At 45.7% G+C, this 107,926-nt stretch overlaps 2 protein-coding genes across 3 annotated transcripts; one reads left to right on the forward strand and one right to left on the reverse strand.

The window, feature by feature from the left end:
- Positions 1-20,457: 20,457 nt before the first annotated feature.
- Positions 20,458-28,199, forward strand: TTR (transthyretin). Its single transcript, XM_038766710.1, has 4 exons — positions 20,458-20,536; positions 21,421-21,557; positions 25,680-25,815; positions 27,958-28,199. Exons 1-4 carry the CDS (start codon positions 20,468-20,470, stop codon positions 28,063-28,065), a joined length of 450 nt encoding a protein of 149 aa, XP_038622638.1. The 5' UTR covers positions 20,458-20,467; the 3' UTR covers positions 28,066-28,199.
- Positions 28,200-36,668: 8,469 nt separating this feature from the next.
- B4GALT6 (beta-1,4-galactosyltransferase 6) lies at positions 36,669-85,658 on the reverse strand. Of its 2 annotated transcripts, XM_038766470.1 has the most exons (9): positions 85,449-85,658; positions 62,573-62,689; positions 55,308-55,421; positions 52,859-52,983; positions 49,449-49,565; positions 47,111-47,298; positions 45,794-45,916; positions 42,562-42,663; positions 36,669-40,375 (listed from the first exon to the last, which is right to left on the reverse strand). In XM_038766470.1, exons 1-9 carry the CDS (start codon positions 85,582-85,584, stop codon positions 40,228-40,230), a joined length of 1,170 nt encoding a protein of 389 aa, XP_038622398.1. In that variant the 5' UTR covers positions 85,585-85,658; the 3' UTR covers positions 36,669-40,227. The 2 variants fall into 2 exon arrangements, with proteins under 2 accessions (XP_038622398.1, XP_038622399.1); XM_038766471.1 differs by lacking the exons at positions 52,859-52,983; positions 62,573-62,689; positions 85,449-85,658 and having other exon boundaries at positions 55,308-55,384.
- Positions 85,659-107,926: the final 22,268 nt, after the last annotated feature.

A 107,926-nucleotide genomic window follows, 5' to 3' on the forward strand; every position in this document is an offset into this window, starting at 1 on the left:
GAATTTGAATCTGTCCCCTTTATGCACTTGATATATTGAATTTATCGAGCAATGACTGTGTGCAGAGCACTGTACTGAGCCCCTGAAAGAGTGCAATATAACAATAGACACCTTCCCTTCCCACAATAAGCTCCCAGTCTAGAGGAGACACAGACATTAATAAAAATAAATCACAGATATGTACATAAGTGCAGTGGGGCTGGAACGGGTCTAACGTGTGCTGAGAAGGCATCTTATTGACCATTGTAATCATGAATATTTCCAGTGCAAATGAGAGACAAGAAAATGCATTGTTCGGGCTGGTTGGTTTTGTTAACAGCGTGAGATGGAGTATTCACATTGGTCGCTCATGTCTCCCTCCAGCTAAATCGTAATTTGGTACTCACATCCGTTCATCAGGTTGTGGAAAAGGCATCAGCAGGTCTCTCTGGCTTTGGCTGGATGCATCTTTCCAGGCAAATCTCTGGAAAAGAGTTGGCGCAGAATGCAAATAGCTCTTCACGATGCAAACGAGCACGCCCACCCCACCCGCTGAGGATCCAGGACAGCGATCTACACAAAAATCATCGTCATCATCATCATCAATCATATTTATTGAGCGCTTACTGTGTGCAGAGCTCTGTCCCGTTGCCTCGGCTCAGGCAGGTGCCATTCGGCCTCTCTTCCCCCAAGCTTATCCATCAACGGCGCTAATACGACTGACACCCTTTGCCCTCTCCTCCCTCCCTCAATAGCAGACACCTAGCTCCTAAATTTTCTCTGCCTCTCCTTCCTTGCCCCCTTCTCGTTCATTCATTCATTCAATCATATTTATTGAGTGCTTACTGTGTGCAGAGAGCTTACTGTGTACTAAGCGCTTGGGAAGTACAAGTCGGCAACATCTAGAGACGGTCCGTACCTGACAACGGGCTCACAGTCCGGAAGCGGGAGACAGACAACAAAGCAAAACATGTGGACAGGTGTCAAGTCATCAGAATAAATAGAAATAAAGGTAGATGCACATCATTAACAAAATAAATACAACAGTAAATATGTACAAGTAAAATAGAGTAATGATGCCATGAACTCTGTGACCCCACTCGTGTCCTCATATGACCCCCCCATGAACTCTCCATGACCTCATTTGTGTCCTCAGATGACCCCATTTTTACTTTTGAAACAGAGAAAATTTCCAGAAAACTGTATAATGTCCCATTTGACCTCAAATGACCCAATGAACTCTCCGTGACCCCACTCATGTCCTCAGATGACCCCATGAACCCTCCGTGACCCCATTTGCGTCCTCGGATGACCCCCCACTTTCACTTATGAAATCGGGAAAATTTTCAAAAAGCAGCTCAATGTCCCATTTCACCTCAAATGACCCCATGAACTCTCTGTGACCCCACTCGTGTCCTCAGATGACCCCATGAACTCGCCGTGACCTCATTTGTGTCCTCGGATGACCCCATTTTTTACTTTTGAAACAGAAAAATTTCAGAAACCCATTTAATGTCCCATTTGACCTCAAAGGACCCAACGAACTCTCTGTGACCCCACTCGTGTCCTCAGATGACCCCATGAACCCTCCATGACCCCATTTGCGTTCTCGGATGACCCCACTTTCACTTATGAAATCGGGAAAATTTTCAAAAAGCAGCTCAATGTCCCATTTCACCTCAAATGACCCCATGAACTCTCCATGACCTCACTTGTGTCCTCAGATGACCCCATTTTTACTTTTGAAAAGGAGAAAAATTTCAGAAACCCATTTAACATCCCATTTGACCTCAGATGACCCGATGAACTCTCCGTGAGCCCACTCGTGTCCTCAGATGACCCCATGAACTCTCCGTGACCCCATTTATGTCCTCAGAGGACCCCCCATTTTCAAATTGAGAAAATTTTCCAAAAGCAGTTTGTCTCATTTCACCTCAAATGACCCGATGACATCTCCATGACCCCACTCGTGTCCTCAGATGACCCCATGGACCCTCCGTGACCCCATTTGTGTCCTCGGATGACCCCACTTTCACTTATGAAATCAGGAACATTTATCAAATAGCAGCTCAATGTCCCATGTTTCCTCAAATGACCCCATGAACTTTTTGTGACCCCACTCGTGTCCTCGTACGACCCCATGAACTCTCCATGACCCCGTTTGTGTCCTCGGATGACCCCGCTTTCACTTACGAATTCGGGAACATTTTCAGAAAGCAGCAGCGCTCCTCCTCCTCCTCGGCCAGGGCCGGATGCCCACTCGGATACCTGCTGGGTGGGACGGGGGTCGGGCTGCGGGGACACTTCCCCTCTTGGCTCCGACCCCCCAGCCCAAATGCCCATTCCCCACATGCCGTAGAGCTCCATGCCTCAGTTTCCCCACCTGGGCAGCCCAGGGTCACAACCCCCCGCCCCCTTAGGCCCGCCCTGCCAATGCCCCGGATTACAACCCTTCCCAGCAATTGTATCTCCGATTGTCTTCTCCACGAACCAAGTGCTACCCGCAGAACTGTGGATTTGGCCTAGTGTGGGCTCAACTTCAGGGAAAATAGACTCCCGTGACCCAACCACTCCCTTTATGGCTAGTTCTGAATAACTGAACTTCAGACACGCTCACGTGGGCACTCTTGCCTCATTTTTATCCATGAGATGCTTAGTACTGGATGTAAGAACTGATTCTGATGGTTCCCCGCCATCGAAAAAATATACATCCTGGGGTCCTACCTGCTTCCCCGCTCGAGGTTCTGGTGGTGGCAAGACGTTTTCCTTGAAAATCTTCCCTCTGCAGGATTTTTCTGTCTTTCGTTATTGTGGGTGCCGGCTTTGCGTTTTGCATGCAGGGACAAGGATTTCTGTGGAGGTGGGGACTGCGTTTTTAGAGTTTTTCCACCCTGAAAAACCCTCAAGCCATCATGGCCTAGTGGAAAGAGCATAAACCTGGGAGTTGGAGAGCATGGATTCTAATCCCAACTCTGCTACTTGCCTACAGGGTCACTTGGGGCAAGTCGCTTCAACTTCTTTGGGCCTCAGTTTGCCTGTTTGCAAAATGGGGGTTCAATACCTGTTCTCTCCCCACACCTCTTGGCCCATTGTCGTACCCCAATGCTTAGTACAGTGCTTGGCACACAATTATTACTACACCATGGAGCCTTTGGTAGCAAAGACTTGCTTTGCCCAGGAGACCAACCTGGGAACCCAAAGTACTGGATTCAAAAAGCCTAAACTCTAAAAGGTTGCCCCGACGCAGTCCCCATCTCCACAGAAATCCTTGTCCCTTGTCCCTCTCTTCCTCCCTTCAAGGCCCTGCTGAGAGCTCACCTCCTCCAGGAGGCCTTCCCAGACTGAGCCCCTTCCTTCCTCTCCCCCTCGTCCCCCCTCCATCCCCCCATCTTACCTCCTTCCCTTCCCCACAGCGCCTGTATATATGTATATATGTTTGTGCATATTTATTACTCTATTTTACTTGTACATATCTATTCTATTTATTTTATTTTGTTAGTATGTTTGGTTTTGTTTTTTTTTTTCTCTGTCTCCCCCTTTTAGACTGTGAGCCCAATGTTGGGTAGGGACTGTCTCTATATGTTGCCAATTTGTACTTCCCAAGTGCTTAGTACAGTGCTCTGCACATAGTAAGCGCTCAATAAATATGATTGATTGATTGATTGATTGTCCCTGCATGCAAAATGCAAAGCTGGCACCTACGATAACGAAAGACAGAAAAATCCTGCAGAGGGAAGATTTTCCAGGAAAACGTCTCGCCGCCACCAGAACCTCGAGCGGGGAAGCAGGTAGGACCCCAGGATGTATATTTTTTTGATGGCAGGGAACCATCAGAATCAGTTCTTACATCCAGTACTAAGCATCTCATGGATAAAAATGAGGCAAGAGTGCCCACGTGAGCGTGTCTGAAGTTCAGTTATTCAGAACTAGCACTAAAGGGAGTGGTTGGGTCACGGGAGCCTATTTCCCCTTAAATTGAGCCCACACTAAGGCCAAATCCACAGTTCTATGGGTAACACTTGGTAGGGCCTTACCTACGGCGGTGGACTTGGTTCGCAGGCCGTCTTTTCTTGCTGCATCTAGGAAGCATTTGGATTGTCCTGGTCCTGAATGCACTTAAGTGTTGGAAACTTAAAGCACTGTGCCCAACTTGTCCGCTTCAGGGCTCACCCTACAACTGGAAACTCTCTTCTCATCCATCTGAGGGGAGGAAGCCATGCTAGCGGGGGACGAGGGGGGTTTCCCACTGAACGGTCTTTGGCTGTGAGGCCACATCTTCAAAGGTGGCCCCAAGAATGCGTGCCCATCCCTCTGGGAAGGGACCTATGCACCTGGTGACCCTTCTGTTGCAGAAGTCAAGCTCAAAACATTTTTGAATCAAATTGACAATTTCGCAAGCAGAGCTGGGGAGAGACAATTTATGCCCAGAGCTTGAAAAATATATACATTTTCATGGTATTTCTCCCAACCTCAGTATCAGGTGCACGGATTTCTGACTCTCAAGTGAAACTATTCAAATTTTACAGAACTTGTTCCACTCCTTAATTACAAATGCCAGGAGCTCAAAAAAGGGCAGCTATGTTGAAACTGCCTGTTCTGAATGTGTCCCCGCCCCTGCACCTTGAAAATGAGAACGAAATATAAGCATTGAAGCCCAGGCTACTTGGGAGACCCAGATCCCGAGTCAGTTTAGGTCAGTCCTTCCCTATCTGAGGCATGGACTGGGGATCAAAGTAGTACATTCGGCACCAATTCACTTGTGCTGCTCCCTGATTGAATGAGGGTAGAAACAAGGTAATCAGGTTAGACACTGGGGCTCACAAGTTTAATCCCCATTTTATAGATGAAGGGGATTGAGGCACAGGGAAGTTAAGTGACTTGCCCAAGGTCCAGGCTCTAGCCACTAGGCCACACTAAGCAGCAGAAATGCTGCAGCATCAATGGATTTGTTTTGGGTTTTTTCAATGGTATTTGTTAAGCACTTACTATGTGCCGGGCACTGTACTAAGTGCTGGGGTAGGAACAAGTTAATCAGGTTAGAAACTGAGGCTCACAAGTTTAATCCCCATTTTATAGATGAAGGGGACTGAAATGCTGCAGCAGCAATGGATTTGTTTTGGGTTTTTTTCAATGGTATTTGTTAAGCACTTACTCTGTGCCGGGCACTGTACTAAGCGCTGGGGTAGAAACAAGTTAATCAGGTTAGAAACTGAGGCTCACAAGTTTAATCCCCATTTTATAGATGAAGGGGACTGAGGCACAGGGAAGTTAAGTGACTTACCCAAGGTCCGGGCTCTAGCCACTAGGCCACACTGTTTCTATAAGCAGCAGAAATGCTGCAGCAGCAGTAGATTTGTTTTGGGTTTTTTTCAGTGGTATTTGTTAAGCACTTACTCTGTGCCGGGCACTGTACTAAGCGCTGGGTTAGATACAAACTAATCAGGTTGGACACAGTCCATGTCCCACATAGGGCTCACAGAATTAATCCCCGTTTAACAGACGAGGTGACTGAGGCACAGTGAAGTGACTTGCCTAAGGTCACACAGCAGGCAACTGCTGGAGTGGGATTAGAACTCAAATCCTTCTGATTCCCAGGCCCATGCTCTAGCCACCAGGCCATACTGCTTCTCTGTCTCTACTCCCTCCCAACCTGCTCTAAACCTGTCAGGGGAGCCTCAGCCCTGCTCCCAGACTAGAAGCCTGCTGTTGGGTAGGGACCGTCTCTATATGTTGCCAGCTTGTACTTCCCAAGCGCTTAGTACAGTGCTCTGCACACAGTAAGTGCTCAATAAACCCATCGACCCCCGGCCCACGTCATCCCCCGGGCCTGGAATGCCCTCCCTCTGCCCATCCGCCAAGCTAGCTCTCTTCCTCCCTTCAAGGCCCTACTGAGAGCTCACCTCCTCCAGGAGGCCTTCCCACACTGAGCCCCTTCCTTCCTCTCCCCCTCGTCCCCCTCTCCATCCCCCCCATCTTACCTCCTTCCCTTCCCCACAGCACCTGTATATATGTATATATGTTTGTACATATTTATTACTCTATTTATTTTACTTGTACATATCTATTCTATTTATTTTATTTTGTCAGTATGTTTGGTTTTGTTCTCTGTCTCCCCCCTTTTAGACCGTGAGCCCACTGTTGGGTAGGGACTGTCTCTATATGTTGCCAATTTGTACTTCCCAAGCGCTTAGTGCTCTGCACATAGTAAGCGCTCAATAAATACGATTGATGATGATGATGATGAAGATAGTAAGCGCTCAATAAATACGATTGATTGATGATGATGAATAAATACGATTGAATGAATGATTGAAAAGCCGTCCTAATCAAAGTCAGGAAGCGTTGAGGTCAGCGCCACCCTCTCTTCCTTGGGGAGAAATCAATGGTATTTATTTATTCACTTACTGTGCACCAATTTTGCACAGTTTGTGCACTTTTACTGTGCACAGAGCACTGTACTAAGCGCTTGGGAGAGGACAATCCTACAGAGTTGGTAGACAAGCTCCCTGCTCACAAGGAACTTAGAGTCTCGAGGGCGAGAAGGTGCTCCCCTTCTGCTCTCTCATCACCGTGGCCACCAGAGCCGCCACCAGCGGCTACAGGGGCTGGCCGGGACAAGTCTATTACTCTATTACTCTATTTATTACTCTATTTATTTATTTTACTTGTACATATCTATTCTATTTATTTTATTTTGTTAGTATGTTTGGTTTTGTTCTCTGTCTCCCCCTTTTAGACTGTGAGCCCACTGTTGGGTGGGGACTGTATATGTTGCCAATTTGTACTTCCCAAGCGCTTAGTACACTGCTCTGCACATAGTAAGCGCTCAATAGATACGATTGATGATGATGATGATGAAGTCAACTGAGCTGGGGAGTCAGAGGGTCTGAGAGCCTGGAGCCAACAGAACAACTAAGAGGAAAGAACTCAGTTCCCTCATCTGGAAAATGGGGATGAAGACCTTGTAACCTCCCCAGCGCTTAGAACAGGGCTTGGCACATAGTAAATGCTTAATAAATGTCATCCAAAAAAAAGAAAGTCACCACTTCTCTGGGCCTCAGTTCTGGAAAATGGGGATGAAGACTGGGAGCCCCACGAGGGGCAAACTGATTACCTTGTAACTTCCCCAGCGCTTAGAACAGTGCTTTGCACATAGTAAGCGCTTTATAAGTATCATCAAAACAAAAAAAACAGCAGCAGAACCAGTCCCTGGGAAAGAGTCGGCTGGGGCAGAGACAGGCTTGGGCAGGGACAGGGCTGTGACCAGGTGGAGGGGCAGGGCAAGAACAGATGCAGCTAGAAACAGATTCCTGCTAGTATCAGTGCTTAATACAGTGCTCCGCACACAGCAAACACTCAATACCATTGATTGATTGATAAACGCAACGTGTTTACACGATCAAATAGTAACGTAAATACAGACCGGTGAGATTTTGAATTGGATAACTTAGTGTGTATATATGAACACGCTTGATTTCAAAATGTTATCTGCCCCAGCCCATCCAGCAGTCGCCTTGTGCCAAACTCCTGAAACACCATCACCCAGAGCTCAATCGATCTGCCGTTACCTCATGCTCAATTGAAATGGGCTTTCAATGCTCCGCTCAAGTCAGTCAAAATTCCTTCAAAGGTTAGGACAGAAAAGGAAGGGCTTAGGCCCGAGTAGACTTTGTAGCGTTACCTGGAAGGAAGAGAGGGTTGTGAATAACCCTGGCATCCAAATTCGATGGGGCTAGCCAAGAGAGAAAGAAGGATATATAACTGTGGACGTTGTCTTTCATACGGAGTTGGAATATACAGAATCAATCAATCAATCAGTTGTATTTATTGAGCGCTTACTATGTGCAGAGCACTGTACTAAGTGCTTGGGAAGCACAAATTGGGAACATATAGAGACAGTCCCTACCCAACAGCGGGCTCACAGTCTAAAAGGGGGAGACAGAGAACAAAACCAAACATACTAACAAAATAAAATAAATAGAATAGATATGAATAAATAGAATAGATACAGAAGTTGGAGAGCTACTCCGTGTGTGTGCAGATGTGCTTGGAAGAATTTTCTACCTATGCAATCGGCCGCCCTGTCTCCACCGTAGCCCCTCCCTGGGGCCTGGGGCCCTGTTTGCAGACCCTGAGCTCTGGGGTTCTGGCCCTTTGTCCACGTATGCCACCCCCTCAGGGATTGCCCCACTCCAGAGGGATCTGTATGCAGCTGTAAGCATGCATAGGGATACTCATGGGAGGGGTGATCAGCACACTGGGGGGGTTGCTCAACAAATGTCAACAGTCACGAGAAAGGAAAGCACCTCTAGACTAGGAAAAAATAAGGCCTGGCCCCTCTCGCCTTGAAATACCAGCTCCACTCCTAGAGACCACTCTTAAGGACCCTGTGAGCCCACTGTTGGGTAGGGACTGTCTCTATATGCTGCCGACTTGTACTTCCCAAGCGCTTAGTACAGTGCTCTGCACACAGTAAGCGCTCAATAAATACGATTGATTGATTGATTGAGGCCTCCTCCAGGAGGTCTCCTCCTCCAGGAGGCCTTCCCAGACTGAGCCCCTTCCTTCCTCTCCCCCTCGTCCCCCTCTCCATCCCCCCCATCTTACCTCCTTCCCTTCCCCACTGCACCTGTATATATGCATATATGTTTGTACATATGTGTTACTCTATCTATTTATTTTACTTGTACATATCTATTCTATTTATTTTATTTTGTTAGTATGTTTGGCTTTGTTCTCTGTCTCCCCCTTTTAGACTGGGAGCCCACTGTTGGGTAGGGACTGTCTCTATATGTTGCCAACTTGGACTTCCCAAGCGCTTAGTACAGTACTCTGCCCACAGTAAGCGCTCAATAAATACGATTGATGATGATGATTGACCCATCTTGAAGAATGCCTCTTTAGAGCCTGCAACTTTGCTCCAATGCAGCTCCCGTGCATTCCCACCTTGCTAAGACATAGTTTGATACTGGGTCCCTCCTTACCCCGGCCTAGAGACTGGGCAAGCGGGACAAAACTTTCTACCTGTCCCCTTCTCCAATACGAGTGTGGGGTGGGGGGAGAGGGAACCCGCAGCAAAGTGGGATGCCCAACCCAAACTGGAGCAGCAGTCCATAAAACCTGGGCCTCCCTTTCCAAATCTGGGGTCAAAGTGGGTTATGCAACTTGCCCTGGAGGCTGGGCAGGGGTTCCAGGGAGTCCCTACCCCAAAGTCCCACAACGGTGGGTCATTTGGCTGTATCCCCTACGCTCTGAAACTGGGCAGAAACTCCGTAAGACTCCTGCTACAGAGGAGCCAGAATCACCCTAGGTTTGGCCCAACGTTGAAACCAGCTCTGATCTATCAATGGGTTAATGAGACGAGCACCCTAAGTTCTCAGCCAACTTGTACCTGGCCCTGTACCCTTTGGGCACTTACTAATAATAATGATAGTTATGGTATTATTAAGCGCTTAGTCTGTGCCAGGCATCCGTATTAAGCTCTGGGGTGGATACAAGCAGGTCAGATTGGACACAATCCCTGTTCCGGATAGAGCTCGCCCTCTTGATCATCATCAATCGTATTTATTGAGCGCTTACTGTGTGCAGAGCACTGTACTAAGTGCTTGGGAAGTACAAGCTGGCAACATACAGAGACAGTCCCTACCCAACAGTGGGCTCACAGTCTAAAAGGGGGAGACAGAGAACAAAACGAAACATACTAGCAAAATAAAGTAAATAGAATAGATATGTACAAGTAAAATAGAGTAACAAATATGTACAAACATATATACATATACAAACATATATACATATGTCTTGATCCCCAAGAGGTAACAGGCACAGAGAAATGAAGTGACTTGCCTAAGGTCATACAGCAGACAAGTGACGTAGCCAGAATTAGAACTCATGACACCCAGGTCTGTGTCCTATCCACTCCGCTGTGCTGCTTGGTATTCACCCCAGCGCCACGGCACTTCCGAACAGCTCCACAATTTCTTTTTCATATTAATGTCTGTCACCCCTGGAGTTGGCACGCTGCCAGAGCCGGCCCTTGGACAAAAAGACATTTGGACACAGCGTACCTGGAGAAGTGTTCCCAAATAGCCCGGTCCTCTGGAGAGCAGGCTTCCATTTTCCTCCACAGTGGCTTGGGCTATGGAGAAAAGTAAAAAGAAGGAAAAGTTAAAGGACTGAAACAAAAGAGCAGAGCCATGGATTGAATCGATTTAACTGGTGGAGGCTCTTTATAACTCAGCTCCGTCCCTGGGGAGCAAATTTAAGTTTCACCCTTACAGAAGGAGAAAGGAATCACACTGAGAGGGGGGTTGTTGGAGGGGGGCAGGTATTGACTCAAAACAGCAGCAGTCTCAGGGCCCAGAGAACAAAACTTAATCCTAGAGAACCCCAAATGAGATTTCCCTGTAGCCCCTTTGCTGTCTGTCCCCTTAAGGCTGTGGGGAACCAGGTAGTCCGGCTCTCTACCCAGCTCCCCCCCGCAAATATAATTAAACCACCTGCCACAGCCACTCCAGCTCCCGGGGGCCTCGCTCCCGTTGCTTCCTCCAAGATGAGCTTTGCGGCTCACGGACCTGGAAAGTCCAAACCCATGAGAAATGATCCCCCAAGGGGAAAAAGTTCTGTCCCCTTGGCTGGCGAACGGATGGCCCAGAGGGCCAGGGCGCCTTCGCCTGTTGCCCCACCCTCTACACACACCAAATTCAAACAGTCCCCTGGGATTGGTGCCTGACCTCTGGGAAATGGGTGGTTTACCAGCATTTTCGTCTCTCAGGCATTTGGATTTGTTTCCGACATTTGAGTTTTCACAGCCCTCTGTGCTACTGACTTTGACACTCCACTGGGGCGTTAAATCAGGAGCTCAGTCAGTTGTTTCCCTCTGCCCCTTAACACGGGTCAGATGTACTGGGGACCCTGGTGCGGCATTTGCCCCTCTTCTCAACGGTTGGCTTCCTGATCTCCCCCCCGGCCCGCCCCCCACCCTGGCATTCCTACATGCCACCCCAAACTGGCTGTCAGCCCGGAAATATCTTCCTTTCCTACCAGGGAGATCAGAGAGACCCACACGGGGCTGACCAGAGCCAAAGAGCCTTAACTCTGGCTGGGCAATTGCCCATCAGGGAACTCCATGGTTTTTTTTTTTTTTTTTAAATGGCATTTATTAAGCGCTTACTATGTGCAAGGCACCGTTCTAAGCGCTGGGGAGGTTACAAGGTGATCAGGTTGTTCCACAGGGGGCTCACAGTCTTAATCCCCATTTTACAGACGAGGTAACTGAGGCCCAGAGAAGTTAAGTGACTTGCCCAAAGTCACACAGCTGACAAGTGGTGGAGCCAGGATTAGAACCCATGCTTCTCTTCTCCTGGCCCAGTCTGTCCCAAAGCTGTTGTCTTGAATTCTGACTGCCTGGGCTGGGCTCAGAACCGCCCCAACAGTGTCGTGGGGAGACTTCTGGCCTTTGGGGGACGTTTGCCATTTCCTGTCACCATGCCTGCACCCACAGGCCTGAGCGGCCAACCCCCAGTTTAGTGAGGACTAATAAGATGACATTAGGAACGGCCCTGGGTGGCACCACTTGGTTGCATGGGATTACGGGCTTCCTGCCTGGTGGATTAGGCTTCAATGCTCCACCGCGAGAAGCTCACTGGACTGGCCCACTGAAGAAATTCCTCAGCCAGCATGGCCAAAGGTCAACTCCGCGAGGAACCACAGGCAGAGGCTGACTAGCCGGCTGTAGGGGAACAGAAGATGGGTGTGATACACATCCTCAACAGCCACTGAGGGGAAAGAGGAAGACCGAGCAGGCCAAAAGAGCGAACCTGGCTCTGGAGAAGCGAAGTTGGATCTAACAGCTGGGAATGAGGGAAAGCATCCTGGATCTCACTGCAAGAAACTCTTCCTGGGCTTGAAATCCCTCCCAGGGGAGCCTCCAGACCTGCTCCCTGGATACTAACTGCTCCCGCAAGTCATCTGCCCTTGATTCCGGAAGCAACATCTCACGGATAGCCAGAATTACATCTTGTGGCTGGTCGAATTCAACGGATAATCACTCTCCAAATCACGTTTTAGCCATGAGTTCTGACCTATTCCCCCTTTCACAGCCTTACACCAGAGCTGTTAACAATTACAAAGTTGTTGATTTGAGTTCCCCTTCACAGGACTGGAAGCAGCGGGGTGAATGGCCCAGAGAATGTTATCGCCTTTCCCCACCCTCTGCTCCAGAAAGGGGGAGAGGGGAGAAGGTGGAGGGGGAGGGAAGGATATAGGAAGGAGAAAGGGGAAGGGAGGAAGAGGAGGGAAAGATGGTAGGGGGAAGAAAGCAGGGCAAAGGGGAGAAGAGAGAAGATGGGAAGAAGGAAAGGTAGGGAGAGGGGAATCGAGGGGAAGATGAAAGGAAGAAGGGGAAGAAGGGAGTCTGCTATGGGGGACTGTCAGCAAGCCCAGCTCACCCCTCTGTCATCCCTCCCCAAGAAGGGTCTATCAAGTTCAGGACTCCCCGCCTTGGGGTAGGGGTGGAAAGCCCAGAGGCAGGCAGGTCTTCCTGGGACCCCAGTTTTCAGCAGATTTGAAGTCTCGATCCAGCCTGGGCACTGATCAAGCAGCATGGCTCAGTGGAAAGAGCCCGGGCTTTGGAGTCAGAGGTCATGGGTTCAAATCCCGGTTCCGCCAATTGCCAGCTGGGTGACTTTAGGCAAGTCACTTCACTTCTCTGGGCCTCAGTTACCTCATCTGGAAAATGGGGATTAAGACTGTGAGATCACCTTGTAACCTCCCCAGCGCTTAGAACAGTGCTTTGCTCATAGTAAGCACTTAATAAATGCCATTATTATTATTATTTCGAGTCCTCCTGCAAGCTGGGCTGGCCTATAGACCATCTCCAAGCCAGTGCCAACTCCCGGGCCCAGCCCACTCAGAACCCTCACTTTTGGGGCTAGGCCAGACCAGGTGGGACCCCCCGGGCTGAAGACAACTCCCTCTTAGTGGATTGGCTTTCCTCTAATCTCATCAATCAATCACTTACTATGCACAGAGCACCGTACTAAGTGCTTGGGAGAGTACAATACAACAGAGTTGGTAGAAACGTTCCCTGCCTACAACAAGCTTACAGTCTAGAGGGGGAGACAGACATGAATCAAGTACTTTGCACAGAGAAAGCACTCAATAAATACGATTGAATTAATATAAATAAATTACAGATAAGAACCTAAGTGCTACGAGGATGAGGGAGGGGTGAATAAGAGGTGCAGTTCCAAGTGCAAGGGTGATGCACAAGGGAGTGGGGGAAGGAGGAAATGAGGGTTTAGTCCCGGAGGACCTCCCTCCAACATCTCTTCCAAGAGGTGCTAAGGTGCTCTAAAATGGTCCAAATGGAGAATGAGCCGGGAACTGGATAATCCACTCCAAAGCTGCTTGTAAATGTTGCGAGCCACCCACCTCTCTAGATTGGTGGAAATCTTCAGACAAGGATCCGGAAACAGACCGGAGCAGCCTCAGAGCCTGGAGGGGATTGAGAGAAAAGTTTGGAGGAGCCCCAATTTTGGCTGCTAGGAGCCTTCGGCAGCTAGGGCTCTCTGTTCTGGGAGTGAGTGCGTAGTGGCAGGAGCCCCGGTCCTCACTACAGTCTGAAAATAACATCCTATTTGAATGACCTATGCAAAGAAACGTGGGAAGGGCTGCCAAGCTCATCCGTAGGAAAGCAGGTGTCGGGGCCAAAGGGTGTAGTTTTCCTGATAGGATCCGACTTCTGACAAATGAGCATTTGACAAAAGGGGAGACACACAAAATAACTATTACGAGGCATGTCCCGTCCTAACGGGAGGTGGCAGAAACATTTCCTCCACTTTGCTCTGTTCTTTTGTGTGGGCTTCTTCAGACGACAAAACTTGCCCCGGTGAGTAGACCAAGCCAAGGACTACAGCCTCCCTGCCAAGCCGCAGAGGGTGATGGGGGCAGTGCCCCAGGGAGTTGGCGGGATGGCTGAACAATCATCCGTAAGGGCAGAAGCAATGGCACATTGGATCGGATCAATAGTCCAGCCAACCACGGATTCCATCTCCAACGTGGCATCAGTGGCACCCTCCCGGCCTTCTCCGCATGGGCCATCCAACATCTCTAATCTGTCATGGACTTACTGTAGTAGTAAAGCTACTTAGTAAGTACCCACTGGGGACCATGCCCCGCACTAAGCACTCGGGGAAGTACAAGAGAAGTGTGAGACCACCCTCTCCTTGCCCATAAGAAGTTTACACCCTCAGGGAGGAGCTTTTGGTCTCTAACTTTCCCTCTACGAATCCATCATGGATCTCTCACCAAAAGAAATGTGCAGCTCCCTACATACTAATGTTCTGCCTCTACCCGGCAGCCTGGTAGTGTCCACCTCCGTAGTAAGGGGTGATATGAAATGGGTTTGCAACTGACCCACGGGGCTAAAGGATAGCTCAGCAACTTGCTACGTGAAATGGCAGACGCCCGGGCAAAGGGCACACCTGGACTGAGAAGATCAACGGCTGGGATCGTTCCTTTACTGAATCCGCAGTCAATATGGGCGGGAGTTGTGAGCAACCAGCCTGTCCCAGGATCGGCACTCGCAATGAGGGGAATCATGAGTCACTAATCTCAATGTGGCTTAGTTAGTGGGGCAATTAGTCCCGTTCTACCGTCTAGAAACAGAACTGGAGCCTAGCTCCTCTCCAAGGGAAAGAGCTCCGATCCCTGAACAAAACTGGGAAAGGGGAGGCAGCCCCCTCATGCCACATCTGCTGGGCTCCGTTCCCCCGACTCTTTTTTTTGTGGTTTTTTAAATGGTATTTGTTAAGTGCTTTACTATGTCCTAGGCACTGTACTAAGATTGGGGTAGATAAGTTAATCAGGTTGGACACAGTCCCTGTCCTACATGGGGTTCACGGTCTTAATCCCCATTTTACAGATGAGGTAAACGAGGAACTGAGAAGTCAAGTGATTTGCCCAAGGTCACACAGCAGACAAGTGGCAGAGCCGGGATTAGAACCCAGGTCCTTGCTACTCTCAGGCCTGTGCTCTATCCACTAGGCAATACTGCTTCTCATTCGTTAAATGCTTACTATGTGCCAGGCATAGTACTAAGTGCTGGGGTAGATAGAAGCTAATCAGGGTGGACACAGTCCATGTCCCACATGAGGCTCACAATATTAATCCACATTATACAGATGAGGAAACTAAGGCGCAGAGAGGTGAAGGGACTTGCCCAGGCTCACAAAGCAGACAAACGGCAGGGCCGGGATTAGAACCCAGGACCTTCTGAATTCCAGGCCCATGCTCTATCCACTAGGCCATGCTGTTTCTCATGATTCTCTGTACTTGAGAAGCAGCGTGGCTCAGTGGAAAGAGACCGGGCTCTGGAGTCAGAGGTCACGGGTTCAAATCCCGGCTCCGCCACTTGTCAGCGGTGTGACTTTGGACAGGTCACTTAACTTCTCTGTGCCTCGGTTACCTTATCTGGAAAACGGGGATTAAATGCGAGCCCCCAGTGGGACAACCTGATCACCTTGTACCCTCCCCGACGGTTAGAACAGTGCTTTGCACATAGTAAGCGCTTAATAAATGCCATCAAAAAAAAAAAAAACTTGCTTCACGCTCGGCGTCCTTGGGATAAACTGCCTTCTAAACTGACAGATAACTCCTTCATAAAGGCCGGAGACCGTAAATTAGTTCCTAGAGTTCCCTGGAACTGGCTGGGTAGAATTCTAAATATCATCATCATCATCATCAATCGTATTTATTGAGCGCTTACTATGTGCAGAGCACTGTACTAAGCGCTTGGGAAGTACAAATTGGCAACATATAGAGACAGTCCCTACCCAACAGTGGGCTCACAGTCTAAAAGCATCAGAGCCCAGGTCCCTGGGACCGGTTAGGTACAAGGATGAGCGTCAAGGCCCTTGCTGAAAAGATCTGCCATTTCCAGCCTGGATTTCGGTTCCCACCAACCACTGTGGAAAACTCTCCGCTAAACTGGCAGTTGTGTCGCCCGCCCCACCAGGACCGGCTCACGGGAGATTCCCGGTATTAAGTGGGAGGGTCGAGGCCAGCTGCAGCTAGGTGTGATTCAATTAAAGTTAGAGGAAAATTAATTTCCTTTTCTACGGCCTCACTTGTCTAGATGGGAGGATTAGCCCGCTGGCCTGAAAGAAGAACAGAAGTTTTTTTGTTGTGTTCCACACGGCCCCTGCCCCGGAGGAATCGGCACTGTTTGCCTGGTGACCTTGGAGTTTAAACTGTTCAAAGTGAAGGCTTACTCAAACGAATGGGTACCACCGGGAATTCCTAAGGGGCTAAATCCTTGCAAGCAATAAGTCAGTATTTAACTCCTTTTACAGCCTGGACTCCACCTGGGTCGGCGCTGGTACGCTGAGCGTTAAACCCCTTATAAATCGGCAAATTCTTGTCCCTGACCGGCCCCCACCGGCGGATGGGGGCGGGGGTGGGGGACCACCCATGAAGATGGAGGTTTGAATGCGTTGTTGCCAATTTATGGAACTCTACTTCTGCCCGCCCCCCATTCGGGTCCTGCCCCCCATTCTGCTGTTGCCACCAGCACCATTGCCCCCGCAGGGAGGGTGACCCCTGTCTTGAGCAGAGGAGCAGCGTGGCTCAGTGGAGAAGAGCACAGGCTTTGGAGTCAGAGGTCATGGGTTCGAATCCCGGCTCCGCCGCATGTCTGCTGTGTGACCTTGGGCAAGTCACTTAACTTCTCTGAGCCTCAGTTGCCTTATCATCATCATCATCAATCGTATTTATTGAGCGCTTACTATGTGCAGAGCACTGTACTAAGCGCTTGGGAAGTACAAATTGGCAACATAGAGAGACAGTCCCTACCCAACAGTGGGCTCACAGTCTAAAAGGGGGAGACAGAGAACAAAACCAAACATACTAACAAAATAAAATAAATAGGATAGATATGTACAAGGGAAATATCTGTAAAATGGGGATTAAGACCGTGAGCCCCATGTGGGACAACTTGATCACCTTGTACCTACCCCCAGCGCTTAGAACAGTGCTCTGCACATAGTAAGCGCTTAACAAATGCCATCATTATGATTATTATTGAGCAACCACCCCCTTCCTCTGCCAACATCAGACCACCTACTCGGCTTCCCCACTGCCCCAGGCAGAGAGTAGGCAACAAGAGAAGTGGAAACACCAGGAAAAAGTGGAGCCCCCCTCCTCCCCAGGACCCCCACAGTCATAGACATGCTCCTGCTGCCGTGACCTGTGGGCAGGCGGCAGCAGTAGAACTCCAGGGAGAGATGAAGGAGAGCAGGAGGGAATAAGATCTCTCCTTCTAGGAGACTCCCTCCCTTTTCTGTCACCATCCTTTTTTTTAAATGGTTTTTGTTAAGCATTTGCAATGTGCCAGGCACGTTACTAAGACCTGGAGAAGACCTAAGCTAATCAGGCTGGACGCAGTCTATGTCCCACATGGGTCACAGTCTTAACCCCCACTTTACAGATGAGGGAACTGAGGCACAGAGAAGTTAAGTGACTTGCCCAAGATCATCCGGCAGGAAAGCGATGGAGCCAGTATTAGAACCCCGGTCCTTCTGACTCTCAGGCCTGTGCTCTATCCACTGGGCCGTGCTGCTTCTCTCCATCCACCCCTGCCCCAGCCCCCCAACGTCACCAGGACCATTACTAGTAATAACGATAATAATAGCAGTATTAGAGAAGCAGCGTGGCTCAGTGGAAAGTGGACGGGCTTTGGAGTCAGAGGTCATGGGTTCAAATCTCCGCCCCGCCACTTGTCAGCTGTGCGACTTTGGGCAACTCACTTAACTTCTCTGTGCCTCAGGTACCTCATCTGGAAAATGGGGGTTAAGATTGTGAGCCCCCCATGGGACAACCTGATTACCTTGTAGCCTCCCAGCACCTACTTGGGGTTGAGCCCAGGGCACAGGAGAGAGGCCGGAAAACCTGCAGGGATGTTGGGAGAGCGGGCCACGGTCAGAGGGAGGTTCTGAAAACCTCCTGAACCAGTCAGAGCACCCTCCACTGAAGTAGATCCTTGGCCTGTAACCAGTAACCCTGCAGCTTAGGGGTTTGGGTCAGTGAAAGCCGGTTTCTATGGCAGCCTGCAGCTTCTGGCACAAAGAAATACAGTCCCTTTAGCCAGAGGCATCGGGGTGCCGTTGGTCTGGCAAAGCCAGCCCTTTCCCTGACTTCCAGCCAAATTAAAGGGTGCGGAAGTAGGGGACCTCTCAGCCAACACTCCTCTTTCTATATTTGGAAGGACCATGGCTGATGGCTCAACCAATAAAACACACTGAAGCTGAAATTTTAGCTTCGCTCCCTAGGCCAAGCACACCTCACTACTCCACACCTTTCTCAGAGCCTCCCAGGAGCAATAACATTACTAGTAATAACGATAATAATATAATTACTAGTATAACGATACTAGTTACTAGTTACCAGTATACCGATAACTAGTACTAGTTACTAGTATAACGTTACTAGTATAACGATAATAATAGCAGTATTAGAGAAGCAGCGTGGCTCAGTGGAAAGTGGGCTTTGGAGTCAGAGGTCATGGGTTCAAATCCCGGCTCCGCCACTTGTCAGCTGTGTGACTTTGGGCAAGTCACTTAACTTCTCTGTGCCTCAGTTACCTCATCTGGAAAATGGGGGTTAAGAGTGTGAGCCCCCCATGGGACAACCTGATTACCTTGTAGCCTCCCAGCGCCTAGAACAGTGCTTTGCACATAGTAAGCGCTTAATAAATGCCATTATTATTATTTGCTAAATACACAATAATCATCTCAGATATAGTCCCTTTTCCACAGATGGCTCACAGTCTAAGTGGGGCGGGGAGGGGGCAAGTATTGAATCCCCATTTTATAGCTGAAGAAACTGAGGCCCAGAGAAGTAAAATGATCCTCTTAAGGACACGCAGCAGGCAAGTGGCAGAGCCCGGATTGGAATGCAGGCCCCCTCACTCTGAGACCGGTGCTCTTACCACTAGGCCACATTGTCTCTCAGAAACTGAGGTTTCTGAAGTCTCTGCCCAGGGCCCGGGACCCCCTCCCATTAACCCTGTCATCCCAGCAGCAGCCTCCGGCTCCGGCTTTGCTTCCGTAGCCTCTGTCCACCATTGGGGCTTTCTGAACTGTTCAAGTACGACCCAATCTCAGAACCCCTGGTTCTGACCGAAACACCTCTGCCCGCTCCGATGAATCGTATTTTCCCCAAACAGTACCACGCTCTGCACGCGGTAAGCACTCAGAAAACACCGTTGCTTGCTAGAATAATCAACTGGCTTATTGAGGAGCAGCCAGGATGGAGCAGGTCAGAGGAGACACGAGGGTCTGGACTAATCCCTGCAGCGCAGTGAAGTGGCTAGTTCCAACCCTCACACCTGTTAAGCCTTCCCAGTGACCCCTCTGCAGCCCACAGTGACATAGTCATCCCTAGGAACTGCAGCCTGGCAACCAAAAATGCTGACAGGGCGAAGGGAGGTCACGCAGATTTATTGCGGTGGGCTCAAACAAACCTTCCTACATTTACAATCCACTAGATTATAAGATCCTTGGGGGTAGGGATTGTGTACGATAATAATAAAGAAAACAATTATTATTAGTGGTATTTGTTAAGTGCTTACCATGCCAAGCGCTGTGCTAAGCACCGGGGGAGATATGATCCAATCCGACCACCGTTTCTGTCCCACGAGGAGGTTCACAGTCTAAGGAGGAGGGAGGACTGAATTTAATCGCCATTTGACAAGAAATTGAGACACCCATTTGAGAAAACTCAGGCACTGACGAGACAAATGACTTGCCCAAGCTCACACAATGGGCAAATGGTAGAGCTCAGACTAGAACCCAAATCCTCTGATTCCCGGGCCGTGCTTTATTCAACAGATAACAGTGTTTAATCTACCACCTCTATTTTACTCTCCCCTTGCCTAGCACAATGCTCCACCCAGGGTCAGCACTTAATAAATACTATTGATCGAGTGAATGGAATTGCCAAGCATCTCTGCCGCCTCATAAACAGCCACTCCCAGGTGACATGATATCCTAGCGGGTCACATTTTAGCACGGTGGGCCAAGCACTTTTGCTCCAGGGGAAACACTTCTTCGGCAACCGCTAAATTAGAGGGAGGGAAAAATTAGAAACACACCAGGGAGCTGACCATAAGTGATTCGACCATACTCGGGATGACCGGGAATACGACGAAGCCGGGAAAATGAGAGCTTTTACTCCCGGTGATTCGCTGAGGCAAATGAACCGCTAATAATATTTCATAGAGGGGATGTTCTGCTGGTCTCAATTCTGCAGACAAGGTTCACGTTTGCGTGGGTTACTTATTCGCTTTCTGTTGTCTAAGTAAATAATCGGCATCAGCAGATTTTTGAGTCATATGGCATCGATAAGCAGCTTACTTTGGAGGAACTGGGTATAAAAGCCCGGCCTCCTCAGCTGAGAGTTGCTACCCAGAGACGCGTAACTTAGCGGAAGGATGGCTTTTCCCTCGGTAGTTCTCGCATGCTTAGCTGCGCTGGTTTTTGCCTCGGAGGCAACACCTGTGGTGAGTTTTTGCGACTGAAAGAGGGATCTCGGAAGTGGCGGTCGAGGGTTTGCCAGATCCAGCCGGAATGCTGGAAGGGGCCGAGCCGGGCTTTGGTTTCAATGGGTCGGACAGAGGCCTTTGGAGCCTTCGGATGGCCCTGCGGCCACTCGCGGGCCCCTAAAGAACGGCCCCTCAGTCCCAGGTCTGAGAGAGGGAGGCTCGAGACGGCGGGAGGGAGTCCCAACCCCTTCGTTTGAGCTCAGCCCCTCCCTGGCGTGGTGGAAACAAATTCCATCAATCCCCTGGTGGAAACGCCAGTCTCCCCACACTACTTGGTCCAGGGTTGTTTTCCAGGGACCTTTCCCTTTCCCTAAGTTAGAGCATAGGGGTCACGTTCAGCTGCGGGTCTGGGGTTAAAAGTCGCGGAAAAGGGCCAGGAGCCCTTGATTAGCATCCATTAGTCCTAGCCAATCTGCACCTGCCATCGACTGGCTTCTGCGGCCCCACACTTGGAGCCTCTCGCGGTCCCACTGAGCCCTAGGAGTCTCACTTTTACCCCCAAAACTACTCTAGGGATGAAAAGTTGTCTGCCGATCTGATAAAAACCAACAGAAGGGGCATTTGGGGAGGCAGCAATTTCCCAGCTTGCCACTCTATAACTCATCCCAACCTTGCCCATTCAGGGATTCTACCTAAGAGGATAGAGTTCTTTTCCACCAGCCTACTTGACTTGCTTGTGTTTCGATCACCTTCTCTCTCAGTACTGGCCGGGTGCTGGGAGACGGCAGGTACCTGAGGTCAATCATTGGTATAGTCCACGAAGCGGGTAGTAGGGTGCTGGGCCTGGGACGGGGTAACTGAGCCTCCTGATGTTTCCAGCAACCTGTTCTTGTTCCCCTAAGGTTCACAGCTCTGTGGATTCCAAGTGCCCGCTGATGGTAAAGGTCCTCGACGCAGTCAGGGGGAGCCCGTCCTCCAACGTGGCCGTCAAAGTCTTTAAACAGGCAGCGGATGAGAGCTGGGAGCTGTTTGCCTCAGGGTAAGTCGCCCACGATCCAGGTGGGAGTTGGCCGACTTTCTGGGGATGTGCTTTCACCTCCCCACCCAAGTCTCCCTCTAAAATAGCCCGGGGATGACCTGGCCGAGACAGTCAAACCCTATAATTCAGCCCCTAGAGAGGGGCAGCCCACCCTAGCAAGTGGAAAACTCACTATCTTTTAACCAGATTCAGCAGCTGGGCAGCAAAGACAAGAGCAAAGATGTAGTTTCACTTTGTAATTGCAACTTTGTTTTTTTCCACCCAAACTATAAGCATCTTGAGTGCAGGGATTGTGTTTACCAACTGCATTGTTCTCTCCTAAGTGTGGCCTAGTGGAAAGAGAACGGGCCTAGGAGACAGAGAATCTGGGTTCTAATTCCAGCTCTGCCACTTGCCCGCTGTGTCACCTTGGGCAAGTCACCTAACTTCTCAGTGACTCACTTTCCTCATCTGTAAAATGGGGATTCAATACCTGTCCTCCCTCCTACCTAGACTGTGAGCCCCACATCGGACAGGGACTTTGCCCGACCTGATTAACCTGTATATACCCCAGCGCTTAGCCCAGTGTTCAATACATACTTAGTAAATGCTTAACAGATAACAATTAATACAGTGCTCGGCACAAAGCAAACATTCAATAAATACCATTGGTGGACTGGCTATTCTTCAGGCTGTTTCCCCTAGTAAATCTGGAGTTCGAGATGACTGAGCCTGCTGAGTGAGCGTAGGACTGGGTGAGAGATTAGCAGCTCAGGGAGTCACCCAGCCAGGTCAGGACAGATACAGCCTTAAAGTCTACCTGAAATCTTCCTTTGAGGAAAGGAAGGGACTGTGATCCCATTGTTGGGTAGGGCTTGTCTCTATTTGTTGCCGAATTGTACTTTCCAAGCACTTAATACAGTGCTCTGCACACAGTAAGCACTCAAAAAATATGATTGATAGAATGAAAGAATGTGAAAAATGAAGGGCTAAGGAACGGAAAGAAGGTGCAGGACAAGTGGGAAGATGCGGACAGATTACCCCATGTTCTCTGACTCTGTTCTGTTAAAGCAATTGGACTAGTACTGTGCCTCCACTTGCTGGAAACAGTTCACGGAGGATGCTTCAACCCAAATTGAACAAAGATTCTACCAACAACAATAATAACAGCTCTACTTACTGAGCACTTAGTACTCAGAGTCTAAGGGAGAGGGAGATTAGGTATTGAATCTCCATTTTACAGATGAGAAAATGGAAGCACAAGAAGTTAAGTGACTTGTCCAAGGTCACACAGGAGGCAAGTGACAGATCTGGGATTAGAACCCAGGCCCTTGCTCACTCCATTAGGCCACACTGCTCCGCTGGTGGGGGGGGGGGGGGGGGAGAGAGAGAGAGAGAGAGAGAGAGAGAGAGAGGGAGAGTCAGAGTCTAAATCCCTTTTGGACCTTGGGCACCGCTTGAGGCTCAGGCCAGGTAGGATCAAAATGAGAACTTGCTGTCAAAGGGAGAATAATAAGAATAATGGTATTTGTTAAGCCCTACCATGTGCCAAGCACTGTTCTAAGCACTGGAAAAGTGTGAACCATAGGGAGAACTATGGGGTACCAACAGGGATATTTGCTGACACTTTCTCCCAACCCCAGATGACATTCAAAACTCCAGGAAACTCCTCAAAACTGCTTTCCCGGCAATCCTTTACTAATTCTCCTGAGGTCCTGACTGGTAAAATCCCAACGGAATATCTGAAACTGGCCCAGCACAGGCTCTAGCCAATTCGGCGTCAGTACGTGAGCCCAGGCAGGCTGTGGGAAGGGACAAGTCCAGTAATCACAACCTCAACAAACAGTCTCCAGGGCCACTATATTCACCCAAAAACCAAACCATTCCGAAAAATTCAGCTTTAGCATCCCATGCTGATTGGTGACAAAAGTTACTCGTAATAAATAGCCTTAGCAATATCTGGCTAAGGAGGTAGCTTTCATCGGCGTGAACAAGATTCTAAATAGTACAGACACAGCCACTGTCTTCCTGAAACACCGCTGTGTACAACACAACATCTGATCCGTCTCTCGGGTACCAGGAGGGTTAGAAGTTACCCTAGAGATTCCCGGGGAGTTGCTCAGACAAAAAAACCAAAACACTTAAATCATGTCTTTTGGGTTCCTTTAAAATCACCCCCCCAACCACCAAAGTTTAGCAGTCAATCAATAAATAACTAGTATTTATTGAGCACTTACGTGCCGAGCACCTGCATTTCTTAGCAGGCTGTTCCACCCACAAGATACCATGGTATAAAAGTGAAACAATCCTTTTTACCATCCAGTAAATGGTTATTTATCCATTTGGGGCATCATGCCCTTAAATAGGAGCTAACTAGTCCAGTCTTCAAATTGGAAACACCTGTTTGTGTAAATAATAATGATGGCATTTGTTAAGCGCTTACTATGTGCAAAGCACTGTTCTAAGCGCTGGGGGGGATACAATGGGATCAAGTTGTCCCACGTAGGGCTCACAGTCTTAATCCCCATTTTTACAGATGAGGGACCTGAGGCTCAGAGAAGTGAAGTGACTTGCCCAAGGTCACACAGCAGACTTGTGGCGGAGCTGGGATTCGAACCCACGACCTCTGACTCCAAAGCCCGGGCTCTTTCCACTGAGCCACGCTGCTTCTCAGTGTATAGGTTGCACCCAAATGACACAGAGACCAAAATCAAGGGAAGACCCCTCAATAATGAGAAGCAGTGTGGCTCAGTGGAAAAGAGCCCGGGCTTTGGAGTCAGAGGTCATGGGTTCGTATCCCGCCTCCGCCACATGTCTGCTGTGTGATCTTAGGCAAGTCACTTAACTTCTCTAGGCCTCAGTTCCCTCATCTGTAAAATGGGGATGAAGATTGTGAGCCCCGCGTGGGACAACTTGATCACCTTGTATCCACCCCAGCTCTTAGAACAGTGCTCTGCACATAGTAAGCGCTTAACAAATGCCATCATTATTATTATTAATAATAATAATTATTATTATTATTATGGTATTTGTTAAGCGCTATGTGCAAAGCACTGTTCTAAGCGCTGGCACTCAAGGGATAGGCTTTGAAGCAGTTGGGATCTTAAGCAGCAGAATCCTGATATCTGAATCCTTGGGGATTCTAGGTGCAAGAAATAACTTTGCAAAACAATCAGATTTCCTGCCAGGCAGTCCGGGAGTGGGACCTACCCCTCTTTCCCCCAGCAGTTATTTCTCCCATACTCAGGGGCAGAGAGAGGCCTGGCATATTCAGGGCCCGTGAACACTTAGGCTTTGCTATCATCACTGGGGGTCAATGGACATAGTGGTGAATTTAGGCCATAAGCTCCTTGTGGGCAGGGAACATGCCTCCCAACTCTGTTGGACTGTATTCTCCCTAGTGTTTACTACAGTGTACTGTGCACAGTAAACACTGACAAAATACTGCTGATTGATTGATTTGCTGGGATATTCACGTTCAGCTGCTGGGATATTTTGTTAGTATGTTTGGTTTTGTTCTCCGTCTCCCCCTTTCAGACTGTGAGCCCGCTGTTGGGTAGGGACTGTCTCTATATGTTGCCAACTTGGACTTCCCAAGCGCTTACTACGGTGCTCTGCACACAGTAAGCGCTCAATAAATACGATCGATTGATTGATTGATATCATAATTGTGGTACCCCTTAAGGGCTTACTGCACTGTTACTTGGTACTATATGTCAAGCACTGGGGGGTAAATACAAGATAATCAGGTCCCACAGTGGTCTCAGAGTCCAAGTAGGAGGAAGGAAAGAGATTTAAGCCCCCATTCTAAGGATGAGAAAACTGTGGCAATTAGAAGTGACTTGCCCACGGTCCCACACAGGTAAGTGGCAGAACCGGGATTAGAACCCAGGTCCTCTCACTCCCAGACCTGTGCTCTTCCATTAGGCCACTCTACTTCTCAGCGAGGGATTTGGGAGTGGTCTTTCTAGTCTAGAGGGTGGAAACTCCGGACGTCAGAGCATCCCCAGAGTCTTGGGTGCGGCTGGGCCTCTCCCGCTACCGCCGTGAGCGAGGCCCTCGGTTTCCCCTTCTGGACGCTTCGGCTCAGCCTCCTTTACCCAACCGGAAACCCCACTCTATTGGCTCTGGTTAATCTTCCAGGAAAACCAGTGAATTCGGAGAGATCCACGAGCTGACCACGGACGAGAAGTTTGTCGAGGGCGTGTACAGAGTGGAATTTGACACCAAATCCTACTGGAAGGCCCTGGGCCTCTCTCCTTTCCATGAGAAGGCAGACGTGAGTAGGCCAGACTTGGCTTTGGATGGATGGCTTTTGGATTTCCCGAACGCCCGGAGCGTCGGACCGCACACACGTACACTAACAGCTGTCCCAGGGGGACAGCCCCCGCACCACGGAGCCTGGGCTCCTGAGCAATGGATGAGGGAACAAAACCGGAAAACAACCGCTATTCAGGCCAAGTCAGATGCAGTTAGCCAGAGGATCTTAGTCAATCCTGCAGCAGTAATTATAGTAATAATAATAACAATGATGGGATGTGTTAAGCGCTTACTGTGTGCCAAGACTGTACTAAGCACTGGGGTAGATATAGGGTAAATCGGGTTGTCCCATGTGGGGCTCACAGTCTTAATCCCCATTTGAAAGATGAGGTAACAGGCACAGAGAAGTTAGGTGGCTTGCCCAAGGTATCACTAGGTGCTTATTGTGTGTCGAGCACTGTACTAAGCGCTGGGAGAGAATACACAGGTGGGAACTAGAGAAGCAGCATGGCCTAGTGGCAAGAGCACAGGCTTGGGAGTCAGAGGATGTGGGTTCTAATCCCCGCTCCACTTGTCTGCTGTTTGACCTTGGGCAAATCACTTAACTTCCCTGTGCTTCAGTCTCCTCATCTGTAAAATGGGGATTAAGACTGAACCCCATCTGGGACAGGGACTCTGTCCAACCTGATTACCTCATTTCAACCCCAGCGCTTAGAACACTGCTTGGCACACAGTAAGCGCTTAACAAAATACCGTAATTATTATTATTATTACAGTGCTCTGCAAACAGAAAGCACTCAGTGAATACCATTGATAGGGGAAGAACACTTTAATCCCCATTTTGCAGTGAGAAAACAGGGACAGAAAAGTCAAGTGACTTGACCAAAGCCACACAGCAGTCAAGTGAGAAACCTGGGATTAGAACCAATCAATCAATCGTATTTATGGAGCGCTTACTGTGTGCAGAGCACTGTACTAAGTGCTTGGGAAGTACAAGTTGGCAACAACCTGCGGTAGGTCCTGCTCCTCTAACTCTCTGGCCCATGTGCTTTCCACTAGCCACACTGCTTTCCTAATGTGAGGACTTTTCAGGTCTGAAATTCCAGACTCCACTTTAGCGAGACCTCCCCTAAATTCTCAAAGGCCTTCGCGTCCATCCTCCATCATTTTCCTGGTTTAGGATCAGCTACATCTGCAGACTTCTTTAAGTCTCCATATTAGACAGTGACTCATGTTATTAGAATGCTGGCTGGCCCATACTCCAGACTTAATTCTTCCAGATAAGCAGGATGGGAGCAAATGAAAAATGCAATGAAAAGGCTTATTTTTCTTCAATAATGATAATAATGATACCACTTTGAATTAGTTACTAGAGCACTTTCATCCTTCCAAAGAACTTTTGCATGCTCATCTCAGTTTAATCTCACCACAAACCGGTGAGGGAGTCGGGTCTTATTTCCATTTATCAGATGAATAATAATAATAATAATAATAATAATGGCATTTGTTAAGCGCTTACTATGTGCAAGGCACCGTTCTAAGCGCTGGGGGGTACAAGGTGATAGTAATAATAATAATAATAATAATGGCATTTGTTAAGCACGAAGAAACTAAAGCACAGGAAGGTGGAGTAATAATGATAATAATAGATAATAATGGGGTTTGTTAAACACTTACTATATGCCAAGTGCTGTACCAAATACTGCGGTAGATACAAGATAATCAGGTCCCGTATTGGGCTTACGGTCTAAGAGGGAGAACAGGTATTGAATCCTTCTGCAGATGAGGGAACTGAGGCACAGGAAAGTTAAATGACTTGCCCAAGGGCACCCAGGGGGTAAGTGGCACAGCTGGGATTAGAACCCAGGTCATCCTCTGACTCTCCGGCCTGTGCTCTTTCCACTAGGCCACACTGCTTCTCTGTGAAGTGCTTTTCCTGCGGGAACACAGCAGGCCAGTGGGCTCAAGCGGGGGCTACAGCCCACATCCTCAGACTTCCAGACAACAGGGCTCTTCATACCGGGCCATGTTGTCGCTCGAAGGGGCCAACGAATGAGGAGCCTTAATGTAAACTTAGAATCAATTCTGCAAACTACATAATCTGCCGGGTTAGCATACAGTGTTGGGTTGGAAACTTACCTCAGGATGCTTTCTCTCCTAGGTGTGGTTCTCCACCAAAGACTCTGGACACCGCCATGTCACTATCGCCACCCTCATCAGCCCCTTCTCTTTTTCCACCACGGCGGTAGTCAGTGACCCGAAAGAGTAGATGGACGTCACCCGTTTCCTCGGACTCCACGCAGTTCATGCCGTTCCGTTTTCACTAAAGTAGCATCTCCGCTTTATAAACTGCATTGGGAACTCTGGCCACGTCAATAAATATTCCCACACATGCACTTCTCATCCCCGCTGCTAATGTGATTAATGTGCCGGAGCGGGGATGCTCAGAAGATCCTGGACCAGGGAAGGAAAAAGCATAACTTTCCCTGGTGGGTCTGGGATGAAATGGAAATCACCAGAATTGATTTTAGCCAAAAACCCGGAGTTTCTAGGGGCAGCAGGAAAATGGTCAGTCCCTGTTGTACCAACTTCAACACTTCACTTTTGCCCCGGGATGGGTGTTTGGAATACTTACACTTTGCACCACTCTTCAGGAAAGGTTTCTGACACATTCTCTTTTCCAGAGGTCCCGATCCTCTCTTATTTCTCCGGAGCCATGTGAATGCCTGGAGAAGATAGCAGAGTAACCCACTAGGTACACTCTAGACTGTAAGCTCCACGTGGGCAGGGAACGTGTCCACCAACTCTATTGGACCGTACTCTCCCAAGCGCTTAGTACAGTGCTCTGCCCATAATAAAACTCAAATACCATTGATTGATTGATTGATTGGAATACCCACAGTTGCATCACCTACATCTCCACAAGATCATATCTACTGGGGTGCCCACTGACCTCATGCCCAATCTGAGGAAACAAGTTGGGGGTAGGGGAGGGTGGCAGCTTTATTCCCTCACTGTGAGGTAGTACAGAATCCGAGGAACCTCCAGCATCCCAAATCGGAAATCTTGCCTTCTGCCCCCAGAGATTGGGCCCCCGTTTCCAGCTCCCAGTTGGTCTCCATAGCTTGGATTCCTCACCAATCTGGCAGAGGTTTGGGGTGTCTCCACAATCTCCCAAAGTAACAGAATTCCCCCACCTTGCCCTTGGTATCCTGCTGGGACCCTGAGAATTCAGATCTAGATCCATAGCAGGGCCACCTCCCCAGCTCCGCCCCCCAGCAATCCCATCCCACGACTAAGAAAAGACAGGTGACCAATAGAGGAAATGGTCCCTTGTGAGGAGACTATTTCCTGCCTCCCCCAAGCCAGGGGCCCACCAATCAATCAGTGGTATTTATTGAGCACTTACTGTGTGCAGAGCACTTGGGAGAGTAGAGTATAACAGAGCTGGTAGAGACATTCCCTGCCCACCACTAGCTTACAGTCATCACTGACTATATACCGTGCAGAGGACCCCGGTGAGAGACCTGAGGAGAGTGTAGACAGCATTTTAGATCACAAACCCAGAGGGCCCCAGGATGGGATAAACTGTCCACCTGTTCCAGTGCAAAAGAATGGAATCAAGCACATTAAATCTATCCAAAGTTCCAAACCATGCAGGTATTACCACAAGAAGCTTCAATCTATCAACTGGATTTATTGACTGCTTACTGTTTGCAGAGCACTGTACTGAACACTTGGGAGAGAGTAAAATATAACAATATAATAGACACGCTCCCTGCTTCAGAGGCGCAATCTGAACTAAAAGCCTGTCTTTGGAGAAGGCATTCAGGAACCAAGACAGAAATGGGCATTAAACTGGGGGAGCTGTTCAATAAGATGGGGACTGTGGATCTGGTAACTAGTTTTGTTTTTGCCCCATGGTTAGAACGTGAGTGTTTTCAGGCACAAGAATTTTAATCTGCACAGTCTTCGTTGTGAGCTTCATTCCCAAACAACAGAACTCTGGGAAATCATCTATTCTATTTAATTTTGTTAGTATTTGGTTTTGTTCTCTGTCTCCCCCTTCTAGACTGTGAGCCCACTGTTGGGTAGGGACTGTCTCTATATGTTGCCAACTTGTACTTCCCAAGCGCTTAGTACAGTGCTCTGCACACAGTAAGGGCTCAATAAATACGATTGATGATGATGATGATGATGATATATCCAGATGATGGGAACTCCAAATAGGACGTCTCCTTTTTCCCTGATTTATTAGACATTCTCTTCTGTTCACAGAAACCAGCCTCTCTCAATGTCCCCCTTGATACTTCTCACTGACTTTCACGATCTAAGTCTGTCTAGCCTGTTCCAATTGGGCCAGGAATGAGCAAGGAAGAGACAGATATGGCTGCAGTTTTAGAGGAGCAAAGTTCACCCCTTCTCCTAAAATGGTTGCCTACAGCATGACAGGCACTGCGAAGACGCTCGACAGAGTCTGTGATGTATTAAGAGCTTGGGAGAGTAAAATATAACAGAGTTGGTAGACACTCTGCAATATATACGGGAGAAGTACGCTCCATTACTGCTGCCGAGTCTCGTGGCTCACATTGGGTACCCATGTTCAAGGGACCTGGGAAAACAATAATAATTATTATTATGGTACTTGTTAAGTGCTTACTATGTGCAAAGCACTGTTCTAATTAAACAGATTAAACTTCTTGTGCCTGAAAACACTCACGTTCTAACCATGGGGCAAAAATGAAACAAGTTGATATGGTTGGACCTGGTCCCTGCCCCATGTGGGGCTCACACTCTTAATCCCCATTTTACAGATGAGGTAACTGGGGCACAGAGAAGTGAAGTGACTTATCCAAGGTCACCCAGAATGTGGCAGAGGTGGGATTAGAACCCTGGTCCTTCTGGCTCCCAGCCCTGTGCAATGACTCTGGAGCAAGGGTGGGGTTCAGGGGTCCCCCCTCTCCCCAAGAAATACATACATCCACACATACCACATTCTGGGAATTTCCTTCTCTAGTCCTTACGATGCCATGAGCCACAGACTTGGGAATCAGAAGACCTAGGTTCCAATCCCGGCTCTGCCAGATGCCGGCTGTGTGATCCTGGGCAAGTCACAGCTTCCTTATGCCTCAGTTTCCTCATCTGTAAAATGGGAATTCGCTGACTGTTCTCCATCCTCCTTAGACTGTGAGTCCATGTGGGACAGGGACTGTGTCCGACCTGCTTAACTTGTATCTGCCCCAATATTTAGAATAGTGCTTGGCATATAGCAAGTGCTTAATCGATTCAATAATAAAAGTTACCACACACACATGATATGATTATCTTTTCTTTACCCCAGCACTTGGTACAGTGCTTGTTACATGGTAAGTGCTTAATAAATACCATCATCATCATAATATTCACTTGCAGTTTACAGGTCGACTGGTGCTATCAGTGACCACTCTCCCCCCTGGCCAGCTCCTGGGGCTCCCTCCTGACCTCTGCTATTGAGAGGGAGAGAAGGAGAGGTGGGGGAAAGGGATAACTGGGGCTACGTGTCGTTGCCCAAATGCTAAAAACATGTGTGTGTGTGCACATGTGTGCATTTATGTGTATGTTTGTGTGCACATAGGATTTCAGTAGAATCTCAATTAAGCTCAGCTCTACCTTTACACTTTGGTTTCCATATTTCCATGGCTGAACACGTCTGGATATGAAGACACAGAGAGCTAAACTCTGGAAGCACAGTCCCTTCCAGTGACAGGAATTCCGTGAGTGATCAGAAACCACTGAGATCCGGCTTCTTGGACAAAAAGTAATACCGCAAAAAAAATCTGCAAACAGCCAGATACACGAAAGGCCCCGGCGAAGCCACAAATCGAAGCCACCTCCTAAATGAACAAAGCTTGGGGAAAGTCACTTCGTGGGGGGGTCTGCATTCCCCATCGGCAAAATGGAAATAAGATGACCGGCTTCCAGAAAATGGTGCTGGCGGATGAAGGCCCTTCTGATGCAACCCTGGAGAGCCTTCCAAACTGTTACTGAAAGAATGCCACTTACTCCAATTACGAAAGATGCTAATGCATTTTTAAAATCTCCTCTCGCCTTTCAAAACCGCGACAAATTGTGATTTTTTTATTGCATTGGAAGTATGTGGAAGTTCCGTTATTCTACACAAAATTGCACTCAGCAAGCCAAATGTCATACTTGAACAACAACCATTGCGGCTTTGTGTCAGTCATAAATTGTCATTTAATAAATTCTAAAATCTCATATTGGAAGAACATTTTTTTTTGCCAAGGTGATATTGCACATATAAATATGAAGTAGCTGTGAACTAGTGGAAAGAACTTGGGCCTGGGGGTCAGAGGACCTGGGTTCTAATCCTGACTGCTCCACTGACCTGCTGTGTGACCTCGGGCAAGTCATCTTTCTATGGCTCAGTTTCCTCAAGAGCAAAATGGGGATTCAATACCTATGCTCCCTCCTACTTAGAACATGAGCCCCATGTGGTCTGCATCTATCTTGTATCTATCCCAGCACTTAATCATCATCAATCATCATCAATCATATTTATTGAGCGCTTACTATGTGCAGAGCACTGTACCAAGCGCTTGGGAAGTACAAATTGGCAACACATAGAGACAGTCCCTACCCAACAGTGGGCTCACAGTCCAAAACGGGGGAGACAGAGAACAAAACCAAACATACTAACAAAATAAAATAAATAGAATAGATACGTACAATATGTACAATAGATATGTACTTAATACAATGCTTGGCACATAAGCACTTAAACAAATGCCAGAGCAATTCTATATATTACAGAAGCAGCGTGGCTTAGTGGCAAGAGCCCATGCTTGGGAGTTAGAGGACGTGGGTTCTAATCCCGGCTCCGCCACTTGTCTACTGTGTGACGTTGGCCAAGTCACTCAACTTCTCTGTGCCTCGGTTACCTCATCTGTAAACTGGGGATTAAAACTGTGAGCCCCACGTGGGACAACCTGATTACTTTATAACTACCCCAGCATTTAGAAAAATCCTGGGCACATAGTAAATGCTTAATAAAGGAGAAGCAGTGTGGCTCAGTGGAAAGAGCACGGATTTTGGAGTCAGAGCTCATGGGTTCAAATCCCGTCTCTGCCAATTGTCAGCTGTGTGACCTTGGGCAAGTCACTTAACTTCTCTGTGCCTCAGTTACCTCATCTGGAAAATGGGGATTAAGACTGTGAGCCCCCCGTGGGACAACCTGATCACCTTGTAACCTCTCCAGCGCTTAGAACAGTGCTTTGCACATAGTAAGCATTTAATAAATGCCATTACTATAATTATTATTATTACATAGTCCTCCAAGAGTCTCAGGGCTGTGCTCATTCCACTAGGTCACACTACTAAAAAAAAAAAAAATCCCTCCCTCTGGCCCACCCCATTTTGTACCTGCTTTCTCCCTTCCACTCCATCTCCAGGCCACATTTCCCCCAGTGGGGATCACTGACAACCCTTAAGAACACCGGACATGAAGACACATGTGATGTCACACATTAGGTCGGGCAAACGGTTTAACGTGATGACATCACACACTTCATGCTGAGGAAGTTCACTGATTATGGAGTCCAAGAGTACGCTGTCCCCGCCTCCCACCCCCGACTTACCGGCTCCACAACCTTTACATTTCCTTCCCAGGCCCATCGAATTCCAGCACTAGGGATGTAAAAGTTCTGAATCAGTACCAGGTGGGACCTGGCCAGAGAAAAACCAACCACCCGATAAAAAAGTGAAACCGACAGCCACCCCGTTTGTCCCACCTAATCCCCATTTCTTCCTATCGCCTTGATTTCCTCCATCACTCTTCGTCTAGTATCTCTTCAAGGGGGTGAATTCCAGAATGGGACAGGAAGCTCTGAAGGAGCCAGCAGGAAACAACAGGAATAGAGCACGAGAGAAATACACTTGTACAAAGTCAAGTCCTATACAAGCAAATCATTTGTCGTTTGATAAAACAGCCTTATTAGAAGGGAAGACACTCAAAACCCCTTCACCTAGGCTTGGGGGCTCCTTCTCAGGAAGTATCTCGGTCCACATTCCCTATAGATGACAAGAGCAGTAACCCTCTGGTTCCTATTTGTTCACTGTTTCTCAGAATGAAGCATTTGGAAAGAAGGCACCCAGTAAAAACCATATTTTTCTGGGAGGCCGGTGTTAAAAGAGCTCTACAATGGAGCCTGGAAATAGGGTAAGACAGCGACACTGTTACAAGTTAATGGCTTTTAGCCCCAGTGGATTTCATATTATTTTCCATAAAGCCCTTCACGGAGGTAATTGTCCTCCACAGGAATTTTTGAGTTTTTTCATTACTATCATTCTTGCAAAGAGATCAACGGACCCTCAAATGTTGCACAAAATGTGTCCTCAGTGAATGAACCCCTTACCTCTTCCTCCTCTATGAATGCGCCCATCTCCATGAAGAAATTCACCATCTCCCAGCACAAGCCAATCTCTGTTGTGTTGCACTCTGACTCTCCTCCTTACCAGGCGTGTGCCGCTCTCACCGCTGACAATTTTGTGGTATGAAAACTAATCTTTTACATCCGGCTCAAAAATCGGGGAGAGGCGATTTGGTGGGAGGAGGGGGAAGAGAGGGGAGGCAGTTACGTGAGTAAATATATTTACAGAGAACAGAGAAATCCAGAGCCAGAAGGCACCTACCTATATTCCTCCTCCAGAGGATTTTTCAAGTCCACTCAATCTCAGGGCACTGCTTTCTATTTCCTTGGTGCAGGGACGACTTCATCCAGCCCTAGGAGGTTGCCAAAGCATCAATGGAGGAGTTGCCCCTGCCTCCCGGCTCCCCCAGATCCTTCCCTTGGGAATCCCTTTGTGCCTGGTGAGGCCCACCTTTGCCCTATTCAGGCGCTCCCTGACTCCCAAGACCACGGTACGGCCACCGTCACCACCAGCCCCTTTGCCCACGGGCACTAAAACCTAAAGCTTCTAGCCTCGGAAGCAAGCCATTTTTGACTTTATCCAAGCAGAATAATAATAATTGTGGCATTTGGTAAGCACCGAGCACTGCTCTAAGCGCTGGGGGAGATACAAGGTAATCAAGTTGTCCCACATGGGGCTCAGTCTTAATCCCCATCTGACAGATGAGGCCACTGAGGCACAGAGAAGTTAAGCGACTTGCCCAAAGTCACACAGCTGACAAGTGGTGGACTCCCAACCAAGCCCATGCTTTTTCCACTGAGCCACGCTGCTTCTCAGAAGCGATGCTTCCACTCTCCCATATCTCAGAGTGTCGTCTTGGGTTAAGTCTGGCGGTTCTTTGGCTTAAGCAGCCCCAAAGGGTCCAACCTGTGCTAAGGATCATCTGAAGGGCCCCAGAGAATAGAGGCAAATTTAGGCCTTCCTCCCCTCAGTTATGGAGGGTTTTAGAGGGGGCTCAGATATGGCCCATTAACCCCCAGTAGGTCACACAAGTGCCTTGCCCTCTTGGATACCTCTGCACCTCCATTTCTGAATATCATCTTTATCATCTGCTGTCCTTTCAGGGGTGACTTGGCGCTCAGCTACACCTCCCCAGTCTTGGGGGACTCTGGATAACCCAGGGCCAGATCCTGGCTGGAAACGGAAAAGAAAGAGTAATGGACAGATCTGAATTCACCTAAGCAACGTCACTATGAGACTTCAGGAAATTTTAAACTTGAGCCTTATTTTATATGGAACCCGGCTACTCCAATAATCTGACTTGGCAGGTTGGTTTTTTTTTTGCTTTCCATAGCGAGTGACGTAAACTAAAGCATTTCAACCCCTAGTCGACTCCTTTCTCAGTGGGGTTATTTTCTGGTAAGCTCTTCAGTTCCAACAATTATAATGCCCATGCACAGGTTCCCGTCATGCTAGAGGTACAGTGCTCTGCACACAGTAAGCCTCAATAAATACGATTGAATGAATGAAGCAGCGTGCCCTAGTGAAAAAAGCACAAGATTGGGAGTCATAATAATAATAAAACTAAAAATAGAGGGCCATTCATTCAATTGTAGTTATTGAGTGCTTACGGTGTGCAAAGCACTGTACTAAGCGCTTGACCAGAGTCCTAATCCCAGCTCCACATCATGCCTGATGTGTGATCTACTCCCTCCTACTCAGACTGTTGATGGGGACTGTGCCCAACCTGATTATCTTATTTCAACCCCAATGTTTAGCACAGTGGCTGGCACACAGTAAGTGCTTAAATACCAACCTTCATATTATATAATTATAATCAAAGTGAAAATATCCCTGACTTAAATTTTCCGAGCAGGAAATATTATTTAAAAGTGATATGTGACTATGATTGATTATAAACCCTCATCCAGAAATGTTATAACCTGTACTGAAAGTGAAAACCATTGCTTAAGTTCGGGTCTCAAATAGAAAATGTCACGCTCCACCAATAAAAATACATTGGCTCTTAGTATCTGCACACTACTGTGAAACATCTATAACCTTGTGTGTGAAAACCAAGAATGGGTATGAATTGTATTTTACACACCAGCTTAATTTATTGAAGCTGTCCCGGAAGCCAAACAGCCAGCAGTATACATGGTGAATATTAAAATTTGTGCTTTCAATAAAATAAGGTTATGTCTGATTGAATTAAGGAAAGGTATTTCAAAATATCACTATTTCCTTTTCAAAGGCGACGGCTAAGTGTCTAAATTTATCTCATTTCAACTGATGCAACGGCATAGAATTGTAGCCTTGTATAGTTTAGGCTCCCATTTTCATACTACTCAGGCTGGGTGACCTGCTTAATTTCATAACACAGAAGTTCAGCTGGAGTTCAGAAAAAAATATAGGTACTAGACAATTTCAAACCAAACATCTAGGGGAAAATAATTAAATCACACAAAATCTTTAGAACATTATATTTCATAAAAGACAATGATAAAAAAGTACAAACATTTCCATGAAGAGCAAAACCAAAATCATAATATGATAGTACACAAAGAAGTTCCCAGCATTTATTTCAGTGCATTTTTATAGAAGCCTCTCATGTTTTTATAGAGTAATTTTAAGTACACTTCCTCTTTGTGATACGCAACACTGAATCCTTTTAAAGTTTTCACAATTGGCATGCTTGTTAATTTGGCTGCAGTGAGACTAGTATACTATTACTTTAGCTGAGAGGTACAAAAGGAAAACACGCAGACCGGCAAGGTCAAACTGAAATGACAAACACTTTGCATTCACTTGTCAAGATATCCTCCGATAAAAGGAAGATTTCACATTGACTAGCTTCCATTGTAGGTTAAAATGGAAATGACTGTTCGGTGGGGAAGGAAAAGGAGGTGAGTTTTAAATAATTGCCATGTTTGCTGGTTTCCTGGTCAAATGAAACGTTGCCATTACTGTTGCTTAGAACCTTGAAGAAGGAGAATGTTAATGTGCTTCTGGATTCATTTGGCCTTACGCTTTATTTTACCATTTCTCCATACTGCACAAAGATTCTTGGGTTTTTTTCCCTGTATGTGCCGGTCCATGAGTAGATTTAACATCCTCAGCAGGTTTCTGCACAGGTCGGCACACTCTGGCATGCACCCATCATCTCTTTTCCTTTGCTCAAAGGCACTAGGTTACCTCTCGCTACAGTGTATTATGGCACCCAAGACATTTTAGAATAAAGCACACTTACATGATGGTCCTTAAGGGCTCTTGACAAATTGGGTGACTAAGGAATAGAAAAGGAAAGAAATGGTTGGAAAATATCTTTGCACATTCTAAAAATCGATCTAATTTTGGCCCAAGCAGACATATCTCGATGTTGTATCGTACTTTCCCAAGTGCTTAGTACAGTGATCTGCTTTCAATAAGCTCTCAAATACCATCGATTAATTCCCACCTCCCATGAATACTGCACCTCCAGTGGGATATTTTCATTCTGAGGCAAAATTGGGGATGTTTCAAACATCATTATAGTTTGGCCTAATTCCCTCGCTTCTGCCAAACCCACTATGAAACACACTCTGTATACTGTATGTAGGTAATGCCCACAATTTCCACAGGTTGACACTTCACAGTCAAAACAGGCGGAATGCAGGGTGAATCCTACCAAATCCTTCATACAGCAGTCCACCCATCACAAAGGATAAATGCCAAAAATGTAGCCAGCTTAAAACTCACAACTAAAGTTTTTTTTTAAGAGACTGAGAAATGTAAAGCTATTTATTACATCCTAATAAAACTATATTCCTCTCATGAAATACATGGACTTAATTTTATTTTTAAAAATCAAGTGCTTAAGAACCTAACAATTCAATTTACTTTGCCATAAACGCTGTCTAATGTAGTGTTGGTATCCGACAAATGGTTAGTATTTCCATTCTATTTTCCCATAAAACTGAGAGCATATATTTGCTCTGAAAAAAAAAATGGAAATTCAAATTACACAAAACTTCAACAAGCTTTTTTTAAAAAATCAAAGCTTATGTTTTTTTTTAAATTCTCCTCAGGAGGACGTGAAAGAAATATTCGTACGTGGTTTCCAAGCAATGAGAAAAAGAAATTTAAAAAAATCTGTCTCGTCGTCTTGCTTTTTGCCATACTTATCAATTTTCACCCCATTGCCGGCATCCCAGTGATTTTCGGGTGTAGTTTGTGGTCATTTGTGCTGCTCAGAAAGTTACCTGCGGTTACCCCTGTGAGATCAAACACCTTGCTGGAACAGTTCACAAGGCAAATGTTAATATCACTTCCATAAAACAAGAGCTTATCAAATTGAAAACAATACTTGTCATAATGAATGCTCACTGGAGTCCCAGATAATCATCCCCGTCCATGCATTACAATATCTTGATTTCCCTCATTTTCATGAGTTCTCATGGTGGACCATTCTCATTATGCGAATTAAATTACGACTATATCAGTGATAATGCTATCATTCTGGGCTACACTCCAAAATCAAGCCATGATTCTGAAACTGTTTTACCACTCATAACAATACTCTGGGGACTAAAGAAAATCTTTGGTTCAAAAACATTGAACGATTATTATGCTGACATCTCATCAAAATAAGGGAGCAAGATATTAGCCTATTCTGTTTCAACAAAGAAGAAATGGCTCAGTTCACTGAAAATTAAAATAAACATGCAAAGATTACACATAGAACACTCTTAGACAGCAACCCTGACCAATAAGATCATGTATGATTTCCTAAAAAATGGAGAAAACTCAGAATGAGTAAAATGACAGGAAAGAGGCGTGCTTTTCCTAGCATTTAACCTGATAGAAATAGGAAGGTTTGCTACTTATTTATAACTCAAAGTAACATACAGTATTGCAAGCACTATGGATTTTTCTACAGTGAATTCTTAAAAAACTAGAGCAGATTTTTGTTTTTCCCCTTGAAATGAAGATACATTTTTGGCTCTTCTGATTTTGGAGGAATAAAAGTGCTGTTCACTAGGAATTAAAAAAAAAAACAAAACAAAACAATACCACTACAACAGAGTATACAGACACACACAAACTTGAGAACATTGTTTTAGGCACAAAATCCCTGACACACACTAGTGGCACATGTGAAGACACTTAAAATAAGAGGTCTTTTAGATCATGATCCATAACAATTCTTTTAGTTTTTTTTTTCAGAATACACATGCAATATGCATAAAAGATATGGTATTATGCGACTCGGCAAAACTAGAGGAGAAAGCAAGCAAGGGATCATAGGAGACCTGGCACGAAGAAGATGGTGGAAATTCTTTCCTCGTACCAGGAAAATCCTATGAAATCTGTGATTTCTTCTTCTATTCAGGGAGGTGTGGAGGCCTATAGCTCAAAACATAACAGTTTACAGTCATAGCTGGCCACAATTAGTAACAGTTCCTTCATTTCACAACAAAGGTTCCCCTTTGTTTAGTGACGTAAATTTACATTTGTTCTTCCATGCAAAATAAAAATCAAACAAGGGAAGGTACCGTCAACTACATGCAGAGTGCAACACATTACCCTATTTAAAATCAATTTGGACACATTAATTTACATCACGTATGTACAAAACATCTTAAAAAGGAAACAGAGCATTCACTTAAATTACATGACAGTTTTTAGTAGAAAAATTTCCCGGAAGAAGAGCGCTCTCTCCACTTCCAGTCGTAAGCAATGGTGCCTGGCATTCCGCAGTGCTAGCCGTGTATATAGCCAAGTGACTTCCTAACGTTGAGAATGTGGTGAGAGAAGACTTGACTGTGGTTCCATGCTGTAAACATCTGAGTATCGACTGCTGGCGCCCGTCTTCTTTTTAAACTACAATGCGTTGGCAAAAAAACCCAGTCGCTTCCCTTCTATTCTCCTCACAGATCCTCGCAACGGTCAGAAAGTCCTGATGTCCATTTTCTAGTGCATTCCAAGTTTCCCCCCAAACTCCCCCCAAGTAGTATAGTTTGTCTTGTGCCAAGTTCCACGTCCTTCAATAGTCTTGAACAGGGGCAAGTTCTGGCATGAGATTTACAGTTATATTTTTAAACAACCTAGTTACCAGTATTTTAGGAGTATAGATTAAATTGTTCAAACCATCTATGTATTGACGCTCTCTTGAATATCGCAGCAACTTATACCTATGGGATGGGAGACGGAGAAAAGGATGATGAATAACTGCGTAGCATTTGGGCCAAGTTACAAAGGCAATATCGGACATCTCCTTAATTACACCCCTTCCCTTCTTGGGATATATGAGCAATCAATAACCTAAAGGCTACTTTTGCCAATAGCTTGCAAACTTCACAAAGACGTGTGACTGTGGGTAGGTCACATCTCTATTCCTCAGTTCCCTCATCCGTAAAATGGCAATTAAGACTGTGAGTCCCATTTGGGCCATGGACGGTGATCAATCTCATTACCTTGGATCTACCCCAGCGCTTAGTACAGTGCCAGGCACAGAGTAAGTGCTTAACAGATACGATAACAAAGCAGTATAACTGATGGTATTTTTGTTAACACCGGGCATTTGTTAAGTGTTTACTTACTATGTGCCACCCACATGGGACTTACATTATAAGAAATTGTTTTTAAAATAAGTTCCTTGCAACTTGGCATGGGTCTACCCACATCAATTACTAGTATAAAAGAGGACTGACTGATTTTAGCAAAGCAATCATTTGCTTCATGACGCCCTAAAAATCCACTTTCACTCTTTAAAATGTGATTTGGGGGCCCAATTTATTCAGGTTATTTGCTTGCACGGTCAAAGCCGGAGGTATCATTGACAGTTAAATGGTGTTTTGTTCAAATCTGTCACAAATTAATTCAGAATCTTTAAAGTTAAAAATGGAAAAGTGGATCTCCACACTGATTCCCAGATGTTTCTCAGCACCCAAGAGTGAACTAATTGTCTCTCTAAAAATATCTTGGACAATGGTGCTATGCACATCTAGGCATCGCATCATCTTTCAGTTTTGGGGGTACTCCAATCAGGGCTAGGTTTCAGCAATTCAAGAGCATTCAATCTCCATTCCTTTCTACGGAATAATGGTGTTTGTTAAGCACTCACTATGTGCTATTCTATTCTATTCTAATTCTATTCTATTCTAAGCTCTGGGGTAGACAAAAGATAATTAGGTCCCACATGGGGCTCACAGTCTAAGTAGGAGGGAGAACAGGGACTGAGTCCCCATTCTGCAGGTGAGGGAACTGAGGCACAGAGAAGGGAAGTGACTGGCTCAAGCTCACACAGCAGACAATCGACAGAGTCAGGATTAGAACTGGGTCCTCTGCCTGCAGCATGCAGCATGGCGTGGAGATGTAGATTGTAAACTCCTCGAGGGCAGGGATCAGGCAGCATGGTGTGCTGGAGACAGCACAGGCCTGGGAGACAGAAGGTCTTGGGTTCTAATCCCAGCTCCTCCAGTTGTCTGCTGTGTGGGCTTGGGCAAGTCACTTCACTTCTCTGGGCCTCAGTTACCTCATCTGTAGAATGGGGATTAAGACTGTGAGTCCACTGTGGGATAAGGACTGTGCCCAACCCAATTTGCTTGTATCCACTCCAGTGCATGGCACATAGTAAGCATTTAGCAAATACCATTATTACAACGTCACTTCCCCACCTACAAGCAGAAGGTTAAGGACTGAACCCCCTCTGACACACCTCCAGGGCAAGGGAAGACGGCTCCCCCGAGGAAATTTTCCAGCCCTACTACTCCCGCTGCTTCACCTCACTCCTTGCAAAGATTTTTAGATGAAGCCAGTAGCATTTGGCACTGCTCTGACTTTCCCCAGCAGCAGAAATGATCGAAACACTCTCCCTGGGCCTACCACGACGATCCCCTTCTCGTTTCATTTAAAAACATTTCCCTGTGGCTGGGCCATGTTGCTTTAAATCGTGCTTGCTGATGTTCCCGGGAAGTCAAATGACAAGATGGATTTGTTTAAACCAGTCTGGACCCCAAAACCAAATCAATCATTCAGTGGTATTTTTTGAGCGCTTACTGTGTGCACAGCACTGTTATAGGCACCTGGGAAAGTACAGTATAATAGAGTTGAAAAAACACATTTTCTGCCCACAACACACCAATAAAAATGTCAAGCAAATGATTAATTTACTACTTGCATGTTATCTCAACCTTTAAGGCTAAGATGGCTCCTGATCAATTGTTTACTTCCAAGAAGGCTTTTTTCTTTTCCTTTTCTAAATCATACTCTTAAGTACTATTGCCAGGTAAGGTTCCTCCTCCTTCCCTCAAATAAAAGACTTCTTTTACACTTGAAACATCTGCCATTACATTTGAGAGACGCCTTTGAAACTCACCTGCCTAAAAATTGGACCTCCCCTCTGTGATGGTGAGGAATGGACTTGTATTTTCCTAGATCTCCCTCTGGTCTTGTTACATTATATCCAGCATAGTGAACTCTACAGAATAATAAATAAGAAGAAATTGGTTTTTGGAGTGTGCTTATACATGTGTGTAATATACAGTATATACACATATATGATGAGAGAGAGAGAGACAGGCAGAGATAGTAATACAGAGTTTGCACAAATAACAAATTAACTTCTAAATTCGAAGGCACGGGACTGCAAAGAGAAGTCACCGGGAACCCATCGATGTCTTCCCAACGAGACCCCTGGAAACCCTACTCCTGACTGGCCCTGGGCATGCTGGCTTACGGAGTTTGGGGGGCAAGGATGTGGAGGGGGTCTGGGGAAGGGGTTAGGCTGAAGCTGACCTCCATGGAGGCATCCTGAGGCCCCCAAGGGTCCCTTTAAATCACCCCATTAGTCAGACTCTAAACCTCCTCTCATTTTCTAGATTGGGAGCCCCTAGATTGTAAACTCCTCGAGGGCAGGGATCAGGTCTACTGTTTCTACTGTACTCTCCCACGTGCTTAATTAGAAGGGTGCTCTGCACAAATTAAGTACTTAATAAATATCATCACTACTATTAAAGGCAAAACTCACCTTAGTAAATGTGCTAATCTTCCTGTCTAGAACTGCTCATTGCTTTATTTTTTTTTCTTCGTTAAAGGCCAAGCATATAAGTTAACATTTGATTGTTTCTACATTACCTACTCGATCCCAGTTGCCAGAATATTTTTCAACAACGTGGGATCACCTGCCAACCGTTAGGCTTCTGCATGCACAACTCGCTTTGCTGGAGTTTGCATTTCCCGTCACCATCAACAATGATTCGGTAACTTCTCGGAGCCTCAGTTACCTCATCTGTAAAATGGGGATGATGACTGTAAGCCCCCCGTGGGACAACCTGATCACCTTGTATCCCCCCCAGCACTTAGAACAGTGCTTTGCACATAGTAAGCGCTTAACAAATGCCATTATTATTATTATTATTATGAGGTGCTAAACATTATGCTATGCTCTGGGAAAACTTTAGAGGATAAGATCCTTGGCCCCGAGTAGTCTGCACCACAGAATGGGGACGATCTGAAAAAGTCCTTTTCTCCAAACCAACTCCTCAAGTCCATAAAAACACAGTACCAAAGAGTAAGGAATCTGAAAACAGTATACACCGTGTAATAGCAATACACTAATCAACTTGTATTGACCCCAGCACTTCCATGACACACAGAGATCACTTTATATCTTGAATATGATTTTTATTATTATGATTAATAATAATAACATGCCTTAAGTGCCTACTTTGTGTACAGCACTGCATTAAACACTGGGAAAAAAATACACAAGTGAAAATCAGACCCTCAAGGGGCTCACAATCTGAGAATAAGGGGAGAACAGATGGGAGACGGCACATAATGAAGGCTGAAGCAACACAAGAACAGCATAAAAGCCCAGGACAATGGTATAAACCATAAGGAGGACAGGGTATTGTGGCTCAGAAGTGCAGAGTTTTGGGTCCCCCGTGGTTCAGGGTCACAGACCCGGCCACAGACTTCCCAAACTTCTGAAAGTTGACAAGGCCTCGTTCTGCTGTTGCTTCCTCAACCTCCGGCTGGAGTTAAGAGCCGTTCTAGGCCAAACTTTCTGCACAGGCCTGAAGGTATTTCCTTAGGCTACAGCGGGGAAAATGTTACTATTCCATTTCCTCCTCCCCGTCCCCTAGCTGGCAAAGGAAAGAGGTCTAAGGCCTCAAGTCTGCTGCCCTGCAGGGCTCCTCTAATGTCAGGGGAATCCAGACCACATGGCCGGCTTCCTGCTATGCTTGGAAGGGCTCCTGGATGGGAAAGAGAGGAGGTGGCCACGGCCTGCCATCCGTCCGTGGCTTTCTGAGGGTCCCTGTGGCAACGTGGGCAGAAGAAGCATGGCCTAGTGGATAGAGCATGGGCTTGGGAGACAGAAGACCTGAGTTCTAATCCCAGCCCTGCCACTTGTCTGCTGTGTGACCTTGGGTAAATCACTTCTCTACACCTCAGTTACTGCATCTGTAAAATGGATAAGACTGAGCCCCATGTGGGACCCCCTAATTACCCTGTATCTGCCCCAGTGGTTAATACAGAGGCTGGCACTTGGTAATATGAGCCAGGTTTGGGGGCTGCTAGTGAAGCAGCCACTGATGCCCCTCAAAGACTCCGGACCCACAGATTCACGTGACAGCACGGGGGTTACCCCGAGCACGCAGACCATTGTGTGGACATCTGCCTGAGGCCACCCGAACCTAGAGTGTATCTTCAGGGTAGGGGAACCACCGACCGCCCCACCTACTCAAAGGAACATTGTGTTTCGCTCCCAGGTCCCTGTGGACACAGGGGCTGTTTCTGAACTGCAGGACTCGCAGCAGGAGCCAAGGAGGAGGGAGGCGGGGCTCTGAGAAATATCAGCTATAAAGGTGCCCAGCGCCACACTTCATTCATTCATTCAATCGTATTTATTGAGCACTTACTGTGTGCAGACTACTGTACTAAGTGCTTGGAAAGTACAATTCAGCAATTAGGAGAGACAATCCCTGCCCACACTGGGCTTACAGTCTAGAAAGGGGGAAGAAGAGACATCAAAACAAGTAAACAGGCATCATTATAAACAGAATTATATATATATATATATCTATATATGTATGTGTGTGTGTATATATATATATATATATATGTATGTATGTGTGTGTGTGTGTATATATATATATACACACACACACATACATATATATACACACATATATATATATATATATATATATACACACACATACACACAAACACCTCAGCCTGGGGGTGGACCAGCTGAAAACTGGATGGGTGGCCGCCCTAGCCGCTGGCGGTTCCCCAGTGACGTACTAAATTTTGGAAAGCCCGAGTTTCCCATTATCGAGTACCTTGTCATTCCAGGAACAGGAAAACAATACGCATGATGTCTAAACTTATTGAATTTTGCATCTGAATGGACTTTTCTTCTTCCTTTTGTCACATTTAAGTTCCACTTGTACATGCTCAGAGCAGCTTTCAGCTTCCGCACCATTTGGGACTAGCCCATATGAATCCTTGCGGTACTTTCAACAAGGTTATGACCTCATTACTTTAGAGGGAAAACTATTTAAATATCGACAGCGCTGAAAAATTATCCTTCAACATACCTATTCCAGAGATCGTCGTCTTCGCCTCCCCAGCCCCAGAAGGCATTAGGAAATCCATTAATCTTTCTGAACTGTTCCACCGTCAGTCCACTCACACCACCAAAAAACTCATTGTAGGGCAGACTGAAAAAGGAGACAAATGTTATTCTTGTCATTGCATTCTACCCCACAATTAAAGTAGGAGTTTTCATGATCGCTCAATAAGAAAGCCTGAAAAACAGAGCAGCCGGATTTTTATAAAAAGGTTCCTTGACTTTAATAATAAGAGTCTACTACTATAGTTGAGAGAGTGGAATTCCCAACAACAAATGATTTCTGCTATGAGAATCTCCAAGAATTAGAGAAGAAATGGGACTGCACAGACAGATCACCAGATCCTGCACCCTGCCACCGGGTCAACTAGATGCAGCCAGGGTCTGCCCAGGGCCAGATATCCTGAATCACGTGCACTGCCTGCCAAGGGCCCTGAAAGGGGAATGTAGGAAAAAGCACAGTCCAATTCCAATTCAGAGAAATTCAGTTACGAGGAAACGACGCCCCTTCCCTTGCCCCTTGACTTGTGAATTTCATTATACGGAGATTTTGCACGGAGACAATGTGAGGAAAATCTAAATCAAGTCCTGCGGCAATGAAAAAGATTTATAGTCTTACTGCTCCAATAAATTAGTCTTCCTTTTCGAGAGGACTAGTGAATTATAATGATGGCATTTGTTAAGCACTTACTATGTGAGAAACAATCAATCGTATTTATTGAGCGCTTACTGTGTGCAGAGCACTGTACTAAGCGCTTGGGAAGTACAAGCTGGCAACATATAGAGACAGTCCCTACCCAACAGTGGGCTCACAGTCTAAAAGGGGGAGAAACACTGTTCTAAGCGCTGGTTGAGACACCATATCCTGACTGATAAGCACTTGGTATTCACCCACCCCACCCTCAGACCCACAGCACTTGCATATATATCCATAATTTATATTAATGCCTATCTTCCCCTCTAAATTATAAACTCCTTGTGGGCAGGGATCATGTCTACCAACACTCGTCCAAGTGCTTGGTTCAGTGCTCTGCACACTGTAAGTTCTCAATAAATACCATTGATTGACTGCTTGATTGGACAGAGCACCAATCATATTTCTAATTTCTAATTTCTAATTCCACCTCCTGTCACTGTGTCAATCATAAAAAGCTGTTTAACCATTCTCTACTTGAAGGAACAAAATCTGTCCTCGGCTTACGTGAGAGGGAAAATATTTTCAAACACAAGTACAGATACAATACTCTTTTTTACAGTTATATTTACAAGGAAATTGCTTACTCACATATACATGTATTTGTCCAGCTTTGCTGCAAAATGGCGGGGCATTTCTCCACAACCATAATAATTCCGGTCATTCTCTGGTAAGTGATCCACGTCGTGAAAAATTACACAGTCCCAGGCCAGATCTTTCATGGCTTCTTTAAAGCCAACATTAAAGAGCATGGCACGGTTAAAAGGTTGTGTACCAGTCTTAGAAGGAAGAAATCACAAAGAGAACAAATTGTGAAGAGATTTTTATAAAACCAATACCCAACGTTACACTACGCAGAACACATTTATTCAAACATTTAAAATTTGGCAATGAGTAAAATGATTTATACAGACTTTGCCAATAAGTTTTCTGACACGAGGATACCGTATCATCGGCTTCAATTCCAAGATGACGTAAAATGAGAAAAAGGTTATTGGAAAAGACACCAATGGGTGTCTTATCAATCAATTGTATTTATTGTATTATTTATAGAGCACTTACTATGTGCAGAGCACTATATTAAGCGCTTAGGAGAGCACAATACAACAGAATTAGCAGACACATTCCCTGCCCATAACAAGCTTACAGTCTAGGGCGGGTGAGAGACATTAATATGAATAAATGTGACACCAAAGTCATAAAAGTCTGATGTAAAATCAAGACCAGATCTCAGTAAACTTGTTTTTTTCCCCCACTTGCCTTGCCATACTAATGCATCCTACCTTTTTATGTCAATAGGTTGTCAAGATTAAACATCTCTTAATTACTCAAATTACATCTATACCTTGATATGTTCACCTATCATCATCATCATCAATCGTATTTATTGAGCGCTTACTATGTGCAGAGCACTGTACTAAGTGCTTGGGAAGTACAAATTGGCAACTATAAGTCATGACTCTGGAAAGATGTTCAAGGGAATGAAAAAGTTTCCATATGACAATATGCTCAAAAGTTGAATATTCTTCAAGATGGAGAAATGGAGCCAGAGAGGGCCCGTGATTAAGTCCATAAAATTATGAAGGGTGCAGACACGGAAAGCATGTTGCTCACCAACAAGACAAGAGCTCACCTGCCATGGAGCTGGCAAACAACAACCTCAGGCCTGAAGGAAATACCCACCAGTTTTCCCTTCAAAAAAATGCATATCTCCAAACCCCAAAAACATGAAATGGAAGGCCAAGGAATCTATACCCGAAGATTTTTCACTCACTATTTGCCCACTTTCCCCATCAATTTCATCAGGGACTCAGCACCTACTTTCATGGCTGGCGTGCACCTTTCCATGAAGGTAAATTTATTCTATAGGAGCACAGCAGAAAAACAAACAAAAAAAACCAGAGGCGACAGACTGCTCTAAAATAAAAAAAAACAACCCTTTTTGTGGCTCTCTGATGTTAGATTTGGAAATTATTTACTGAAATAGTCTAGCTGAGCTTATTTATTACGAGGGGGGCTGAGAGAAGTAATCCTGAGATAAGAACTCAACTCATTAGTTTTTGAAGAATAGGCTTAACACTCTGAATAGCACTTAGGAGTGAACAGGCTCACAGTCTGGACCACTGCGGCAGGTGTTTGAGTGCTACAAGAAGTACAAATTCTGAAATAAATGGTTGCTTCATTCGGCACTAATTGAAGTTTCTGAGAGCTTTTTGAGGGTTTTCCTGAAGGATGACATAATATATCAAAAAAGATCACAGGTTGGGGCGCAAAGGGAGAGTGGTGAAAATGAATGGAAAAAAAATCTTACTTTCAGATCTAACACCTGCTTATAAGTTGAATTACATTAAGAATCAGACTCACTTGGTAACACAGAATAGATAACACGGAATTGGTAACAGAAGCAGCATGGCCTAACGGACAGAGCACAGGCTTGGGAGTTAGAAGGTTATGGGTTCTAGCCCCGGCTCCACCACTTGTCTGCTGTGAGACCTTGGGAAAGTCACTTCACTTCTCTTTGCCTCAGTTCCCTCATCTGAAAAATGGGGATTAAGACTGTGAGTCCCATGTGGGACAGGGACAATGTCCAACCCAATTTGCTTGTATCCACCCTAGCACTTAGTGTAGTGCCCGGCACAAAGTAAGTGCTTAAAAATACCATAATAATAATAATTATTATTAATAACAATAGATATTAATGGCCAGTGCTCTTGCTGAATGCAAACGCGCAAAGAATTGATGATGAGATAATTTTTAATTTCTTTGTAAAATAACAAATGAAAGAAGTGTTTCAAGGACAACTGCATCTTGTGCAGAAAATATGAAGTTTAACTGAGAGCACATTCCAAACAAACTGGCCAAGCAGATCTTAAGCATTGAGGTTATTGTATCACAATTAGTAGCCACTTTGGAAAAAAAACATTCTCACCTGTTCAATGACATAAAAAGCAAATTCCAATCGCTGTTTCTGTAGCATAGGTATCAGGTGCAAGAAAAAAATTGGAAGATGCTCATGGCGATTGCGAAAGGGAATAAGGATTGCCACCTTTAAAATGAAAAATGAAGATTTCCACGTAAACATTGACAATTGTGGTAAAGGTACAGACTCACTTAAAATCCAAACAATCAGTAAAATGTATAATCTTTTCTAGATTTTTTTTAAAACTAGTTTTACATTTGTTTTCATTCACGTCTCTTAAGGAGGCCCCAACTATTTGACTAGCTTTTTAAAACAAACCTCATTTGAATCCATATTTTATTAGGATCTGTTTGACCTATCTGGGGCCCCTGGGAATATACCTGACAGTCCGCTGCTCTACCAAAAAGCTCAAGGAGTTAAGATGTCCAAGCACGAGAAAAAACTCAAAGGACCAAACGGCAGCCACTGCCTACCATCTCACAGCAACAGCCCAATAATCTTCTCAACAAAAGCAGTTAGCAGGAGACGAAGATGACTCCAAAGCTCAATAAAATAATATTTCAGAAAGGAGCATGTCCATAAATTATTTATTTGTATTAATTCTGTCTCTCCCTCTAAACTGGAAGCCCACTGTGGGCACAGAACATGTCTAACAAGCCCGCTGTACTGTGTTCTGCACACAGTAAGCACTCAAACACCATGGATTGAAGAAAAAAAAAAACAGTTTTTTCCTTTCCTAAAGAGAGGAACAAATTGATACATGTGCACAGAACCCATCCCAACCCGAGAGACAATGACACCCTTCCCTATCCACCACTCCCACAGGCCATGCAGAAGATGTGAACGCAGCTTCTAAATCAATCGTATTTATTGAGCGCTTACTGTGTGCAGAGCACTGTACTAAGCGCTTGGGAAGTACACGTTGGCAACATATAGAGTGGGCTCACAGTCTAATTTCCTTTAGTGGTAATTCATTCATTCATCATTCAATCAATTTATGAAGCGCTTACTGTGTGGAGAGCACTGTACTCAGTGCTTAGGAAAGAATACAACAATAAACAGTGACAATCCCTGCACACAACGAGCTGATGGGTGGGGGACAGGCATCCATACAAAAAATAAAATTACAGATATAAGTGCTGTTGGGCTGGGGTGGGGAGAAGCAAAGGGAGCAAGTCAGGGTGATGCAGAAGGGAGTGGGAGGTGAGGAAAAGGGGAGCTTAGCAGCCCTTCTTGTTTCTGGTGCTGTCAAGCAACCAATCAATCAATGGTATTTATGGAGAGCTTACTATGCGCAGAGCACTGGACTTGGGAGAATACACTTAGTACAGTGCTCTGCACATAGTAAGCGCTCAATAAATACGATTGATGATGAGAATACAATAACAGAGTCGGTAAAAACATTCCCTGCCTACAATGAGCTTGTAGTCAATTGGGGGTGGAGACAGACATTAATATAAATACATATATTACAGGTATGTACCTAAGTCCTCTGGGATAAGTGCTGTATTTGCCTTATGGGCTAATAAAAATAATAATTGCGGTATTTGTTAAATGCTATGTGCCACGCACCATAATAAGCACTGAGATAGGTACAAGGTAATAGGGTCAGACATAGTCCCTGTCCCACACAGGACTTACAGTTTAAGTAAGAGGGAGAACAGGCGCTGAACAGGTACAGATGAGGAAACTGAGGTACAGAGAAGTTGAGTAGCTTGCCCAGAGTCACTCGGCAGGCTGGTGGCAGAGCTGGGATTAGAGCTCAGGTCTTCCGACTCCCAGCCCCCCGTGATCCTTCCACCAGGACACGTTGCTTCTCTTTTGTTGAACTTGTTCCTCTCTTTAGGAAAGAACTGTTGTTTTTCCTTCAATTTTGTTGAACTGTGTTACTCTTTCCTTCCGAGCCCTTCACTAGTTCCCCTCCCCTGTGAGACTGTGAGTCAGTTCCCTTTGGGACTGAATTATCATCCCTGTACCTCCCTCCAGCACCGAGTGTTAATAATAACGTTAATATGAAGCCAGAGGCTTTTCCACTATATTCCATAAAGCCAAGTGAGGGACAATTAAATAAGCTCCTTGAGGGCAGAAGCAGCTAATGGTTCACTGTGCCTTCCCTCAGAGCTCTCCGGTCAGAAATTATTATCCACTCTAGCTTATTCAGGAAGGATAAAAGGGTAGAGGAGGAAAAAAAAGATGCCAAAGTCATCATCGGCTACAGGTATCCATAGAAAACACTAGAAAAATGAATTTCTAAAGCATGAAGCTATTTTTAGAAGGGAGAAGAATCTTGTAAGTCCAAAAGAGTTATCAATAAATGCAGCCAATATTTGAATAGCATTTGGAATTCATCGTGTTGAGTGTTTTTCCTTCACTTGAAGTTACAAAGTTATCATCTGCACCACAACTGATTTCCCCAGGCTTTAACAGTGTTGAATTGGGAGGGAAGATTTTTTAATAGTGCATTTTGCTAAAGCTCGATCAGGCCTCACCAAACAAATGAGGCTCTGAGTTGGCCAGTTAACAGAAATTTGTGAAGAATACAGAGTAAAATGAAGTCTGGAGAGGATCACAAAGAATAAACTCAACACCATTTCTGTAGTCTCTTGTTAAGCCATAAAACTAAGCCCTCCAAAACAAGGAGGAGAGTCATGGGTAGCAAATTTGCCTTTCACAAATATTTTCTGAAATGGGAAATGTGCAAATTTCAACAACTCTCTCATTGGGCGTACCCTGGCAGAAAAAAAATGACGTTTTTGGCTCCTATAAAATCTCTGCTCCTTTCCAAGAATCCAAGTGCCTATCGCAATTTTGTTTATGCAGTAAGAATTCAGAGACTTTGATACTAATCAGCACCAAGATCTCTTTGCTGAAGCCTTCACTTTACCCTCTTAAGAAGTAGGAGCTAAGAACTTGACACTCTGTATTAAAAAAATTTAAACAGACGTGTCCTACGGTGAGCTGTCATAATGCTTTAGGTCATATTACTACAATGCAATAACCAAAAAGGGTTATTTCATTAATATGTAGGGTGTACATACAAAACAGTCAGAAGAGCAACACTGTAATATCCCCATCTCAAATTTCTATCCTGTGAAAATCTTCGGTCCTTATTCACTATTTAAATTTCTAAGGGCTCAAATGCGCATTAATAAACATAGTACTTAGAGCAAGCAGCAGGGCCTCGTTCAAAATAGGCAGACTGGGAATCTGGGAAACTGGGTGCCTCCGTTTCCTCATCTGTAAAATCGGGATAAAATACTTGTTTGCTCTAACCCCTGGACTCTGATCTTCATGGGGCAGAGGCTGTGTCTGATCTGATTGCACTGCATCCCATCCTAACGCTTAGTACAGTGCTTGGTACACAGTAAGGGCTTAACATATCCCGCAATTATTGTTACTTATAAAACAGTGAACTTCACCTTCCATCGGGGTTTACAGTCCTTGGGTCTCCAGTGACCACCTGGCTCAATGTCTAAATCCTTTGAGAACGCCTGTTGAATTTCATCGAAACTGATTTCACTCACATTGACGTTGATAAGGCCCCCTAGGTAGCCAAAAACATAAAGAAAAGTTTCAATACTTTTCACCATTAGGATTCGTGAAAAATTAGAAAACAATCCAATACATAAAAAAACAACTCACCTGGACTACCAATTGTTCAATGGAATATGGGAACAATAAATACAGAGTCAAAAGGATTCCTGTAGAAGTGGAAATTTTTCTATAGAGGTATGTGAAAAATTTTAAACTTAGATATGCAAGTAGATTTAAGGTAAAAAAAAAATGTGCCTAATTTTACGTTTTGTGTCCAGGCCACAAATAAACACGAAATCCTAATGTTCCTGTTCTCTTTTTCGACCCCTAAACTGTCTCGTGCCATTTTCTATTACTACTTGGTACTTCCAACCACTTACTAGGGGTTAAATTTGCTATAATGAGAATGTGAAAAGTTACTACACCTCTCACGGAAGCAACCTGACGTGCAGGATTTCTTTGCCCTTTCCATTTAAATTACGACCCCCAGGCCTCTTTTTTCCAGCCATTTTCTGTTTCAAAGTTAAAAGGAGTTCATTTCTGCAGGAGTCTTTAATTATTTTCACTGGGAGGCAGAGATGCCAGCTTCATGCTGGCAGAGGAGGTCGTTGTCCTCATGGGTTCTCAGCTGTGAGAACATCTGGGCTTTAAGCTCCTCCTCTGGGCTGCAAGCTCCTCCTCGCAACTGTAAGCTCCTTTTTGCTATATATGTTAAGCACTTACTGTGTATCACACTGTTCTATGGGCTGGGGCTCATACTCCAAGTAGGAAGGAGAATTGGCACTGAACCCCCATTTTCCAGCTAAGGAAACTGAAACACAGAAGTTAAGTGACTTGCCCAGGGTTACACAGCAGGCTGGGATCAGAACCCAGGTCCTCTGCCTCCTAGTCCTTTGTTCTTTCCACTAGGCCACATTGCTTCTTAAAGAACAAAAGAGTAGGGGTACAATCCCTGCCCTCAAAGCACTTATAATTGATGTCCGTCTACACAATCCATTCCAGAAAACAAGGCCAAGTTAAAGTAGGATATTGGTGAAAAAGATCAATTTTCTTTTTGAACTTGGGAAAAAAAAAACCCAAATACTGTGTTGTACAAATTATGTAACAACACACACATGTTGGAGTTAAATCCCAAACGTTTCTCAGACTTTTATGATTATTCTTTGCTTCCCACTAGGCAAATATATTGGCAATGGGCATACCTGCGCAAACAACCGTGTATCTCCACCCCAGCTGTGTTCCCCAGGCATTTAGGTCATCAGATCCAATTGTGTGGCAAACCTAGTTGGAGTTCACCAATCTTAGTTACAATTAGGTTACTTGTGCATGTATACCCAGTGCCTAAGCACTATGTAGAAAAAGAAAGCCCACAAGAAACAAAAAACACAATACAGAAAAATTTGGTTCTATCTGCATCACCTGAATGACCACGTAAAAATAGCAAAGCGTAGACATTAGAAAAATAATACATCCTGGAAATTCCATCATTAGCTTTAAGAAGTTCTCCGAAATGCACTTGGGTGTTTCCACATTTTTGTAATCAGCACTTATAATGAGAAATGGGACAAGGCCAGACCGTGAGGTGCGCTTGAAAATGAGCCTTTTAAAAAAAGAGTACACATTTGCCCAACTAAAATTATCTGAAAGAAATCTAATTTGTTATCTGGGAAAGCTAAGAGAATTTATACAAAGGTAACAGATTAGCCTTTTTGCAAAATGAATAGGGTTTTGAGTTATGGGTCTTTCATATGTTCACCTATTTAACTCTTCTAATATGTTAAGAGAACTATCACTGGAAGTAGATTTAGATATTTCTGCAAGCTCCTTAAAGGATTCAAATGGCATAAAACACAGTTAAAACATTTTATCTCTGTTAGAAAAATCAGCACAGATCCAGATCTGGAGCCTGAAAGAAACTGAGTTTACAGGTAGGAATTTTAAGAATTTTAATAAAAACTAAAAATACCAACCATGATACTTTAATACACCTTCCCAGTAATGCTACTTCCTTTACTACCTCTTTGAATTTCTCTATGTAAATATTGCAGCTAGCATCATCCAGAAATCTCTTTAATATTCAGATGCTAGATTACACTAGTCTATTCTGTACAAACAACATTTTCAAATATGGGTATAGCAATGCAGCAATTCTAGACCCTGCAATAAATTCACATTTCTAATAAAAGTGGGAAGTTACGAAGGGAACAGAAGACCTGGAGAGAAGAGCTAGAGAGTAGGAAAATCCTGGGGAGGCAATGTGGCCAATGATTTTTTCCTTCAGCAGTGAACAACGTCACGTATGAGAACAGTAAATTAAAATTTGAATAAACTTACTCATATAAGGCAGCTTTTCTGGGCAAGGATGGAATGGAGAATAGGTGAAGTTTTCTGGAAGATACATTGTTGTTTGAGCAACGTAATCACTTGAATTATTGCCTTCAGGATAATCTCATTGGAAAAAAAGAAATATTATAGTTATTTTAAAGCCAGTGAATCACCTTAATGCTCTTGCACTCGGACTTTCAGAATACGTTCTCTGGTCTTCTGAAAAAAAACTCTGAATCGATAGTAGGACTGCACTGCATTAAGCGTTAACTATGTGTCACGCACTGTTTGTTCTAAGCACTGGGGTGGATACAAGTTCAGCAGGTTAGACAAAGTGCCTGTGCCACACGGGGCTCACAGTCTAAGTGAGAGGGAGAACAGCGATCAAACCCCTATTTTAACAATGAGAAAGTTGAGCCCAGAGAAGTGACTTGCCCAAGGTCACAGCAGGCAATTGGCAGAGGTGGGATTAGAACCCAAATCCCCAAGTCATCTTCACTCTTCCCTAGAGATCCAGGCAGCCAGCTGCCAAGAGTTCCAATCTCACCTCTGAAGTTATTATTAATGATAATAATAATGATGATGATAATAATAATCATAATAGCATTTCTTATGCACTTGCTACACGCCAAGCACCGTTCTAAGACTGACAGAACTCAGGCCCACAGTTTCTGGACTGGGATCCCATTGCATTTAGATATGGTCTCTGTAGGTTTTGTGAATGACAGGATTCAGTTAATCTCTATTTCTGAGGATGAGGAGTTCATGGAGAGATTTGGCGGGTACAAACAGGCTCAGAATCTACATCGAATAGGAGAGTTTGGGGAAGGTAAGGCAGAAGGACAAAGGAGAAACTGAAGCAGGCAGCAGGGGCCCAGTTCCGTCTGCAACCATCTCCCCCAAACAGCCCTTTACCCCCTCTTCCTCAACTCTCCATTCAGCCCATCCACTGCTGGATAATGAAAAGCCTGAAACATTTAACAAGTGCTCAGGTTTTTCTGATCGCCAGCAAAGTCTGATGAATGAGCCCTGAGGACACATCTGTAATAGAGCCATTTAGAAATCACTTTAAAGCATTAAGCAAAGATCCCTGGATATAGAACAAGGAGGCTACTGACAAAAATCAGAATTTTCTATTTTAGACCCTTGCTGAAACACAGGGGACCTGGAGAGACATCCAAAGTGTATCAGTTCAATGAGATGGCAATTTCTCCTCTCTCTCGATTGTCTCTGTGATTCCAAGGGGTGTTTCACAATACGCTTAGCCTAAAAAGGGGAATACTAAAGCTGCTGAAAGAACTTCAACTTCATTGATTCTCAGCTACTTAACTTGATCTGTACCCAAGAAAACAACGGGCAGTTTTAGCCTCATAAATCTTGAGGTTCCTTCCAGATGCACTAGTTTACGACTGCCTTTCAAAGATGGATCGGCCGCTGGTCCTACACAGAACAACAATGCTATTTTTAAAGCTGCAACTTCTGGGTCCACTCCTGCTGAAAGATCGATTAGTAAATTTTCGGTCATTAAGCTGTCTCATCAGCAGATAAGCACGCTTACCAGCTGGAGAAATAAAAGGCCACTGACTGACTGTCTGAGTTTCTGGACCGACTATAATTTAATAGCCTCAACAACAGCTATTCCAAACAGAGGAAGGAACACGGCTCACTGGGTAAGACGAGATCTATCATAATCACTACTTTCTCTGGAAAATAACATTTTTGAAAGGTTACGTTAAACTGAGTCCTTGAGCCCGTCCTCCTTCGGCTCAACCGGCGCAATGCCGAATGTAGACAATATTTCATCTAATAGAGCCCTGCAAAAAGAAATCCAGGTCTCTGCCTGCTCAGATTCCCCTCCTTTCCCTAACAGCCACAGGAAAGGGGATCTGGAGAGAACAACTGCTCCTTCACTTGCCTCCACCAACTGAAACATCACCCCCACCTAAACCCCAGCTCCCTCTCCCTTCTGCGTCATCTGTGCACTTCGATCTGTGGCCTTTGGACATTTGATATTCGCCCCACCCTCAATCCCACGGCACTTGAGTTCATAGCTGTGAATTAGAAATCACTTATTGATATATACGTCTGCCTCCCCACAGACTGTAAGTTCACTGTGGGCCCAGAACAAGTCTACCAACTCTATTGTACTGTACTCTCCCAAGCATTTAGTACAGTGCTGTGCATACAGTAAGCGCTCAATAAATACCATTGATGGTGAAGCTGTCTTGACGGAGCTCCACAAATTTTGCTCCCAGCTTCTCTCCCCGATAAAAAAAGGTCAGTAGCGCTTACAGAAGGTTTGCTTTGGCCCTGACTTGCCTTTGGCCTCCATAACAAAACCGCACTGGAGAAAGTCAGTTAGTGAATATAATTTGCCAACTGCAGCTACTGCCTCTACTCTGGTTGCTCCCAAAACTGTGCTTCCACCTATACAGCCTTCCCTGTGATATACCAGATTCCACAGTAAAAGGATTAGGGTCAAAGGCTGGAGTTAACAAAAACAATTCTCTTGATCATAATAATAAATCTTACAAAGTAATGGGGGAGACACAAGATAATTAGATCCCACATGGGGTTCACGGTCTACATAGGAGGGAGGATGGGTATTGGATTCCTGTCTTAGAGATGAGGAAACTGAAGCACACAGAAGAGCAGTGACTTTTCTTTAATGGTATTTGTTAAGCGCTTACTACGTGCAAAGCACTGTTCTAAGCGCTGGGGAGGTTACAAGGTGATCGGATTGTCCCACGGGGGGCTCACGGTCTTATTCCCCATTTTACAGATGAGGTAACTGAGGCCCAGATGGGTGAAGTGACTTGCCCAAAGTCACACAGCTGACAGTGACTTGCCTGAGGTCACACAGCAGACAAGTGGAGCCAGAATTAGAACCCAGGGCCTCCGACTCCCAAGCCTGGGCTCTTTGATGATGATAATAATAATAATAATAATTATAGCATTTATTATGCACTTGCTACATGCCAAGCACCATTCTAAGACTGACAGAACTCAGGCCCACAGTTTCTGGACTGGGATGCCATTGCATTTAGATATGGTCTCTGTAGGTTTAGTGAATGACAAGATTCAGTTAATCCTAGGGCATGCTGCTGATTGATCTCAAATCTCGTCTAAAAGTTAAATCTAACATCATTGTGTAAACTTCCAATTTCTGAGAGGGAAGGGGAAGACGCACAAGCTTGAGGTGGCATCCTGACCTCTGATTTTCGACAAAAACAGTACACTTGCCCTGGGATATTGGGCTTCAGGCATGCTAAACTAGCAACAGTATGATATCCTTTGAAAATACGTTTTCCTATTCTGTTTTAGCTGGAAGTTGCTCTGGATAGCAGTTTTATAAATAAGTCTTGTTCATGAGGATAAAAAAGGAAAACTGCCTTTTCACAGTCCCGCTTTCAAGATTCCCCTTGAAAAGGTAATTAGAAAAGAAGTCAGAGGAGCAAGGACCCTCTCTCACACCAACCTCTAACGCCCTTGCAGCTGCTCCTCTGCTCTCCATTCCCTGCTTCGTTTGGCAGCAGTAGCCAAAATTTTCCACTTATCAATTGTGTTTATTGAGCGCTTACTCTGTGCAGAACACTGTACTAAGCGCATGGGAGAGCACAATACAACAAAGTTGGTAGGCACGTTCTCTGCCCACAATGAATGTGACCTCTCTGTCCACTTTCAGAATCAACATTCACGTCTCTCAACTAGTCCCCCTCCTAGTATCCCTGAACACACTAACCAGCAGAAGCCTTCCTTTCATCCCTGCGTGTCTCAAGAACTCCGGGAAGTCCAGCACGGAGAGAGCTGAGCAGCAGGAGCAGGTGAGGTATCATCATCAATCGTATTTATTGAGCGCTTACTATGTGCAGAGCACTGTACTAAGCGCTTGGGAAGTACAAATTGGCGACATATAGAGACAGTCCCTACCCAACAGTGGGCTCACAGTCTAAAAGTGCACATTTCCCTGTGATAAGTACCAATGCGGATGATAATAATAATAACAATAATGGTATTTGTTAAGCACTTACTACGTGCCAGGCACCGTACCAAACGCTGGGGTGGATACAAGCAACTCAGGACAGACACAGTCCCTGTCCCATGTGGGGCTCACAGTCTCTATCTGCATTTTACAGATGAGGTAACTGAGGCCCAGAGAAGTGAAGTGACTTGCCCAAGGTCACACATAAACACGGGATGATCCTTAGTAGTAATGGTATCTACTGAATGCCTGCTGGAAGCCATACACTGTGCTAAGCATTTGGGAAAATATGACGGAAGCATGAGATACAGTCCCTGCTTACACTGCTTGTTTCAGAATATTGTCAGCCAGTTGAATTTAATGAGCGCCTAATCCACAAGATGTGAGGCTCTGTACTAACCCTGTGGGATACCCAAATCGATACAGACTCTGACCTCGAGAGATGGCTCTCGTCTTTAGAGAAGCAGGTATGGCTTACCCCAGCTGCCCCCCAACCCAAGGGGAGGTTCTGGCTCCAGGCAGCCAGGGTGGGAGATCTGGGGCGCCGAGGGTAGCGGCTGGGCCTGGCAGCTACTGTCTACCAACTGCTCAGTTCAGACCTCAACATCTTGCTGTGGGCGGGGAATGAGTCGGACATTACGCTGTACCCTCCCAGGTGCTTAGTACGGCGCTTTGCACTCAGCGAGAGCTCAGTAAACACAACTGAATGAATGAAAGGAATGAACATTTCTAACTGGGCATTCGCACCAGCCATTCGCACTGAGAAGCAGCTTGGCTTAGCGGCAGGAGTCCGCGACTGGGAGTCGGAGGTCGTGGGCTCGAATCCCGCCTCCGCCGTTCATCAGCTGGGTGACTTTTGGCAAGTCACTTCACTTCTCTGGGCCTGTTACCTCATCTGCAAAATAGGGATGAGGACTGTGAGCCCCTCGTGGAACAACCTGATGACCTTGTATCTACCCCAGCGCTTAGAACAGTGCTTGGCACATAGTAAACGCTTAACAAATGCCATCATTATTATTATTATTATCCTGGGCCTTCCTTCTCTTGCCACCTTCGGCCATCTTCTATGCCACCCATATCACTTTTCCTCTCCCATCCTTCTGCTTTTGAGTCTCATCCGAGGTTTTCCCCTTTTTCTTCCTCTGCAGCTTTTTCTACACGAACACACACACCCACACCCACCACCACCCAGCCACAACAATCCTGCTGCGTGCCAGCCCTATTCCACTCTGAGCTCCAGGAATCCTGGTCACTTCATTCAATGGATCCCATAACGATATTCTACGAGGCAGCAAGAGAACATTGATAGAATATTAGATATAATAGTCTTTTAGACTGTGAGCCCACTGTTGGGTAGGGACTGTCTCTATATGTTGCCAATTTGTACTTCCCAAGCGCTTAGTACAGTGCTCTGCACATAGTAAGCGCTCAATAAATACGATTGATGATGATGATGATATAAACAACATAGGTAGATTTTCAATTTGATAAAAAAAAAGGTTGGCTCCTTAATAGTAAATTACAGCAGAAGGTTGAGAATTTATTGCAAGATAGTTTGAAAATGCAGAATTCCATATGCTATTTCTATGATGGGCTCTTGATTTGGAGATACAAAGAATTAAAAAAAAATCACAGTGTTAGGTAAGAAAGTAATCATCAGCTTTTACTTCTCCCTGGGGTATTTAGAAAAGCAGCTGTTCTGGAAATAGCAAAGTAGTAATTTCCTGCTTGTAGTTTGTAAAAGAGGACTTTCGTAAATACATTCTGTTTTGGGGCCACAGGCTGAAACCGTTCTCCCTTTACGGAAGAGCTCGTGGTGAGCTCTGAACCTGTGCCCACGGAAGAGGGGAAGTGGGCAAGAGTGTGTGAATGGCTCACCACGAGCTATCACCACTACTACAATAAACTCAGGCTTCCCCTTCCTAACCAACGGTGTCTGAGGAAGGCCAGAAAAGTTACCCGACTGTACTTCCAATTATGAGCCTGTGATGCTTGGAATGACAGCCACACCCATAAAGATCATCTCCCCACTGGCAGTGTTGTTTTCAAGTCAAAGGAAAACATCATCTGAGAGTGTGCGCTCACATAACGGGAGTAATGGTGGGTCAGGAGGTGGGTTTGGGGTTATTTTCGTGTACTGGAACTGTAATAAGTAGCTACAGCACTATAATCTTAAAAATAAGCGTAAGCTTAAGTAATAATGTGGGTAAAGAGAATACCACAATGGGCTCCATTGAGGCTACCTTTTTTTTTTTCCTTAGGCTGTGACACTCCCGGGAGCACAGTGTTTTAACAAACACTGAAGTACTGCTTATGAAACTTTTGGTAGGGGAGTCCTGCTTGTTTCAGGTTTTCAGTTTAATAAAATCAACGGAAAAAACTTGCCTAAGCCGAATATATCTCTTACAGTTTTTGGTAAAAGTCTTAGACACCACCACACAGGGTGGTGGCAAATTTTTCCCCAAAACAAGGATTTATCTAGATGTTTGACACAACATACTCCTTATCTCTTTTGCCTTCACACAGTTGCTTTTTTTCCTGTCTCCCCTCCCCTTCTTTCCCTCCTAATCCCCCACCCCCTCCATCTCCTTCCCCTCTATTCCCTCTGCTCTGGCCCACTTTTAGATTCCCTTCAGGTCCTGCCTAAGGAGACCACAGCTCTGCTCTTAGAAACACTATCCTTATCCGCACAGAGTTGCAGGAAGTTCTCCATTCACAGTAACTTGGGGCACGAATTTTGGTTTGTGTTGAGGCCACCAGAAAATTATCTTCACACAATACACCTACCCTTACCCAAACCTGGGCCCTGAAGAACTCATTTCCCATTTACAGTGAATATTCCACTCATCCCCAAGATAACTGGACTTGACATAAATTTCCTTCTTAGATTATCTGATCACATAAGTCAACAAATAGTCTCAGTGATTACTCAGTGTCTGAAAGAAAAGCATGGGCAAAATATGATTAGTATTTTGGATTAAAATATGGCTAAAATTTATCTTTAGTAACAAAGGTAAATTGGGACAGTTGATTATATACTGGTTATCTAGCAGCTCTCTTGATGTCCAAGGCGAATGAAAACATACTCCCCGTGTTCCTAACCCCTCCATCACTGGAATGATTTCTATACCACCCAACAATACCAAGTTCAGGAGCTTTACAATTTATTTACTTGAGGCTCCCTTAGCTTTAACTGGAATTTAATTTATATAGGTTAATGGCAATTTCTTAAACTGAGACACTGACATGCTTGTTAAAGAAAAACAATAAATTAAAGAGAAAACAGTCTTACCTGTACCATTGAGAGTAGTGTTTTTATTTGTGTATAGTCTGATCATGTGTCCTATTGTTTTCACATTTTCTCTCAACATTATACCTCGGGCTTGTACCATAAAGAGATAGGTGTTGGCTAAAAGGGGGAGAAAAATCACAATATATTAGACATAGAAATACATTTTATTGCTGTACCATTTTGCCTAAAATTACCAACTGATGCAACTGTCAACAAATCACACTTGTTTGGTGGGTCATGGAGGAGACAAAACAAATGAAATACTAGATGACTCTTTCCACTTTCAAGCCTCAAAAACAAAACATAGTACACATTCTACTAAGTCTAAAAATAAATAGGTGGAATCAGTCAAGCTGGAAAACTAAGCTTTGATTCAAAATCAAAAGAGGATTCAAAAAAGTCTGATTATGATCATCTATGCCATTCAAAAACATGCCACATTCCCTTATCCTTTTTTTCCCCCAAAAAGTTCTTAAAGCAACTTTCCCCACTGAATGCACAATTGCCCAGAATAAGAAAAACATTCATATAACCATTATTCGGTATAGTTCAATTTTTCCAGGCCTTGATTTTTCTATTAGATGGTATTTGTTAAGAGCTTACTATGGGCCACGCACTGTTCTAAGCACTGGGGTAGATACAAGGTAATCAGGTTGTCCCACATGGGGTTCACAGTCTTCATCCCCATATCAGATAGCAAACCTCTTGAGGGAAGGGATCTTAATTTGTACAATACATGGCATACTAGCTAAAAAAAAAGGTCTGAAACAGTTCTTTAAGATATTTTGGTAATTGCTTCTTCAAATTGTTTATTTAACCATTTGAACTTCTTTAATGCCCTTCAATCAAAATGTCCCAGTAGTCTGGCAGCCAGAGTCAACTTTTAAAAGTTGCTAGGTACTTCAAAACTAAGGTCTTTAAAATGCTCTAAGGTCTTTACTCAGTGAGAAACCATTAAACTTTCGAGTTTTCAAGATCAGTTTTTCAGCAGGATTACAGAAAGGCAAAATAAACCAGCTTCTGATTTCTGGGCCAATGTCACAATCAGAAATGGAACAAAGAGGAAAACCAGCCTCCCCAAAGCAGTCTCAAAAAAGGTGAAATACAAAGCTGTTGAATTTTAGGAAAGAAAACTATGAAAAAAATGCAAAGCTTGGAATAAAGTAGAAAGGGTAACTGAAAAACAGGCAACTTACTAGACGCCTGCAGGTTGCAAAGAAAAACCACCAAAATAAGCACCCCATCTTAGAGGTTCAGATAAAATGAGTGACACAAAGCAAATAATACTAGGTGACAAAACAGAAACCTTCCATGGTCAACAGACTGGACAAAAGAGGCCATGAAGACAGAGAAGTCACCTCTTCTTGAAAATAAAACTCCCCTACACTGTGGCTCACTTAAAACCTCTCACCCAGAATCTGTACCCGGGGGAGCCAACCCAAAGTCTGGCTTGATATTCCAGGACATCCACCAACTCTAAAAGGACATGGCCTTGAGGGATACAAGAGGAATGTACATAAATTAAGGACCGGGGGAGGGGGCGGAGAAGTTGAAATTCCACCCCTCTTACCCACACCTATCTTACCATCAGCTCCAGGAGAAACAGGGAACCTTCAATTTCGAAACACTAAGTGGCGGATGTTAATTAGTGTTTAATGGCAAATTGCAGCCCCTACATGCCAAAGAGTTCTTTGAAAGACAATCTGGCATCTGTTACAGAAATAGTCAGTAAATTCCTTTTTAAATGACATTATAAATCATGTAGTCCTTTCACACCTCAGCCACAGAATTAACCTATGGAATGAGTACCCTAATGTCTAATCTAGCCAGTGCTTTCATCACCTAGTCTAACTAGTTCCCTGTAACAGTTTTGACATTGAAGACTGCTGTAAAACCCAAAGTCGGCAGCACTAAGGCTGCTCATGGGTTAAAGTTGATGAGACTGGACTACAGATTGGATTCATTCATTCATTCAATCAATCGTATTTATTGAGCGCTTACAGAGCGGAGGGTGCTGGCTGGGCTGTAGAAGGAAAGAAGGAAGGTGAAGTAGGAGGGGGCAAGGTGATGGAGAGCCTTGAAGCCGAGAGTGAGGAGTTTTTGCCTCCTCACTCATGAGGAATTTGAGGTAGCGGGTGTAGACAACTCGCTCAAGGAGTTTAGAAAGGAATGGTAGGAGGGAGATAGGGAGATAACTAGAATGGGAGGTGGGGTCAAGAGAGGGTTTTTGTAGGATGGGGGAGACATGGGCATGTTTGAAGGCAGAGGGGAAGGAACCAGTGGAGAGTGAGCGGTTGCAGATGGAAGTTAAGGAGGGGAGGAGGGATGGGGCGAGAGATTTCATAAGATGAGAGAGAATGGGGTCAGAAGCACAGGTGGCCAGAGTAGCACCTGAGAGGAGGGAGGAGATTTCATCTGAGGATACTGCTGGGAAGGATGGGAGAGTAGCCGAGAGGGTTGAGAGCCAGGGGGTTGGAGAAGGGGGAGGAGTGACTTTGGGGAGCTCAGACCTGACGGAGTTAATTTTACTAATGAAGTAGGAGGCCAGATCGTTGAGTGTGAGGGAAGGAGGAGGGGGAGGAACAGGGGGCCTGGGAAGGGAGTTAAACTTACGGAAGAGCTGACGGGGATGATGGGCTTGGGTGTCAATAAGGGAGGAGAAATAGTTCTGTCTGGCAGAGGAGAGAGCAGAGTTAGGCAGGAAAGGATAAACTTGATGTGAGCGAGGTTGGCTTGGTGTTTAGACTTTCGCCAGCAGTGTTCAGCAGCTTGAGCATAAGAGCGAAGGAGGCGAACAGTGGCAGTGATCCAGGGCTGTGGGTTAGTGGTACGAGAGCGGCAAAGGGAAAGGGGAGCGAGGGAGTCGAGCTGAGTAGAGAGGCTAGAGTTGAGAGCAGCAATCTGATCATCAAGATTGGGAGAGAGGAAAGGGAGGCAAGGTGGGGTGTGAGGCGCTCAGAAAGATGGATGGGGTCGAGAGAGCGGAGGTCTCTGTGAGGTAGTAATATACATTTACTGAGCGAGTGTGAGCGAGGAGGCAGGTGAGAAGGTTATGATCAGAGAAAGGGATTTCAGAGTTGGTGAGGGTGGAGACAGTGAGGCGGTAGGAGATGATGAGGTCGAGGGTGTGACCAAGTTGGTGAGTGGGCGAGGTGGGGTGGAGCAGGAGGTTGGCAGCGTCAAGGAGAGATAGAAGGCGGGCGGCAGATGAGTCACCAGGGATATCCACGTGGATGTTGAAGTCTCGGAGGATCAGAGTGGGCATTAGTTTTTTCAGCCACTGTTAAATCTACAAATTTGCACACAGTAAGCGGTCAATAAATACCAAAGGTGATTGATTGATGGTTATTCTAAATCTGCAATCCCTCTGCCCAGGTCCTTGGGCCTGAAGCAGATTATGAGCCCGTTGTTGGGTAGGGACCGTCTCTATATGTTGCCAACTTGTACATCCCAAGCGCTTAGTACAGTGCTCTGCACACAGTAAGCCCTCAATAAATACAACTAAATGAATGAATCCACCACTGCCAAATTGGCAGGTCAATCGTGCCATCGATGAACTCTCCCAACCGCTTCATGCCGCACTCAGTCTCTCCTCACACAACTTCAGCTACCGCCTCTACGTGCATGACTCCCAAATCCAATTCTCTAGCATTGCTCTCTCATCTGACCTGCATTCCTAAATCTCTTCTGCCCTCTGGAATACATCCACTGAGGCATAGAGAAGTGAAGTAACTTGCCCAAGATCACACAGCTGGTAAGTGGCAGAGTCAGATTTAGAACCCAAGTCCTCTGACTCCCAGGGCTGTGCTCTTTCCACTAGGTTCTGCTGCTTCAACCCCACAGCCAACAGTAGCACTTATGAATTTATTCACACCCTACATATTACTCACGTATATGTGCACTCAGCTGTTTTTTTTCCTGACCACGAGTTGTAATTTCTTTTATGTTTGTTTTCTCCATTAGATTGTAAGCACCTTGTGGACAGAGAACGAGTCACTTCTTTAGTCTCTCCTCCCCGAGCACACAGTGCAGAGGATGAGCAGTCCACGGGCGTTCAACCATTGTGGCTTCTGCTAGTATTATTTAGCTTTCCGGAGGCCCTCCAGAAACAACACTGTATTGGCTAAATGATTGAAAAGGATATGACAAGCTACCTTCCTCTGGTCCAAGTCATCATATTAGGGCCATGTTTTAACCTTTTCAATCTGGCCAAACCTTTTCAGTAATTGTCAGAGCCCAGCAAGCAACTGGCAGAACCAATGTCCTCCGACTCCCGGGCCTGGGCTCTTTACACTAAACTAATTCCCATAAACCCACAAACTGAAGTCTGAAAGTACTGATTGTCAGTCAGCTTCAAAAGTGTAGCCCAGCTAAGAACGGACATGATAATGCACCAGTACTCACAGTGCATGCTACTACTGCATTCATATTTTACTCAAAATAATTAACGTAAAATTTTCATTTAAAAAACCCACAGTCCTATGATATTTGAAAAGGACAAGTACAAAGCAGTTGCAATACTTATATCAAGAATGCACTGATGTAATCTTGGTGCAAAAACGAAATGTATTGCTTTTGAGATTCTGTCGGCTGAAAGTATGAAGTTTTCAAAATTGCACATATCATTGACGTTCTTTCACTGGAACTTTGAATATACAAATTGTATATATTATATTCATTTATATATGTATGTGTATATTTTAATAGATATTTTATGTATTAAGTTATAAATTCAAGTGCTCAGAAATATTATATTTGGGGTCTTCACACTTCGTGCAACTTTCCTCCGCTGCACAATTGTAGATGTACCTCTATCTTATGCAGGTAGACCACAGATATGAGTGGTACTCTTTTAGAGAGTTATGACTCAAAAATTAGTGCTCTTGTTAATCAGCTTTGTGAAGATTAAAATGATTACTTGGCTCTAGTCCCTACCGAGGTGGCAATCGTGACATCCGAAATATGTATTTATGGAAATGCTGCAGAATGCTGCTGTATTTTGTTTGATAAAACTTTGAAAGGACATGCATTGGAAGAAAAACACTTCAAAGGGTCACAGGAGGCCAGACAGGATTTCAATATAAATGCAAAACTGTGTTATTCATATAAACTGAGCAAAATCAGTGACTGAAAAGGACAGTCGGATGGCCATTTGAGGGCAAACCAGTGACCAGTGCTACAGAACTGTCCTGTTCCATGCCCTGCCACATTTTTGCTGTGGAAAGGAAGCCACAACAGTTGCACCACACGATTATGCTGGGCTGTTTGTCAAGTTGATTTGGCATTTCCTTGCACCCATTTCTGTTTAAACTCCTCAAATGGGATTGCACATTCCCATTTCATTTTTTTGACCCTCAGTAATCTGGTTCCCACCCCCAGTACTTAACTCCATTGAGAGCACCCTCTCCAGGGTCTCCAGTAACCTTCTCTTTGCTGAATCTATCTACTCTTAGTCCTCCTTGATCTCTCAACTTTCTCCACACTGCTGACTACTCTCCTCTCTTCTTGAAAGTACTATCCAACCTTGATTTTAGTGAGGTGGTTCCTTTCTGATTTTCCTACTCCTTTGGCTGCTTCTTCGCAGTCTCTCTCCCTAACTTCAGGCATCCACAGGGCATTACACCCCTGCTCTACTTCCTTTAAGCTCTCTTGCCAGTCAGTCAATGGCACTTATTAAGTGCTTACTCGTGCAGAGCGCTGCACTAAGCGTTTGGGTAAGTACAATGCACCAGGGTTGGTACACATGATCCCTGCCCACATGGAACTTACAATCTACAGGGAGAAGCTTACAGGCTATCTGTTCCCATGGCTCCAGCTACCAGCTTTAGGTGGATGATTCCCAAATCTATCTTGCTAGTGCTAACCTCTCACCTCCTCTGCAATCCTGCTGGCCTCTAGGACATCTCCCCACGAATATTCTGCCAGGTCCTCCAAATCACTGTTTCTAAAACTCAACTACTTATTTTCCTTCCCCTCTTTCCACCTATTTTTTCCTGTCACATTCAACAGTGCCACCATACCCGAGGCCAAAAGCCTACAACTTTGATTTCTTTTTTAAAAACACGATATTTGTTAAGCTCAGCACTTAGAACAGTGCTTTGCACATAGTAAGCGCTTAATAAATACCATTATTATTATTATCTGCCAAGTGCTGTATTTAGTGCTGGGGTAGACACAAGATCAACAGAATCAGGTCAGACACAGTCCCCGTTCCTCATGGGGCTCACAGTAAGTAGAAGGAAGAACAGGTATTGAACCCCCATTTTACAGATTAGGAAAATGAGGTACGGAGGAGTTACGTTACTTGCCCAAAGTCATATAGCAGGCAAGTGGCAGGGCCAGGAGTAGAACCCAGGTCCTTCGATTCCCAGGCCCGTGCTTTTATCCGGAAGGCCACACTGCTTTTGCTATGATCCTTGACTACTTGCTGCCTTTCGGTTGTTACATTCAGACTACTCCTGAATCCCATTTCTCCTCCATAACATTTCTCTATCTCCATCCATGTAACCACCACTCTGATCCAGGGGCTAGACATATCCGGGCTAGACTACTGTATCAACCTCCAGACTCTCCCCTCTCCAGGCCGCATTTTACTCCGCTTCCCTGATCATTTTTCTAAACCAGTCTTCTGGCACATCTCTCCACTTCTCAAAGTTCACCAATAGTTATCCATTCTTCTCCACAAGCAGACACTTGTGACCATCGTCTTTAAGGCAGTCTAGCCCTTTTCCTCTATCAACTCTTGAGTCCCATTACACCCCATCTAGCATCCGTGGGTCCGCCCAAGATCACCTTCTCACCTCTCCTGCCTCTGTTCCCTCCCTCACACCATACCTCCTTCCTGGAACTCCCTTTTCTTTCAGTCTGCCAGACAATGGGCCTTCCTCATTTTTAAATCCCCCCCCGCCACCAAATCCCCTCTCTTCCAGGGTGGGGGGAGTGAATTCCCCATTTAAGATCCACGTTTCCAAGTCCCATTTATCCCTTAGCACTTATATTTATGCATCAGAGCACTTTTACATATTGTCAATTTACACAAATACTTCTTTGCCTATCCCTCCATACTTTTGTTTTAAACTGTCTTAGTGTGTGTGAATGGTGCCCCCTTTAGTCTGCTTAGTCTAGAAGAAGCATGGTTCAGTGGAAAGAGCACAGTCTAGGGAGTCAGAGATCAATCAATCGATCGTATTTATTGAGCGCTTACTGTGTGCAGAGCACTGTACTAAGCGCTAAGAGATCATGGGTTCTAATCCCACTCTGCCACTGGTCGGCTGTGTGACTTTGGGCAACTCACTCAACTTCTCTGTGCCTCAGTCACCTCATCTGTAAAACTGGGATTAAGACTGTGAGCCCAACGTGGGACAACCTGATTACCTTGTATCTCCCCCAGCGCTTAGAACAATGTTTGGCATGGAGTAGGTGCTTAACAAATACTATTATTATTATTATTATTAAAATCCCTGAGGGCTGGGTCTGTGTCTCTGACTCTCCCAGGATCTTAGTACAGTGCTCTGTATACAATCGGTGTTCAATAAATACAATTGAAGGAAGTTGTCCTTGAAACCTTTAATGAGAAGGGGCTACTCAACAGCATCTTGCACAGGGGTCTGGTGGCATTACTGCAGGAAGATTTTAAGCATAACTCTTTGATTATGGTCACAAGGATTGCTTTCTGCCTTGATTGAGTCATCACTGGAAAGCCAAATTGCCAGGGACCTTTCAGAACATAAATACAGTCATTCCTAAACTAAGTTAAAGTTACCCAAGATCCAAGGATGGGAAGATGATGGAAAGATGAGGCAGTCGGGCTGGGCAGCACAGGTTACAATGGTGAGGAGGGTTTATGGAACTAAAAAATTGGTATTGGAACATTTCTACATACTCAGCTAATCAACAATTGACTCCTAAACTAAGCAAACTATCCACGGTTCTCCTAGCTCTATTTCCTTTTGTTGTGCCTCCATCTCAGAATAACAGTCTAGCCATTGTTTTAAAATATAACTTTCAATTAGGATTGCACCAGTTTCTTGATGAAAGGGATGACCACATACCCTGCCTAGTTTCCCACAAAGAAACCAAGAATCTTAAAATTCTAGTAATCCAAGCAAATTCAGCAAAAGGCAGTATGTGGCCTAAGGCGTTCTCTCATCATCAGGGCTCTGGGGACCGGGCTGCCTTCCTCCCCAAGACAGCCCCACTCTTCCCCGCCAACACATACAGTCTGACACTGTAAGGAGAAGCCCTGCCCTCTCCTCCAAGCAGAACGCAGCATGCTGAGAGGGTTAGATAGTTTGGACAGGGCCCCAGAGACTGAAGTGGAGAGGTTTCAATGTCCAAACTTTCTAACTTTTGTTTCTGAGTTGGTTTAATTTAGCCTGTTATTTTTCCCCAGTCCCGCTTTTAGATAGCAATAAAAATTACGGTATTTGTTAGCGCTTCCTTTGTGCCAAGCACTATACTAAGCACCAAGGTAGAAACACTATAAGAGGATCGATCATAGTCTAAGAAGGAGCGCTATAAATTATTTATTCATATTAATGTCTATCTCCCCAAACAGAAAGTAAACTCACTGTGGGCAGGGAACGTATCTACTAACTCTGTTGCACTTTACGCTCCAAGCATTTAGTACAGTGCTCTGCACATAGTAACGGTCAATACCATTGATGATGATGAACAGATATTTAATCTCCATTTTACAGATGAGGTAATTGAGGCACAGAAGTTAAGAGACTTAACTATGGTCATGCAGCAGACAAAATGGCAGAACTGGGAGCTCCGTGTGGGACTGGGACTGTGTCCAGTCTGACTGCCCTGTATCCTGGCAGATAGCACAATGTTTAGCATATAGTTAAGTGCTTATCAAGTACCACAGTTATCATTATTCACGGCTAACTTGCCATTATTTCAGATGTGGCTCTGTAACAAGAAATTACTCTGCCAACATCACCCAGTTGGAGCTAGATACTGTGCTATGTTGTGATCCTTTCCCGTTACTAGTTAATTTCCAACTTGGAGCTTGCCTGGTTTCGGAGTTTGGTTCACTCATGGTTCCTGGGATCTTCAACAAACTCTCATTTGGAACCTGGGCAAAATTCCCGACTCCATATATTCCTTTAATAGTGCTCAATACAGGATGGCCAATATGGGCCCTCGTTTTTTATTATACCGCAAAGTGCCCTAACTTTTGAATATATCTTTATGCCCTGCTACTTCCTCTACCTGAATATCTGTTACAGGATTTTTCTCCCACACTAGATGAAGCAATCAATCAATGGCATTTATTGAGCACTTACCGCGTGCAGGGTAATAATAATAATAATAATAATGGTATTTGCTAAGCGCTTACTATGTGCTGAGCACTGTTCTAAGTGCTGACTCTACTTAAAGTGCTTGGAAAAGTACAAAACAGTTGTTACTCATGATCCCGGCCTACAAGGAGCTTGCTGACTAAAGGGGGGAACAGACTTTAAGCTAAATTTGTAAGCTCCTTGAGGATAGAGATCCTGTCTTCCAATTTTCATCATACTCTCCCAAGAACTTAATACTGTGCTCTGCACACAGTAAGTGCTCAAGAAATACCACTGACTGATTGAACAAGGAAAAAAAACACACTGGAGTCCAAGAGAAGTCTCACAAAGAGGGTGGATTTTCAGAAGGGTTTTGAAGATGGGGAGACATGGCCTCTTTAAATTTGAGGCAGGAGGGAATTTTAGGTATGGAGGAGGTGTAGGATATTGGAAATGGATCGGCACTTGGAGAGTCAAGAACGACTTTCAGTGAGGTTAGTTTGGGAGGGGGAACATGCAAGAAGGCAAAGTGAACGTAGGAGGAGATGACTAGGATGGATCCTCACACTGAATAGTCTGAAGCCTCTCTCTGAAAGCAAGAGAAGTTTTGATTCAAAAACAAGATTCGAAAGCTTTTAATATCATGCTTAATAGGATAGTATACACATCTTGCCTCTCAAGGAATTTTCAATTCATACAGTTCCAATCCACCAGTAAGGCAAAAGTCAACTTTGAGGTGTTCATTTTATACAAAATAAAAATAAAATAGCTAAATATTTTTGACAATACCAATTACCTTTCCTAACATTTTCATAGTGCCTCCTTCTAAGAATTATAAGGTACTTAGTCCTCTTAAAATCTAGATGACAAAACTAGTGGGTGTTATTATTCGCGTTCTGCAAAAAAAAAAAAAATTGAGGACAGCCACAAGGTGAGCCAGAGAATTATGGCCATGACCAAGAACGGAACCGAGATTCTGGCACTTAAGCTTGGGACTCTTTCCTTCCTCACCCAGCGTACTGACTAGATAAACCCAATCCATGAAAAAGAGGTGATTGGCAGGGCTCTGGGAGGAGGGAGGGCCCAGGTCTGAGGAGCCTCGGCTCTCCTCCATCAGGATGCCCTTCCCCATTTGTCCACGGCTTCTCTCTACACTTCCCACCGAGGCCACGGAAGATCCCCCTATAACTGTCCCCAATCTCTCGCCTTTGCTGCCACACTCCTGCTTTCCCCCAGTTACCGGTCCTCTTGCTACTGATGGAATCCAGGATTCACATACACACACCACTCCCCCCCACCGCCCCCATGGCTTACTGGAGAGAGCACGGGCTTGGGAGTCAGAGGATGTGGGTTCTAATCTCCGCTCCACCTCTTGTCTGCTGGGTGACCTTGGGCAAGTCACTTCACTTCTCTGTGCCTCAGTTACCTCATCTGTAAAATGGGGATTAAGACTGATTCCCCACTTGGGACAACCTAATTACCTTGAATCTACCCCAGGGCTTAGAACAGTGCTTGGCACATAGCGCCTAACAAATACCACTATTATTATAAGGAGCCGGAGCCACTTTCGGCTCCGCTGCCAAATGTTCCCCAGGTGCTTCTCCATCCACGAAACCACAGCCACCCAATTCTGCATCTGAAGGGCTCGCTGTCCCTCCTCACTCAAATCCACTTCACCCCTAGGAGAGAGTAAAGCTTCCCTTCCTCTCGCAGCCTCCCGCCAGCGGGGAGATGGGAGGAGGGGTGGAAGGAACAAGCCCTTGTGGGCAAGAGGCCCAAGGTGCCGCCTTCCCGCTATGGGCAGAAGAAACGGTTGGCGGGACAGCCCAGGACCAGAACCCAGAACCTCCTTCTACCCATAGGTCCCTGCCTGTTCTGGAGGGGGCAGGAGGGTGGGTTTGAGGAGCCTGATATCATCCCCGCCACAGACACTCTGCCATCACGTCGCTGGCCCTCTTCTAAGCAGCTCTGTTAACAGCCCCAACCTGCCCCAACCATTTCGAGCTGTTCTACCCAGTGAAGCATCAGGGGAAGCCGGGCGATTGATCGGGTGGTTGGGGCACCGATGACTTGGCTGGGTAACTGATTTGCTCCTCCCCCAGCAGCCCCACAGGGGGAGTGGGGTCCTGGGAGACTGAGGCAGTTCCCCCAAACACCCCCTACTCTGGGCATGACCACACTCGGGGATGGCAGGGATCACAAGTGCTACAACCCGGTTTCCCGTCCCTGGCCTGCCTGGCATCATCCAAGGCTTGGAGGGCAGTGACTCTGGGCACCCCGACTGCCTCCTGTGCCCATCCACTCAAAGTGGCAGCGGGAGCAGACTGTGAGCCCACTGTTGGGTAGGGACTGTCTCTATATGTTGCCAACTTGTACTTCCCAAGCGCTTAGTACAGTGCTCTGCACACAGTAAGCACTCAATAAATATGATTGATGATGATGATGATGAGATATGCCATGAACGCCACTACCAGCCCTCCCACTGCTACCGCCTCCACCACCTCACAGGACAGTGCTGAACACAGAGGAAGCAAGTGAAAAAGATAGGGCTATTTTCACCGAGAAGTCGACCAAATTAAATGCAATAAGCCATGCAGACAGATGTACACAAAGAGAGATTCACAGACCTGTACATATCACACAAAGACAACCACCTAGCTGGGCCTGGGCTTAACGTAAAGTGTGAGCTGCACGTTGGAAAGGCCTGAGAGATGAACATACAGAGGAGGAAGGCAAGATGATCAAATGAAGCAGGTGGTGAGCAGACTCACAGAGCCTTGGGATTAGCATTAGGCGCAGAGACTGGAGTGTGAATTTTAATGACTATTAAAAATCTAGGAAACAGCATCTAGAATTTGAACAGGAAGCTTAACCCTAGATTTCTCAGGAAGGAAAAGAACAAATGAAGGAAAATTTCCAATACATGAAACGAATGCAGAGTTCAGGTAAAAAAAAAAAAAATGGGTCAGAGTCAAAATTAGGACTCTGAAACCTACGACAACCCAGAAATGTTTTCAGTCAAAATACACTGCAAAAGTGAATTAGGACACGTTAAGATTTCAAGGTGTTGCGTTTGATAGAAAAAAATATCTGCTGAGATGTAGCAATGCCATCTAAAGATGAAAAGTTTATTATAAAGGGTCCAACTCAACTCCCTAAATCCTGACTAACGCTGTATTAACATCCCTTTAAACAAATATCAAGCCACGTTAGAGCTAGAAGGGTATTATTCATTCTGAAGTTGACTGAGATCCTTAGACTGTAAACTTGTGGGGGAGAGGAAATGCCTCTTCCATCTCTGTTGTACCGTTTCCTCCCAGTGCTCTGCACACAGTAAGCACTAAATAAATGCCACTGATCAATTGATTCAACCAGCAAGATAGGTGAAACCGGAAGAAAATACCCTAAGACTAGGAAGCAATTTTTAATTATTGTACCCTCGGCAGGGTTTCAATAATCTGGGTTCTTAAATCAGATACTATTATAGAAGAATAAATAAAATGCACTTTTAAAATATATCTGTAGCGTGAATGTTTCTCTGTAGCTGGGATGGTCAACTCAGGAGTAATGAGTTCCCTAGAGAATATCTGCCTTTACGCTGGGGTTGGAGGGAGGAAAACACGCTAGCTATCAAATTATGGTGGATCTCTGATCCACCCTAACTCCTCCACATTACACGGGTTAACCTTCTTTTGCCATCTTAATTCAACTGATATTCCTCAGATGATACACACTTATGAAAAGAATGAGCACTGGTTCGAAAATCGGTTCTCAACCTCATGAAACAAAGCATTGTTTCTGATGCCTTTGATTGTTACGGGCTTTCGCTTTACTTAATACAAAGCTAAGATTGTTTGGGCATGAAACTTTTAGTTTGAAAGTTAAAGTTAGACATAACTGGGTGGTGACCTTTTAAAATTGCTGTAGCATAGATTTTGATAAATTGTTTGAAAAACATTTGTCTTCAAAGACATAATTCCAAATTATTGAGTGGCAATGCTTCTGCAAAGGAGAAAAAAATGGGATGAAGATTAATTTCAAGGTGTGTATTCGAAGGACATATTTTGTCAAAGAGGGTATAAGGCAGAGTTATTTGGGTTGGTATAGAAAATTTGTGTTGGTAGTCACCGGTAGAAAATTCACAAAGGGAAAAACTATACAGCACACATGAAGCTTAGTTTTGGCATTGCTGGGGAAAAATACAGCAAACTTACCATTTCAAAGTCGTATAAAGCCCATATTAAACTAGTGAGGCGCTTTTCTGTGCATAAGATTAATCTCAGTTTTATCATTCATCTTCCAAACCAAACCTTACAAATTAAATCCCTGCTACTTTGCACGAACAGAGGTAATTTTCATCTCATAGTAATGAATTTTGTACACTGATTAAATAAAAATAGCAAGCTCCGCCAGACAATTTTGCCTCTGACTTTTGATTGGTTTAATCGCATTTGATATGTCTCCCGTAGTATGCTCTAATATAGCTTATCTCTCATTAAAGTGATGAAGGATCAGTTTTCCTAAGGACAAAAATGCTTCAAGTCCAGGCTTTGTGACCACATCATTTCGTCAGTAACATTAACAGCACAAACCAGGGAAACCTGGCCATGACAGAGCTGCTAAATCTTCCTGGGAAGGGGGCTAGGTCTCTACTGAAAACTAAAACATATGACACACTCAGAGGAAAATGCATTTTCCTTCAAGTATATGGGAGGTGTACATCACCATGTGGATCGCCACCTTACTCTACGACTAGCATCCTGCTGGTGGGATTATGTCAAGAACAAAAGCCAGGCAGAGGCACTGGTCAAGGCCCCCTTCCATGCTGACCCAAGTAGGTCTGATCTGATCCCCATCTCCCCTATTCCTCATCCCCCATCTCCTCCTTTTCCTCTTCCCTTTAACCATTCTCTTTCCATTCATTCATTCATTCATTTGAGTGCTTACTGTATGGGGCTGCCCCCCCCCCCCTTTTTTTTTGAAAGATGTCACTCTCGACAGTGTGGTCTCATCCACGTGTGGCCGAAAAGACCGACCCGGAATTTTCATTCCCTCTCCCATTGTTTGAGAAGTAAGGAAAAATCCTTGTCACGCTGATACGTGTAGAGCAGCTGCCGCTTAAATTGACTGCTGCAGTTGCAGCGCAGGAGGATGCAACAGACATCTCTCCTGGCCAGGTGCCGGGGAACCCCTCTGAGCCTCTGCCAGGTATCCTCCACCACTCTGGCCTGACGGAAAAGCGGACAGGGGAGGCTCGTGGAAAGATGGGAAGGACCAAAGTGGGGGAAAAATGCTTCCATCTCCTACGTGAAAACCCTTAAGTGCTTGCGTTGGCCGTTTTCCCCATCTCTCCACCCAAGCGAGGCTCAGCTATTTCTCCTAGTTCGCAATAAACGGCAGGCCTGTCTTTTCAGCAACGGACTGCACCTCGGTGGGATTCTTGAATGAGCTGCTTGAGATTCGTAGTATACGCTCACAATGTTTTCCACTGCCGTCCAGATGGATTAGGGAGGACCAAACAGTCTCCAAGTCTAGACCTTGGATTCTTTCTGTTGACTTCAAGAGAGGTATCAAATAATTAAAATCTTGGCAGATAAACGACCAACTTGAAAATGCAGATCATGACGGTTAGAAGGTGCAAAGAAATCAAGAATGTACAAAATGTGCCATTTCTTTCTCCAAGGCCTGACAGACACAGGTAAACTCGGAAAAAGAGAAAAGAACATCTAGTGATTTTACACAGCCTACAGTTGTTTAGTTCTTAAGTGAACTTAGTTATTAAAACTGAATTTGAGAAGCTGATTTAAAAGAATCGAAAGATAAAAGCCTTAGAGTGAACACAGTTGTCCTTTCTGAATGTATTTTTACTACCTGTTTTTCCCCCAAGTTTTTGTTGCCGCATGAAGATGCGAGGCCCTCTGAACACCAGTCAGGAAAAAAATATAATTTAGCAATCATATTGGGGAAAAGGTCTCAGCTCAAACTCACTAAGCATTTAGCAAAATTACTAAACAACTTGCCTCTCAAGCATCATCATGAAATCATGCATCTGAATATTCCTCTATTTCTAGCAAGTTTAAATGCCACGGGAGCCAGGAACACAAACACAGAAATAACCCATCACATAAGCAATATTATGATAATGACTCCTCAAGATCCTCCAAGTGTTTGCAGACTGTTTTGGCTGTTTAGGTTTAAAAAGGAACTCACTGGAGTGGAGGGGAGGGGAAGAAAGGGAGAAAGACGCATTGCCTTTAATACAGATGGTGTAGGCCGTTGACAACCACCAAATGATTTTTTTTTTTTAGACTCAGGGGACTGACAAAACAAACTGAAGGGGAGATAAGACCACTATTCAGAGACAGAGCAAAATGATTTGAAAATAGGATATATGGTAGATTTCTACAAGTGATGCTATTTTCACAGGATTAAAATGTTACTAATTACTTAGATACCAAACTGACTGAATCCTCAAATCTCCCGAAACATTAACATCTACTTTTAAACAAGCAACTGAAATAAACCACCGAATTAAGTGATGGCAATTTAATCACTGCTGCAGGTCCTATAAGCAGTTTGATACTCCAGCCCATCCCGCAGTCATCACCATCATGGATAGTGTTTATTGAGCAGTTACTGTGTGCACAGCAGTGTAGCTACTAAGTGCTTGAGAGAATACAATCCAAAAGAACTTGGTACACTGCTCTGCACAAAGTAAGCGCCTAATAAATACTATTGAATGAATGGAACTGGCAGACATGTTTTCTGCCCACAGTGAGCTTACAGTCTAGAGGAAAACTGCTGCCTCCCTTAACTTGAGTTTATTTTAATGTCTGTCTCCCCCATTAGTCGGTAAACGCCTGGCACAACACTTGGCACAATGTTCTGCACTCAGTAAGCACTCAATAAATACTACTGATGATGATGATGATGATGATAGGTGCTGTGGGTCTCGGGGTGGAGCATCATCATCATCAATCGTATTTATTGAGTGCTTACTGTGTGCAGAGCACTGAACTAAGCGCTTGGGAAGTACAAGTTGGCATCATATGGAGACAGTCCCTACCCAACAGTGGGCTCACAGTCTAAAAGGGGGAGACAGAGAACAAAACCAAACACACTAACAAAATAAAATAAATAGAATAGATATGTACAAGTATCTGCAGCCATGATTAAATTGCTGTCACTTAATTCAGTAGCACGGTGCTTAGTACACAGCTCTGCACACAGTATGTGCTCAATAAGTGCCACTGAGTGATTGATTAGGTTGAGTTATAACTGAGAATTCTATAGAAAACCCAGAGCAAATGTCAAATCTCTGGCACAAACCCGATTCGGATTTAACAACCTGGAGCCTTAAAACGACGCGACAGTAGCTGCTTTCCAAGGGGGGCCAGGACGCCTCCTGGTGAAACCCGGCCAGTCAGTCTGCCGGCCCGTCGTACTTATTGAGCGCTTATTGTGTGCAGAGCACTGTACTAGACGCTTGGAAGAGTTCCCCATAATGGTACAACCGCCACATTCCCCGCCATAGGGAGTTTATAGTCTAGAGGGGGGGAAAGAGCCACTAATAGAGATAAATAAAATTACAGATAAGTGCAGAAGCGCTGTGTGGCTGGGGGGAGGAGGGGGTGCACACAGTAAGCGCTCAATAAATACGACTGAACGAACGAGCAAGTCAAGGTGACGCAGGAGGGAGTGGGAGGAGAGGAAAGTCCAAGAGGTTGGCTGCATTTGCGCAAGGCTGCTTTCCGCCAACTCCCAGCTCGAAATCCAGTTTGCCTGACGGCGATTCTTTCCCGTTGGGTTTATCTTAATTAATGCACCTCGTCGGGTGAGTCCGATTAGGCCGCTACTGCTGGAGCGCAGGTGAGTGGAGCCCGGGGCCCCGCATCATTCATTCATTCAGTCGTATTTATTGAGCGCTTACTGTGTGATGAGCACTGTACTAAGCGCTTGGGAAGTCCAAGTTGGCAACACATAGAGACGGTCCCTACCCAACAGCGGGCTCACAGTCTGGGGGGGGAGACAGACAACAAAACAAATTAACAAAATAAAATAAATAGAATAAATATGTACAAGTAAAATAGAGTAATAAATATGTACAAACATATATACATATGTATATATACATATACACACATATACGCCGCCAGACCGGGAAACAACCGACCCCTTCCCGCTTGCATCCATCCCGCATCCCGATCTGTTGCCGAATTGTACTTTCCGAGCGCTTCGTCCAGTGCTCTGCACACCGTAGGCGCTCAATCAATACGACGGAATGAGTGAGACGTCGGATCGGGCGAGAGGTTTGCGAGACCCCCCCGCCACGGAGCCCACCAGGCTCTAGGCTGTGAGCTCGCTGTGGGCAGGGATCGCCTGTCTCTCTTTACGGCTGGATGGGGCTTCCCCGAGCGCTCACTACAGTGTTCGGCGCGCAGAAAGCGCTCCTAAAATCGACTGAACTGAATGAACGAGTTGGCACGCGTTAAGCAGCCCAAAACCTGAAGTGACCAGCGGAGAAAAAACTTATTGACTTATTCCACTGAGCGAAAGGGGGGTTGGGGGAGAGTCCTTTACCCCCCTTTATCTGAGAAGCAGCACGGCCAGGCGGCTAGAGCCCGGGCTGGGAGTCCGAAGGTCATGGGTTCTAATCCCGCCTCCGCCACTGTGTGACCTTGGCCAAGTCGTTTCCCTTCCTCTGGGCCTCAATCCCCTCATCTGTCAAAATGGGGATGGAGACGTGGGACAACCTGATCACCTTGACACCTCCCCAGCGCTTAGAACAGTGCTTCGCACATAGGAAGCACTTAATAAATGCCATTATTATTATTATTATTATTACTAAGCACTTGTTAACTTAAGTACAATTGGGCAACAAGCCCTGCCCACAACAGGCTCACAGTCTAAAAGTGGGGGAGGGGGGTGGATCTACCCCAGCACTTAGAACAGTTTTTGGCAGCTAGTAAGCGCTTAACATACACAGTAACGATTGTTAGTTGGTCATATCGGCCCAGGGGCTTAGATGTATATATGTTTGTACATATTTATTACTCTATTTTATGTGTACATATTTATTCTATTTATTTTATTTTGTTAATATGTTTTGTTCTGTTGTCTGTCTCCCCCTACTAGACTGTGAGTCCGCTGTTGGGTAGGGACCGTCTCTATATGTTGCCAACTTGGACTTCCCAAGTGCTTAGTACAGTGCTCTGCACACAGTAAGCGCTCAATAAATACGATTGATTGATCGGTATCCGCCCCGGGGCTTAGATGTATATATGTTTGTACGTATTTATTACTCTATTTATTTTACTTGTACATATTTATTCTATTTATTTTATTTTGTTAATATGTTTTGTTTTATTGTCTGTCTCCCCCTACTAGAACGTGAGCCCACTGTTGGGTAGGGACCGTCTCTATATGTTGCCAACTTGGACTTCCCAAGCGCTTAGTACAGTGCTCTGCACACAGTAAGCACTCAATAAATACGATTGACTGATTGATTGATATCCGCCCCGGGGCTTAGATGTATATATGTTTGTACATATTTATTACTCTATTTATTTTACTTGTACATATTTATTCTATTTATTTTATTTTGTTAATATGTTTTGTTTTGTTGTCTGTCTCCCCCTACTAGAACGTGAACCCGCTGTTGGGTAGGGACCGTCTCTATATGTTGCCAACTTGGACTTCCCAAGCACTTAGTACAGGGCTCTGCACACAGTAAGCGCTCAATAAATACGACTGAATGAATGAATGAATGAATGGCAGCTAGTAAGCGCTTAACATATACAGTAATGACTGTTACTGGGTCGTATCTGCCCCATCGTTTAATCCGGTGCCGGGCCCGTAGTAAGCGCCCTTCTGATCCATTCATTCACTCAATCGTATTTACTGAGCGCTTACTGTGTGCGGAGCACTGTACTAACCGCTTGGGAAGTCCAAGTTGGCAACATACATTCATTCAATCGTATTTACTGAGCGCTTACTGTGTGCAGAGCACTGTACTAAGCGCTTGGGAAGTCCAAGTTGGCAACATTCATTCATTCATTCAATTGTATTTATTGAGCGCTTACTGTGTGCAGAGCACTGTACTAAGCGCTTGGGAACTCCAAGTTGGCAACATTCATTCATTCAATCGTATTTATTCATTCATTCATTCAATCATGTTTATTGAGCGCTTACTGTGAGCAGAGCACTCTACTAAGCGCTTGGGAAGTCCAAGTTGGCAACATATAGAGGCGGCCCCTACCCAACAGTGGGCTCGCAGTCTAGGAGGGGGAGAACGCTTACTGTGTGCAGAGCACTGTACTAAGCGCTTGGGAAGTCCAAGTTGGCAACATATAGAGACGATCCCTCCCCAACAGCGGGCTCACAGTCTAGAAGGGGGAGACAGGCAACAAAACAGAACATATCAACAAAATAAACTAAATAGAATAAACACGTACAAGTGAAATACAGTAATAAATGTGTACAAAGAAGAAGTAGCGTGGCTCAGTGGAAAGAGCCCGGGCTTTGCAGTCAGAGGTCATGGGTTCGAATCCCGGCTCTGCCACATGTCTGCTGTGTGACCTTGGGCAAGTCACTTAACTTCTCTGAGCCTCAGTTACCTCATCTGTAAACTGGGATTAAGATTGTGAGCCCCCCTCCGTGGGACAACCTGATCACCCTGTTACCTCCCCAGTGCGTAGAACAGTGCTTTGCACACAGTGAGTGCTTAATAAAATGCTATCATTATTATTATCATTATTTGGAGTCAGAGGTCATGGGTTCGAACCCCGGCTCTGCCACAGGTCTGCTGTGCGACCTTGGGCAAGTCACTTCGCTTCTCTGAGCCCCAGTTCCCTCATCTGTAAAATGGGGATTATGACTGCGAGCCCCACATGGGACAAGCTGATCACCCTGTATCCTCCCCAGCGCTTAGAACAGTGCTTGGCACACAGTAAGTGCTTAATAAAATGCTATCATCATTATTATTATTATTATTATTTGGAGTCAGAGGTCATGGGTTCGAACCCCGACTCTGCCACGTCTGCTGTGCGACCTTGGGCAAGTCACTTCGCTTCTCTGAGCCTCAGTTACCTCATCTGTAAAATGGGGATGATGACTGTGAGCCCCCATGCGGGACAATCTGATCACCCTGCACCCCCCCCTCCCCCAGTGCTGAGAACGGTGCTTTGCACACAGTAAGCGCTTAATAAAATGCTATCAGTACTATTATTATTATTTGGAGTCGGAGGTCATGGATTCGAACCCCGGCTCTGCCACTTGGGCAAGTCACTTCACTTCTCTGAGCCTCAGTTCCCTCATCTGTAAAATGGGGGGTGATGACTGTGAGCCCCCATGTGGGACAACCTGATCACCTTGTATCCCCCCGGCGCTTAGAACGGTGCTCAGCACATAGCAAGCGCTTAACAAATGCCGTTATTATCATCATCATCATTACAAACACGTATCCGGGTGCTGTGGGGATTATCATTACTATTACAGCCTGGCTCAGTGGAAAGAGCACGGGCTTTGAAGTCAGAGGTCATGGGTTCGAATCCCGACTCCACCACATGTCTGCTGTGTGATCGTGGGCAAGTCACTTCACTTCTCTGGGCCTCAGTTCCCTCATCTGTAAAATGGGGATTAAGACTGTGAGCCCCACATGGGACAACCTGATCACCCTGTATCCTCCCCAGCGCTTAAAACGGTGCTTTGCATACAATAAGCGCTTAATAAAATGCTATCACTATTATTATTTGTAGTCAGAGGTCATGCGTTCGAAATCCGGCTCTGCCACTTGGGCAAGTCACTTCACTTCTCTGAGCCCCAGTTCCCTCATCTGTAAACTGGGATTAAGACTGTGAGCCCCCCGTGGGACCACCTGATCACCTTGTAACCGCCCCAGCACATAGAACGGTGCTTTGCACACAGTAAGCGCTTAATAAAATGCTATCATTATTATTATTATTATTATTATTATTATTATTATTATTATTTGGAGTTAGAGGTCATGGGTTCGAACCCCGGCTCTGCCACTTGGGCAAGTCACTTCACTTCTCTGAGCCCCAGTTCCCTCATCTGTAAAATGGGGGATGATGACTGTGAGCCCCCATGCGGGACCACCTGATCACCTTGTATCCCCGCAGCGCTTAGAACAGTGCTCGGCACATAGTAAGCGCTTAACAAATACCATGATTATTATTATTATTATTATTCTCTGGGCCTCAGTCTCCTCATCTGTAAAATGGGGATGAAGACTGCGAGCCCCCCACGGGACAACCTGATCACCCTGTATCCTCCCCAGCGCTTAGAACGGTGCTCGGCACGTAGTAAGCGCTTAACAAATGCCATGATTATTATTATTACTATTATTATTATTATCATTATTCTCTGGGCCTCAGTCCCCTCATCTGTAAAATGGGGATTAAGCCTGCGAGCCCCCCATGGGACAACCTGATCACCCTGTTTCCTCCCCAGCGCTTAGAACGGGGCTCGGCACGTAGTAAGCACTTAACAAATGCCATGATTATTATTATTATTACCATTATTCTCTGGGCCTCAGTCTCCTCATCTGTAAAATGGGGATTAAGACTGCGAGCCCCACACGGGACAACCTGATCACCCTGTATCCTCCCCAGCGCTTAGAACGGTGCTCGGCACGTAGTAAGCGCTTAACAAATGCCATCATTATTATTATTATTCTCTGGGCCTCAGTCTCCTCATCTGTAAAATGGGGATTAAGCCTGCGAGCCCCCCATGGGACAACCCGATCACCCTGTATCCTCCCCGGCGCTTAGAACGGTGCTCGGCACGTAGTAAGCGCTTAACAAATGCCATGATTATTATTATTACTATTATTATTATTATCATTATTCTCTGGGCCTCAGTCCCCTCATATGTAAAATGGGGATTAAGACTGCGAGCCCCCCATGGGACAACCTGATCACCCTGTATCCTCCCCCGCGCTTAGAACGGTGCTCGGCGCATAATAAGGGCTTAACAAATGCCTATTATTATTATTATCATTACTCTCTGGGCCTCAGTCTCCTCATCTGTAAAATGGGGATTAAGCCTGCGAGCCCCCCATGGGACAACCCGATCACCCTGTATCCTCCCCAGCGCTTAGAACGGTGCTCGGCACGTAGTAAGCGCTTAACAAATGCCATTATTATTATTATTATTATTCTCTGGGCCTCAGTCTCCTCATCTGTAAAATGGGGATTAAGCCTGCGAGCCCCCCACGGGACAACCCGATCACCCTGTATCCTCCCCAGCGCTTAGAGCGGTGCTCGGCACGTAGTAAGCGCTTAACAAATGCCATTGTTATTATTATTATTATTATTATTACTATTATTATTATCACTATTCTCTAGGCCTCAGTTCCCTCACCTGTAAAATGGGGGGTGATGACTGTGAGCCCCATGCGGGACCACCTGATCACCTTGTATCCCCCCAGCGCTTAGAACGGTGCTCGGCACATAGTAAGCGCTTAACAAACGCCATTATTATTATTATTATTATTATTATTATTATTATTATCATTATTATTACAAGCACGTATCCGGGTGCTGCGGGGAGGGACCCCCGGGGCTTACCGATGCCCGGAGCCACGTAGATGAAGTAGAGGCAGGACGAGGACAGGGAGAAGAAGAAGAGGAAGGCGAGGAGGGAGCGGTTGGACAGGCGCAGCAGGCGGCGGAGGGGCGGCATGGCGGCGGTCCTGGGCCTCATCACCCCCACCTGGGGCCTCGACGACGACAAGGCTGAGGCAGCGATGGCTGAGGAGGCGATGGCTGAGGAGAAAAACGCTGAGGAGAAGAAGGCTGAGGCGATGGCTGAGGAGGAGAAGGCTGAGGAGAAGAAGGCTGAGGAGAAGAAGAAGGCCTCCCGGTCCGGGGCCGGGGCCCGGGCCCCCCGGGCGGTGGCGGGGAGCCCGGCTGGCTCCGCCTCCTCATGCCGGGCGGGCGCGCGCCGGAGGAGGCTGCTGAGGAGGCTGAGGCGCTTGAGGAGGAGGAGGAGGCTGAGGAGAAAGCCCGGGGGGGCAGGAGGAGGAGGAGGAGGAGGAGGAGGAGGAGGAGGAGGAGGAGGAGGAGGAGGAGGAGGAGGAGGCGGGGCCGCTGCGGCTCGGGACACCCGCGGGGAAACGGCCGGACGGGGCCTCCTCGTGCTCGTGCCCGCGCCCGTGCCCGCGCTCGTGCTCGCGCCCGCGCCGCCCGGGCAGCATCCCCGCCGCCCGCCCGCTCTCCCTCAGCCGGCGGCGGACGACGGGACCGCGCCTCTGCGGGACGGGGCGGGGCCAAGGCGCGCGCATGCGCGCCCCCCAGCCCCGCCCCTCTCCCCCTTCTAATCACCCATAGTAAATCCCGACTCTGCCCCTTGTCATCATCATCATCATCAATCGTATTTATTGAGCGCTTACTGTGTGCGGGGCGCTGGACTGAGCGCTTGGGAAGGACAGATTGGCAACGTATAGAGGCGGTCCCTACCCAACAGTGGGCTCCCAGTCTAAAATTGCCTAGAATTCCTCAACAACAACTCTCTCCTCGACCCCCTCCAGCCTGGCTTCCGTCCCCTTCATTCCACGGAAACTGCGCTCTCAAAGGTCACCAATGACCTCCTGCTTGCCAAATCCAAGGGCTCCTACTCTGTCCTAATCCTCCTCGACCTCTCAGCTGCCTTTGACACTGTGGCCCACCCCCTTCTCCTCCACACGCTATCTGACCTTGGCTTCACAGACTCTGTCCTCTCGGGTTCTCCTCTTATCTCTCTGGTCGTTCATTCTCAGTCTCTTTTGCAGGCTCCTTCTCCCCCTCCCATCCCCTTACTGTGGGGGTTCCCCAAGGTTCAGTGCTTGGTCCCCTTCTGTTCTCGATCTACACGCACTCCCTTGGTGACCTCATTCATTCCCACGGCTTCAACTATCACCTCTACGCTGATGACACCCAGATCTCCATCTCTGCCCCTGCTCTCTCCCCCTCCCTCCAGGCTCGCATCTCCTCCTGCCTTCAGGACATCTCCATCTGGATGTCCGCCCGCCACCTAAAGCTCAACATGTCGAAGACTGAGCTCCTTGTCTTCCCTCCCAAACCTTGTCCTCTCCCTGACTTTCCCATCTCTGTTGACGGCACTACCATCCTTCCCGTCTCACAAGCCCGCAACCTTGGTGTCATCCTCGACTCCGCTCTCTCATTCACCCCTCACGTCCAAGCCGTCACCAAAACCTGCCGGTCTCAGCTCCGCAACATTGCCAAGATCCGCCCTTTCCTCTCCATCCAAACCGCTACCCTGCTAATTCAAGCTCTCATCCTATCCCGTCTGGACTACTGCACTAGCCTTCTCTCTGGTCTCCCATCCTCGTGTCTCTCTCCACTTCAATCCATACTTCATGCTGCTGCCCGGATTATCTTTGTCCAGAAACGCTCTGGACATATTACTCCCCTCCTCAAAAACCTCCAATGGCTACCGATCAATCTGCACATCAGGCAGAAACTCCTCACCCTGGGCTTCAAGGCTGTCCATCACCTCGCCCCCTCCTACCTCACCTCCCTTCTCTCCTTCTACTGCCCAGCCCGCACCCTCCGCTCCTCCACCGCTGATCTCCTCACCGTACCTCGCTCTCGCCTGTCCCGCCATCGACCCCCGGCCCACGTCATCCCCCGGGCCTGGAATGGCCTCCCTCTGCCCCTCCGCCAAGCTAGCTCTCTTCCTCCCTTCAAGGCCCTGCTGAGAGCTCACCTCCTCCAGGAAGCCTTCCCAGACTGAGCCCCTTCCTTCAGCTCCCTCTCCATCCCCCCATCTTACCTCCTTCCCTTCTCCACAGCACCTGTATATATGTATATATGGTTGTACATATTTATTACTCTATTTATTTATTTACTTATTTTACTTGTACATTTCTATCCTACTTATTTTGTTGGTATGTTTGGTTCTGTTCTCTGTCTCCCCCTTTTAGACTGTGAGCCCACTGTTGGGTAGGGACTGTCTCTATGTGATGCCAATTTGTACTTCCCAAGCGCTTAGTACAGTGCTCTGCACATAGTAAGCGCTCAATAAATACGATTGATTGATTGATTGATTGATTGATTCTCTGGGCCTCAGTTCCCTCATCTGTGAAATGGGGATGAAGACTGGGAGCCCCCACCACCGTGGGACAACCTGATCACCCTGCATCCTCCCCAGCACTTAGAACGGTGCTTTGCACAGAGTAAGCGCTTAGCAAATGCCAATTATTATTGTCACCATCATCATCAATCGTCTTTATTGAGCGCTTACTGTGTGCAGAGCGCTGGACTAAGCGCTTGGGAAGTACAGATTGGCAACATAGAGAGACAGTCCCTACCCAACAGTGGTGTCTCAGTCTAAAAGGGGGTCTAAAATATCTGCTGTGTGATCTTGGGCGAGTCGCTTCACTTCTCTGGGCCTCAGTTCCCTCATCTGTACAATGGGGATGAAGACTGGGAGCCCCCCCCCGTGGGACAAGCTGATCACCCTGTATCCTCCCCAGCGCTTAGAACAGTGCTTTGCACGTAGTAAGCGCTTAGCAAATGCCAATTATTATTATCGTCATCATCATCAATCATATTTATTGAGCGCTTACAATGTGCGGGGCGCTGTACTGAGCGCTTGGGAAGTACAGATTGGCAACATAGAGAGACAGTCCCTACCCAACAGTGGTGTCTCAGTCTAAAAGGGGGTCTAAAATGTCTGCTGTGTGATCTTGGGCGAGTCGCTTCACTTCTCTGGGCCTCAGTTCCCTAATCTGTGAAATGGGGATGAAGACTGGGAGCCCCCCCCCCCCCCCCCCCCCCCCCCCGTGGGACAAGCTGATCACCCTGTATCCTCCCCAGCGCTTAGAACGGTGCTTTGCACAGATTAAGCGTTTAGCAAATGCCAATTATGATTGTCATCATCATCATCAATCGTATTTATTGAGCGCTTACTATGTGCAGAGCACTGTACTAAGCGCTTAGGAAGTACAAACTGGCAACATATAGAGACAGTCCCTACCCAACAGTGGGCTCACAGTCTAAAAGGGGCGGGGGGATATGTGTACATATGTGTACATATGCTTGAGCCCGCTGTTGGGTATATGTTGCCAACTGGGACTTCCTAAGCGTATAGTAATAATAATAATAATAATAATAATAATAATAATAATAATAATAGCATTTGTTAAGCGCTTACTATGTGCAAAGCACTGTTCTAAGCGCTGGGGAGGATGCAGGGTGATCAGGCTGTCCCACGTGGGGCTCACACTCTGAATCCCCATTTTACAGATGAGGGAACTGAGGCCCAGAAAAGTGAAGTGACTTGCCCAAGATCATACAGCAGACATGTGGCGGAGTCGGGATTCGAACCCATTGCCGCTGACTCCAAAGCCTGGGCTCTTTCCACTGAGACACGCTGCTTCTCTACAGTGCTCTGCACGCAGTAAGTGCTCAATAAATGCGATTGATTGATTGTACGTATTTATTACTCTATTTTATTTGTCCATATTTACTCTATTTTATTTTGTTAATACGTTTTGTTTGGTTCTCTGTCTCCCCCCTTCTAGACTGTGAGCCCGCTGTTGGGTAGGGACCGTCTCTCTATGTTGCCGACTTGGACTGCCCAAGCGCTTAGTACAGTGCTCTGCACACAGTAAGTGCTCAATAAATATGATTGGTTGAAATACGATTGAATGAATGAATGAAAAATCCCCCCCACGCCGCCCCCGCCTAGCTCTCTTCCTCCCTTCAAGGCCCTACTGAGAGCTCACCTCCTCCAGGAGGCCTTCCCACACTGAGCCCCTTCCTTCCTCTCTTGGAGGAGAGAAGCCTCTTGGAGAAGCAGCGTGGCTCGGTGGAAAGAACACGGGCTTGGGAGGCAGAGGTCATGGGTTCGAATCCCAGCTCCGCCACGTGTTCTTAACGTCTCTGGGCCTCAGTTACCTCATCTGGAAAATGGGGATGAAGACTGTGAGCCCCACGTGGGACAATCTGATCCCCTTGTATGCCCCCCGGCGCTTAGAACAGTGTTTGGCACATAGTAAGCACTTAAATACCAACATTATTATTATTCCTCTCCCCTTCGTCCCCCTCTCCATGCCCCCATCTTACCTCCTTTCCTTCCCCGCAGCACCTGTATATATGTATATATGTCTGTACGTATTTATTACTCTATTTATTTTACTTGTACATATCTATTCTATTTATTTTATTTTGTTAGTATGTTTGGTTTCGTTCCCTGTCTTTTAGACTGTGAGCCCACTGTTGGGTAGGGACTGTCTCTATATGTTGCCAATTTGTACTTCCCAAGCGCTTAGTACAGTGCTCTGCACATAGTAAGCGCTCAATAAATACGATTGATGATGATGATGAATAAATACGATTGACTGATTGTACTTGTACATATCTATTTTATTTATTTTATTTTGTTAGCAGGTTGGTTTTGTTCTCTGTCTCCCCCTTCTAGACTGTGAGCCCACGATTGGGTAGGGACCGTCTCTCTATGTTGCCAACTTGTACTTCCCAAGCGCTTAGTCCAGTGCTCCGCACACAGTAAGCGCTCAATAAATACGATTGACTGATTGTACTTGTACATATCTATTCTATTTATTTTATTTTGTTAGCAGGTTTGGTTTTGTTCTCTGTCTCCCCCTCCTAGACTGTGAGCCCACTGTTGGGTAGGGACCGTCTGTATACGTTGCCACCTTGTACTTCCCAAGCGCTTAGTCCAGTGCTCCGCACACAGTAAGCGCTCAATAAATACGACTGACTGATTGTACTTGTACATATCTATTCTATTTATTTTATTTTGTTAGCAGGTTTGGTTCTGTTCTCTGTGTCCCCCTTCTAGACTGTGAGCCCACTGTTGGGTTGCCAGCTTGTACTTCCCAAGCGCTTAGTCCAGTGCTCCGCACACAGTAAGCGCTCAATAAATACGATTGACCGATTGATTGTACGTATTTATTACTCTATTTTATTTGCACGTATTTATTCTATTTATTTTATTAGTACGTTTTGTCTGGTGCTCTGTCTCCCCCCCTTCTAGACTGTGAGCCCGCCGTTGGGTAGGGACCGTCTCTCTGTGTTGCCAACTTGTACTTCCCACAGTAAGCGCTCAATAAATACGATTGACCGATTAATTGTTTGTACGTATTTATTACTCTATTTGCACGTATTTATTCTATTTATTTTATTTTGTTAGTACGTTTTGTTTGGTTCTCTGTCTCCCCCCCCCCCCCTTCTAGACTGTGAGCCCGCTGTTGGGTAGGGACCGTCTCTCTGTGTTGCCAACTTGGACTGCCCAAGCGCTTAGTACGGTGCTCTGCACGCAGTGAGCGCTCAATAAATACGATTGAATGAATGAATGAATGAATGAATGAATGAATGAATGAATGAATGAAAAATCCGCCCCACGCAGCCCCCTCGCGCCCGGCCGCTGGCCCCTCCACGCGCACGCGCCGCCCCCGGCCACTCTCCCCACCCCTCCACGCGCACGCGCACCGCCCCCGCGCCTCGCGCCCGGCCGCTGACCCCTCCACGCGCACGCGCCGCCCCCGGCCGCTCTCCCCCCCCCCTCCACGCGCACGCGCACCGCCCCCCGCGCCTCGCGCCCGACCGCTCTCCCCTCCACGCGCACGCGCCGCCCCCGCCCGCTCTCCCCCCCCCATGCGCGCGCACCACCCCCGCGCCTCGCGCCCGGCCCTCCACGCGCACGCGCCAACCCCCGCGCCTCGCGCCCGGCCCTCCACGCGCACGCGCCGCCCTCGCGCCCGGCCGCTCGCCCCTCCGCGCACGCGCCCTGCCTCTCGCCCTTTTTCCTCTCAATCAATCAATCAATCCTATTTATTGAGCGCTTACTGGGTGCGGAGCACTGTACTAAGCGCTTGGGAAGTACAAGTTGGCAACACATTGAGACGGTCCCTACCCAACAGTGGGCTCACAGTCTAAAAGGGGGAGACAGAGAACAAAACCAAACATACTAACAAAATAAAATAAATAGATATGTACAGGTAAAATCAATCACTCAATCAATCGTATTTATTGAGCGCTTACTGGGTGCGGAGCACTGGACTAAGCGCTTGGGAAGTACAAGTTGGCAACATAGAGAGACAGTCCCTACCCAACAGTGGGCTCACAGTCTAGAAGGGGGAGACGGAGAACAAAACCAAACATACTAACAAAACAAAATAAATAGAATAGATAGGTACAGGTAAAATCAATCAATCGTATTTATTGAGCGCTTACTGCGTGCAGAGCACTGGACTAAGCGCTTGGGAAGTACAAGTTGGCAACATAGAGAGACAGTCCCTACCCAACAGTGGGCTCACAGTCTAGAAGGGGGAGACAGAGAACAAAACCAAACATACTAACAAAACAAAATAAATAGAATAGATAGGTACAGGTAAAATCAATCAATCGTATTTATTGAGCGCTTACTGCGTGCAGAGCACTGGACTAAGCGCTTGGGAAGTACAAGTTGGCAACATAGAGAGACAGTCCCTACCCAACAGTGGACTCACAGTCTAGAAGGGGGAGACAGAGAACAAAACCAAACATACTAACAAAATAAAATAAATAGAATAGATAGGTACAGGTAAAAATAAATCAATAAATAGAGTAATAAATATGTGCAAACATATATACATATATACAGGTGCTGTGGGGAAGGGAAGGAGGTAAGATGAGGGGGATGGAGAGGGGGACGAGGGGGAGAGGAAGGAAGGGGCTGAGTGTGGGAAGGCCTCCTGGAGGAGGTGAGCTCTCAGTAGGGCCTTGAAGGGAGGAAGAGAGCTAGCTTGGCGGATGGGCAGAGGGAGGGCATTCCAGGCCCGGGGGATTTCCTCTCCTCATTCAATCGTATTTATTGAGCGCTTACTGTGTGCAGAGCACTGTACCAAGCGCTTGGGAAGTCCAAGTTGGCAGCGTATAGAGACGGTCCCTCCCCAACAGCGGGCTCACAGACTAGAAGGGGGAGACAGGCGACAAAGCAAAACATATTAACAAAAGATAATAAATTAATTCATTCAATCGTATTTATTGAGCGCTTACTGTGTGCAGAGCACTGTACCAAGCGCTTGGGAAGTCCAAGTTGGCAGCCTATAGAGACGGTCCCTCCCCAACAGCGGGCTCACAGTCTAGAAGGGGGAGACAGGCTACAAAACAAAACATATTAACAAAATATAATAAATTCATTCATTCAATCGTATTTACTGAGCGCTTACTGGGTGCGGAGCACTGGATTAAGCGCTTGGGAAGTCCAAGTTGGCAACGTATAGAGACGGTCCCTCCCCAACAGCGGGCTCACAGTCTAGAAGGGGGAGACAGGCGACAAAACAACACATATTAACAAAATATAATAAATTCATTCATTCAGTCGTATTTATTGAGCGTTTACTGGGTGTGGAGCACTGTACTAAGCGCTTGGGAAGTTCAAGTTGGCAACGTATAGAGATGGTCCCTCCCCAACAGCGGGCTCACAGGCTAGAAGGGGGAGGTAGGCAACAAAACATATCAACAAAATGAAATTCATTCATTCAATCGTATTTATTGAGCGCTTACTGTGTGCAGAGTACTGTACTAAGCGCTTGAGAAGTCCATTCATTCATTCAGTCGTATTTATTGAGCGTTTACTGGGTGTGGAGCACTGTACTAAGCGCTTGGGAAGTCCAAGTTGGCAACGTATAGAGACGGTCCCTCCCCAACAGCGGGCTCACAGTCTAGAAGGGGGAGACAGGCGACAAAACAACACATATTAACAAAATATAATAAATTCATTCATTCAATCGTATTTATTGAGCGCTTACTGGGTGTGGAGCACTGTACTACGCGCTTGGGAAGTCCAATTTGGCTACATATAGAGACGGTCCCTCCCCAACAGCGGGCTCACAGTCTAGAAGGGGGAGACAGGCGACAAAACAAAACATATTAACAAAAAATGAATAGTAAATATGTACAAGTAAAATAGAGTAATAAATATGTACAAATATGCAGGTGCTGTGGGGAAGGGAAGCATATATATATTTGTACAGATTTATTACTCTATTACTTGTACATATTTACCATTTATTTTGTTAATGATGTGCATCTAGCTTTAATTCTATTTGTTCTGACGATTTTGACACCAGTCTCCATGTTTTGTTTTAATAACAATAACGATGGCATTTATTAAGCGCTTACTATGTGCAAAGCACTGTTCTAAGCGCTGGGGAGGCTACAAGGTGATCAGGTTGTCCCACGGGCGTCACACAGTCTTAATCCCCATTTTATAGATGAGGGAACTGAGGCCCAGAGAAGTTGTGACTTGCCCAAAGTCACACAGCTGACAATTGGCGGAGCCGGGATTTGAACCCATGACCGCTGACTCCAAAGCCCGGGCTCTTTCTACTGAGCCACGCTGCTTCTCTAGCCTGGGAGCCCGTTGTTGGGTAGGGACCGCCTCTATCTGTTGATGATTTGTACTTCCCAAGCGCTTAGTACAGTGCTCTGCACCCAATAAGCGCTCAATAAATGCGATTGAATGAACGAATATGATGGAAGGAAGGAAGGAAGGAAGGAGCCGCCCACCAGGCTCCAACCTGCAGCCCCTCCGCCTCAGACAAGGAGGGCACACCAAGGCCGCCACAGCCTGAGGGGCCGGCCTCAATATATAATAATAATAATAATAACAATAATAATAATAATCATCATCAATCGTATTTATTGAGCGCTTACTATGTGCAGAGCACTGTACGAAGCGCTTGGGAAGTACAAATTGGCAACATATAGAGACGGTCCCTACCCAACAGTGGGCTCACACTCTAAAAGGGGGAGACAGAGGGCATAACCAAACATACCAACAAAATAAAATAAATAGGATAGATATGTACAAGTAAAATAGAGTAATAAATATGTACAAACATATATACATATATACAGGTGCTGTGGGGAAGGGAAGGAGGTAAGATGGGGGGATGGAGAGGGGGACGAGGGGGAGAGGAAGGAAGGGGCTCAGTCTGGGAAAAATATGGAATGCTTCACGAATTTGCGTGTCATCCTTGCGCGGGGATATATAATATATATATATATATATATATATATATTAGAAGCAGCGTGGCTCAGTAGGAAAGAGCACGGGCTTTGGAGTCAGAGGTCATGGGTTCAAATCCCGGCTCCACCAATTGTCAGCTGTGTGACTTTGGGCAAGTCACTTAACTTCTCCGGGCCTCAGTTCCCTCATCTGGAAAATGGGGATTAAATCTGTGAGCCCCACGAGGGACAACCTGATCACCTTGTAACCTCCCCAGCGCTTAGAACAGTGCTTTGCACATAGTAAGCGCTTAATAAATGCCATCATTATTATTATATATATATATAAAACATATAATAATAATATGTTAAGCGCTTACCATGTGCCTAGCACTCTTCCAAGCACTGGAGGAGGCACAAGGTCATCAGGTTGTCCCACGAGGGGCTCACAGTCTCAAGCCCCATTTTACGGATGAGGTAACTGAGGCACAGAGAAGTGAAGGGACTCGCACACAGTGGTGGAATAAGGATTAGAACCCACCACCTCTGACTCCCAAGCCCAGCCTCTTGCCACTAGGCCACACTGCTTCCCTATATGATCACATATCTATATGATCACATATGTATAGGTATTTGTTAAGCGCTCACTATGTGCCAAATGCTGGAGTACATTCAATCTAACCAGATTGGACACAGGCCCTGTCCCACTGGGGGCTTACAGTAAATCCCCATTTTACAGATGAGGTAACTGAAGCACGGTGCCCTTCCCAAACTCACACCACGGACAAGTGGCGGAGCAGGAGTTAGACCCCGCGCTCTTTCCACTTAGCCAGAACACTTACTATGTGCGCAGCACTGTACTAAGCGCTAGGGAGAGTACAATACAACAGAGTTGGCCGAAATGCTTGTTGCTCACAATGAGTTTATGGTCTAGAGGGGGCTCAGGGATTATCTAATCAATCAATCAATCAATCGTATTTATTGAGCGCTTACTATGTGCAGAGCACTGTACTAAGCGCTTGGGAAGTACAAATTGGCAACACACAGAGACAGTCCCTACCCAACAGTGGGCTCACAGTCTAAAAGGGGGAGACAGAGAACAGAACCAAACATACCAACAAAATAAAATAAATAGGATAGAAATGTACAAGTAACATAAATAAATAAATAAATAAATAACCCGCCCGGGGAAGTAAAAAAGAGAGGTGGGAGGGAAAAAGGGTCTCCCCAGTCAGCCAGAAATCCCACAGGCAGTTGACAAGGATGGGACCCACACGTGCCGATTGTAACATGCTGAGGTGTTACAGGGAGAGGGCTTCGAATCACTAATAATTATAATAATAATAATAATGATGGCATTTATTAAGCATTTGCCTTGTGCAAAGCACTGTTCTAAGCGCTGGGGAGGTTACAAAGTGATCAGGTTGTCCCACGGGGGGCTCACATTTTACAGATGAGGTAACTGAGGCCCAGAGAAGTTAAGTGACTCGCCCAAAGTCACACATATGACAATTGGCAGAGCCGGGATTTGAACCCATGACCTCTGACTCCAAAGCCCGGACTCTTTCCACTGAGCCACGCTGCTTTTCTATGGTGGTATTAGTCAAAGCTTTCTATGGGCCAAGCATTAACATTCACACAGCACACACAGTCCCAGTCCCAAAGTGGGGCACGATCTAAGGTAGAGGGAGAACAGGTTTATCCCTACTTCATAGATGAGGAAATTGATCAGTGATATTTATTGAGCACTTACAATACGCAGAGCTCTACATTAAATGCTTGGGAGATTACGCTACAAGGGAGTTCGGAGATGTGTTCCCCGCCCACAAGCGTGGCTCAGTGGAAAAAGCCCGGGCTTTGGAGTCGGAGGTCACGGGTTCAAATCCCCGCCCTGCCAATTGTCAGCTGTGTGACTTTGGGCAAGTCACTTCTCTGGGCCTCAGTTACCTCATCTGTAAAATGGGGATTAAGACTGTGAGCCCCCCGTGGGACAACCTGATCACCTTGTAACCTCCCCAGCGCTTAGAACAGTGCTTTGCACATAGTAAGCAAGCGCTTAATAAATGCCATTATTATTATTAGAGAAGCAGCGTGGCTCAGTGGAAAGAGCACGGGCTTGGGAGTCAAAGGTCATGGGTTCAAATCCCCGCTCCGCCAATTGTCAGCTGTGTGACTTTGGGCAAGTCACTTCTCTGTGTGTCAGTTCCCTCAACTGTAAAATGGGCATTAAGACTGTGAGCCCCACGTGGGACAACCTCATCACCTTGTATCCTCCCCAGCGCTTAGAACAGTGCTTTGCACATAGTAAGCGCTTAAATTCCATCATTATTATTATTATTATTAAGCGGTTTACATCTTAGAGGACCAGAGGAGGGAGGGGCAGAGGGGACATTAGAACCCAGATCCCTTAACTTCCACTTCTCTGCTCTCTCCTCTAGGCCATACTGCAAATTCCCCTGTCCAGCCTTATCTGAGTGCGGGACAGACCAAAAGAAGTCAACTTTGCTCCCATCATCATCATCATCATCATCATCAATCGTATTTATTGAGCACTTACTATGTGCAGAGCACTGTACTAAGCGCTTGGGAAGTACAAATTGGCAACATATAGAGACAGTCCCTACCCAACAGTGGGCTCACAGTCTAAAAGGGGGAGACAGAGAACAAAACCAAACTTACTAACAAAATAAAATAAATAGAATAGATATGTACAAATAAAATAAATAAATAGAGTAAAAAATATGTACAAACATATACACATATATACAGGTGCTGTGGGGAAGGGAAGGAGGTAAGATGGGGGGATGGAGAGGGGGACGAGGGGGAGAGGAAGGAAGGGGCTCAGTCTGGGAAGGCCTCCTGGAGGAGGTGAGCTCTCAGCAGGGCCTTGAAGGGAGGAAGAGAGCTAGCTTGGCGGAGGGGCAGAGGGAGGGCATTCCAATAATATTACTTGTTAGGCGCTTAGACCACTCTTCTTCGCGTTGGGGTAGCTTCAGCCTAATCAGGTTGACACCGTCTCTGTCGCACACGGGGCTCACACTTTTAATCCCCACTTGACAGATGAGGTAATTGAGGCACAGAGAAATTAGGTGACTTGCCCACGGTCACACGGGAGACAAGTGGCGGATCTGGGATTAGAACCCAGGTCCTTCGGACTCTCAGGCCCAGGCTCTATCCAAGCAGACCACGCTGCTTCAACTACAACCTCATGGGAGCACTGGTCCCTCTTGCTTCCGTGGAGTTAGCACCTGTCCTGAGGCAATCCCCTATCCATGAAAAAATTAAATGAACTCTATTTAAGTAGATTTGTCCCTGTAACCTAATGGGTTATCTATATTTAATTCAAATTTGGATGAGTCCAGGAGTGCAGCCTTCTAGTCCATCTGATTGACTGGACTAAAATTCTTCTAGATAAGATTTTATCACCACAGGCTACGAGTGACCAGATAGACCACTGGACATTCAAGAAAGCTGAAGTTTAGTTTTGCTGCTTTCTTGCCCCAGTGTGAGCGGGAGGATAGGCGGCACTTCCCCCGGACACGTTGTTCGATAAAATGAGGTGGTGGTGGGTGTAACTGAAGTCATTTGGAATAGGTTTATGCTATAAAACACGAACTGGAATACAGTGTAGATGGGCTTTTGTAACAGTGCCCTGAGAATTCTGCAATTCTAATTGCAAAATTAAGCAACCTTTGAAAACAGCTGCAATGGCTTCCCCTCAGGGTAGGTCTGTGTGTGTAAAATTGGGCCACAAGGAAGTAGACAATACGTTTGGGAGGAAAGTTAAAGTCATTGTACAACCCCGGAGTTAAACAGGATGTACCTGACCCCAGTTATGGAAATGTATTGGCAATGCACACTCTCTTCTTTTGTTGGCATTACTCAGCCATTTTAATTGTGCAAATAAGGAGGAAATCTTGCTTCAAGGCTACCCTGAAAGAGTGACTTTAAAACGGCAGCTCCTTCCGGACTCTTGAGAGTTTGGATATTCATTACATTGGTACAACTTCCACCTGCATGGAGTAAATCAACACTTCATCTAAATTCCTGGAACATTAAAAAAAAAAGATATTCTGCATACATCTCCCCATTCCTCAAAATCATCCAACAGTTGCCCACCCATTTCGACAAACAAAAACTCCGTATGATTGGTTTTAAGGAACTCATTCAGCTCTCCCCCCTCCTACCTAACCTCACTCACTCATCTCCCGCTACAACCCAACCCACACACTTGGCTCCTCTAACACCAACCCACTTCTGTACCTTGATCTCGTCTCACCCCCCCCTCCCCTTTAACATCTGACAAACCACAATCTCCCCACCTTCAAAGCTTTACTAAAATATCTCCTCCAAGAAGCCTTCTTTAATTAAACCTCTCATTTCCCCACCCTTCAGTCCCTCCCGTCTGTGTGGCCTATGCCCTTGACTGCATACCCCTTAAGGACTTGATATTCACCTCCCCGCAACAAACACTTATGTACATGCCCTTATACCCTGCTGCTTCCCCTATCTGTGATTTATTTTAAAGTCTGCCTCCACACCTAGACTGTAAAATCCTCAAGGGCAGAGGTCGTGCCTACCAACTCTATGATATTGTACTCCGCCAAGCACTTATTACAGTGCTCTGTATGCCCTAAACACTCAATGATCAATTGCTATCAGTCCAACTTCACCTGGAGCCACTTTAATAAAGGTAGCAAGTTACAGGTGGTTTCAATCTTGCCACAACTACTTCCATCTCAAGGTCACTGCCCGGAGCACTATATTTGTGCGCAAAATAACTCCCTGTAAGAGGTAAAATGGGGACTATAGAGCAGAGGCTGGGCACTGTGGATCTGCCATCCTAACAATCCTGTGAAGCCTCCAGGATAAAAATAATAATAATGGCATTTATTAAGCACTGTTCTAAGCGCTGGGGAGGTTACAAGGTGATCAGGTTGTCCCCCAGGGGGCTCACAGTCTTAATCCCCATTTTCCAGATGAGGTACCTGAGGCACAGAGAAGTTAAGTGACTTGCCCAAAGTCACACAGCTGACAGTTGGCGGAGCCGGGATTTGAACCCATGAACTCTGACTCCAAAGCCCGGGCTCTTTCCACTGAGTCACGCTCCTTCCCAGGAACCCTTGGATGGGTGTGGGACGAGAATCTTTTAAGAACCAGATTCAGGCTATTACTGTTGCATTTAACATCCTCAAGCTCCTAAGGCTCTATTGTCCCTAGCGTTTTACTAGCGAGGAGCTCAGGGAGGTGAGATAATTCACAAAGGTATCATTTAGGTATCATTTAGTGCCTCATTTTTTGTGGCAATGCGCTAAGTGGTAATAGCCTGAAAGAAGTCATGTGCCTTCCCTAAGTACCTTATTTACCACCAAGGGGCACCTTCCACTGGGAAGGTAGGGCCGCGTGGGTCTTTTTCAGCCTGACTTTCTCCTTTCACAGCTTCTAGCCGTCTCTAAGCCTGGCACGTACACAATTAGCCATGCCCCTGGTGAGCCACAATTCCTGTGTGCAACCGTAGCAGGCTTGGAGATTCTGCCTCTGGGGGAATGACTGACCTCTTTCTCCTTTCTCACCTCTGTCCTTTTATTTAGGCCATCTGCCTGCCTGGAACCTCCTCCTTCTTCAATCCACCACATGACATGTACTAAAGCGCTTAGTACAGTGCTCTGCACATAGTAAGCGCTCAATAAATACGATTGATGATGACAGATCCGGATCTATCACACTCATGACTAAGCATTTGGGAGAGTAAAATAGAGTAGGTGGACGCGATCCCCGCCCTCAGGGAGCGCGTTTCCCGAGGAACTTGCAATCTAGCATCAGAAAACCCTTTAGCTGGGTCCCCTTTCACATCAAGGGAGAGAGAGCCTTCGGTGTATTGATTGTCCTTCTCCATGTTTTTCCTTTCAATCACTTTATTAGCTTGCCCTACTCTGTGCCCTTTTCAAAGTCAAGATGACAGGACCGGGATTCCCTTAATGTGTTCCCATCCTGCAACACTTTAAAGAAGAGCAGAGAATGGCATCGAGAACCCCGGGGTTGAATTGCTCAACTCCATTAATAGAGCCAGTTCATCACCTACTGAACCCCCTTGGCTTTTGATCTTAAAGCTGCTTCGTGATGGAATGGCTGCTGGTGTCGGTCATAGGTGGGGAGACTGGAGAGAAGGGGGCCCTCTCTTTTCTCAACATGAGAAGGAGCATGGCCTAGTGGAAAGAGCAGGGGCCTGGGAATCAGAGGACCTGAGTTCAAATCCCAGCTCTGCCACTTGTCTGCTGTGTGACCTTGGGCAAGTCACTTAACTCCTCTGGGCCTCAGTTAGCTTATCTGCAAAATTCAGATTAAGACTGTGAGCCCTATGTGGGGCACAGTCCCTGCCCCATCTGACTACCCTGTATCTTCCCCAGCACTTCGTACAACGTCTGGCACACGGCAAGCACTTAAAGACCGTTATTATACATATTTCGCCTAAGTAAGGGAATAAAGCAGAGCTGTAGAATATTCCTGTCTTGGTCAACCTATTTTCCCTTGCTATGCTACAGGAGGCATTAAGATTCCTGGAAGCTGGCATTAGACTATGTTCCCAATCATCTTGAGAAAGCTTTTCTAATTCAAGAGGTAATGAGCATCATTGAAAGTCCTTGGGGCAGTATATCCAGAACCTTCTACAAGATGACGACTGCACATTTCAAGCACACACATAAGAAAACATGTATATGATTATAGAGTGCTCTGCAGGATCAGCAAAGCTCTATGAGCTAGTAACTTGTCTGAAGAAGATTTTGGTAACAGGGCAAACTGCACCCAGGAATCAGAACAGAGACCCGGAGGTTTCCATTAGGGGATAACAATGCTCAATAGCATCACTAAATCTACCTCTGCACAGTCTTCCACAGTGCAGTGCATCTTTTTTAACTGGCAGGAGCAGAAATACTCTAGCAAGAGAGATGAATTACCCGGCAGTCAATAAATAGAAAGTAGATCCCAAACAAATGCTGTTTCTAGACGAATGCCTTATTGCGGTGGAAACGACTGTTCTAATAGCCCTGAAAAAGTGATAAAACTTAAAGGCCATTTAATAGTTTGAGTGATGAATGGTATTAAGTTCATTAGGACATTATGGAGACAATCAGCACACTAAGGATCAAAAAGGACAGGATTGGGGCTTATATTCTTGGACCAGTTCCCTCGTCTCACTTTGGGAAATCATATTAAGCAGCTGAAAAATCTTGGTCTAAAAATGATGCTGTGAAACCATGCTAATAATCGCCAGATGGAGGCTGTGTAACGTAGTGAATTTTTAACGGATAAGGTCAACTTTCTTTGGAACGGGGCACTCTTCAATTTTATCAAGAGAAGCAATCTAGTAAATTCTTTTCTGAGTCCATAGGGGTCAGAGGAAGAGACACCAAGCAAAGCTTAATTCAGAATTCAAGAAGAGCCAAATGTATTGAAGGCCACCTCTGACTCATGTGAACTCTTCCAGAGTAACTCTGCACAGGAACTTTTTTCCATTTCATGGAGGTTTGAAAGATTTAAAGGACTGAAACTCATTTTGGGAAGCTGTTCAGAAGCTGTATTAAGGGAATTTGTCTAGAAAAATAGGGCAAGATGGGAGAGGGGTCCCAAAGAGAGGAAGAAACTATTTCCTCTACCCGTAATTTATTTTAATGACCACCTCCCCCTGTAGACTGTAAGCATCTTGAGGGCAGGGGTTGTGTCTAGCAATTCTGTTGAACTGTTCTTTCTCAAGCACCTAGCACAGTGCTCTCTGAACACAGTGAGTGCCCAATAAATACCATTGACTGAAGCTGAGTAAGGAGTGACAGCAAAGTTGCTGCCAGAATCCTAGAGGGATTTAAATTGTACTGTATCAATCAATCAATCGTATTTATTGAGCGCTTACTGTGTGCAGAGCACTGTAGTAAGCGCTTGGGAAGTACAAGTTGGCAACATATAGAGACAGTCCCTACCCAACAGTGGGCTCACAGTCTAAGAGGGGGAGACAGAGAACAAACCCAAAACATACTAACAAAATAAAATAGAATAGGTATGTACAAGAAAAATAGAGTAATATGTACAAACATATATACATATATACAGGTACTGTACTCTCCCAAGCGCTTAGTACAGTGCTCTGCACACAGTAAGAACTCAATAAATACCACTGATGATTAAATAGTGGTCGAGAGAAATATATCACAGCTTTCTCATTCTATCAGATCTACTAATGAATTGACGATGTCTATTTTTATTCTAAATTTGGAAATTGGTTTCCCCAGCCTACATTTCTGAACTTTCAACTTTCCAGTATTAGCTCAAGCGTGCTTTTCTACCATTTCCTTTAATTTTACAATCATCTTCATTGAGATAATTCCATTTCCTTTTTTAAAAAATGTTGAATATAGCTTGGGATTCATGCCACTGAACTAGCCGCAGCCCTTAAAACAGGTATCCCAAGTGTTTTTGCAACTGTGTCACTGCAGCAACCTAATATTACGATGAAACCGAAAGCCCAGAATTTCAACTGGACCAATCCAACCCTAAAAACGTGATTTCCATACCTAAGGGAAAACCCTTCTGCAAAGATTTGGCAACAGAGCAGTGAGAATCCCTTCCCAGCCTCATCTCAAGGCTAAATTGGGAGGAAACTTACTGACGCGCCAAAATTTCTCTTCATCAGAAAAGAAGCAGTGTGGCTTAGTGGATACAGCACGGGCCTGGGAATCAGCTGGATCTGGTTTCTAATCCCAGAACTGCCACTTGTCTGCTGCGTGACCTTGGGCGAGTCACTTCACTTCTCTGTGCCTCAGTTACCGCATCTGGAAAAGGGGGATGAAGACTGTGAGCCCCATGTGGACGCAATAATAATAATAATGGTACTTTTTGAGCACTAACTATAGGCCAAACACTGTTCTAAGAGCTGGGGTAGATATAAGTTAAGCAGGTTGGGCACAGGTCTGTTCCACATGGGGTTCACACTCTTAATCCCCATTTTACAGATGTGGGAACTGAGGGCCAGAGAAGTTAAGTGACTTGCCCAACATCACACAGCAGACACGTGGCAGAGCCCAGGTCCTTCTGACTCCCAGGCTGTTTCTCTAGCCACTGTGCTATGCTGCTTCTCCAGACATGGACTGTGTCCAACCTGATTAGCTTGTATCTACTCCAGCTTTCGATACAATTCCTGTCGCAGAGAAAATGTTCAACGAATATCTACACAAATCACTCACAAATTCCAAGTTCTTTCACATCTCAGGAAAAATTACAAATGCTAAGGCAATTTCATCAAGCAAATGCAAGGTGAAACACTCCGCTAAAAATGCAACGGTGGAGGAAGATTTATTGTCCGAGTACGTGAGAAAAAGACCCAAAATAATAAAAATAATAATAACAATGGCATTTATTAAGCGCTTACTATGTGCAAAGCACTGTTCTAAGCGCTGGGGAGGTTACAAGGTTGTCCCATGTGGGGTTCACAGTATTAATCCCCATTTTACCAAAAGTCATGAGAACACGTTGTTGGGTAGGGACCGTCTCTCTATGTTGCCAACTTGTACTTCCCAAGCGCTTAGTACAGTGCTCTGCACACAGTAAGCGCTCAGTAAATACGATTGAATGAAATACTAAGCCACAAATTGTTCCCATTGTTCTTTTTTCCAATTATCACGATATTATGTAACCCCCCAAAGCCAAGAGATCATCTTTCCATTTTATTCAGCATTATCAAAGCCAATCTGGCATTGGAGAAGAGCAAAAAAATTGAATATAGAGAAGGTTGGAAAACTTATTCTTTGAGGAAAGGTTAAAGTAGTTGATGCCGTTTAACCTGGTTTAAAAAAAGGCTAAAATTAATCAACAGGCAGTGGCATTTATTGAGTTTATTGAGCTCGGTACCACGTGCTTTATCTGGAAAGAGCTAGAGCCTGGGAGTCAGGTGACCTGGGTTCTCATCCTGCTGACCTTGGGCAAGCTACTTCAATCCAAGGTCCTTTATTATTATTATTATGGTATTTATTAAGAGCTTACTATCTGTCAAACACTGTTCTAAGTGCTGGGGTTAATAGGTTAATGAGGTTGGATACAGTCCATGGGCTACATAGGGCTCATGGTTTAAGTAGAAGGGAAAACTGTTACTGAATCCCCACTTTAGAGCCGAGGAAACTGAGGCACCGAGAAGTTCAGTGGCTTGCCCAAGATCACACAGCGAGTATCTGGTAGTGCAGGGGTCAGAACCCAGGCCTGTGCTATTTCCACTCGGCCACACTGCTTCCCTACCCCATCCCCAGCTACGCACGCATTCACAGGTTTAGGTTACAATAGAACACAATTTAGATGAAACACAAAATCAGCAGTAATACTGTGTAAGCAGCAGGAGCATTGTGTGAATTTTATGCCATAATTAATTTCCAAGCCTCCTGCGACCTATCCAGCATGGAGATATAAATCCCTGGATCCCACCAATTGCATCGGGAAAAAAAAACACACAAAAAACTCAAATATATTTGGAAAGACAATTTGCTCATTGACCATGTAATGCAAATTACCACATAAAATGCTTGCTATTGATGTAAATTCCTCAGCACGGTGTCATGATTCATTCATCCAAATACCCTAAATGTGTTCTGTAAATCCCTACCGCTATTACACTTTATTTACTTATAAATATTGGCCGGTGATAAAGCAAAGAATTTATGGCAGTTGTTGCCGTAGAAAAGCATCACAAGCCAGTATGTTCAAATTCCTTATCAGAATATGAGGGTGCCGGGGTTTCTTCTTCTCAACCTGAAAGTCAGGACAACCTTGGGATCCAAGGAGAATTTAAAGGGAATTTTGGAATCTGCAGCTGTAATCGATCAGTAGTATTTATTGAGTGCTTACTCACTGCAGAACACCGTATTCAGGGCTGAGCACCCTATTTCGTGCTTGGGAGAGTACAGGAGTTAGTAAACACATTCATTCATTCATTCATTCAATCGTATTTATTGAGCGCTTACTGTGTGCAGAGCATTGTACTAAGCGCTTGGGAAGTCCAAGTTGGCAACATATAGAGACGATCCCCACCCAACAGTGGGCTCACAGTCTAGAAGGGGGAGACAGAGAACAAAACAAAATATATTAACAAAATAAAATAAATAGAATAAATATGTACAAATAAAAGCACTTAAATACCGCAATTATTATTATCCTATGCCCCATGTTCGACAGGTGGTGACTGACTTGATTTTCTTATCCTTCCCCAGCACTTAATGCAGTGCTTGTCATGTAGCAAGTGCTTAACAAATACTACAGTTACTACTATCATTATTGGGATTAGGGGAAAGTGAAGGCAACGGAAATGGCCAACCTTCCTGGGGCCAATGCACAATCGATCAATGGTATTTGCTGGATACTTACTGGGTGTTGAGCAGTGTACTAAGCAGTTGGGAGAGGAGAGTAAAATACAATAGAGTTGAGAGACACAATTCCTGCCCTCAATCTAGTACAGTGCCTCCCAACCACTAAAGTGGGCCAGATATTTTGCGATCCCCGGAATACATCCTCTTATCTCTACAATATATCAGAGAAATGGGAGGGTGGGGAAGAACTTGAATTGGGGGCAGAAATAGAATTGTGTTCTAGAGAACACAATTCTCTAGACCTTAAGCTTGTTGTGGGCAGGGAATATATTACTAGCTCTCTTGCGGCATACTCTCCCAAGTGCTTAATACAGTGCTCTGCACATAGTAAGCACTCAATAAAGACCACTGATTGATTGTCCATTGATTGAATCCTGTCCTCCAGGAACTCACAGTGCAGTAAGGGATCGGCTACATCGATCTCATCGATCTCATCACCAACCACCAGCCAACACCCTCCCTCTACATATCTGACAAATTACTCGTCTCCTCCAAGACGCCTTCCCTGACTATATTTCCTCTTCTCCCGCTCCCTTGTGTGTCGCCCTGATTTGCTCCCTTGATTCACCCCTCCCTCAGCCCCCAGCATTTATGTACATGTCCATAATTTATTTATATTAATGTTTCTCTCCCCCTCTAGACCGTGAGCTTGTTGTAGATAGGGAATGTGCCTACCAACTCTGTTATATTGTTACATCAGACTCTCCCAAGTGCTTAACACGGTGCTCCGCACACAGTAAGCTCTCAATAAATACAACTGATCGACAATGTTTTCGATGGTTCAATGATGTTTCAATGTTTTCTCCCCCTTTTAGACTGCGAGCCCACTGTTGGGTAGGGACTGTCTCTATATGTTGCCAATTTGTACTTCCCAAGTGCTTAGTACAGTGCTCTGCACACAGTAAGCGCTCAATAAATACGATTGATGATGATGATGATGATGATGGTGGTCTCATCTCCGCTGCTTTTTCTATATCCTTCCTTCCACTACCAACAGTATCGTCTCATCCTTAAAGAATCCAATCTCCCCTCCCTGCCGAAAACCACCCCCAAAACCATGGCCTTGTCAAGGTCCCAATCTCATTCTTCTTCTCATGTAAACCAGAATGGAAAAATAACTTTCACTTTGGCTCCTAGTCATCTCCTATAAACAGACTGGGCAGATTTTGGTGGTGGGGGAGCAGTAGGGGCCACCTTCAAGCAATTGTGCCGAGGGCAGAGCCATCGCTGCCCTCCTTCCCCCAAAATGCCAGGGGCTGGTTTGGAAAATTATATGTTTCTACAGAATTCCAGTAACAGAACAAAATTGGGCATCCATCAATCCGAATCTAGCTTTCATTTCTAAACTTCTGATCATTCAAACTAACCGCAGTAACAATAATAATGTTGGGGAGGAGTGGGGGGCCACCTTCCAGCAACTGTGTCAAGGGTAGAGCCATCTCTGCCCTCCTTCCCCCAAATGCCAGGGGCTAGTTTGGAAAATTATATGTTTCTACAGAATCCCAGTAACAGAACAAAATTGGGCATCCGTCAATCCGAATCTAGCTTTCATGTCTAAACTTCTGATCGTTCAAACTAACCGTGGTAATAATAATAATGATGGTATTTGTTAAGTGCCTACTATGTGCCAAGCACTGTTCTAAGCGCTGGAGTACTAACTGTGGTTCCAATTAGCAATGTTCT

The sequence above is a fragment of the Tachyglossus aculeatus genome, chromosome 25, assembly GCF_015852505.1.
Source record: "Tachyglossus aculeatus isolate mTacAcu1 chromosome 25, mTacAcu1.pri, whole genome shotgun sequence".
Lineage (NCBI taxonomy): Eukaryota > Metazoa > Chordata > Mammalia > Monotremata > Tachyglossidae > Tachyglossus > Tachyglossus aculeatus.

Excerpts from the sequence above, each read along its gene's own strand:
- TTR (XM_038766710.1), top strand. The coding sequence starts at position 20,468 with ATGGCTTTTCCCTCGGTAGTTCTCGCATGCTTAGCTGCGCTGGTTTTT. Across the intron at positions 20,537-21,420 it reads CCTCGGAGGCAACACCTGTG|GTTCACAGCTCTGTGGATTC; the intron begins GTGAGTTTTTGC and ends TGTTCCCCTAAG. Across the intron at positions 21,558-25,679 it reads TGGGAGCTGTTTGCCTCAGG|GAAAACCAGTGAATTCGGAG; the intron begins GTAAGTCGCCCA and ends TTAATCTTCCAG.
- B4GALT6 (XM_038766470.1), bottom strand. The coding sequence starts at position 85,584 with ATGAGGCCCAGGACCGCCGCCATGCCGCCCCTCCGCCGCCTGCTGCGC. Across the intron at positions 47,299-49,448 it reads CTTTTTATGTCATTGAACAG|ACTGGTACACAACCTTTTAA; the intron begins GTGAGAATGTTT and ends CTTCCTTCTAAG. Across the intron at positions 42,664-45,793 it reads GACGACGATCTCTGGAATAG|AGTTCACTATGCTGGATATA; the intron begins GTATGTTGAAGG and ends ATTATTCTGTAG.